Source organism: Dermochelys coriacea, chromosome 5, assembly GCF_009764565.3.
Source record: "Dermochelys coriacea isolate rDerCor1 chromosome 5, rDerCor1.pri.v4, whole genome shotgun sequence".
Lineage (NCBI taxonomy): Eukaryota > Metazoa > Chordata > Testudines > Dermochelyidae > Dermochelys > Dermochelys coriacea.
This window is the reverse complement of record NC_050072.1, coordinates 109244156-109388334: the sequence shown is the minus strand read 5'-3', so window position 1 is coordinate 109388334 and position 144179 is coordinate 109244156. Positions and strand designations below refer to the sequence as shown.

Genomic DNA, 144179 nt, shown 5'->3' with positions numbered 1-144179 from the left:
GTTGCCCAGTCTAATAGGGTTGAGAATTTAGGCTGCGTGCTTATGTTATTTTAGTTTGGTAACTACTCTCACTTTTGGCGTATCACTTATAATCACTTAAAATCTATCTTTTTAGTCAATAAACTTGTTTTACTATTTATCTTTACAAGTGAGTTTGCCTGAAGTGTTTGGTAAATCTGCTTAGGTTTACAACGGCTCAGGTTTACAAAGGCTGGCTTACAAATTGGATATACGAAGGTGTATGTCCACTTTTCATTGATGAAGTGGTGAACCAATTAATAAACTTGCACTTCTCATCTTGAGCAGTGCAAGACGGTATATTCCTGAGGTACAAGGCTGGGAGCTGGGGGGATTTAGCTGGTGCCTTACTCTGTGTGATTCACGAGTGGCTCTGGGAGCATTCATTTAATCTAGCTGGATGTGGAGCTCTACATTGGTTGTGCTGAGGAATAACAGCACCTGGAGGGGTTTGCTGCTTGTTACTAGCAAAGCATTGTGAGAGACAGCCCATGCTGGAGAGTTAAGGGGGCACAGGGGACCCACAGCCCCTGGCTGCACCCCAGGGATCCCGTCACAGGACCCATCTAATCTAACTCCCACCAAGAGGCAGAATTTGTGTCTAAACCAGCCAAGACAAATGGCTATCCAGCCTCCTATTGAAAACCTCCAGTGAAAAAGCTTCCACAACCTCCCTAGCCGCTTTGTTCCATTGTCATACTGTTCTTAGAGTTAGGAAGTTTTTCCCTGAGATTTAATATAAATCTTTTATGCTGTAGTTTGAACCCACTGCCTCTTGTCCTGCCCTCTGTGGGAGGAGAGAACAACTTTTCTTCATCTTTTTTATGGCAGTATTTCAAATATTTGAAGACTGCTATCATGTCGTTCCTCACCCCCAGCCTCCATCTCCTCTTTTCCAAACTAAACATACCCAATTCCTTCCACCTTTGCTCCAATGGCTTGCATTCCATCCCTTTGATCATTTCTGTTGTTCTCCTCTGGATATTTTTCATTTTCTCTATGTCCTTTCTATGCATTGGTGACCAAATCTGGACACAGTACTCCAGCTGAGGCCTAACCAGCGCTGAGTAGAGTGGTACTATCACCTCCCATGACTTGCATGCTATGACTCTGTTAATGCAACCTAAAATTGAATTTGCTTTTTTTTTGCAACAGCATCACATTGCTGACTCATGCTGAGGTTGTAATCCACCACAACTCCCAGATCCTTCTCAGAAGTGCTGCTGCCAAGTGCAGTTTTCTCCCATTCTGTATTTGTGTGTTTGATTTTTCTTCCTTACATGTGTCTTTGTTGAATTTCTTGTTGTCTAGAGCCCAATTTATCAAGATCCTCTGAAGGACAGAGCTAAAATTCAAAGTTTCAGAGTAGCAGCCATGTTAGTCTGTATTCACAAAAAAGAAAAGGAATACTTGTGGCACCTTAGAGACTAACAAATTTATTTGAGCATAAGCTTTCATGAGCTACAGCTCACTTCATCGGATGCTCACAAAAGCTTATGCTCAAATAAATTTGTTAGTCTCTAAGGTGCCACAAGCCCTCCTTTTCTTTTTAAAAATTCAAAGTGTTGGCAATCCCCTCCAGCTCTGTGTCATCTGCAAATTTGAACAGTATGTGGACTATCAGGTAAGGTTGCCAACACTCCAAGATTGGCCTGGAGTCTCCAGGTATTAAAGATTATGTCATGATGAAATCTCTAGGAATACATCCAACCAAACTTGGCAACCCTACTCTCAGGGCTGGGCGTACAAGTGGGTGATCGCCCAGGGTGCCATGTCAAAAGAGTGCTGGCGGCAGGGTAAGAGGTGGCTCCTGCCAGTCTCCACTCCCCACTTTGGGGTGGCTTCATTGGCCCACGTGGTATCCTGGCTCAGTGGAGGGGATGGGCAGGTTGGGCGGGCTCCCAGTTGTGGGAGGGGCTGAAGTTGCAGGGAGCATGTTGCAACTTGTGGCTGAGGAGGATCTGCCCCGGGGGTGAGATGTGAGAACCCTCGGGTGAGTGCCCTGCATGGTGGTCTGGGATCAGGGCTGGCCTTGCTCCCAGGTCTGTGCCATGTGCTAGTCCATGCTAGGCTGGGGGATGGGGGTTAGGAGAGTGCTGCAGGGGAGCTGCATCTTCACAGTGTCTCCTGCACTCACCCCAGGATGCCTGCTGCAGCCCATCTGCCAGGGTAGCCACTCACCTGCCCCTAAATGTCCATGGATCAGGGGCAGATGGGGCATGCCTGGGCTAGTGGAGAGCGCTCCTGGGGGCACACTGCAGTGTCTGAAGTTGGGTGCTGAGGAACAGAAGCACAGGGGCACTCTGGGCAGGCTTCTGGCAGCTCAGGGAAACAGACCCTATGTCTTCTGTGCAGGGCTTCGGTTTGTACCTCACAGTGCTGCCATCTCCCTGGCACATTGCAGGGTCTCCAGCCCAGAATTCTGAACCTGTTGCCAGAGGCTTGGATGCTACAGCAAGCCTGTGTATGGGCTGCCTGTGTCATTTGCAATGGTCTCTGCTGTTGGTGCACACAGTCCCTCCTGTGGCTTAAAAGCTTCTCCAGAAAATGCAAGGAGTGTGACAGTAATGTGCATCTATACTTAAAGAAAGGGTGCCAAAATACAAGTTTGCCCAGGTCACCATTTTCTCTAAGGTGGGAGCTCCCTCTCTGTTCTTACATCCAGGTTGTTAAGATGTTAAACACTGGATTCAGAACGGATCCTGTGGAACCTCACTTGAGAACTCCCTCCAATCTGACATAATTTCATTAATAGTTACTCATTTGCAGTTCTTTAACCAATTATGTATCCACTTCATGGTAGCTCCGCCAAGCCCACATTTCTCCAGCTTGCTTATCAGAATGTCATGTGGGACTGTGTCAAAAGCCTTGCTGAAGTCCAGGTATATTATGTCCACCTCATTCTCCTTATCCTCCAAACCAGTTACCCTGTCAAAGAAGGAAATCAAACTGGTTTGGCATTTGTTCTTAGTAAATCCATGCTGGTTGCCAGTGATCACCCCTTCATTCGCCAGGTATTCACAAATTAAATGTTTTATAAATTGCTCTAGTGACTTCCCAGGTATCAAAGTCAGGCTGACTGGTTTATAGTTCCCCAGCTTCTCCTTTTTAAGCTAACCCTTCTCCAGTCTTCCAGGGCTTCTGTCATCCACAAGTTTACAAATAATATTTCTTCAGCTAATTCCTTCAGTACCCTGGGGTGAATTGCAACAGGCCCCACTGACTTTAATTCATTCAAATTGGTCAGAAGATCTGATGTGTTCTTTACTTATCCTGATCTGCACCCTTTCCCCTTTATTGTCAATGATAACTTTGCTCATCATCTAGTCGTGTTATTTTTTGTAAGAAAACTGAAGCAAAGTAGGCATTGAGCAGCTCTCCTTCCTATCACCTTCTGTTGCCAGCTCACCTTCTCCATTGAGCAGAAGACCCACATCATCCCTGATCTTTCTTTTTTGTCTGACATATTTGAAGAACCCCTTCTGGTTGTCTGTAACATTCCTTGCCAGCTCTTTCTTTGCCATGGCTTTCCTAATGTTGTCCCTACATGCTTTTGCTATTCCCATGTATACATTCTTGGTGACATGCCCATCCTTCCATTCCCTGTATGTATCCCTTTTGGGTTTTAGATAGCTAAAAAGCTCCTTGTGCAGCCACACTGGCCTCCTGTTCTTCTTATCTTTCCCCTGCATCAGAATAGCTTGATGTTGAGACTCCAGTATTACATCTTCTAGGAACTGCCAGCCCCCTTTTGATTCCTTTTCTTCCTAATTGGTCTTTCCATGGGACCTTGCCTACTATTTCTCTGAGTTGGTTGAAAATCAGCTTTCTGAAGTCCAGTGACCTTGTTTTGCTGTTCTCATGTCCTCCTTTCCTTAGGATCTTGATTCTATCTGATCATGATCATTTCTTTTCATGGTTCTCATGATATTCTGTACTTTTCTTGAAGCCCAAGTTCTTGTTAAAATCTCAACTTTTCTCCAAATGAAAGCTGCTGGCCCTCATAGCTAGAGAGAAAAGTTTGAAGACATGAACCCTAAAGGCTCAAAAATCAGATGGCAAATAAAAAACTGTTTTTTAATATGCTATTTTTAAAGAGTCTTATGATTAGTTTGAGTTTGACTCATGATTTTAAATGCTTGGGGTTGGCAGTACTGTGTGGTTGTGAGTGAGAAATCAAATCCTTTACCTTGTGATAATCTGGTTATAAGTGAGATGTGTGTAAGGGAACAAGATACTGTATATATTTATATTCACGCTATGAGTGTATCTTGTATACACATACTGAGACTAACAGTATTTTACATATGAGGCTTGCAAAAATTAAATGCAAGTATTTTAAAACATGCATTTTATGAAAATACAAGTTATAATGTGTCTGAATCAACCCCCTTGTCAAAAATTCCTATTCAGTTTCATGAGATGAAGTTCTATAGAAGTGATCCTCAAGATTTAGTGAATTTAATGGAGAATTACACCTTTTCCATATGTTTTGACTATCCTACAGAGTTTAATAGACAATAAATTAAAATCTATGCAAGAGGGTGTAATTTTTATCATATGGCTTGATTTTTCAGAGGTGATGCACATCTGTAGCTTCCACTAAAGTCAGGTCACCTGTGACTATTGCTAATAGCTGGATCCAATTTGTAAGACTGTAGGCGATAGTCACAAGGAAAGGATAAATCTTCAAATGGAATAATTAAAATCCCTTGTAACAATCACTGAACAGCATTGTAGGGCTCTAGCAATACCATAGCAGTCTTTTCTATTCATTCTTTATTAGTTCAAGTAAGTTAGGTACAGAAAAGGGACTTAAACAATAAATCAAAAAGCCTTTTTTAATTTCCCATCACTAAGGATGAGTGCTGATCTTGGACTAATGTGAAAGCTGGTATCTCATTATCAACTTCTGGAGACAACCAGTGCCCAAGTGGCTATAATACCCAGGCTGTAGAAGCAAAAGGTCCATCAATATGTTTCCCTTGCCACTCGAAAGCTCTTTCCCACCTTCATGTGCTACACAAAGAATGCTCAAAAGGCCACAGGCAAGAGAGAGAAACTTTGATAACCAAGCACTTGTTAATTGCCAACCTCTAATGTGGGTGACACTGACAGTTATTGTAATTAGTTCACTATGTGATTGTTGTTGCACAGGAATACAATAGCTCATGCCACAATACACACTGTAGACATGCAGAGGGAAAAGAGAGAGAAGATTATTTTACAGTAAATCTATTCTGGCTGCTCTTAATACGCTGACCATCTGACCTGACCTGAAGAAGAGCTCTGTATAGCTTGAAAGCTTATTTTTATTGGACCAACTTCTGTGGGTGAGAGAGACATTCCTCACCACCTTGTCTCCAATAGCCTGGGACCAACACGGCTACATCTGACCCAGTGACATTTCTGGATTTTAGATCCAGAAGGTCAAGCAAAACAATAAATGATTTGCCTGTGGGATGTTTGTCACCTATTTATTTATTATCGGGTATTGTTTATGTTGTGTGACCAATTGATCCTCTCTGAGATGAAGGAATGTTTTAAGTAAAGAGTTGAAGATGAAGTGCAACATGGTGCAATGCATCTATTCCATACTCCCCATGGTTACTTTGCAGTCAACAAGGATAGATGAACACATTGCAAACTGTGAAGTCCTTTTGGCCTTTGGCAAGAGCCCCAGTGAGGTGAAGCAGTGCATTGGGGATGGCCAGGCTCTTTTTCCAGGCAGTGTTCACTCAATCCCCAGACCCTACTATGCATACCCCATTCCTGTGAAGAGCAGTACTTCTACCACATACACTAAAACACAGCAACAGCAATGAGACACTTTCTATATAAGCTAACCAAGCAATCTTAAATTGCCCCAAATCACAGAGGAAGAAATTCACCCCTAAGTAAAATTCATAGTTAATGCCAGAAGGGACTATTATGATTATCTAGTCTGACTTCATACATACCACAGACTACAAAACTTCATCCAGTAATTTTTCCATTTTGCTGTAGCTCAGACAGAAATTATGGGCTCATCTTTAATAGAGACATCCCATCTTGATTTAAAGAGATTTTAAATGATGGTGAATCCATTACATTCCTATTTAAGTTATTCCAATATTTAGTTACTCTCACTGCTAAAAATATTGTGCCTTATTTCTAGCTTCAGCTTCCAACCATTGTTTTTTGTTCTTATTCCTTTTTTTTCTTCTAAAGAGTCCTCTCTTCCCATGTCAGTACTGATAGACTGAGACCATGTCACCTCTTAACATTCTCTTAGATTAATTAAATAGATTGAGCTTCTTAAGTCTCACTATAAAACTTTGGATCATTCTTGTAGCTCTTTTCTGAGCCCTTTCCAATATTTTTTCAACTGTGAATAACAGAACTGGACACAGTATACAGGATTGGTCTTGCTAATGCTATTTTCAGAGGTAATATCGCCTCCCTACTCGTACTTAATATTCTCCTCCTTGTAACTCAAAAGGATCACATTTGCCCTATTAGCTACCACATTGTGCTGGAAGCTCATTCAATTGTTTATGTATCATGACTCCTAAATTCTTTTCAGTGTCACTGCTTTCCAGAGCATAGTTGCCCATCTTATAAGCATGACCTATATTCTTTGCTCCTAGATATATTATTGTGCATTTGTCTATGTTGAAATGTATGTTGTTCAAATTAGCCCACCTTACAGACTGACCTAGATTGCTTGGTATAACTGACCTGTCGCATGATTATATATCACTTAACCAATCTGTGTCATTGGCAACCTTTACCAGCAGTGATTTTCGCTAATGATCTTGAAGAAAATATATGGAGTATCATTGGTCCAAGAATAGATCCCTGTGGAAGCCTACTAGAAATACTCCCACTGGATGATTTCCCATTTATGTAGTTAATTTATGAATTATCAATTAGCTAGGTTTTAATCCACTGAAGATAGGCTACATAGACTTTCTATCGTGCTAAGTTTTTGTATTAGAATGTCATGCGGACTAAGTCAAATGCCATACGGAAGCCTAGGTATATTATGTCTATGTACCACTTACATTTCTCTTAAACTTTTAAAGAGTGCATAAGTGGTATTTAAGTAGATAGACCTTGTGCTGGCTCTCTGTAGGACAGGCACTGATGTTACCATACTTTGTTGTATTGTCCAAGCATTCAAAAGTAAGTTCTGGGTCTGGAAATGACCACAGGGACTGTTTCTTTGAGGCCTTCACTAAGTCTTTGAAAAAGTTTTCTACTATTCAAGGATCATATGAGCTGGAAAAAAGGTAAGTGACTGTTCACATCACAGCTTTACTGAATGTAGTGTGACAAAGCTCTGTCCTTGCCTCCGTGGGTCCCGCGTTTCCTGGCAGATTTCACTAGCCTCAGAGGCTCACTGTGACCCTCCACGTAACCCTTCTTTCTCTAGGGAGAAGGGTCACAGTCTACTGAGCCATTTTCATCATAAGCCAGTGAGGGAGGTGAGGAGAAGTTATCCTTCCTTGCACAGTCTCTGTTGTCTCCCAGTCTCAGTGATTAAACAGGGGGCAAAGGTGGGGGGGGGGATCCTGGGCCCACCCTCTACTCCAGGCTCCAGCCCAAGGACCCAATAGTATCAGCTATGGTAGCGGACGGTTTAGAAACATGACATGTACAATTCCCTGGGCTGCTTCCCCCACAGCAGCCCTCACTTCTTCAAGCTCCACTTCACCCTTACCTCAGGGCCTCCTTCCTTGTGCCTGATATGGTATGTACTACTCAGCCTCTCCAACCGTGCAACTTCTTCCCACAGCTCCTGACATGCACACCCACCTGACTGACTGGGAGGCTTTTAACTAGTTTCAGCCAGCCCCTGATTGGCTTCAGGTGTCCCAATCAATCTAGCATTCTCCCTGCCTTCTGGAAAGTTTTTAATTGGCCCCAGGTGTCTTAATTGATCTGGAGCAGCTGCCATTTCACTTAACCTGGTACCAGGGATTTGTTTAGCCTGCAGCTAATATATCTGTCTCCCACTACTTTTCTATAGCCATCTGGCCTTGCCCCGTCACAGTAGATGGGTCACACATTTCATCTGGAAACAAAGACTGCCCCATTAGGGTTCCTATTAACACCAATATAAGCAGGGAAAACAAAATGATTGTATGTCAGTAATAATATATCCGGTAATTTTTCATTCCAACATCTTCTGTCAGTGTCCAGATAAAAATGCAAGTGTTGAAAGCACAAAACATTTAGTCTGAAATATCAACACACTGTACAACATGGTCAAAACATGATTGTGTGAATTACAGCAACAATTCAGCCTGTTCTTTGCTTTCCATTCTACTGACTCTGAAGAGAAAAAACAGCCTGTGACCAAAAGCACCCCTGTATTCACATTCTACACACTAGAAATAAGAACGGCCATACTGGGCCAGACCAAAGGTCCATCTACCTCAGTATTCTGTCTTCTGACAGTGGCCAATGCCAGGTGCCCCAGAGGGAATTAACAGAACAGGTAATCTTCAAGTGATCCATCCCCTGTCACCCATTCCCAGCTTCTGGCGAACAGAGGCTAGGAACACCATCCCTGCCCATTATGATTGATGGACCTATTGTAATCTTTGTACAAACTATGCCTCATGAGGTATCATTTGAAAATAATAACACACTGGTCATTTTCAAGGTTATATGTAAGTGGCGACATTAATGAAATCCCCCTATATTATGTTGTTAGCGCATATTCAAAACCACACAGCCCTGCCCAGGCATAGATATCTTGAATGAAGAAATGAGTGTCTGTCTCAGTTTATATATAAGTAGTAAACAGGGTACTTGAGACAGCAGGGAGAGGAGATGACAGGAGACAAAGCTCATTTACATCTCAACAAACACCACTCAGAAGAAACAACATGGAGTCCCCTTCACTACCTCAGAAGAAACCACTTCAAAGGCCAACTGGACTATAAAAGAAAGGGGAAGAAAACCCTAAGTGTGTGCTCCCTCTCTCTCTCTCTCTGTCATACATACACCTAAGACAACAAAGGAACCAGCCTTTTGTCTTTGTGGGGGGATCCTGACCTGAGACTTGGTCAGCCACATTGCTGGGAACCTGTGGTAAGGATTTAACCTTTGACTAAGTCTAGCTTGTTAAGTCTTAGCTAAGAGAACACGTTCTATAGAAAATTATATATCCAGACCATGACTGTTCTGAGTTAGAAAGCTGGGTTATAGTCCGGGAGCAATGTTTTATCAATGTCATGGGACTTCTCAATGACTGCACTACCAATAGTTTTTTTTACCATAATTTCCAGGCACTATACTACATTAAATTGGGAAAAAATGTTGTTGTTTTTTGTATATCTCATGCTACCTACCATCCACATGGATGCATACATACATAGGTCATGAGTATGTCATACACAATAATGTTTTACTAGACTAGAGTCACTGTGCTCAGTTCACTCATTTTGAGATAGGCCAGCGGTGCTAGCAGTAGGTGTGTTGCTGCACCCCTGGCTTGAAGTAGTAACAACAAACACCAAATACATTGTTTCCATGGGTTCATCATCAGCATCTCTGTTATAAAAATTGTTCCACACCCCTGAAATGGGGTGAGCACATTGCACCCCACAGCATCAGTAATGGCTCAAGAGCCCCAGGGGTGATTTCACCTCAAGGAGTGCAGTAGTGTTTACAGAGTCTCTTTCCCTCTGGTCTGTGCTGGGGGGAGGGCACCCTTACAATTCAGTGTGGACTTCTATGGTCACCAGCCGGTGGAGCCTGCTTGGGAGATTCATTGGATTAACTTCCTCACCAGCAAGCATTACCTGCTTCTGGGCCTGCACTGGATGCTTATGTCCCGTTACAATCCCCCTCTGGGCTGACTTTCCACAGCTAGAGGCTGTGTTCTCTGGATTGCAGCAGTAAGAGAGGCTGAATCTATGCCATAGAATTTTTAATGAGATGAAGGGTGACAGTCGCTCAAGCTTGCCTACCAACTAAGGAGAGCTAAAGGAAAGCTGGCTGCCACTTCACTCTAACATGGGGCCTGATTCTGCAAACTCTTGTCCACAAAAACATTCCTGTTGAAGGCAGAGGGATAGCTCAAGAGAGTAAGGGCTCTTTATATGAAAAGACATCTGAAGAATCACCATCATAATCCTTAACTGCCACCCAACAAAAAGAGGCCTTTCATTTCCATACATTTTAATTTTGAAATATTATCCACTTCTCTTTTACCAAATGGCTTTCACCAGGAAGTATTTTCCTTCCTGTGTAAACAATCCTGGGTAACTTTTTTTTGGTGAGTTTTACTGTATTTTTTGTGATATAATATCTCAGAATACCAATTTCCTCTTCACATCTTCACTACCTATTTGATCAAGTTCATTCAGTAATGGAGAGATTGCAGTCCCGCCCTTTAGCTAATAAAGCTGGAGCTCTCATATTTCAAGAAAAGCTGTACCAACCAACCCTCATTCTTTAAAAACAACAATCCCTTCTACTGTCATTACCCATCTACAAGTTTTGTACAAGAACTGTTATTAAACTCTTTGATGCTTGCTCGGGCTGGTTCAGAGCATGGTGATTGTGCCATGTAGCAGCCTCTTTCTCCAACAGCACACTGATGATAGATTATAGTGTGCATGAAGGCAGTCAAGTGCATTTAATAAATCTAGAGGGCATATTGATCCCTTGTGTAACTTCATTAATTTTACTAGTCACAAATATAGCCTCTTTACTTCAGCAGGGCCTGTTCACACAATGCTAAGAAACCCGTGGCCAGGAAGATAGCATGCCACCAGAAGTGGACTGAGGTGCAAGTGGTTGTTTCTGTTCATGCTCTAGTGCCATAAGGTATAGAATAGGAGTTGCTTTCTGCTGAGAACTCTGGAGTGAGAATGACTTCAGGTCCCTGAAAAATGAGCATCTCCCTTCCACTTTATCATGGTCTGAGTTGGGAGCGCACTGCAGGTTCTCTCATGTTTAGCAAGAAATCTCCACGCACAGTTTCCCCTAACTCTTCACAAAAGGGTTTTCCCATTCCTTCCATTGATCTGATGAATTCCTTAGGTAAGCTTTTTGGGGGCGGGGGCAGGGACTATGACTCCATTAGAGAAGGATCATAGTCCAGTGGTCAGGTGCTAGCACATGGACTAGGAAACCTGATTCAAGGCTCTGATTCACAGGCTTCTTGTGTAACATGGGTAAGTCACATAGCTTCTCTGTGCCTTATCTCCCCATCTGTAGAGAGGTAATGGCAGTACTGCCCTTCCTCACAGGAGTGCTGTGAGGATGAGTACATTAAAGGTTGAGAGATTTCAGATACTATCATAATGGGCACTACATAAGTACTGGGTATGAGTAATGGGTATGTACAGGGCCTTTAAGTGCTACTGCTATACAATTAATCAGAATTCTCACCTCACCAGCTGTCCTGGCAAAGCAATTTGGTAGGAAAACAACTGAATTGGGCGTCATCAGGAATACCCAACTGACTGACTTTGCAGGAGGCCCCATAGAGACTTGACCCAGAACCGCATTTTAGTGCAGCATTTGATAGCACATCTTGTGAAATTGCACTTAATTTCATATAGCTTGGCATTGCCATCTGTTACAATGTTCAAGTCACTTGAAGGACCAGTGACAACCAAAGACACATTGACATTTAGAATGTTACAAAGTAAGGGAAGGTGGTTGTTGAAGGGTCACTCACTAGCTGGTGCACCTCCTCAAGGCCAGGCATGCCTCTTTAGCTCCAGCATCTGCTTTTGACAGCCACTCCAAGCCTGTGGTCGTTTGCCCCTTCAACACTTTTCCCCTGGGCAGGTTGTGTGTAGTCCCTACCCCGTCCATAGGAACACAGAATCCAAACAAACAGTCCAGTGACGCTGTGTCAGGTCTTCAGCCACATCCTGGGCTCAATAGCCCTTTCACCCTTGCATAAGGAGGGCTTCATAGCTCCTTCCTTAGGTTCAAGTAGAAAACATAGGCCTTCCCTCTGCACTGGGTCCCAGCCAGGGAACCTGTAATAAGCAGCAAAGGTCTGCTCCTTCAGAATCACTGCTGTTTCCGTGGGCCACTTCCTGCCTTCATCTGTTTCCAGGCCACTTTCACAAACAAACTTCTTCTGGGGCTTTCTCTCTGGTGGGTCTGCAACTAATAGACAGTCTTCTTTGACTGTGCAGCAATCTTTTACCCCAACTATTGCTGATCAAATAATTAACCACAGGTGGGGGGGAGAAGGTAGTCCATTAACATGTTGGAGGCTGTTGCAGCAGTAGGTCTATACATCCCCATCACCAGGACCAAAAAGGATCACTCTGTTTATTAATGATCTGGAAAGAGGGATAAATGGAGCATTAACTTATTGGAAGTGTGGTAAACAAAGGCCAGTGAAAAGAATTGCAAAGAGTTAGAACCATGTGGAGGCAATCAGAAAATGAAATTCAACCTGGAAAATATGCAAGCTAATACATCTGGGGAAAGCTAACCAGAAACACAGCTCTTTGACAGGACAGGGATTCAGATGCAACTCCTCGGGGGGATAACAGATAACAAATTACATATGAGCTTGGAAAGGGATGTGACCACAAAAATGCCATGGTAAACTTAAGCTGTGCATCTAGAGGTACAAGGTTGAAAACCAGAGAGCTGATAGTCCTTTTCTAGATAGCACTAATGAGGCCAAACTGAGGATATGCATATGGTTCTGAGCATCTCAGTGCCAAAATATATCAACAAGTTGGAAGGAGTTCAGAGAAAGCAGCATACATAAACATATCATTTGAGGGATTCATTTATGAGGAAAGCTTAAAGCAACTAAGTACTTTGGTTTAGCTAAATAGTTACTAGGAGGGGATAAGATAACAATCCACAAGAATTTGAAGAATGCAATTGCCAAGAAGGGAGATAAATAGGATGCATAGGAGGTCTGGTTTTACATCAGCTTTCATGCTGCCCCTATCCTTGAAATAACCTCACACCTCTTCTCTTCCAAATGTCCTCTGTCCGCTCATCCTTCAAAGCCCTCCTTAGAACCCACTTTGTCTGTGAATCCTTCCTGTTTTGATCTCCTCACCCAAGAGATAGCCGCATTCTCCTCTATCTTAACTGCTGTCCGTAGAGTTAAATGAGGGGTGAGTTTGTTATATTGTGTTTAACCTTCACACTTGAAAGCAGTAATGTACATTCCTATCTTAGCTCCTCCAATAATAATAGTTTAGACCAGTAAACTAAAGGTCTGTTTATTCAATGGAAAGGCCTAATGCCTATGATATAATATCCATCCTAGATATTGGTCATCTTGGTTACCAAATCTCAACAATACTAGCTCATCTTTGTAACTGCTGGAGTGGGGAGAGTGGCAGAACCAGGAAGGAAAGAATTATGACTTTCTGAGTCACAATTCCTTTCCAGGGTGGTCCACAGCATGCTGTCTTTACACAAGGATGAGCTGAAAGGTTCCATCTAGACATAAAAATATGAGTAGATCCTTGACCCAGAGGTGCTTTACTCTGCTTTTACACCACCAAAGTGTTCCCCTACATCAGGAGAATCCTCAGTTGCCACTTTGGTGTAACTCTCCAGCCACTGAGAACCTAAACTCAAATATAAAGACCTAGATAAAATGGCTGATTTTAATGGGGTTGTGCACTATCAATCCCATTGGCTGATCAGAACCTTAGGAAAACTGGGCTACTTATTTTAGTTCCTAAACATGGACTTAGTTTCCTAGCTTTAGACACACACAAATTTGAAAATGTTGAGCTTTGGGTTTAGCACAATTCTTTGAAGTCAAATGCAAAATTCTCATTAAAGTCAAGGGAAGTCATAATTGAGCACTAGACTGTAGTACTGGAAAAAGACATCAATATTCAGCTATTTATGTTGATCGAGGAAGTCAGTCAACCATATAAAACAGTCACATTGAAAAACTCATAGTCTCAGAGGGTGTCCTCTAAAACATTGTCACGCTACAAACTGTCTATGGGGCAAGTTGTGTGACCCTCCCATATCATACTTGTATCTCCACAAGAGCAGAACAAAACCTAACATGTCTCTAGTATGCAACAAATCCTCAGTGCCAACTAAAAGAGATCAGATTGTACATTTAAGGGAGATCATTCTGGGAACACAAACTGCATAGATTTTAAATAATTTTTGTGATCAGGGTTGTCCCAATTTTAGTTATGTTGACCAAGCAAATTGTGTTGCTAACTTATTTAACCTGATTGTCCTCATAACCTGAGGTTTCTGTTCACACTTACGTTGCTGACCATCAGTGGTCACATGGACCAAAATATCTTTATACATTTAAGCGGAGCAGCTCTGAATTGTAAGTTGTGGGGACACAATTAGCATGGAAGCTAATAAGGCCATTTGACCATGCCTGTTTTCAGACTAGTACCACACTGTAAAGCAATTGTGCATTCAAATATTTACAACTGTACTGTACATGCCAATACAAGTATCACATCTAGGACCTCATCCAAAGCACATGGAAGTCAATTGAAGAACTCCTCACATTTATTTTTCATTTTAGTATGAATGCCTCACTCCATGCATTATTCCTCACTCTTTCTGAAGCCTATAAGTGGATCAGATAATCATTCCAAACACTTTTTTTTTGCTGGGCTCAAATGCCTAGAGGGTATATGGCCTCAAAAGCTTCAGCATACACATGTACTTTGCCATGGGGACATATCCTATACTATAATCATTCCATTTCAGCATTCTCAGAATGATTGGTTCCTTTTGAGGTGGCCATCCTGTCTTTTAGTTCTTCAGCCTATTTGATAGGTTTCTTGTCCCTTGATGAATTTTGCACATGCATCCTCTCACTTTTTATACTTTAGTAATTTGGACAGATTATTCAAGCAACCACAGTTGTTTGCATCTTCTTGCGACTCAGCCCTCCACAATTATACTCCCCTCCTTCTGAAGTAACAAAGTCCTACCAACGAATAGTTCAATAATCTTGTGTCATGTCTTCAACCCCTGACTTTGGACCCAGTGGTCCTTACATTCCTTGTTTCAGGGCTAGTTTGCACCTCTTGTATCAGGGAATTTCCCACCTCTTTTCTTTGTGGCTGATAGGGGAACCCAGGCCCTCCTTCTCTAGGTTCCAGTCCTGTGAACCGGTCATGAGCAGCCAAGGTCTGCTTCCTTCAACTACTTGCTGCTTCCCTGGACTTCTTCCTATCTTAGCCTACACCTCTGCCCTTTTCTTCAGCCCATTTCTGGCTCTACAAAGTCCTTTTCAGCTCTGGTCGTGAGCAATATCTCCCAGGGGTTTCCCCCGGGAGATCCAGTTCCTGCCTTTTTATCAAGGCATCCTGTAGTTGTTTGCTCCAACCATGTGGTTTCTCAGTGTCTCTCCTGGCCTACTGTCAAAATTCCTATCTGAGAAGGAGCTCCCAAAGTCTAACCTTGCTCTTTCTTTCTCCCAACCCTCTCTTATTGCTTTGAGCTTCTCCCTTCCTGAAGACCCAAACCTGATGGTTCTGATAATCAATTGGTTCTCCACACCTATGCTTGCATTGTATTCCAGTTCAGGTGCAACTTCAGTATTGTTGGGGAAATAAATAGGAGGTGCCTGATATCCCCGTATCATCCCTAAAGGACATGAGCTTCAGAGAGTGTCACTCATATCTTTTAGGGAAAGGTTTGGGATCATCATAATTGAATAACCAATAGACTTTATATTATAACTAGTAATTGAAAGCCTGTGCTGTCACATGGATACAGCAGTTTAGCCAAGTAATCCACTCTCTGTGCAATCTCCCTCAAACAACCAATGAAATTGTTGCATGCAAATTAACTGTAGAGTAAGGATGCTAATTGATTAACTCTGACATTACAACAGTCTAGGAACTCTTTTCATAGCCTTACACTAGCTATGAACAGCACAGATGTAATTCATAAAGTAAAAATGGATGATAAATTAAAAACTGGACAGTAACAGATCATGAATCCCAGTGATAACTGAACCTGGTGATATTATGAACAAAAAGAGCCCTCAACCATTCTTGTAGCTACTTCCATCACCATGACTCAACAGCCATCGTAAGCTTCAGAGTGTGACACACAGTGAGTGGATATCCTGGAATTTTATTATAAAGAGCTTGCCTGCAATCATGTAAACACGTATGTGCTTAATTTTATTCCTGTACATAATCCCAGTGAAGTCAATAGGACTGCTCATTTGAGTGAAGCTAAGCAAGTATATACTATAGGGAGGAGAAGGGCATTAGTTCAGATCGCAAGCATTTTGACAGTAGTTAACACTCCAAGGGCTTAGTCTCATGTTTTCACTGTAAATACCAACTATTTGTCCAAATTCCTTGTATCTCTTCATACCTTTAGAACTATCAGTGACAGAATCAAGTAATTCAAACATCACATGTCATGAAAAGAAACCTTCCTTTGAACCATCAGCAGGTCCTCTGCTGTGTAGCAGACCTTGTGAAATAATGAAGATGAATGGGGCAAGTGGCCTGTTGTCCTTTCTTTTTAATGAACAATGGAAGCTCCCTTCCCCCACCCCAAACACTTTGGTAGGCAGAAAAAACACTGAAGGACAGACAAGAGAATGATTTTTTTTTTCAACTTTTTCTCTTGTATGTTCATAAGACTGTAATGATCCTCCCCAGGAATTTTGTTCCTCTCCAACATTTTACCCATTTTTTCAGTGTAGGCAGTGCAATGCTTTCCTACATTTTCTTCCTTTCCCTGGCATTTCCAACATCTCACTAGTAGCCACCTTGAGAGATTTCTCTTCTGTATTTCTTTAGAAGAAAAGGAAAAGAAAGAGGCTTTTGTGCTTTGTACCTCAAAGATGACAAGGGTGGAACATTATCAGATTGGAGCTTTAGTCAGAAAAATATTTTTACCTAGAATGCAACTGTAACCACTACCTGTTTGAGATTTAGGAGGGTGAGAGAGGAGAGAATGAATATGAATTTAAATAACCCACAGAGCACTATAGGAATCATTCATAGTATCATCCATGCAGATCATAGTTAAAGACACCCATACTAAATTTTCGCTACTTACAATGCTCATTTCTCTCCCCCACCCATCCCCCTGGATATCATCATTGCATATTGTATCTTCATGTAGAACATCCAGTATGCTGATACACAGCATTGATTAGTGATACTCTCATAAGACTGCCTTGGAGTTAGAAAACCAAGGAGTGCAATCTTCGCTTAGTATGATCAAAGAACTTCCCTTATCTTATCCTGAGAAAATGCATGAAAAAAAATACTGATAGGTCATTTTCCCATGGGGCTACGTTAAAGATATTTGGCAATCTTACAAGAAACTAGAAACTTATAAAGACAAACATGTTAAACGGGTGCTATAAAGTACTGTAATATTAATGGTGTCTTCTGTCGCTGATGAGAGCTAAATGATCCCTTGAGTTTCCACTTAGCGATTGGTCTGACATATCTTTGCTTAATTACAACTTTTTTTTTAAGCAGGAGTGACTTGGAATAACTGACCCAGATTCGCAGATGTCTTAAAACAAAACTGGTTCCTATTAGAAAACCAGTTGTTCGTTCCCTTTGATTAGCAAAACCCTGATACATTTATCAAACTACAGTATGGTAACAATTTTAATCAAGGAGTTGAAACAAGATCAGTTTACATCAGAGAGCATGTTACATTATGCTTCCTGTAAGGAAGGACATTTAAGTGAAGAGAAAAAGTAGAGTTCTTTCTTAAAATGTTATACTAACTTCATTAACTCACTAATTTGAGAGGCATTTCTAATGGCGTAGCAATTGTTTCAATCCTCAGAATAATGAGCTGTACGTACCAACTGACTCTTTAGAAAGGATTCAGTTACAAGAGGCAAAAGTTTTTTTTGTAAAGACTGTGTGTCTACAGCTGCTGCCTGCTCTAATGAGAGGGGAACCTTGCAGGATTTAGTTCCTAAGCCAGCAAGGTGCTTAAACACATGAATAGTTCCCCTGAAGTCAATGAGACTACTCACATGCTTGAAGTTAGGAACATGCTTAAGTACCTGCAATGGTGGTAGCAAACTGGTTCGGAAGGGGCTGGCTGTGAACCAACTTCTTAATGTTTGTTTGGAAGTTCGAATTTCTGAACTCAAAACTCTCTGGCAGCATTCCAGTCAAAGGGTCAATTTATTCACCCAACTGAATTTCACCAAGCCCTATGGGATTAGAAGTGAACAAATAAAACATTATCTAACTAGTCTTCCTTCTTGTTCCGGTAAGAGAAAGACTAAGTTAAAGCTGGTGAAAGAAACCTATTAGTGCTCAGTACAAAGCAAAGACACCAAAGATTTTATTTTCTTCTGGACCTCAATTTTGTCCTACTTGGATCTCAATAAGCAAAGTTGCTGCTGGATGAAACCCACCTACTGAGCACCACTTCTGATCCTGAAACTAGAGCGTGGGAGTGCTGATTAATTTACAAAATTTAGTTCAAAGTTCTTGAGATTTACATATGTGACCAAGCAAAATAAACCAAGAAGCATGTGGAGAAGTTTCTCGTTGTCAATGACTGGCATTTCTTGAAATGAAAGATGAAAGGGGAGGTGCAACCTTTGTTATCCATGATATTTAAATAGAGCAATAGAGAATGGAGACCAAAGTATGTATTTTACAGTTAAATACCAAAACAACATGATCCAAACAAATGGATGATGCATTTTTCTAAAACCACTTTGCACAGCTGAAAAAAAAAGACAGCGAATAAGCCCTACTCATAGAACAAAAGCAATCTGGTTGTCCAAAAATGACACAGCTTTGGAAACTAAATCTCCAAGAAATTACTTCGGCTTAGTCATAAAAAAAATAAAACAAACAAAAAACCCCAACCAAACAAAAAATAAACAAACTTGTTAACATTCTTTTATATACAGAAAGGATAGATTATTAAGAACAACTCAGATGAGTTCACTCAGCATCTGGACTAGATTTTTGCTTGAGAGATGAAAACCATCAAGTCACATTCAAGCCGAGAGGCAGCAACTCATTGGGAGGAAAGTTGGCCTTATGGTTAAGGCACTCAGCCAGAATACAGGAGATCTGGATTCAATTTCTGGCTTTGACTCAGATTTTCTGTGTTACCTTTGGCAAGTTACTTAATCTCTTTTTGCCTCAATTCTTCATATCTAAAATGGGATTCTAATACTGGCTGTCTCCCACCCTTTGTTCAGTTTAAATGCTTCAAAGCATGGACTGTCTTTACTATGTGTGTATAATGCCAGCACAATAGGTGCCCCAAGCTGAGTTGGTGGTGCTACTGAAATACAAATAGAATAATAATAAATAGGGCTGTCAAGCGATTAAAAAAATTAATTGCGATTAATCATGCAATTAAAAAATTAGAGATTAATTGCATGATTAATTGTGCTGTTAAATAATAATAGAATACCATTTATTTAAATATTTTTGGATATTTTCTACATTTTCAAATATATTGATTTCAGTTACAACACAGATTACAAAGTGTACAGTGCTCACTTCATATTTTTATTACAAATATTTGCATTGTAAAAAAAGAAATAGTATTTTTCAATTCACCTAATACAAGTACTGTAATGCAGTCTCTTCATCATGAAAGTTGAACTTACAAATGTAGCATTATGTACAAAAAATAACTGCATTCAGAAATAAAACAATGTAAAACTTTAAGGCCTACAAGTTCACTCAGTCCTACTTTTTTTCAGCCAATCGCTCAAACAAACAAGTATTTTTTACATTTGCAGGAAATAATGCTGCCTACTTCTTGTTTACAATGTCACCTGCAAGTGAGAACAGGCATTCTCATGGCATTGTTGTAGCTGACATTGCAAGATATTTACATGCCAGATGCTATAAAGATTCATATGTTTCAACCACCATTCCAGAGGATGTGTGTCCATGCTGATGACGGATTCTGCTTGATAACGATCCAAAGCATGGCAGACAGATGCATGTTCATTTTCATCATCTGAATCAGATGCCACCAACAGAAGGTTGATTTTCTTTTTTAGTGGTTTGGGTTATGTAGTTTCCGCGTCAGAATGTTGCTCTTTTAAGACTTCACTCTCCACACCTTGTCCCACTCACATTTTGGAAGGCACTTCAGATTCTTAAACCTTTGGTCGAATGTTGTAGCTATCTTTAGAAATCTCACACTGGTACTTTCTTTGTGTTTTGTCAAATCTGCAGTGAAAGTGTTCTTAAATCAAACATATGCTGGGTCATCAGCTGAGACTACCATAACACAAAATATATGGCAGAATGGGAGTAAAACCATGGAGCAGGAGACATACAATTCTCCTCCAAGGAGTTCAGTCACAAATTTAATGAATGCATTTTTTTAACAAGCATCATTAGGATGGAAGCATGTCTTCTGGAATGGTGGCTGAAGCATGAAGAGGCATATGAATGTTTAGCATATCTGGCATGTAAATATCTTGCAATGCTATGAAAGTACCATGTGAATGCCTGTTCTCACTTTCAGGTGACATTGTAAATAAGAAGCAGGCAGCATTATATCCCGTAAATGTAAACAAACCTATTTCACTTAGTGATTGGCTGAACAAGAAGTTGGACTGAGTGGACTTGTAGGCTCTAAAGTTTTACATTGTTTTGTTATGGAGTGCAATTATGTAACAAAAGAAATCTACATTTGTAAGTTGTACTTTCACAATAAAGAGATTGCACTACAATACTTGTATGAGGGGAATTGAAAAATACTATTTCTTTGTCATTTTTACAGTGCAAATATTTGTAATCAAAAATATAAAGTGACCACTATACACTTTGTATTCTGTGTTGCAATTGAAATAAATATATTTTAAAATGTGGAAAACATCCCCCCAAAAATAATAAATTTCAATTGGTATTCTACTGTTTAACAGTGTGATTAAAACTATGATTAATCACGATTAATTTTTTTGAGTTAATCTCATGAGCTAACTACAATTAATCAACAGCCCTAATAATAAATAGAAAACTTGTTTCTGAATGTTGGAATTATCAAAGCAATATGGCTAGACTTTCACTTCCTCCTCTTGGTTGTCATTATTAATCATTTATAACCATGGTTAAAGTAAAACAAAAAAAAATATTTTTCAAATACAATCACTCAGTTCTCTGTTCCGTTCAAACATGCTCAAAGATGAGTGTTCCAGAGAGATGACTCAAAGTGCTGTAATGATACTGTTGAAACTGTAGTTCTGTCAAACACTAATGTATGACTACAATGGTGGTTAGACTGGTTCAAGGGGAACAAAAATAAGACTCTCTTTTGAGTCATGGCTGTATTGTATTAGTGTACCCCAGTGGGAAGGTCTTCCACCTCATTTAGCTTACCCAGTTATATAAAGCAAGTATGAGGCAGAGGTGATGGGTCTCAGTAATGGCCAGTTCATACCTAAGGGACAGATTGTGCTCTGATCTATTATGCCTGAGTGGAGGAGGCGAGGTAGAAGGGAGCCGCCACCCTTTCCTCTACATGGCCAAGTTAATGTTGTTAGGATTGCAGCTGTCGGGGGCAGTAAGGAATGCAAGGGTTTTTCCTCAGATGCTTCCCTGTCTGAAAGCAAGTCGGATGGCAGAGGGTGGCTGTGGGTGTCAGCAGGAGGGGAAGGGGAGTTTCCTGTGCCCTGGTAAGGGTTCCAATTTAATTCTCTCTCCCACACAACCTCCCCAGCGTAATGGGCCAGTAGTAGAAGACTGTGCTACACAGTAGTATCTGAGTCACAATGCAGCCCAATGTGAAGAGCTTTGGGATCCATCAGAACAAAAAATGTGAGATGTTTCAGGATGAATAAATGTGAGTCATTGTCTTGATACTTCCCTCTTTTCATCAGTGTTACTACACTATCCCTTTGGTTTTCAATTTCTATCTGAAACTGACACTGAACCAGCAGCATCTACTGCAGTTGGCTGAATCACATTGTCTTTTTTCCTCCCTAGCTCCTTATCTTTCTCACAAAACAGCCCCCTCCCTTCTCAGGCTCATGCCAATAGCCTCTGAAGTTTTGCATCACATAACTTGGCACTGATGGAAGTGTGTGTTCTCTTTCCAGGCCTGCTTGTGAGAAAGCTCTGCAAAGAAAGCCACACGTTTATTTCCGAGAACATGGCGTCTGTCCAACAATGTGTCAAAGTGCTCAAAAGTGTCTGACTGAAACCCTTTATTATCATACACTGGTGATTTGCCTGAAGGGGAAATGGAACATTAATAAAGGGAATGAATTGCACATTGTTCAGGGATGCGTATGCTCATACAATTTCTTCAGCCACTCTAGGTCCTCTACCTGGTCAATAATCATGTGTATCAGATCATAAGAATCACTTTTGGATTGATACAAGTAGGTAATTTCTGAGATATCCCATGGGAAATTATGCCCCACTGAGACCTTTGTGCTATACCAGAGCACTAGCTAATCCTTACATTGGAAATGATTGTTCAGCATGATGACATGGCATACTAGCAGTGCATGCCCTCTGAACATTCCTATCATAACATTGTATTGAAGAAGAAAGATATAATTTCCTGTTTTGTCTCCTAGCAACTTTAAAACTAGAAATGGCATTTTTGTTCTTGCTCTTTTATGCATGCATGCACTGACTGCACTGGCATCTGTGGGAGCTGGGCACAGGGATTTGAGGCCAGCATTTGTCTGAATTGTTGCACACACTCTAAATATCCCAGTTGAAAAGACCAAAGTATATTTCTTCATTATAGGAACTTTATGTCAATGTCTTGCTAGTGTACAAACCTCAGAAACAAGAATTGGATTAGCCCCATTACACAGAGCTTGAACTGAGGAGGAACAAAGTTCCATTGTTTGACATATGTGAGGTTAGAACTGCAGTGAGAAGGTAAGTTACCCTTTTAAAAGCAAAAGAGTATCTTGTTTCAGTATAATGTGATCATCCTAGATTCAGGAAAGACCTTGGCAGACTAGTACTGATGAGGGCCGAGTTTGATTTTCTAGATCAAATGGGGTTCATATTAAAAGAGAACCAACCCAAGCTATCAACCAAAAAGCAGCTTCCATGAACCCTCCCCATTGCCCTACATAAAGCACCAGTTTGTAATCTTTCAGCAGGGCTCCACATGGCCACAAGGATCCACAGTAGCAGATCCTGAGGTGCCCTAGTCTGTTAATAGGAAGCATTCTCCTAATACTGGCTCCTTTCTCTCTCGTGTGTTTCAATTCAACCAAGTAACTATATTCCACTATGAGGTTTGTATTCTCTCCACCAGAGAGAAAATGCTAAGATATATATTACCCTCAAGCGGAGCCCAAAGTTACATTCTAGATTTCAACTCCTTGAAAAAAATCCAACAATTGTTCTAGATTTGTAGTCTTTTTTCTCTTCCCCTTTCTCCAAATGGTCCAATTAATCAATCAGGCTCTTCATTGATTCACCTTGTAGTCCTGTTAGAAGAACCTTAAGCTCACCATCAGGCTTGCTTTAGATGCCAAAATAACTTGAGCTGAAGTGCTGAAAAGCAGAAGTGATAAGATCAGAATCTGAAGTCTTAAAGTAAAGACTTTTCCTTTTTAATCTGCTTTTTTTTAATCTGCCTTGTCTGACAGTGAGCAGCTGAAAGGGAATTGGTGTTTTACATAAAATATAACAATAGTTAGTAGCTTCCCAGCACAACACTCTGATTCATTCTTGAAATCTCTATGCTAATACCAGCATTTTGAATACCAGCAACAGTGACCCAGCAATGACTTTGAGTGACTTTACAGACTGAAGCAAATATTTACATTACTTCAGGCTGTGGGGTGGTGGATGGCACATTGAAAGCCATATTTGTCTTAAGGATTATGTCACCGTTCAGAACATAGTCTCTCTGTGGAAAAGGCAAAGGAGTATTTTAATTGCCCTTCTCCTCCCCCATCCCCATCATCAAAATATTTTTAAGATTACTCTGCTGAGAAAATCGTGTGATAGCAAATAGTAAGAAAACAAAGGGCACTATATTCCCAAGGGAAAGAGCAGTTCTCTTCTTGATTAATCATAACACTCATGAATAAAGAGACATAAATGGGGATTAGGAACACTGCTTAAATTTTTCTTTTTGTGGAATCAAAAAAGTATTAAACAATGTCGCTTAAAGGACTAGTTTTAACAATATCTAATGAATTAGGGTATAGTTCATTTGTCCACTGGAAAAAAACTGGAATTCTAGTTTGAAATAAATAATTTTAAAGAACCATAAGATCATTGTTAACTGGACAAACTGAATAAGATATGGGCCTTAAAAGGAAAAGACAAAGGAAAAACAAATGACAACTTTCCTTGGTTAAATAGTCTGTAGTCACTTCTGTATTCTTCCGATGGATTACTGTGGCATTTAATTATATGTCCAGTTCCTCAGGGTACATAAGCACATGATAGTCCCCCAGATTGAGTCTTAAATAAAGAAATCAAACACTTAATGTTATGCATAATTTTAAATTTAAACATTAAAATAAAAACAAACATACCATCCATAGATAGAGCAGAGTGAATAATTTGCAATGAAAAAATGTAAATAAGGAATTCAGCCTCCTTTTTTGCTGGTGGAATATCCATGGGCAAATCATGGTTTAAGCCCTGATTCTGCAAGCTGGTCTGAGGAGTCAGACCCCTGCACCCACATGGAGCCCTGTTGACTTCTGTAGGGCTTCAGGATTTGGATCTTATTCCTTATTCAAACATATTCAATTATTTCCTCCCAATGTTTTTTCATTTATCAATCAAATGCCAAACATGATCAAACAGTGTTGCTTAGCTTTTTCAAGCCTCCTGAAATGTCTGTGGATGCTCAGATGCTGCATAAGAACCTAAATAGCAAAATGTCACCCCACCCCAAAAGGCCATCTGGACAATGATCTGGTCCAAAAGGAAAGCAAAAGGTTTTTTTTCTCTATTTACCATATGTTGCAGTTAAGTAGCAGATTAATGCTGATGCATAACATAAAGTGAGCTGTAGCTCACGAAAGCTTATGCTCTAATAAATTTGTTAGTCTCTAAGGTGCCACAAGTACTCCTTTTCTTTTTGCGAATACAGACTAACACGGCTGCTACTCTGAAACCTAATATAAACTTTGTAATCAAAGTTATTCACAGACTTAAGTGTCTGCAGGGTCAGGTTCTCAAATGTTCTGAGAGGTGCACTGTGGTTCTCTGTTGCACTTTTCCCCATCACTCTGGTAGTCTTGGTCAGGCCTTGTGATCTGGCAATGCAGGCAGATTGTGAAACTTTATCCCCAATTACCTCTTGCCTATTTCCATGTGACCCCTTGCTTTTCTTCCTACAGTATCTCATTGACACATCAGCATTATTTTTGATACACAGTCCAAGATGACTTTTAGAGTTTAAGGTTGAAGAAAATGCATCCGATGAAGTGAGCTGTAGCTCACGAAAGCTTATGCTCAAATAAATTTGTTAGTCTCTAAGGTGCCACAAGTACTCCTTTTCTTTTTGCAAATACAGACTAACACAGCTGCTACTCTGAAACCTATGATTGGTTAGATTCTTCTTTTCCTTGATGTTTTTCATAAAATCCCATGATATAATGTATTGTGCTGAAATGGGGGTTCCATGGAATGCATATGCTGTTAAATATTTTGAAAATTAATTTAAAAATCATGATTCGGTATGTAGCTCGCTGTCTTATGAATTCCAGGGGAATTTAATGTAGGTTTCAGAGAATTGCTTCCTTGAATATCAGGAAGAGTCAATTAAAAACAAATGAATCCTTTTATCCCCTATGTGTAATGTAAAGAAATAGCTACACTTATGTCTCACTGCACAACATTTGGCCGATATATTGGGAATTGAAGCAGGGCCTTCCAGAACATGAACTACTATAACTTGAGCTAACAAGTCAAGGCTGTCTGCCTGTGACTGTAAGAGTCTTATAACTTCTGCAAAGTGGGACCTTTAAGGCACATTCTGTGCTAGGTTACATTTCTACTATGATTGTGTATCTTTTGCACCTTTTCTGACACGCCCAATCAAAGACTAGCAGGGTCCAATCCTGTTTTCTCTCCATTTGTGACTATACTCCTCTCAGCTTCTGCATAGGCCACATCTGTGGTATCTAAAGATTCTCCCAACAAACTATAGCTGCCACTAGAGGATGGTTGAGGAAGAAGGCAGTAGAAGGAAAGGAAATTCAGGAATCTGAATGGCAAAACAAAAAGAGAACCAGATGAGAGGAAAAACTAGAGAGTAGAAACTACTATGAATAGTGCTGTAGTTGGTGGGCCTGGTCTGCATGCATCCTGAATAAACAGAACAATAATCAGTTATCATGGTGGCATGAGCCTAAAGCCTCTAGTACATCCAGTCCTCTGTGCATGGACTCACAGTACCGGCATCTACTATCAACCACATTAACACAATAGCTGAGAATCACACAAGACTAGCTTTTCCTTTCACTTATACTGATGTGAATTGAATCACTTCCTCAGAGCTACACCAATGTTAGCTTCATATAAATAGGATCAGAACCAGGCTCACAGCATGTTCTCCTTTCTGCTGATGTGTGACCTATCCATGCATGTACAGAATAGAAAACAACTGTTTTTGCAGACTAATTTGCATTACACAAGTGTGCTACAGAGCAGGATCTTCATGTTATAATGAGAAAAAATGGAGACCAGACCACCTTACTCTGCCAGAACACAAGAAAACACCTTGATGCTTGCATTTCTAATCTTACAAATCCACCAGCTAAGCCAGTGGCTTTCAAATTGCGGGTTGTGACCCAGTACTGGGTCGTGGAATATAAGGCACTGGGTTGTGGCAGCTCTCGCCCGCACCGTCAACTGGGCCATTAAAAGTCCTGTCAGCAGTGCTAAGGCAGGCTAGTCCCTACTTGTTCCATACCTGAGCCCCGCCCCAAACCCAGAGCCCCCTCCTACATCCCAAACCTCTCATTCCTGCCCCACTCCAGGGCATGCACCCCCAGCCCAGATCCTTGACCCCCTCCTGCACCCCAACCCCCTGCCCCAACCCAGAGCCCCCTCACACACCCTGAACCCCTCATTCCCATCTCTGTCCTGCAGCCCTCACCCCTGCACCACAACCCTCTGCCCCAGCTCTGAGCCCCTCCCACATCCCCAAACCCTGATCCCCAGCTCCACTGGGTCGCGGGCACCACCAATTTTCTTCAGCTGGGTCACCAGAAAAAAAAGCTTGAAAACTACTGAGCGAAACCATCTCAAACCCCATTCTGCACAAAGGCATAGGCCTTGGTAATACAATGAGGGCTGTCAGGAGATATTTGAATTATAAAAAGAATTTCGACAAAAAAAAATCCATGAAGGTCATCATTTTGTTCTTCAGTTAAACTTTCTGGAACAGAAAGCTCTAGGAATGGCTTCTGATGTTTGTACAGGGCATTAATAAAGTTTAAAAGGCATCACTGCAGAAGGTCTCTATTTTTGGCATGTTCTTTCTCTGTGCTTTTGTCACTGTTACCACACAGATCCCATAGTTTTCATGTTGTAAAATATTTTTATGTGCTTTGCCACATGGGGTTTTTCTTACAATATGTACAAGTGGGAGTGTGCATGATAGATAGGATTGCAATAAGAAAATGTGTGGTACTCAGTCAAAGGTGAAAAGATGAATTAACTTGATGGAGTAATCCATAGAGTTAGAAGCAAGAGTCCAATAGAAAGCAGCAGACCAGTCAGTGGGTTTAATGGTACCTGTAGGATAGAATTCCAAAAGGCTGCTACCCTCACCAGGACATCAGATCAGTGCATGGCTACCACAATGAAGGAGTGGGGTGAGAAAGAGAAACTACAGAGCACAAGGAAACCCCTAATAAAGGACTAGATTCAGCCTGGCCCATGTAGGGGGCCAGGCAGAATGTAGTTCATGTGCTCTGCTTTGCATCTACTTCCCCAGGACATAAAAAGTATCAGAATATTTGTAAACATTTTACATTAAAAATAAACAAATAAAAGTGAAATGCAGCTCTGTACTGGATGGATCTCCTAGTGTGGAATCCTCAGATAACCCTGTATGACCAAAATATTTTTAGCTAATATCTCGATGTCTCCAGCACACAAGACACATACATTTTCTTTCTCCCAGTCCCTCCTCACATTTTGTTCTGCACACTCCCTTGGTTTGAAGTTCAAACACTTTGTAATATATTAATTGATTATTAGAACAAAAGAACGGCCATTCTGGGTCAGACCAATGGTCCATCTAGCACAGTATCCTGTCTTCTGACAGTGGCCAATACCAGGTGCTTCAGAGGGAATGAACAGAAAAATCAATCATCTGGTGATCCATCCCCTGTCATCCACTTCCAGTTTCTAGCAGTCAGAGGCTGATGCATGGAGCTTCATTCCTGACCAAGTTGGCCAATAGCCATTGATGAACATATCCTCCATGAATTAATCTAATTCTTTTTTGAACACCATTATAGTTTTGGCCTTCACAACATCCCCTAGCAAGGAATTCCATAGGTTGATTGTGTGTTGCATGAAGTACTTCCTTATGTTGGTTTTAAGCCTGCTGCCTATTAATTTCATTGGGTGACTCCTGGTTCTTGTGCTTTGTGAAGGAGTAAATAACACTTCCATATTCATTTTCTCTATACCATTCATGATTTTATAGACCTCTACCCATATCCCCCCTTAGTCGTCTCTTTTCCAGGATGACAAGTCCAGGGCTTTTTAATCTCTCCTCATATGGAAGCTGTTCTTTTCCCTTAATCCTTTCTGTTGTCTTTCTCTGTACTTTTTCCAATTCTAATGTATCTTTTCTTGAGGCGGGATGACTAGAACTGCACACAGTATTCAACGTGTTGGCGTACTATGATTTATATAGTAGCATTATGATATTTTCTATCTTATTATCTATCCATTTCCTAATGGTTCCTAACATTGTTAGCTTTTTTTTGACTGCCAGTGCACACTGAGTGAATGTTTTCAGAGAACAATCCACAATGACTCTAAGAGCTCTTTCTTGAATGGTAAAAGCTAATTTAAATCCCATCATTTAGTATGTATTGCTGGGATTAGGTTTTCCAATGTGTATTACTTTACATGTATCAACACTGAATTACATCTGCCATTTTTCCCCCCAAAGACTAGCAGTAACCCAGTTTTGGGAAATCCCTTTGTAACTCTTCACAGTCTGTCTTGAGTAATTTTGTGTTGTGTGCAAATTTTGCCACCTCGCTGTTTACCCCTTTTCTCAGATCATTTATGAATATGTTGAACAGCACTGGTCCCAGAACAGATCCCTGGGGGACACCACTATTTACCAGTCTCCATTCTGAAAATGGACCATTTATTCCTACCCATTTTTTTTGGGGGGGGGGGGGGGTTGTCTTTTAACCAGTTACTGATCCATGAAAGGACTTCCCTCTTATCCCATGACTGCTTTCTTTCTTAAGAGCCTTTGGTGAGGAACTTCAAAGGCTTTCTGAAAGTCCAAGTACACTATATCTGCTGGCTTGCTCTTGCCCAGATGTTTGCTGACCCCCTCAAAAAATGTGAGGTTGGCTTCCCGTTACAAAATCCATATTTGACTCTTCCCCAACAAATCGTGTTCATCTACACTTCCAGTAATTCTGTTCTTTACTATAGTGTCAACCAATTTGCCTGGTACTGAAGTTAGGCTTACCAACCTGTAATTACCAGGATTGCCTTGAGAGCCTTTGAAAGTTGGTGTCACATTACCTATCCTCCAGTCACCTGGTACGGAAATGGATTTAAGTGCTGGGATACATACAACAGTTACATAACTATATATATTTTCAGTGCCACTATTATTATCTGGATATATATAGGAATTAAAAATCAGAGGGATTGGATAGCTCATGGAATTTTACTAGGTTATACAGCCTTTTATCCTAGATAGCTAGTTCAGCTGTGGCTTAGATCAGTAGAAGCATAAGTAGTAAGAAAAAGTTGTCATCCCATAGCAATTTGGTGACCTGTATGAAATCAGCTGGAAGTGTCAGTAGTTAACAGTCACTAAACCATGACCACAACTGGAGCAAGTTTGCAACTATATCATTGAAGATGGGGATTAAGAGCCTTATCTGAAACCCATTAAAGTTGGTGGGAGTTTTTCCACTTACTTCAATGGGCATTTGATTAGATCCTGAACAGGGATGGAAGCAAATGAAATGACACTCATCTTTCTATGGACGAGTTCGCGGGTTTGAGCCACATTAACAGGACATTGTTGAGAAGCTTGCACTGATTCTGTCCATGCTGTAGCTAATCTGTGGATAAACAGAGGGCTTCAGTTACCAGACCTGGAATCTGGTGCTGTATGTCAGCATTAATGTTGCTAAAAAAAAAAAAAGAAGGAATTAAAAATCACTTAGGAATATCAAATGAAGCTTTCAGCCAATTTTGGAATACTTTATTTTCATGATGGATTATCTCCAGTTTTCTCTCCTCAGCTATTCTTTTTGTGTTTTGCCTTTACAGCAACTAAAAGGTATTTTCCTTTTGAACATTTTCCTTCCAGTACATAGCCAATAAAACAAAACAAAATCACAATTAAAAGGCCAACGTTAAAGTATAAATAGTCTTTGCTTTTTATGCTGTTTTTGCAAAACCTGCTCCCATTGGTTCCACAAGGGCCTTTTAACATATTAACATTATCTCATCATGTAGAAAATTCAGAAAAAGAGGATTTTTTATTTTGAAGATGTTTATAATTGCCAGCCAAATCCTAATGCATGTCTTAAGGAAAGATTAAGTGCAGTCAACATTAATCTCTCTTTTTTTAAATCTACATTGGTGAAAAATGCCTATTTGTTTTGGGGGAGGATGTCTTTATGTTCTCTGTTGCTATAGTAAGCTCATAAGTATTTTGAGAAAGACATATTTGCGGTAACCCAGAACATTTCTTTTAAAGAGAAGTTTCTTTCTATAACAAGGTGACAGATGTTTCCTATTGATCTCACGTTTGCTGGAAATTTAGTTGTGTGTGTTAAGAACACTTTTCATTTACACTTGTTTTAGAAAATCTTTGGTAACATAAAAATACTAGCATGATCCTTTTCCAGCTATGAAACCTAAAATTACAAAATCAGCCCATGGTACTCCAGCAGATTAAACTGGGTTACATGGGATACAAGTTTGTGAGTCAAACAGTAATTATTAAACTACTAAGAAAAGGAGTACGTGGGGCATCTTAGAGACTAACAAATTTATTTGAGCATAAGTTTTCATGAGCTACAGCTCACTTCATCAGATGCTGTAGCTCATGAAAGCTTATGCTCAAATAAATTTGTTAGTCTCTAAGGTGCCCCAAGTACTCCTTTTCTTTTTGCGAATACAGACTAACATGGCTGCTTCTCTGAAACCTGTCATTATTAAACTACTGACATTTCAGATGCTCTTCACCTTGTTCCATTAACCAGTTCTCCTTTTTGAGAGGCAGTGCTGAGAAATGGTATGAATCCTCAAGTCTTCAAGTAGCGTCCCCCCACCCCCGGCTTTTTAAAAGCTGGAAAAACTGATGCCATTTAGAAACTTTGTCTGACACCTCAGTTTTAAGAAAAGCATAGGACTCCTATCTCTGTGTTCCTTTTCTCCAAAAGCTTTTCATTTGTGAGGTAACAGGATAGTTTTTCCAAAGACAGAGGCCCTGTTCTATAACAGGCCAGAAACACTGTGCTAGCGGATTGGAGGATATATATTTCCCAGATGTCCTAGTCAAACATACACCCTTTCCTAGCTTTTGCAACTCAAAAAGACTCAATCTCAGATCAATACATGACCTGTCACCTAGGTCAGAGATACATTTTATGTTGTGGTTTCCTGAACCTTACCAGTTTAGATGTTCCACAAACTATCTTGCCTGGATCATCTTGGTGGAGTCTCTGAAGCACCCACTTTTCAGATGTGGAGGTTAGTGAGTAGTTTTCTCCATGAATAACATCTTTCTGAACCTCTGCCCTGGAGATAGTTCAGTTGCCAGCTGGTTCCCAGCATTTTTCATAGTGTGTCAGTCCTAGTCTTTGATACACACAGCCCTATTCTGGGATGTTTTTCAAAGAAAGAATTGCAGTAGCTTGGAAAACAGACTAGATAGTGTACAGTACGTTGATCTAGTCTTGGAAGTAAAGTCAAAGTTTTCCATCTGCCATTTCTGGAAATCATCTGTGAAAGGTCAGCCCACCACTGGCACCTCCTCATGGCCAGGCATGATGAGTCAGCTTTCCCGCTACTGAGTCTGCTGCTGCTGGCTGCTCTGGCTTTGCAGCAGCCCGCATCTTCCAGTGACTTGGCCCTCCGACCTGGTCATTTCCATATCCCACCCCTTCCAGGGTAGTCCAGAAACAAAAAAGCAAGGGGAATTAGCACCAACTAACTGTGTTAGCAAGAGAGGGGAATATCTCCTTCTCAGGGCACATCACGATCAGGGTCTCCATTCCCTTCCTTTCTGTTGGGGAAGATCTTGCATTCCCTTAGCCCTTTCCTCAAGAGCTGAGGGTTGAAGGTCTGTTCTCTTCACTGGTCGTCCCATAAGTGAGCTCTTTTGCATCCCTTTTAACTCCTCCTCCAGCCTGTGCATGTCTTGCAGGTATGGTAGGGCAAGGCAGGGCTGGACTGGCTGAGCCCAGAGCAGCACTTTAACCCCTTCTTATTCAGTATGGGGCTTGTATGCCCTATTACATATTATAGAAGAGAAAAATAAAAGAAGCATAGTTAGAGGAAAGGATTAGGAATTGAGGGAGCTGTTTTCCATTCTCTATTCCTCCAATGACTTGCTTTACGACAATGCACAAATCAATGACGCTCTTTGTTCTTTTGTTTTCTGATCTGTAAAATGGGGGAAATACTATTTACTCACCTTTGTAACGTGCTTTGAGATACTTGACAGAAAGGTTTGAAGTCAGTGAAAAGCAGTGTTGCTTTTTATTATACAATGGATGACAAATCAGAGCCATATTTCCTGTCATGACAAAATGTATCAAAATGTAGGGAATCCCAGAAGCAGCAGCACATTGCAAAGAGGACATTGCTAGATGAGGACATTCAGAGGGCTCTTTGATGTAAGAGATCAAGGCATAAATCTAAATGCCAGAAGTTGATGCTAGAAACATTCAAACTGGGAATAAAGTGCAAATTGTTAACAGTGAGGGCAATTAACCATTAGAATAGCTTGCCAAGAAATGTGGTAGATGCTTGATCATTGGAAGAGTTTAAACTAAGACAGGAAGTCTTTCTCAGAGATATCTACAAGTTATTGGGCTCACATCAGGATTTGTTTGGTGAAGTTTTATGGCCAGGAGATCAGAGTAGATAATTATCATGGTCCCTTCTGACTTTAAAATCTATTAATGTAATTGGGGATTTTAACTCAGACCCCAAACCTTTCTGTACATTTGAGGTTTTACTCCTGCATAAATCGGAATTGGAGGAAGTTCTGTTCCTGAATTAGACATCACTACTATTATAATTTCTTATAGGAGCTGTGACAAAGTTCCTCCTCTACCTTGGTGGGTCTTGCACTTATTGGTGGATTTGCTGACCTTGGAGATTCAGCAGCCCTTGGTTTGGCCATTTTCTTGAACCCACAGTCCAGGTCAACTCCTCCTGTGTCTGATCAGGAGTTGGGAAGTTTGGGGGCAACCCAGGCCCACCCTCTACTCCGGGTTCCAGCCCAGGGCCCTGTGGAATGCAGCTGTCTAGAGTGCCTCCTGGAACAGCTGTGCGACAGCTACAACTCCCTGGGCTACTTCCCCATGGCCTCCTCCAAACATCTTCTTTATCCTCACCATAGGACCTTCCTCCTGGTGTCTGATAATGCTTGTATTCCTCAGTCCTCCAGCAATACGCCTTCTCACTCTCAGCTCCTAATGCTTCTTGCTCCCATCTCCTCACACGCACACCACAAACTGAAGTGAGCTCCTTTTTAAACCCAGGTGCCCTGATTAGCCTTCCTGTCTTAATTGCTTCTGGCAGCTTCTTGATTGGCTGCAGGTGTTCTAATCAGCCTGTCTGCCTTAATTGTTTCCAGAAAGTTCCTGATTGTTCTGGAACCTTCCCTGTTACCTTACCCAGGGAAAAGGGACCTACTTAACCTGGGGCTAATATATCTGCCTTCTATCACTCTCCTCTAGCCATCTAGCCTGATCCTGTCACAGAGGTAGTACATGTGTCCCCTGCAGGCCTTTTTTTTGGGCCACCACTTTTTCTACCTCTTGGAGGGATAGTAGGAATGAATGTGTCTGGTCACATGTAACTTTTATTTCACCCCTTTTATTAAGAGATCTTCTTCTCCGGCCTGTTTTACTACTAGTGAAATGAACTTTTTAACTGTAATACGATAAATCTATGCATGTAGCAATTACTCTTTATCCATTATTTACATCTATGAGGGGGTGGATGACATTGCCAGCTCTCTATTTTCCTTGAAGTCATTTCATCATAACTCTAGGGGACATTCAAGAAGGCAAGTTAATATTTTAGGATTTCCTTCATAATTGAAGAATGCTATGTTCACCTTGGCCTAATGCCAAAAACTAAATCTGAGAACACAAAGTCTAAACTTAGCACCTTCATTACATTTAGCAGTGACTGTAACATCAAGGCATGCCATTTCTATGCCAAACCCTAGCTGTGGCTTTATTTAAAAAAAACAAAAACAAAAAAAAATCCACAGCCCTTTATTAGCTCATTAGCTCTATTACCAAGACCAAAAGGATAATGGAAAAATAAACGCCTTCAAGTCTGCTTGTTTCACAGCTGGTACACTATTTTAATGCCATAATGGGAGATACATTGTTTATACTTTTTCCTCAAGACTTTATCTGCCACCATAAGGAAGTGGTGGATTAAAAGAACCAGAGGGCTTGTCTACATAGAAAATTAGAGCACAGCAATCCAGAGTGTGAATCTACAGTTCACCAGCTTGTTGCACACTGACTTGCCATGTAGATCCTGCTACCATAAATTAAAAGTTCCACAGTATGTTTTGATACAGTTCAAAGAGAAGTGCGTAAAAGCATACTATGGAACGTTTGGTGCACAGTTGCAGGGTCCACAAAGCAAGTTAATGCATGGCAAGTTAGTGCGCTGCATATTCATACCATTGCTTGCTGTGCAGTAGCTGACCGAGTAGACAAGCCCTAAGAACGTCAGTCAGCCTTTAAGTGTCCCCCATTAAGATCCTTATCAATTCCTATTTAAGTCAGTAGCAAAACTCCCATTGACTTCACAAGTGTTCATAAGAAGTGTGTGCAGTTCTGGTCTCCCATGTTTAAGAAAGATGAATTCAAACTGGAATGGGTGCAGAGAAAGGCTATTAGGATGATCCAAGGAATGGAAAACCTACCTTATTGAAAGGAGATTCAAAGAGCTTGGCTTGTTTAGCCTAACTAAAAGAAGGCTGAGGGAGATATGATTTCTATTAGAGAGATAAATAGAAGTTAAGTGCCAATGTGGCCACAGGAACAAATGGATATAAACTGGCCATCAACAAATTTAGGCTTGAAATTAGACAAAGGTTTCTAACCATCAGAGGAGTGAATTCTGGAACAGCCTTCCAAGGGGAGCAGTGGGGACAAAAACCCTAACTGGCTTCAAGATTGAGCTTGAAAAGTTTATGGAGGGGATAGTGTGACATGACTGCCTACAATGACATGTAGCTGATCTGCAACTACTAGCAGCAAATATCTCCAGTGGCTGCTGATAGGACAATAGATGGGGAGAGCTCTGAATTACTACAGAGGATTCTCTTCCAGGTGTCTGGCTGGTGGGTCTTGCTCACATGCTCAGGGTCTAATGGATCACCATATTTTGGGTTGGGAAGGAATTTTCCCCCATGTCAGAATGGCAGAGATCGTGGGGGGTGTTTGCCTTTCTCTGCAGCATGGGCATGGATCACTTGCAGGTTTAAACTAGTGTCACTGGTGAATTCTCTGTAACTTGAAGTCTTTAAATGGCTCTACTAGAGGAGTGGGTGGGTGAGGTTCTGTGGCCTGCCATGTTCAAAAGGTTAGAATAGATGATCATGATGGTCCCTTCTGACTTTAAAGTCAATGAGTCCAAGTCTCAAATTTGGTCAACAGCAAATTTTTCCCTGCTGAAAAGGATGGAAAATATTGCAAGTGTCCTGGTCTAAATCTAGCATTTTCACTAAAAAGATATATTCTCTTGTGAAAAATACATTTGTTTGAACCGAAAACTGGTGGAATTCTAAATGAAGCCACAACATTTTGGTTTTTGACAAAAATTATTAAAAATGGGACTTTTCCTCTCTGTTCGGTGGCAGTGTGCCTTCCCCTACCTCCCAAGATCTAGTGTTCGTGAGAAGTAATTTGAGGGTTCCCTCTTTGGCAAAGTTTTTATAGAAAAGTGCTGGAAACATTTGTAAAATTGCCTAAAACTAAATCAGTTTCTGCACACCATGTTGCATATTTGCCCTTGTAAAACAGGTTTGCCATAACATGGAATCATAGAAATGAGAGACAGGACCTATTAGGGGATTCTATCATTTCTCTACCAGTGCAGGATTGTTCTTTATTATGCCGTATAATTTCAAGTGCCTCATCCAATCTAATCATAAAGTAATGACAACTTCCTTTGGGAAACAGTTCCCTAGACTAGAAATCTCACATTTGGAAAAAAACTTTCCTGATATTTAGTCTAACGTTTCCTTTAGTCTGTTTAATTTTCTCATCTGTGCCTGGTGTTTATACCTTGCAGTTACTTGTGGACAATGCTGTGGCTACATGTATTCTTTGTTTAGACAATCGTGTAATTATTTGAATCTTTCCTCATAATTTAGGCCTTCTTGACTTTTAATATTTTTGTAGACCTCTGAATACATAGAATTTAAAGGAGTTTTTCTAAGGACTGAGAACAGTCACAAAAATAAAAATAAAAAATCAAAGTTATCTGTTGCTCTACTGCCCTGGGGTTCTGTAGGCTACAATAGACTGTGTACCAAGAAGGAGGGGATTACAGAGTTTATGCCAATCTTTATCCTGCTCTCAGTTAAACCACTTTTACACCGAGTTAACATTGCTGATGTCAGTGGAGCTACTCCCGATTTACTCCATTGCAAGTGAGAATAGAATCAGGTCCACTGTTTTTTCTCTTCTCTCTACTAACTACATTGTAGACACTAGTACAAACCGCATCATTAGATATGTTAATACAAACTGTAGCCTAGGGATCCAAACATTCTGAGCATAATTTGAGCCAAAAATAGAATTACTTATTTTCAGAAAGGTATCTGAGGACCATGGGGCTGATTCTCATTTACACTAATGTTCCTTTACACTACTCTGGCAGAGTGAAGGGCCTTAAAGTGGGCATAAATGTCAAAGCATTATAAAAGAGCTTGGGTGTAAATAAGAATCAGGCCCATTAAGAAAAACACTGTGGTAGCAACAATGATAGTAAAATACCCTATTCCTGCTTCTGTTGAAATAAGTGACAAGACTGACAGATTAGTTCTTTGTTACTGATCCCAAGCTAAAAATGTTAACCCACTGATTGTTTCATTTAATGGCAATGAGGAAAGTTTAAGAGATTTTTTAAGGCCAGAAAGGTCTATGTGATCACCCAGTCAGCTCTCCTGCCTAGCACAGGCCATAGACTTTCACCTAGTTACCCCTGCATTGAGCCCAATAACTTGTGTTTGGCTAATGCATTTCTTCCAGAAAGTCATCCACTCTTATAGATAAACAGAAATGGAGAATACACCACTTTTGTTGTTCATTTATTCCAATGGCTAGTCATTCTCACTTAAAAATTTCTAACTTGAATTTTTCTGGCTTGAACTATTGTTCCAGCCCAGTATCTTGATCCAAGTGATTAGACAGCCATCCAGTGGGGCACAACAACATATATAGTCATGCCAGCTCAAAACTAAAAGGAAAACATTTTATGAAAAAATAATCTCTTCACCCCTTTCAATTCTCTTTACTGCTGTACGATTTCCCCTTGTTTCGGTTACCATGGATCTCTGCCCATCCAGTCTATAGGTTAAAATGGCAGAGCAGAATCTTGATGCTTGGCTGCTTCACCATACTGTATCTCAGTTTAATCAAGAGAATGAAAGAAAGTGTTTTTTCTCCCAATGCTTTCAGATTGAATCTCTGTATTGAATTTAGCCCTCGAGAATGATACATTACAAAGTAAATACTTGTATTTTAATCGGGAAACCAGCATTAAACAGAAAAAACATTAATTTCCTCCTTTAGAGTTTTAAATGGCTTTATTGGTAATAAGAACCCAGGCAAAATGTGAAGCTTAATACTAGTGAACAAGCATTGACAGATTTTTTTTACTACATATGCTGACCTTGAAATGCACTTTATTTATCCTCTGATTCTTACAAGTAAATCCAGCTAAATATTACTCTTTTTATATTAGAGAAGGATAAAATCCATTTTCTTAATGATTCTGAAGCAATTTAATAAGGGTCTCTCCTCTCCTTCTGCACACAGATGAAAGAGCTTTGGAAAGCTGGGAACCTTCCAGTTTGCATTTAGTTTTCATTTTTCTTCTAAAATTCTCATTATATGTCTGCAGAGCTGTGGCTCTGAATTGTCTCAAAAAGTGAGGGCAAAAAGGATCTCCCTATTGCAAACAGCAATGTGAAAGAAAGAGTGGCAAATGTTTTTTTCACCAGTAATGACAAATTTGGCTGTGTGTGTGTGTAAACTTACTGGAGGATAGCTAATGTGACTCCAATTTTTAAAAAAGACTCCAGAGGTGATTCTGGCAATCATAGGTACCAACTCCATGGGTGCTCCAGGGCTTCCTGCCAGGCCGCCACCAGACAACTGTTTGGTGGTGGGCTGGGAGGGATGGGGAGGAGCAGGAATGTGGCACGCTCAAGGGAGGAGGCGAGGAAGAGGCGGGGCCGGGGTGGGGATTTGGGGAAGGAGTTGGAATAGGGACAGGGAGGGAGTAGGAGGGGGCCGAGCCTTGTGGAAGTGGTGGAGTGGTGGTAGGGCTGGGGGTGGGGGTCGAGCCCCCACAGGCGGGAACAGAAGTTGACTCCTATGATACAAACTCCTCTTCAAAGTCTAACTTCTTCATTACCCCTATAGTCCAGAGGAGAACCTCCTAACAATCATTCTATCACATTGTTTTTAAACTGTGCTTACGTGGAAGAATCTTTTAATCTACTTAAGAGCCATTTGATGTTATCCGTCATCTATGATTTTAGCTGTTCCTGTAGGAAAGCCAACCACAGGTGGATAAAAAGGGAGGAAAACACCACTAATGCATCCCCACTTAAGCTCTCCCTTATCATTCCACTAGCAGGCAGGAGGAAATAGTGTCCCCAGCTTTCATCATAGAATAAGATGACCCGATGGCTTCTGCACAGAATACGAAATCTTTCCACACAGAGTGCCTGAGTGTCTGCTTCACTTCTAGGGCTTTGGCAGACCTCCCTTGTGGTCTCTATCAGCGTGGTTCCATTACAGCCACTCTACCAGGGCTGCCCCAGGCTGGAACAGTGGGTGCTGGAGGGTATGAAGTTTCAAGTAATAAGAGCAACCAGAAGCATGGTCTCATTCATATACTGGGTTTGCAGTTTTGATCATTTGCTTTCAGTACCCTGCAATATCTTCCCCTGGGATTTCACCCTGGTGTGGAATACAGATGCCCAACACCCCTGGAAAGTCATGGGAGAATGGGGAGATAGCCCATGACAATCTGGGGACTCTGGTAAGTCTGCTTTCTCTGCTTTGCAGAGTGTCTTTCAAAAATTTGAATCTAAAAATCTCAAATTTCTTATAAAAGTGCAAGAAGATTTGGAGACTCTAACCAAATTAATATGCACAAAAATGTTTGTGATTTTTCTTTTTTAATTTCAGTGAACATTGTTTTCTTATTGAATGAAAACACATTTCCCTGCACAACATTCCAGCACAACAGTTTGTTCTAGGGTTTGAGATCCAGTAAATGAAACGTGACCACAGGAAGTGAAGAGAATTAAACAAACCAGAAGAATTTCCCTGCCCAAGGCAAGGAGAAGGCAAATATTAAAAGAGAAGGAACCAGCAAAAAAATAGTGAACACTGAAATTCATTTTTTAAAAAAAATTGAATTATTTCATCCCAGGGACACACTTGGTAAAATATATATAATGTGACTTCTCTGCATAACCTCCTTCTGACCACATTGTGAATCATAGTCATTCATGTGGGTACCTCTCTAGCATGTGTTACTGTACTAATTGCTCATCCTGTTTTATGAATTATTCTCAATTTTTCACAAATTGTCAGCTACTTGGAGTGATCAACAGGACATGATAATCACACCTTTCAATTGCATCTATTACTCAGCTCCAGTATATATATTAAGACCTGGAAATAACGAGTTAAGGTTTCATTTTCTCAGAGCACTCTCTCTTATGGTTTCACAGAAGGAAGATACCGATGATTTGTGCTGTCTAGATTTTAAATGCGCCTTCTAAATCGGAGGAAATGATTAAAGTTGAGATTTGCCAATATTTTGGGGAGGCCTAACCCTTTCCGCCCACATTTACTTCCTCCATGCCTAGCAAACTTTAAATATTCCTCAACTATTTCTGTCTCTCAAATGAAAGAGGTTATGAATGGGAAGTGCACTGTTGGATGAATTAAAGGTCTTTTCCATACCACTTTGGAATTGTGGATGACCTTTTATCATACATTAATTTCTATGATTTAACACCTGTACATATGTGGATCCAAGATAACAGGGTTGTATATCGTCTTGGTGGCCACTTTCACCCTCCCCCACCCCAAAAAAAGGGAGGTAAGGTGGTAAAAGAACTAGAAAAAAAGCAAGAAAAACAAAGAAAAACTCTGAAACCTCCCAGAAGGAAAATCTTGTAAATAGAAAATGATCAAAGAAAAATTCTCCAACCAAATACTTGGATTCAGAGACATAAAGGAAAGACACAGCAGTCTATGTAGGACCCTCAATAAACTCCAGGCTCAAGATTCCACACAAAGAAAAGGAGTGTACAGACATCATCATGACCACCAGGCATTTGCTGCATGTTTGCCTTGTATTGCTCTTCTCTACTAAAATCTCATCTCGGCTCTGTACCATGCTTCACTTCCAGCAGAACAAAATGAGCTTGGAGCTTCTGAATAAAATGAGTGGAAGTTTCCCCTCACAATGCATAAATGAAAGGGCAGCTTTCAAGCCCACCCAGGATGTTGCCCAACTTCCAGTGTCCCAGAAGGAGAATGCCAAGGTGGCAACCCAAGAGATTCTTTAAGAGATCTTCAACATCTTTAGCAAAAACCTCACCCAAAGTGCCTGGGATAGGACTTCCATAGTCAGGTTCCAAAGTGCACAGTACCAGCAAATTCAGTGGCTGGAGGCATGTTTAAGAGCACAAATGGAGAAGGAATTAACCAACCCGGAAAGTGAGGACCTCCAGCTCACCAGTTGGAGAGTGAAACAATACTTTCAGGGAATAGATGCTTTCCTGAAAGAAAAGCAATACAGCCTGTGTGCCTGGGAGATCATTCACCTGGAAATACCTAGATGGTTTGTACTGATTGACAACTCAATAGAAGGCTTAGTAACTAAGGTACTGTACAAATCTTTTCCTTGGAGTAAATGAATTAATATTAGTGTCAATTATACAGCTGAACAGAGATAGTGGATATTTTATAACACTGTTTATACAGGGCCTGATCCTTCTTCTATGGGGTCAATGGCAGCAGCTTCAGGCTCTTCCTGTCCTCTGCTGGAAATGGATTTGCAAATTACATGGATTTATTTTTCTGTGTTTCTTTTGTTATTTAGGTTTGCGATTCTTCATAATCTCCCACATATCAGGTGCTGTTATGCACTACATAATCGGCAGTTCATGCAACAAAGTACACATATTTGGAACCCTTAGCCACCTCACCAGTACTTTGGTCATCAAATAATGATAGTTTCCCTCCACCTGCAAAGTACTCTGATTTCCACATATGTAGTGTGTTTCTATTATGATCATGGTTGCTATTTATTAATCTGTCCTCATCATATTCCACAGCTTGACAAGTTTCCTAGAGACATTTATAAAAATGTATGAACTGAGCATAAGACTTGTGAGATTATGAGGCATGGAAAGATATTTATACAATGGAAAATGTATTTTTCCCTTTGTGTTTCAACCAAATCTCATTTCATTCCATCTGAGGATGCAGCGACTACAGAAGTTAACAGTTGGATGAAATTGTACCGTGCTGTGGATTCCCTCCTCTCTGCTGATCTTTCCCACAATGTCTTCTAAGACTCCATAATACTTGACCTTGTATTATGCTATACACTCACTCCATAATGAAATTCCAACTTTTATGTAATAATACTCTGTTGATTTACTCAAAGTTTAAATTGCAAAATGAAGGATATTGATACAAAAAAAGTTACAAGAAAATTAAGAAAGGGTTAGACCTTAAACATTGTTGACATTATGTGTTTGCTCTATATTTCTGTGGTTCAACTCCTCTCTGATCAAATCTCATCTCTGAACTATAACATGCAGTTTAAACAAAGTATAACAACATAACAAATGTAAACTAGAAAAACTTTCAAAGAAAAAAAAAAAGATGTGCATAATTTACCTCTAATGTCAGAGTGAAGAGAGACATTTCAGGTGGCCCCAAGGGGTTTTCAAGTCTCGAGTGACCCTGAAGAGGAATGCCCAGGTGGCAATCCAGGAAATTTTCCAACATATTTCCTGCCGCTTTTGCGACAATCTCTCCAGAACTACCTGAGGTGAGAGTTCCATTCAGAGATTCCAACACAGACTCATCAGCAAGTTGGGCATCTGGAAATGTGTGGTTGCAATGATGGAAAATGGGACTCTCTGACCAGGAAGAAAGCACCCACAGGTTCACAGGATGAATGTGAAGAAATACCAGTTATTTCATAAAAGACAAGCCATTCAGCCTCAGTGCTAGCAGGAGAATCCACATGGAATTATGGGGTTTTCAAATATAGGACATACTCACAAAGAAGTTTAGAAATTTAAATACCAACATTTTTAGAAGTACTAACCAAAATCAAGTAGTATTTTACACATGATTTAAAATGAGATGCAGTGGAATTTTAAAAGCTGTTGTTACTATTTATTCTCTGTGCACTGTGAAAATATTTTCAGATCATTTTACAATATTTATAACAGGATATTTTTGTCAATTTATTTATTCTTCCTATTTATGCATTTACCATAGATATTTGTTACTTATAAATAAATATTTATTTTATATAAAATGGCAATCTATAGTAGTAATAATTTGAATTAAATACCTATTGAACCAAAAAGAAAAAAAGGAGAATAAAAAAAGCCCTGGCATTGTTCAGCCTTAAAACCCCAATTCAAAGAGTACTTACGCACGTGCCTAATTCAAAGTATGTGGGCCATCTCACTGATGTTAGTGCTTCCAGTTAGGAACATGCTTAACAACATTGATGAATCAGTGTCCCCATTCACAGTAATTCCATATTAAAAATAATCGTTACTGAATGATAATTAGCCTTTCCATTCAAACAGACCACACACACCACACCTGAAGTCTGCCACCTTTTCCTATTCTGCTTTTTACCAGGTTACTTTCCCACCCCCCCAAAACTTGTCAGTTTGGATGTTTGGTGTAGTAGACGGTTGTGTTGGAAGATGCTACATTGGTCCCCTTTCCCCCCACTAAACAAGATTGCATGCACCCCTTAATACACATCAATTTTTAGTTTGTAATTAACTTGCCCATACCCCATCAATCAGGTTTATGTGCATTCACATACCCTCTCCCCCCACCAAAATCAAATCTGGTTTGTATGTATCCAGCACCTACCCACCATACATTTACTAGCACTGCCCCCAATATTAAGTCTGTGTTCACATGCACTCTTGTGAGGTTTGTGGCCCCACCACCTGATCCCATTACCTCTGTGTGTGCCCAGGCCAAATTCATTCTTGGGTGAACACCACAAACAAAATTACATGTGAATAATGAGAACAGGAACAGACCATTTTGTACTAGGATTATCAAAGTTTCTTTTTGTCACCTCTAAAATGCAGCTCCCCATTTGGTGGAATACGTCAGTCAGTTACAACCCAGGAAAAATACGGAATTCTTCTGAAAAAGTCTAACAACCCCAAACCCATTCAGCTTTGGGGGAAAACTATTCCCCTTCATTCCATCACATCTTTAATAAAAAAAAAGGGTCATGCTGAAGAGAGTGTTCAGTTGAGCTCTTTGATAATATCACCCAAATCATAACAAGCAGTCATGCCTGTGGGGAATTCCAGCTCGCATTTCTTGAGAGGAAATATTTGTGAATATCTCCCTCTGAGGTTCTCCCACATCCTTTCAATCATGGGCAGGAGGAAGGAGGGGCAGGTTCATCTGTCAACTTCCTCATGGAAGTGGCTGTCATTCCATCTCCAGTCTCAGCAGATTCTATGGTTTCTCCACTGATCAAAAAGGTCTCTCCAGACACAGAGAACTGTAGTATCTGTCTCAGCTCTGGTCCCACTAGATTCCCTGTCCTCATCCTTTCAGTGCCAAATAGTATTTACAGAACTACTATCCACCCACACAAAACTTGATCTGAACCACCAGCAGGTTTATTACTATAATTTTGAATGTTGGATATCGGTAATTTTTAGGCATTGTTCATGTTAATTCTGAAAGTTTAATACACTCTGAACACCAAACTGGTTCTTGGTGGCAAGGAGCACACAAGCCTGCTTTGGAGGGTGTGGAGGGGTGGCACCAGTCCGTCAGAAAACTGAGCGATAGAATTGCTGACTTGAGTGTACACACACCTGATTCATATGGCTTGATTTGTTTGTGTGCGGGGAGGTCTGTCTGTAAGACTTGTGAATACTAGTTGATATTCTGAAGTTGTCGTCATGAAATTTCCTAATCATAGGAAATCAGTTTTGATGTGTATACACCCTGTTGGACAGAACCTACAACAGGAACTCACTAGGCTGAGGACACTGGGAAACACTTCATTTTAAAATGATGTTCTAATGACAACATAATTATGCTAAGTAAAGAAGCAGTTTGGCCAAGTTGGTGTTTAGGAGAATGGGGGATAGGAGAAGAAAGTTACTGAAGGTCGACAAAGACAAAAAGGTTCTAAAAGAAATCAACAGGGAAAGCCCCACAGGACATTTGGACAAGAGGAAGGAAGGGGATGAACTGGCCATCGGCAGGCCCCCAAACTTGTGGCCATCGGCGGGCCAGCCGGCCCCCTGCTGGCCTTGCGGGCTAATGAAACTGAGTCGTTTAGACATACATGCATACCTGGTTGGATGGGCTCTACACTATGCTTTTTAAGACACTCTAGCAAGACTTTCCAGACTGGGAAGAGGAAGAGTTCTGATCTTAGGTTGAAATAATCCTGGGAAATGTAGTTCAGCAAGCGACTACAATCATTTTAAGTTAGCTGAATTGCAGCATCTAGTCTGTTCTATGATTCTGAGCTACAATGTCTTGGAACTACTCCACCATAAGAGATCCCACATTCCTTCTGCTTTTGAAGAACATAATTAGAGCACTGACAAACATTTAGCATCAGATTTTCAAAAGGCTAGAATGGTGAGAGCAGGCAGGTATGGATCACTTTTGAAAGTCTGTCCGCTTCACTAAAGCACCCAAATGGGAACTGGGCTCTTGAAAATGTGGCAACAAGGGATCAATTCTGCTACAGTATCTTATTAGTATATTTTAGCATCTTATTAGTAAGATTTCCCACTGAAATCAGGGGACGACTCATGGAATAAAAGTACTGCTCAGTGAAAGTAAAGGAGAGAGGAAGCCAGCCCTTAATGCACAGAATGTGCCTTTTCTAGTTTGGAGTTTATTTATTGTTTCATGGCAGCACAATCTATGTAGAATTAAAATACAAAAACAAAAAATAAAAATAAACCCACCAACCAAATTTTGGCTAGGCCAGGAGCTAAGTAAATTCTATTCTTAGCATCACAAATTATTTATATGACTTACCAGCAATACTTATCCCATCCAAAAAAGAAGTTTCAAGTAGGCAATCTTTTGATTTCATTTTGTATGAAATTTCTTCCAAAGGATTTATGGAATATGGAAGTAAAGATTTCAAAAGCAAGTGCAACCTGGAGTGATTTCCTCCACCCCCTTAACCTTGTATCCAATATGGACAAAGTAAATCACTTCATGTTAACTTGCTGCTAAAAGAATCCCTTCTGCAGATAGGGGTCTGACAGAACTTGTACTCACGCAACATAAAAGTGGCCAAGGATAGTCAGTCATTTACTGTTTGCCAAAGGTGCTATCATCAGCGAAACTACCTTTGAAGGAAGTAGAGCTGGATGTAGACTAAGGCTGAAATAGAGTGCTTGCCATGAGGTGTAGGAAGAGAGAGTGGACAAGGAAAACTACAAAAATATAGTTGTTTCAGACATTCTGCAGTTAAAGTAATGCAAGAAAAAGCATTGTAACAGGGTTTACTCGCTGCTATGCACTTACTCATGGCCAGGCATGACATCACAGTGTCCTTGTGGGGTAACAGCCCTTGTCACCAGTTACTCTGGGGCTGTGGTGGTTTCTTTCAGATAACTCATCCCTCCAGCCAGGGCACAGTATTTAGCCCATTCCTTCCAGGGTCAGCAATCCAAACTAAAGTTCAAAACTATCTGAACAGAAATAAAAAGCATCCACTCTCTCCACAGCTCTTCTTCAGCGAGGTTACATTAAACCTGCAGCCCCCTTGCTGGGCTCAGCTACCCTCCACACCACTTCCTTGGGGCTGGTAGGGGAATCCGGTCCCAACCTCAATTCTGGGTTACAGCCCAGGGTCCTGTACTGCACAGCTATGTCAAATCCTCTAGCTATATTGCAGTTTTCCCTGCACCATTTCCTTCCTCACCTCTTTACTTCCCTTCTAGGCCCCCCCCCAATCTGTTCTCCAGTTATTCAGGGTGCCCTCCTTCTCACTCAAGGACCTGCTGGCCCCTTTTGACTCCCTGCATTCTCTTTCCTCCAGCCCTTCCTCAGCTGGGCTAACTCAGCAGTTAAACCTGGAATCACCTAATTTCTCTCAGGTGGGACCCATTCTGTAATCAGGGCTGGTTTAGTCAGGGGCTCTTTATTATTATCTCAAAGCTCTGGATGATCTCTGAGTGTTGATCTCTCTCTCTCTCTCTGAATTTTATTGTCAGGCTCTGGCTCTGACCCTCTTGCACCAATCACTGTAACTGACTTCTACTCTGGGTTATCTGGATTCTTCTAATGATATTGGGCCAGCCAATGGTGCCATGCTGCATTCCATGAGCTGAGGATCTGGCCCATTGTTCTCATGTTGGGCCAGATTCTGCCACCCTTAGGTTGACTAGTACAATACCCCACAAACAAGGCCCATTGAAATCAGTGTTAGTAGAGGGAGGTATTACTCAGGGTGAGTAGGGGTGGAAGAATCTTGCCTTTTATGTCTAGCTATTCTTTCCACATGTAGCAATGTAAATTAAAGGCTGTTTTCTAAATACTACACTTTTAAAAGTAGATTTTCTCCCTGCCTAGTGCAGCTGCCATCTTGTCCTTAAGATGCAGCATGTTACAGTCACTTGTGTTTTCTCTGTCATGGAAAATTTCTATTTGTTCAGTCTTTGGGCCCAATTCTGAGAAGTGCTGAGCACCCACTACTTCAGTGGGAGATCAGAGTGCTCAGTATCTTGCAGGAAGAGGTTAGCGCCTCTTAGGGTTAAACCCTTTCTTTGATGTTTTTCCGTGACCTGAAATGAAAACAAATCTAGACTGAAGAGTATGTTTTACTCTGTGAGTATGAGCATGAAAAACATCGTTCCTGTGACTTGGAAGCACCTTTGCCATAGCTTGTGGAGGTTCTTCACCTTGTGTAATATTTTGTGTTTAGGTAACAACTGTAGCACCTCTGTCTTGTCTATTTATGTCCTTCTGCTTGTATGTCAGTCTGTATTGTGATCCTGTGTGTCATATCAGTGCACTTACATTTTCTCATACATTATACAAAGAAGTATCTGACAGATGTTCAAGGAGCAGATGTATACCACACAGACTTATACATAGGGAGAATTGATGCATTCTGACTTGTATATTTAGTATATGTTCTTGAAAGTCATAACATTTCAACATAGAAGATAGTTTAACATTTTATTATTTTGCAAATGTCAGTTGCATACATACTGCAACTATATGTGCATTTGACCATCACCAGCATGAAAACAATCACCCCACTAGATATGAAATTCTTCTTTTGTGAAAGGAGTTGTGCTGAAGGGTTGCACATTATCAGAAGTTCAGACGAATACAGGCCAAGATGAGCTTGTCTTTTAGCCAAAAAGCTCCCCAATGTTGGAAAGTCACTCCAGGGAAATTAGGATGAAAGGGGTTTATTTGATGGCCCTTACTGGTTATCTAGCACAGATTTGGTCTAACAGGGAGACGAAGCTGTCCAGAAAAGGAAAAGTACAGGCAAGCTTGACACAGACCAAGAGAGAAGAAAAGGACGAGAAATGATGTGGTAAATATGCCATGAATTTTGTTGTGGTGCCATAATTGTTAGATGAACAGTAGGAGTAAGGGAAATATAGAAGATAATTATTTAGACCTAGTTGGAAGATCTGTTATTTTCTAAAAGGGGTTTCTAAAAGGCTTATTTTCTAAAAGGTATTTATGCACTGGACAGCCCAACAGCATTTGGCATTTCATAAAACCTCTAGCTTTGTGAAACTGTTTTTATGATGGTGGTAAGACAATAAATATAACAGTGTCTAGTAGAATGGAGAAAACATCCTCCCCAAAACAAAAATGGTGGAACAGTAAACTGGGTGCCTTGTATAAATATACAGGGATGAACATGAAGAAAAAAAGACACTAAAAATTGTGAAAAAAAACCACCACAGGAAAAATATGTATCTCGCTTTCTGTGTTTTTTGACAGGTGGGATATGAGTTTGCTCCATGTTTACGAATCGAAAACAGATCCAAAAATCAGGTGTACTTCTTCTAGGTCCAGTTATAAAGTAGCCAAAATCTCATGAGGGGGTCTAAAAATGGGGGAGTGGGGTGTCATAAAAAGAGTCGGCGCCAGCCCTGGCCTTGCTGACTTTCTTGGTTTCCTGTAGATGCCAACAGACTTGGCAACAACAGTCTATTTGGATGATCTCCATCTGCTTTTTCTATCCTCTGCTTTTCCCAGGTTAGTCATTACTGACGGAGAGTTTAGATAAAGCGTCTGAAATAGTATGTAAAAGTGAAGAACTAAAATGGCCTGCTTGAAGAGAGGTTACATCAAGTTGCTTCTGTGCTTTGGCTGGGCCAATATTTTTCTTGCCTATTCTGTCAAAGTAAAGTGTCTACACTTTATATGCTAACCTCTAGTCTCTTCATTAGAGCAATTTTCCCCCTCAGCAGGTCATCCAAATTTGGGAAATATAGAAAAAACCTTGATGCTACTTCTTTATATTATAGTGTAATATGCCACTATTTTCAATTCTGTGTGGCACTTAATCAAATGCAATAAAGTATGGGATCATATCTGGGTTAGCCCCATTTCATATCCATACCAATTTTGACCTCAAACCAATTTACCTTGGTGCTTCAGAATAGCTAGTGTGCACTCTGCTTGATCTTTGCTTTAGAGTTAAGCAAGGAAAAGTGGTCAGACAAAAGGATAAAATAAGATGTCATGGATATGGAATTGACAATTTTGCCATTAGTCAAACAAGCATCATTTTGTTCATGGCTATGCACATACATTGTGCTTCTGTGCAGAAGATGACGACTACATATTAGCAACTTGGAATGCATTAACTGGTGCATAGCTTTGCTCCCTTGTTGTTGAACCACATTTCCTTGGGCAATGTAGTAGAGTGGGGTACCTGGACTGCACCTTTTAACATTATCTTGAGCACTAGATTTATACCCTATATTTGGGAACGAATCACTACACCTTATTCTGGCCCTGTATCTGACTAGTCCTCAGAACTCCCAAGTTATTGCTTTTTGTTAGGTGGAGCACTTGGTTTCCATTGCTATGTCTTTAAACTACCCTAATTATCCAAGGATTCAGGATTGTTTATTCTAATCCAATGTGTTCAAATAAATTCAAAAGATTTGGTTGAAGGTTGTAAATAAGGATTAAGAACAAATCAATACTCAGGCTTTTTTTTTTCCTTAAGCTTGAGGACATGCTATACATTGTACATCTTAAGTTCGTCTACTGCTGCTTATCTACCACATGTCACCACTGCTTATGACATTAGAAACAACTCGCTATGGAAGTTATGAGGTCACAGAAAAGGGAAGATTATGGTATGCAAATATCCTTAGCAAGAAAATGAGGCAAGAAATACAGAACATATGGGGCCAAATGGTGCCACCTCTCAACAAAGCTCAAAAATCTGGCTTTTAGTGGAATAATTTTGCCCCTTAGCCTGCTGGGTTGGCATGGAATATCTGCATTGGTGCTCTAGTGGTAGAGACAAATGGGGTTCCTATACACTTCATACATTGTCACCTACTACAGCACAGACCTGTCTAGTGGCTACACCCGCAGCCCTCCATTCTGCTGCAAAGAAAGGCACGACAGAGTCCAAGGGGCATAGAGACTTCCCAGTACACACCCTGCTCTCAGCACAGTACAGCTATTCTGCTTGTATTCTAGTTTTGTATATAAACAGAGGGGAGGGCAGCACGTGTGACTTAATATGATTTGTTTCTAAAATGTTTGGGAGGTTTTCTACTCTAGGAGGTGCCCTCTTTCATTCTTTTACACAGCAAAACAGAGAAAAATTGAAAGACATGTCATTTGATCTTATGAGGTCTTGCCCAAGAAAAGCAAGTATGTCTTAGATCACTTCACCTGTTTACATTGTAGAGACAGTCTCCCTTTGTACAGCTTCTAGCCGGTCTAGAGTGTTGTATATCCTGAGATGTAGGACTGAGGGAGATAGGCCTGGGACATACTTCTGTAACCGCAACACAGTTTCAGTGTGTATATTTTCCTCACATCATGTGCCTGAACCGCTTAAAGCATTTTGCTCTATTTTACATAAGGTGGTTACCTCTTGACAAAAGGAAATATGATCTTACAGTCACAATGTAGCATGTACAAATAAAGTGATGATTCTTGGCCAATGTAATGTGATAACAAATACACACATATGGGACTCAGTTATTGCTCTAAGAGTGGGAGGGGGAGCTGCACTGCCTGAGTGGTGGAGGCTAAAGGCATTCCTAGTCTTGGGAGCATACTCTCACAGTGCCCCTCAAGTGGCAATTGCTGCATCTACAGACCAACAATATATGCTTTCCTTGGTGCGGGCCTACATACACCCCACCCCACCACCACAGCGTGTGCATATAAGGGGTGTGTCTATGGTCATGCTCTTCGCCCACCAGACACATATGACCCCTTTGTGGGGCTGAACCTTCCTTGCACTCAGGCCACATCTACACTATGGGCACTACAGCAGCATAGTTATAATGTTGTAGCTATGCTGCTGTGTGTACTGTAGACAGACAATGGCAGTGGAAGGTTTGGGTTTTTTTCCATAGCTGTAGGAACACCATCTCTGAGCAATGGTAGCTAGGTGAACAGAAGCATTCTTCTATTGACCTTGCAGCTACACTGGGGGTTAAGGTGGCATAGCTACAGTGCTCAGGGATATAGCTCTTTCGTACCTCAGTGCCATAGTTATGTTGACCTATATTTTTAGTGTAGGCCAAGCCTCAGTTAGTGTAAGCAGACATATTATGGCTGCTCTCTCTACAGAAACTATGGAGAAGGGGTTGTTTCCACCCCATTCACCACTAGAAATACCCATGCTTTGTGGAGCTGCTATTGTTACATAAGGATGAAGGTGTAACTGCAGAGACAGAGGTCATCTGGCCTCTTGAGAGCTGGAACTGCAGACCATAATTGCAGACCCTGGTTACTGTGTTCCACTATGTTTAAATACAAGTAGTTTGTTAAATACAAGCTCTCCCTGCCTTACTGTGCAGTACCCCACAAGCAAAGATTACCATAATTTGGCCCTTATTATTTGGACTAATTATACTTCCATATTAGTTAAACAGAATTTCACCAATGGAGTTGTGTATACTATTGGTGAAAATGTATCACAATCACAATGAGAGTCCGTGAAAATGTTACATTTCTTCTGGGAGGATTAGATCCTCAATAGCTGAACACGTCTTTATGAAACTTGTGGCCAGAGTTGGCACCGGCCCTGTTACATTTCTTCTGGGAGGGTAACTCTTCAGCCAGACTCTCCTCTTTTATCAGCACTTCAGTCGCTTGGTGTGATGATGTCTGTAGATGTAGCTGGAAGAGAGAGGAAGAGCATGGCAAACGTCTCTCCCTTTTTTCATGTTCTTTCTTCCCTCTTGGCTTTGTCTCCTGGCCCCACTTCAGAGTCAGGTGAGCATTACCTCATCACAGTCCCAAACTGTCCAAAGGAAGGGTGGGGGGGTGACTCACTCGAGAGTCCAACAGATTCTTTTGTTGCTGCCTAGGCCAGCGTCCCTTGTTTCTGTGAGGGTGGGCTGGGTTTGTCCCATACATGCCCTGATGATGTGTGAACTGCCTCTCTGGTCTTAGAGAGTTTTTGCTTGGGTTTATTTTAAGCCATGAAAACATATTTTCAGCCTCACAACTATATACATGAAATTATAACCTATAACATTGCTGTAACAACAATTACTATAACATCAATGACCACAATGCTAAGTACATCATGAGCCTTCCAAAGACATCCGACACAACAAACTTTGCATTAGATACCACACAGTCATATTATAAGGATGAACATGGGGGTCTAGGGTGTTCCCACAAGGTACAGAACGTCACACCATAAAAATGTTACATTTCTTCTGGGAGGATTAGACCCTCAATAGGTGAACACATCTTTATGAAACTTGCGGCCACAGTCAGTGCCAGCCCAATGAGAGTCCATGAAAATGTTACATTTCTTCTGGGAGGATTAGATCTTCAATAGCTGAACACATCTTTATGAAAATTGCGGCCAGAGGTGGTGCTGGCCCTGGTCTTGTGGCTACGCAAGTCAGTATGTACAACCTCTGGGTGTCTTCTTAGGGAAGGGACCTAGAATATCCACAGCTAAATGCTGAAATGGAACCTCAATTATGGAGGAGTGGCTGGAGAGGGGCCTTGACCTGGTCATATTGCACCTGGGAGCCATACAAACCATAGGCATTGACTCTGTGGGTGCTCCGGGGCTGGAGCACCATGGGGAAAATTAGTGGGTGCTCTGCACCCACTGGCAGCAAAGCTCTCCCCACACCCAAGCGTGCTGCATCCCCACTCCTCCACCTACCTCCCAGCATTTCCCGCCCAGACACTGCCAAACAGCTGTTTGGCAGCATGCTGGGAGGGAGGGGGAGAAGCGGGAATGTGGTATGCTAAGGGAAGGAGGCGGGGAAGAGGCTGGGCCAGGGAGGGGATTTGGGGAAGGAGTTGGAATGGGAGCAGGGAGGGGCTGGAGTTGGGGAGGGGCAGGAGTGGGGAAATCATGCCTCACCAATCTACTAGAATTAATTGAGGGAGTCAACAAATGTGGACAAGGGAGATCCAGTAGATACAGTGTAATTAGATTTTCAGAAAGCCTTTGACAAGGTCCCTCACCAAAGGCTCTTAAGCAAAATAAGCTGTCAAGTGATAAGAGGGAAGGTCCTCTCATAGATTGGTAATTGATTAAAAGATAGGAAACAAAGGGTAGGAATAAATCGTCAGTTTTCAGAATGGAGAGAGATAAATAGTGGTGTCCCCAAGGAGTTTGTACAGGGACCAGTCCTATCCACAATATTCATAAATGATTTGGAAAAAGGGGTGAATGGTGAGGTGGCAAATTTGCACACAGCACAGAATTACTCAAGACAGAGTGTGAAGAATTACAAAGGGACTTCACAAAACTGAGTGACAGGGCAAAAAAATGGCAGATGAAATTCAGTGTTGATACATGCAAAGTAATACACATTGGAAAACCTAATCCCAGCTATACATACAAAATGGGATCTAAATTAGCTGTTGCCACTCAAGAAAGAGACTTTGGAGTCATTGTAGATAGTTCTGTGAAAACATCCTCTCTATTTGTAACAGGAGTCAAAAAAGCCAGCAGAATGTTGGGAATCATTAAGAAAGGGATAGAAAATAAGACAGAAAATATCATATTGCCGCTACATAAATTCATGGTATGCCCACATCTTGAATATTGCATGCAGAAGTGGTCATCCCATCTCAAAAAAGTTATATTGTAATTGGAAAAGGTTCGGAAAAGGGCAACAAAAATGATTATGAGTATGGAACAGCTTCTGTATGAGGAGAGATGAATAAGACTGGTACTTTTCAGCTTGGAAAAGAGATGACTAAGGGGATATGATAGAGGTCTATAAAATCATGACTGGTGTGGAGAATGGAAATAAGGAAGTGTTATTTACTCCTTCTCATAACACAAGAACTAGGGGTCATCAAATGTAATTGATAGGCAGCAGGTTTGAAACAAATAAAAGTATTTCTTCGTACAACACACAGTCAACCTGTGGAACTCTTCACCAGAGGATGTTGTGAAGGCCAAGACTATAACAGGGTTCAAAAAAAGGGCTACATAAATTCATGGGGGATAGGTCCATCAATGACTATTTGCCAGGATGGGGAGGGATTGTATCCTACTGTTAATTGAATTGTCTTGTTAGACTGACCTCACGCTTGGTAAGGCAACTCCCATCTTTTCATGGATTTATACCTGCTCCTGTATTTTCCACTCCATGAATCCGATGAAGTGGGGTCTAGCCCACGAAAGCTTATGTCCAAATAAATGTATTAGTCTCTAAGGCGCCACAAGGACTCCTTGTTGTTATCCCTAGCATGTTTGCCAGAAGCTGGAAATGGGCGACAGGGGATGGATCACTTGATGACTACCTTTCGGTGGATTCCCTCTGGGGCACCTGGCATTGGCCACTGACAGAAGACAGGATACTAGGATAGATGGACCTTTGGTCTGACCCAGTATGGCCATTTTAGAACAAGTCACAGATTGTAAATGTGTCACCAGAATTCACTAAATGCCTATGAGTTCAGGGAAAATAATTTTCTAGGCATTAAAAAAGGTTGATTTTAGGTTGTTAAATTGTTAAAATTGTTAAAAAGGAAATTTTTTCTCCACCCAACACAATTAGCCTGTGGAACCCGTAAGATATCACTGAGGCCAAGGCCTTAGCAAGAATTAAAAAAGGACTGGACAAGGATAATAAGAATAAACAGAATTATAATAGTAAATATTGAAAAAATAAACAAGAGTTTGGGAAAGGATCTAAGTTCTCAAGCTTCAGAGCAAACTAACTAATCAGGGTTAGGAGAGGGTTGCTTATCTCAACTGCCTACTCTGGATGGGATTGGCCACTGTGAGCGATAGGTATATTAGATAGACCTTTGGGCATCATCGAGTAGTGCAATTGCTATATTTCATAGCAATTGAATTACATAGTCCAAGAGTTTTAAAAAATGGATGCCTAAAGTTAGGCTCCTGCATCCATATTTAAGTGTGTAAATATGTGTCGACACTCTCTTCCCTGCTCTGGCAACGATGCCTACCTGAGTTTTTCCTGAGTTGAGACAGTTAATTTAGAACTCTGCAGCAAATTGTATTGCAGTGTATGTATTCCATAGAAAGCAAGGGAGACAGACAAAATACTAGAGAATAGTCCCCCTCCGAAAGCAAGCTAGTACCCAGGCCCCTATAGACTAAAGCTGTAAGAAAGGCAAACAGTCCAGATACCCCAATAGATACTGTTTTATTGAAGGCAATGTGAGTTTGTCTGAATAAAGGCTAAACCCAAACATTATGTTGGAAGTCTAGAATATCTGTTGAGTGAGCGTAAAGTGATAGAAATAGCTACAAGCATAATGGAGAGGTTTTTTTCTTTGGAGTATCAGATTCAATCATCATGGATTTGTGGTCTGTTGCTATCTAATTTTTAAGTCCTCAACCATTTTTGGCCTTTAAAAAAACAAAACACACACGATTTTATGAATTGCACCTGTGAGACCGCATGGGCTTTCAGCTACTAGTTTTACATATAAGGGGAACATTTTTCAGCAGGTTTAAACATGTATGCACCATTGACGTCACCAACTGAGGATTTAACGCTTACACTTCATCTAAAAAATGGAACTTCCAACATCACAGCATCTTTTAACTGTGGTACCAGTTTAGTGTTGTCTCAAAGTGAAAGAACCACATACTGACTCATCAATACCATTTCCTCAAACATTTAAGTTTTCTTTGGAGGTCTTTCATCCTAATACTTACCCACCCCAAATATGCTTGCTGTGGGATCCTACAAAAACCCACGGTGGAATGGCCTATTTACATTATGGAAATGCATGTAAATTCCAGTGTATTTTCTGAAGATTTTCACTCTCTCTAAATTGGGTCACTTGTGTTAGTGTTAAGGGTGCATTTTTGGCCATTTTGGGGCATCCATGAACTGACAGTAGGAGAACACAGAACAAGGCCTGAAGAAGGTTAGGACTCCTTCAGGGGTTTCTCCAGCCATATCCCCCTACACATAAAAAGTCTACTGTCTGAGGATGTATCAGAAGAGTTAATTCAGTCCTCTATATTCCTCAAAGGGTTACTAATAGTCCTGCTGGAAACAAACCAGTGGCATCTATAGCATGGGAGTCTCCTGCAAATGGATGTTTGGGGGCAACTTCAGATGCCCACTAGTTCCAGCATGATTTTTGTGGATTACAATGCACTGGCAGCATTAAACTTTATCCCAGGAATTATCCATTGCCATTTTATTAGGCAGTCATGGGCTGATAAACAGGAAAGTTTCTCATCCTGGTAACTTATTTAGATATCTCTGCTGTAAATAAAACATCAATATTGAACACCCTTATGCACATGTTTAGCTTTACTCATGTAGAAAGTTCTACTCTATGCTAAAAGGTTCGAGGACTCCTAATGTCCCTCTACAGCATGTATGGACTCAGGTTTCACAAATCCCTAGAGAAACCAGTTTTTTGAGGGGAAAGTCCCCAGTTGGGGCTTCTTTATTAGTTTACAGGCTCACAGTCTCACCCCAAACGATAGTCTTAGTGAAAGTTCTGTAAGGTACAACTGGTTGTTCATATGGACTCCTAAAAACCTCGTGCCACCCCTATTCCTTATGCTGGACAATTGGATTCCCACCTCCCTGGAGTCCCCTGGCAAATGAGGAGCTTAAACAGTCCTTCTCATTCCAAGGTTAAACTCATGCCAAACAATTATAACCCACCTCAGTTTGGCTTCTATCTTCTCCAGGAGATTCTGGCTACAAATTCCAGCCACCCCACCTAAACTTCTACTCCAGGCAGTTGTGCCTCTCAGACCCCAAGGAGAGCCTGCAAAGAGCCTCATTTATTTTCCTGAGTGCCGCGTCATACAAAATACTCCTAGCCATACACCAGCTGAGACTGATAGGTCCAACAGAATTCGTCCCAGGGGTACTCAACTGAGCAACACTGGCCCCACTGAGAGGCAGCTACCTTGTCTCAGGGGACTAGTCCCAGTCCTTATCAGAAGAAACATGCACCCTATGACATAGTGAAATGTGGCTCCTCACCTGAGTAAAGTTAATCTCTTGCATAGGTGTTAGCAGGTTCAAGGCCAAAGACTAGAGGACCAGAAACCGCAAACTCCTTCAGTTAAGATATTGCCTTTTGGAAATCAAGACTATTAGTTCCTCAAGAAGATTAACTACAAACTACAGGTATGAGTAGGTGTTTTATTGTCAAACAAATATAAACTGGTACTTTCAATTCCTGATGTCTTGTTTTGAAGATAAAAGCTTATTTCCTTCATCTTTTTTAAAGTTGTAAATATGGGATTATAAAACAAAACCCAAACCCACAGCAATAAATTAAGATAAAGAAAAGGAAAAAAAGCTAACAAACTACCCAGAATGAGAAAAGTTAGAAGCAACAGCAAAATTCTAAAGTAAATTTTCTTTTTAAAAAGGATTTTTTTTTTGCACACAAAATAAAATAGCAGCAAAGAAGGAAGATAAATACAAGTGCACACATGTCCCTCTGGAACTTCTTTTTATTAACCAAAACAGTAGTATTCATCAGACTCAATTTTGGGATGCTTGTGCAGGGTCTGTGAGTCCTCTAGAATAGAAGTATCAGTGAACTGTTCCATATCTGAAGGGGTGTGGTGACCTGGGACATCATCCACCAAAGTGTCCAGGTAACTCCCCACTGATATTCCATCCAGTCCATCACTACAATCTTGTAAACTGTTATAGCTGCCTTGAAGGGAGGTCTCCTGACTTTCCAGCAAGCTACAAAGGCTGCCACTCAGACTACTACCTCTGCTGATGATGGCTCCCTTCTCTTCAATCACCCACTTTATTGATTCGATGCTTTCGTTGATGATGAGCAGCTGGCGCATGAGTCTGACGTCAGTGGCTCGGAGATTAACCTACACGGTAAAACAATAACAAAAATCAATTTTACTGTATTTTTTAAACAAATGGGCATGAAACCAATTTAAACCATAGCAGGTTGTGACCAAAAGGAGAGGTAAAAATTAAATGATAGCAGATTTCATGCTTGAAATCTGGATTTGATATTTTTAATAAAACATTAGAAATATTATTCCATGTCCGTATTCTACTATAATGTACTTACAATCAGTACCTTTGCACTTTGTAATTGTCCTGGGCTATACAATAATATAGGGCCCAATCCAACTCCAGCTGAAGTCGATGAGATCCTTTTCATTTACTTCAGTGGGAATTAAGCCCTTATAGACATTTAATAGAAACTAATCTTATTTCATTTTTAAATTAGTCCACCACAGGACTCATCGGAATACTGGTGAAATGTTATTGGAAGAGCTGCTACCATTTAAAGGTACAGTATTTTTGAGTGTTTTCATTTCTTTCAGGTCTCAAGGAAACGGGACATAAATTCAACCTTTTACCTATAAATATAATAAATGTCCTACATTCAGTGTATGTACAAAACTTGTACATGTCCTGCACTCTCTTTATCCGGAGCCTCTCTTATTGGTACTGTAACTCAGAGTATTGACTGAGTCCTCAACTGTGCATATGTTGTGAGGAAGGCTTGCAGTACATTGACACTCAAAGCATATCCGAGTTCAGGTTGCAAGTTTCAGTATAAGTATTTCACAGTTAAAAAGATATCTTAGCTGGCTGCAAATCCTAAATTAATTATGTAATCTCAGTTACTGCCACCAGACATGCACAGAAACACATACATATGCAAAAGACAGTACTGTTCTGTGACTTACAAGCAGCCAAGCAAGTTTTAAATAGAGTTGTAAGTTCTGGTGGCCGCAAGAGAATGGAACTAACCAGCTTTGCTGAGTAAAACCATAAGGGGAACAAAAATTGAGCAAAGTTTCCTCTGATCATGAAACTTATCACTGAAAAAGAGGCAGTATTGCTCATTTGATAGGGCAGTGCCGGTGGATCAGGAGTTCAGGTTCTAATTCCTGGCTCCGCCACTGAACTCCTGCGTGATTTTGGAGCTTGAAGTCATTTTTCTTCTTTATTCTTCAGTTTCCCCTCTCACTTTTTGTCTCTCATCTATTTAGATTGTAAACTCTTGGAGGCAGGAATGGTGTCTTACTACATGTATGTACAGTGCCTAGCACAATGGTGCCCCAACCATGGTTGGGGACTCTAGGCACCACCGTAACACACCCACACACAAATGCCTAATAATTAATTGAAAGTAAAATAATTATATTGCTGGCATTGCAGATTATTTTTAAAATCAGGTCAGGTGAAGTTTATTAATCCAGCAGCTCACTAGTGATGGATTTAAATAAAGTAAATACAAAGCCTGCATGGCATCTTATCTATATTCTGACAACAATTTAACTGTATTGGTTGGCACAAGCTACAGAAATGTCTGTGACTCGAGCACAATGGACTGCTGTAGTGGTACATTTCAGTGGGAATATCAATGTTTAGTTTCTTTATTTTCTTAAAACCCAATTAAAAGTTACAATTATTGTTTGAGTGTGGGAATTTGAGCAATCCAGGGAATAATGATGTAGCACAGGTGTTTATTTGTTGCCTTACCATGATAGGAGTTGTTAAAAACAAAAATATATTCCTTGCCAGGATTGATCAGAACCAGAATCAGGGTTGCCAAGATTCTGTGCAGAACTGCAGGATTCTTCTTTACTTAGAAATAATAAAACCATAATTGTCACATGAAAGAGATGCACTGAATATGAGTGTCAGAGAGGCCAACAAGACTTAGGTCTATGTATCCAGCACCTCTAAATTCATGGGCACCTGACTTTATGAGAACTGTCTTTCCTAACTTCTTCTAACAGTGGTACAGTATTTCCCAGATCATACCATGAAGTTGGCCTATACAGATAGGTAATGATATTCGCGGTAGGTCAGGTGGAGGGGCAAGAGTATCTGATAGTAACAATTCCTGGAATTATCAAATATGACAGCAAGGGTTCAGGTTGCACGAGGGTAGGCTGGCAATTTCAGGGATGTCAATGTGCAAAGCAATCTTCAGGTGGGAGATGACAATAGTTTTTAAATGCTACTAATCACAATCTAAATACACCAGTGAGGTGATTCTCTGCTTCCCTAAATTTGTGTTAACTTGGAGTTAGAGCTATCATAGAGACCAGACCCTGGTCTGGTGCTCCAGGTGTGGCCCTTGAGCCAAAAAGTTTGCCCACCCTGATGTAATGCATAGTACTTCTCTTGCAAAAAGCCAATTTTTCCCCGTCCAAGAAACATACATTCTTAAGCTATATTTTAAAATACTCTTCATATAATGTAAAAATATTCTGCTTATAAAAATCACCGCATTTCACATTATCTGTGAAAGTTTTGTGAGGGTTTGATGGTTCTCAGGATGCCTAGGACTGAGTGTGACCTTGTAACCACCCTGCCTCCAGTGAGAAGAAGGAGCATTCTCCTGGCACTGCCAGCCAGCCCTTCCCAGCCACCCAAACTCTCTTCTCTAGGCTATGCCATCTCTTTCTTTGCCTTGCAGGTTAACAGGTGTCCCTCAGTACACAAGCCTCTTTGTATTCAAGCCCCTGTAGTATTCAGCCCTTTATCCATGAACACTCACAGAATTACCACATCAGCTGTCCCCAAAAGGAACAACAGCATGGATGCTTTAATTTAGGATCAGCTTCTTGTTCAATATCACAGCACTTAAATATGTTTAAAGTTAAAACAGTAAGTTTATTAACAAAGAACAGATTCAAAGATTCAAGTGAGTAGGGATAATGGAAGCAGAAGGGCTAAATATAAACCAAAATCATAAATTTAATCTTGAGAAAGTGTGCAAAGTTAACGAGCTAACCTTCTGTCTAACAAAGTTTTATCTGACCCCAAATGTCTTTTGCAGAGTTTTGAACCAAGGTGGATTTAAAAATTGCCCATGGAGAATTCACCACAACTCTTGGTAAATTGTTCAAATGGTTACTCTTACTGTTAAAAATTTACGTCTTGTTTCCACTCTGCATTAATCTAGCTTCCACTCCTGCCACTGGATCATGTTATATCTTTCACTGTTAGACTGAAGAAGCCATTATTAAATATTTGTTCTCCAGGGAAGAACTTGCAGACTATAATCAAGTTACCCCCTAATTTTTAATTTGTTAAGCTAAATAGACTGAGCTCCTTGAGTCTATGACTCATGGTTTTCTAAACCTTTCTCATGGCTCTTCTCTGAACCCTCTCCAGTTTATCAACATCCTTCTTGAACTGTGGGCACCAGAACTGACGATAGTATTCCAGCAGCAGTTATACCAGTGCCAAGTACACAGGTAAAATAACTCCTACATGAGACTCCTCTGTTTCTTATGCATCCAAGGACTGCATTAGCGCTTTTGGCCACAACATTGCACTAGGAGCTCATGTTCAGCTGATTATCCACCATGACTCCCCAAATCTTTTTCAGAGTCACTGTTTCCCAGGATAGAGTCCCCCATTGTGTAAGTATGGCCTACATTCTTTGTTCCTAGGTGCCATATTACATTTTGCCATACTAAAATATATATTGTTTGGTACATAAATATAAAGTGGGGTTTTCAGAAGCACTCAGCATTGGCCTTACTCTGGTCCCATTGAAGCTGATGGTGAAATTCCCATCAACTTCAGCGGGAGCAGAGTTAAGCTGGGGTCAATGCTTCTGAGAATCCCAACCATTGCATACTGCAGATATAAGATTTGTATATTTAAGGCCATATAGGTCCTTGATTCTGGAAACATATGCATGTGTGTAATATTTTGCTCATGTGTAAGTAGTCCCACTGATTTCAAGTGAATTATTCATGTGGGCACCAGGGCCATAGTTCATAAAATATAATAGACATAAGAATCCTATGCACCTGATAAAATATTGGTCTACAAAAATCAAATAAAGGAAAATGTATATATTATTAGTACATTAATAATATTTTATAAATATATAAATTATGTTTGTCACATTGAGTTTAGTATGTCTATAAATGTATATATTTGTATATAAATATGTTTATAAATATATATTTAAAATATTAAGAAATATATTTAGTGAAAATGTACATTTTTTATCCAGTGTAAATGTGTTTCCTCCATATGAGTTAACATGTCAATTTCTGTGATGGTTAATTCTGAAATGATATATACTACTGTAAATGTCTATTTTAAATATGGCGTTTCATTCAACTAAGACATAAAAAAGAAAATGAATAAAATCTGTCATGCCAAGCAACAGGCATTTTATCTTGTTCTCCAAATTCATAAATTTCTGTACAGGAATACCGCACCACCATTGTTAATCCACAACACCCTGGAAAGGAATCCATACTCTGAGGAATTGAGTGCTTTTATCTTATTTTGGCAAGGCTACTTTCTAGACTTGATTTTTCCATACATACTGTATTTTTAAATTGCAAATCTTTCAAAATATACTAAATTATATTACCTTGATATAGTTGCTCAAAACCCCCCTCTTTCAATAAATCCTTGTTCTGTTAGTACAGCAGACATTTCAAAAGCTTCTCTGGATCTTATATCCCTGTATTTCAGAGCCTGTTTAACTCTTATGCATGCTTCCTCTCCCTCCCGCATCTTAGAATGACTTTTGAATGATCCTCAGAGCAGTATCACAAGCATTACCAAGTTAATGGATCTGGGACTCTGCAAGGCAATATTGCCAATCACAACTTTAATCATATTTTCCACGCATCATTATTTCTATGGGATGTTTTGAAATCAGAGATTCATGATTTCCCAGCCCCCCTGCCTAAGGAGTCTCCTCTGCTCCCATCAATAAATCACTGCAAAACATCTGCCTGGACTACTGGGCTGCTATTATGACAGTAGCAAATCACCCCCCATATGTAATGCAAGCTTGTTGAAACTGAGGAAATTTAGGAAACAGGAATTTCCCCGAAGGCTAGTTAAACACAGTGCCAAATAACACTAACATCAATGAAGCTACTGATGTAATGGTTTCTTCTTGATAAATTAGAAGATTTATGTATTTCAAAACTAGTTAACAGGAAGCCCGTTGTTGCCATAATTACATCCACAGCTTCAGCACTTGTGCAGAACAGCCTACTTAGAAGCAATTCTTTGCATTCTTGGTGACTTGCACACTCTCCTTACAAACCACCACTTATTCCCAAGTGGCTCATACCAAGGTTGTACTTTTTCAAAAGCAAACAAAAGGTGGCCCATACAATACGGTCTTTCCTCAATGGGATTTATTTCATTAGATAACCGAGTGCTATCTACGGCCTTCTTGCCACTTATATCTACTTTAGTCCAGACATAATCACATTAGTTTGGATGCAGTCATGTGGTTTTAGCCAATGTAACTATAGTGGTAAACAAATAAAATGCAAGAACATTCAATTAATGTGACTAAAGGAAATATAATCCCATCATGTTTGACAGCTCCATTTATTACAGCGCTGTAACAGATGCATTTCACAGAGACAAACTGAACAGACTGGATTCATATCTAAAACTACTTTAGAAAAGCTTCTACAGTTGCTCATATGAGTTAACAGCAGTGCATAGCATGGGCTGGGAAAAGTTCAGATGAGTAGGTACCAGTTTTCTGGCAAACAGTTGTTGTCTTATCTTCCTCTACAGCATGCAACCAGGGCTACAGGCTGGCCCTTATGCCCTGCCACTTAATTTGATGTCATCCCCAGGGAAGGTTCTTCAAATGCTCTCCTAGCTAACTGTAAACATCAACCAGATAAATGAGTTGGAGGGAGTGACTCAAAATTATGAAACAAACAATCGGGGACTCCATTTCTTTTTCAGTTTAAGCCACTCACGTATAAGATTGTTCTGCAAAGAAAGGTTTTCTTCAATGAGAATATATATTTTTAAAGAATTTAAAGTAGAAAACTATTATTTCTGCTGGAGAGTGAGCTATAGTGAGTTAGGGATTGATTCTGATTATATCAGTTTTAAAATCAAGCTCAGAATGTCTATAGCTGCTAGAAAAGGCCATTGGCAATCAACGCTCAGCCTATGGTTTTCTGAATACAGCACACTACAAATTCCTTTCTATACATGGTATTATTAAATCCTTAGAAATATTTTTGACCTTTTTCAATATTCCACTACTCCTTTATTTTAGTTGATGAAGCGATGTGATTTTCTGTGCCAAGAGCAGAGTTATAGCAGTATTAATGGTAGCTATAAGTGTACTTTAATTACAAATAATTTCTTTAATTTTAAATTTCACAACACTTGGCTTTATTTTGTGTACCCTATAGCGTGGATGGCAAGTATATAAAACAGAAGATGGGCAAGGAAGTGTGACACGATGTTGCCCTAAAGCCAAATCCTCTGCCCAGAGTGCATCCCAAGTAAATCTGGTGAGTGCTAGGAAACTTTGTGGGGATATATGGGAAGGAAACCCATCATTGGTTTAGACCTAAATAGTACCAGTCCTGTCCCTTATAATTTTGGAGAGACATCCCACATTTTGTGGACGGGGAAGGGAAAGATTAGCAAAACATGGTGACTGCTTACAAGCAGCTCAAAGGGTTGGAGTGTGAGAAGTAGTTATGGGGAGAAGGATTAGTGGGCATTAGGTAAACTGGACTCAGATGCAATTTTCTTCCATTTTGAGAAATAGTCCCAGTTCCAATGATATTTCCCATTTTATATACAGAAAATCTCAAACCAGTAGAATCTTTCAAAACAGAAGTAATGTTTTAAACGCAACCACTGTAGTTACCTCAGCTAAAATATTAGAATTAGTTACTGTAGTTTTCCTTTCATATTTTTCCTTTCATGAGGTGTGTAAAATATGTGAGTCTCAACTTTTTTACCCTAATTGTTCTAGTTCCTCTGTTATTCATATTGAACAATTTTCTGGCACCATCTATGGATATCTCCCTCTCTATTTTTTCTACAGGATTAGCCCTGCTTTCCTTGGAATTTAATCTCAATATATTTCAAGTTTGCCAAGTCTTTTAAAAAACATTTTAACAATATATCAACATCGAAAAAGTTACTTTACTCTGAGCTTTATAAGTCTTCTCCATTTCCTAGCAAAAACAATAAAGCATACTCTGTTTTTCCTGATATTAATTTTCCCACTACAAAAATTCTCACGTGGTAGCAATTTAGTGTAGTTTAGTGAATTCATTAATTTGTCCTTTCTTATGGGTAATGGAAGAAATCATCTACACCTAAGCAATATATAGGTGGCATCATGCTATTTGAAAATATGTGGTCTGACCAGCTAAAAGAGCAACCACAGACAGCATATCAAACCCACCAACAGCAACACATATACATAGTCTGCCAAGGACTGGCCTATCACAAATTGAACTCTACAGAAATTAATAGACTCAAGTTCAGACCCAGTGTATGTGAGCACAATTCTGTTGAAGTCTCTGGAGTTGCATTTGTTTAGAACAGGGATGAATTTTGCCAATAAACCATGAAACCAGCATTCTTCATTTACAAAGCGATAACCACAAGCAGGGCACTAAATCCTGTACTTGTAGGTGAATGAACTCCGTGAGCTATTGTTTAATATTTATACTACAATAGTGTCCAGAGGCTCCTGACAGGAGAGGTTTCCCATTGTGCTAGATGCTGTACAAACACAACCACCACATCCTGTAAAGCTAATTGTGTAGGAGGTCCTACATACCTTTCACTATTACAATCCAACTGTGATTCTATTACTAATATCTCACTATGTAATATAGTCAGCTGAGTCTTTCCCCCAACAGAACGCTGAGTGCTGCTATTAATATTACCTTGCATTTGTATAGTACATTACATCTGAGGATCTGAAACCACGTCACTATCTTTAACTAATTTAGCCTCACGATGCTCATGTGAGGTAGAGAAATATTATGAACCCTTTTATTACTTATGAAAAAGGCGGCATGGAGATGTTTAAGCATGAACGTTTGAAAGTTAGTCCCTTAAGTTAGGGTACTAGGTACATGAGCAACCTGATTGATTTTCAGAGGAGCTCCTGGAACTCCAGGCCACTTGAGCACATCAGTAGTCTCATTGGCCTTAATGAGACCTTGCTGAATCGAGGTCTTAGTGTTGATTCATACTGATGTACCAAAATCAGAGGCCTAGATTTTCAGGAGCACAGTTCATTTTTAAAAATATCAGCCCATTTATTTAGGTGCAAATATACAAAATTTAGGTGTCTAACCTCTCACCCTGAAGTTTGAAAATGCTCCCCTATGTGATCTTCCTAAGGTCATACAGGGATTCTCTGCCAGAGCTGCAAACCGAACGTGAAAATCAACCTTCCCCACTAAAAGTTAAATTGGTGCTGATTTAGATAACAATTTTTGCATTTCTTTCTTCTTGGCTTCTGACCTGATCTAGGTTATGTTGCATGGCTAACATTATTTTTTATTTCCCTATCTCCTTGAGTTTTTTAGATTTACAATGGACCTTATCTCATTTTTGAGGGCTGTAGTTCATACACATTACATTTTTAGTGAAAGATAGGTGGGAGTTGGAGCTGTTAAACTCTTGGGCATTGTAAATTATCCATTATCAACTGTACTTTTAAACAACATTTATAATTACTCATATTTAAAATATTTTGGCAAATCGGAGAAGCACATAATCTTTGCATTTTTTTATTACCTTCTTTTCATGTAGAAAGAATGATTATGGTGAAAAAATAGCTTAAGAAAATATTGGGAGGAAAAAAAAGGGAGCTAGCAGCTTCCATTTCTTGCCTTGTAATACCTCTTCTTTCAAGCCTCCAAAGTACCCAAAATAATGTTAGTTGATATAACCCAGCATATATCACAATCCGTTTTAAGTCACAGCTCTTTTAAAATGAGCAGTCATTAAGGCTTCACTGTTGCTGTCTGAGCCCTTGACCTTGCTGGTTTAGAGGGAGACCACAGCCTTGCGATGATCTCCTTTCAGTCTGCTGCAATTCAAGAGAAACTACTCATTCAAAGCTCACAACAAAATGTTTCTTTAGGACTTTTGTAACACGTTGTAGCAACATAATGAAACTTTCCTAACAGCAATCTTTAAACAGGAGAGAGAGACAGCAAATGCTTTGGCTTCAGTTTATTGAGAGATTTTTTTTTTTAAACTGTAAGCAGAAATCCACTTAAAGGCAGAGTAAGAAAACAGAGCACCTGAAAATGGCACAGAATCAAGCACCTGTTATTTTTAATGAGGAAGTATGTATGGCACGTCAGACTGACTACTTTTACACTAAGCCGGCAAAGCAACTTGGTCAATGAAGTGTTCTTAAGTGCTCAAATCCTCCCACAAACGGTTCCCAAAACATTTTTGTGGGTGTCTGCAAAATAGTTTTAAGCATGAATATTTTAATAGCATAATTACTCATGGTTTTGATACAGTAGATAAGACTATTAATGATTTATAGTTGTCTTAATATGCTACAGAAACACAAACAAATGTAAAACTTTGTTCATTAAGTGATCCACTTCCGATTTGACAGAAAAGAAACACACACAGTTAAGTTGTGCCGCCATCATGTTAGTTTCTCGAGGTCTCTTCTCCTTCTTAAATTACACTTTATTTATTTGGGTTATTTTACTACAATCTGCTGTTCTCTTTGCCAAATATTTAGCAATATTTGTGCTACTCACAAAATGAACCGGTTGTAATCCACAGAAAAATAATTCTGTACTATACCTCCTCAAACTGCGTTCTCTATCTTGAAGTTACATATGACAACTAAAACACACATGCCCCAAATATACTGACAATTCTCTATTGTGCGAGAGGAAGAAATAAGAACAGGAAAAAACCCTCACTATGTCTATGACAGTTATACTGTATCAGGCTGGTATATTCATCTTCTGTTCAACAGCTTAACAGTGAGCAATGCAAACCACTAGGAGAGTCAGGTAATCTTAGCTATTTTTTCATGCATTCTACAATTGCGGAAATTAAGTCCTGTGTAAAAGGTTGAACATACGTTGAAATTACTATAAACTAAGGTCTAATTCATCACTTCAAATACTGCAAGACCCAGAATTAAGCGTGATAAAGACAGATGTCTAGCATATGCAGAAGGACCACTGCACCCAGAAGAGCCTCAAATGTTTCTTTTTTATGTTCTAGGGAAACAATAGTGTATGGAGGTGAGTGGAGTGGAAAGCTTCATTGCTGTCCTGACTTATGGTAGCCCAGATTTTTCTAAACCCCTTTAAGTATGCAGATGCTGCTGTTTATAAAAACAACTTTTGATGTTATAAATGTGTCTCACATCACATGGAGGTGAAACAAGTGTTCAGAAAGTTGATGATGTGGGCCCAAATATGTTGGCAGACATGATAATACAAGTGCAAACATTTAGGTCAACAGCCAGTGGCAAAAAATGGCTGCTGGTGTCAGCAAGTGTTAGAGCAGATGGTACAGGATAGAGTTATTATCATATGCTCTGGACATCTAGCTCAGCAGCAACACACAGCTTCACTTCTCCCCCTCCCTCTCCATCAGATGGCATCCTGGCTCAATAACATAAGTAGTTTTCTTCACTGAATTTCAAGTAGGGCACAATTAAGTCTCTGCATTATCCATGCCTGTCTTGACATAAGCCTATTTAATTATGACTCTGAGTAGACAGTATGTACTATAGTGTAGTACTGGGTGCCTGAATGGGAAAACATTTGCTCACTTCTGAGTTTCCTAAGTAAGTGATGATTCCTGTTTTGCTGATCCCTCTTAATCTAATGGGTTTAGATCCAAACACTGTGTACAGTCAAAAAACTTGAGTGCAAAAGAAAACAAATTGAAAGATCATCTTTAGTATGCAGTATGGATTTATACACATCTGAAGCTGTTGCTTGGATTTCACCATGAAAGACTGTAGTGCACCATATGGTCAAAAGTAACTCTCAAACTAAGGCAATTTTTTAAAAAAAATATATATTAAAGGTATATATTGAGAGTATAATATGATACAATATCCACTTCAGAGTCCAAAAGTTAAGAACTGGAATTATATCCAAATCTCAACTTTCTTGAAGTACTAGTCTGTTCATATTTGATTTCACAGTAAAACTAATTAAAAAGATGCACGTGAGATGCAAAATTAAAATCAGGGTCTGACATTCCCAGCTACACAAGTACGGAAACAATTTTTTATAGCTTGCTAAAAAGTTTTTCTGGGTTTTTTGTTTGTTTTTTGTTTTAAACACAGTGTGCAAAAAAAGTATTCCTGCATTTTGATTCCTGGACAGAGACTGCATCAAGTGACTAGAAAAAACCAGAAATATAAGGGGGGGGGAGAGAGTCAAGCATTTTTATGTAAACAGCATTAGGATCTGTGTCAGTTTGCTAGCTACTCATAAAACAAACAAAAAGTGGGTAGTTAAAGTGCACTCGGGGAAGAGCAAAGCGCAGACTAACAAATGCATTTGGAAGATAACCTGGCAGAGGACTATTCACAACTGTCCTAGACTTTAGAGTTTAGAATCATAGACTTTAAGGTCAGAAGGGACCATTATGATCGTTGAGTCTGACCTTCTGCACAATGCAGGCCACAGAATCTCACCCACCCATCCACTCTTGTAACAAACCCCTAACCTATGTTTGAGCTATTGAAGGCCTCAAATCATGGTTTAAAGACTTCAAGGTGCAGAGAATCCTCCAGCAAGTGACCTGTGCCCCATGCTACAGAGGAAAGCAAAAAAACCCCAGGACCTCTGCCAATCGGCCCTGGAGGAAAATTGCTTCCCTACCCCAAATATGGCGATCATCTGAATCTTGAGCATGTGGGCAAGACTCACCAGCCAGACACCCAGGAAAGAATTCTATGTAGTAACTCACATCCCATCCCATCAGAGGCCACTGGGCATATTTACCACTAATAGTCAAAGATCAATTAATTGCTACAATTAGGCTAACCCATCATACCATCCCCTCCATAAACTTATTAAGCTTAGTCTTGAAGCCAGATAAGTCTTTTGCCCCCACTGCTCCCCTTGCAAGGCTGTTCCAGAACTTCACTCCACTGATGGTTAGAAACCTTTGTCTAATTTCAAGTCTAAACTTCCTGATGGCCAGTTTATATCCATTTGTTCTTGGGTCTACATTGGTACTGAGCTTAAATAATTCCTCTCCCTCCCTGGTATTTATCCCTCTGATGTATTTAGAGAGATCAATCATATCTCCCCTCAGCCTTCTTTTGATTAGGCTAAATAAGCCAAGCTCTTTGAGTCTCCTTTCATAAGACAGGTTTTCCATTCCTCAGATCATCCTAGTAGCCCTTCTCTGTACCTGTTCTAGTTTGAATTCATCCTTCTTAAACATGGGAGACCAGAACTGCACACAATACTCCAGATGAGGTCTCACCAGTGCTTTGTACTAACACCTCCTTATCTCTACTGGAAATACCTCATCTGATGCATTCCAAGACTGCATTAGCTTTTCTCACGGCCATATCACATTGGCGGCTCATAGTCATCCTATGACCAACCAATACTCCGAGGTCCTTCTCCTCCTCTGTTACTTCCAAGTGATGTGTCCCCAATTTATAACAAAAATTCTTGTTATTAATCCTTAAATGCATGACCTTCCTCCCCTCCTCCATCTGACTTTCTGTATCTGGTGTGATTATTTCTCTCTTTTAATTACTGTTCTGTTGCAGTCCACCATCTCCATAAGATGAAGCCAACTGATGTGTGTGCTGAGAGCAAGGTGTGGGTGAGGACAGAATGATGATGTATGCTTTTTTATAGTTTGGGATTATGGAAGGATCAAATCCAGCAACTCTCTCCATGGTCAGAGAGGTCTTCCTAATAACTGGATCTGTGTGACTCACAAGAAGAGGGTGCACAGCCCACAGGGTCTCCTTGGATAGCAGCACAAAATGGGCAGGTGGGATTGGGGCTGGAGTGCGACCAGAAGAACTGCTGCAAGAATCCTCCAGTCCTCCTAATTCATAGCAGGGGGTGCATTTGCACATGCAGAGGGCTACTTCAACCACCAGAGTGAAGCAGCCTCCCTACAGTGACTATGTAGCTTGCTCCTTGGCCTAGTGGGGAGAATTCCAGCTTCCAGTGGAAATATTTAGCACACAACAGACTATTTGGTGTGGGTCCCTGGAATTAGTACTATGTGCAAAGTAAATATTTCAGGTCAGAAGAGAAATTGTAAGGAATGCAGGAGTGAAAAGGGAAGCCTTTTTTGTGAACTGGCAAGAGAAGAGTAGAATCAGTGCAAGTAAATAACGCACAACTTCACACTCCATTTTCCATCAAATCTAGAAAGTATTGTCCATGCTTTCATAGGCTTTGTCTACACTACACAGCTTTTAGTGACATGGCCATGTCGACACAGCTGTGTCGCTAAAAGTCAGGCAGTGTAAACGCTACAGGTGGAGTTCGCATTGTCAACAGGAGAGTGCTCCTGCCAACAATGAACCGTTTACACTGCCACTTGCTGCGGCAAAACTTTTATCTTTCGGGGTGAGGGGGGCTTCTTTAAGCAGCTGTGAACAACAAACATTTGTCGTTCAATTGGCAGTGTAGACAAAGCCTTAGTGTTTACCTATAAAAGCAGTTTACTAGTTCCTGAAATGGAGACACGGCTGCTGCCTCAGTATCCCTCCCGCCCCTTCCCTCCCCCTGAGTCAACAATGGCCTTCCCTGACAGGTACCGTGTTTTGGGATTCAGCCCTCCAGCTGAATGCAACAAGAGTCTTAGAGCAAAACCCAAAAAATCCAAAGAGAATTCAGCCCTTCCCCCTACCTTTTTTAGCCTAGCCTGTGATTTCCAGACATCCTTCACAGCATTGTATCTCCAATAATGTTGACATTCCATGCTGAACCAGGATCAGACCATGCTTGCCTTGTACCCTTTTTTGTAAAAGGCTACTGCTTGGGGGTAAGACTGTCCAATAAATGGATAGTACACCTTACTAAGATGGGGCATAGTTAGGGCAAGCTGGCTGTGGTGTATTCCAGATAAGAAGGTGTCATGCTGGCGGATTAGCAGAAGCAACCAGAGAATATACAAAGGTTGATATCTTTATCCTGTGTGCTCATCTTGTGCCCTAAAAGTTAGCAAACTAATTATGTCAGGATTTTTGACTAATGCTAGTCTCCCAGGAGACATCATTGGCCAGTAATGTGTGTGTCTGGGTTTTTGTTCTGTTTTGGTTTATTTTTTTTTTAATCTGTGCTTGGCACAATAATGTGACAGTGTTTCACTGATGTAGAGTTTGTCTAGAAAGTCATGCTTCTGTGTCCTCCCAGAATTACTTTAATGAGCTCTGGGACTACCTGTGAAGAGTACTCGAAAGCTACAGCTGGTGTAGAATTCAGCAGCTCTCTTGGTTATTGGTATTGGTCTAAGGTAGCATTTTGCACCAGCCTGTCAAAACTAAACTAGCTTCCCATTTGTTTCTGGATGCAATTAAAAGTGAAGACACTGACCAAAGGACCCACATGTCATTTGGCTGCTAGCTGTTTGAGAGGGAAAGAGGTGATCTGCGCTCAACCACATCAGCTGAGATCAACTAAGGTGCTTGAGCTAACTATCTATAGATTTAAATACCTGAAAGAGCTACTGGCAGGGCATTCTCAGTGAAAAGCCTTCAAATCAGAAAATTCACTTCCCTTTTGTGTCTGGAAGAGCCAAAGTTTACTAATACTCATGGCATAGAGCAAAGCCCATGAAACATACATTGACAATAAGCTGGTAGAGGAGTGAGTAGCACTGGGTTGGGGAAATTTTGTCCCATGGAAAAATGTAAACAAAACTGGAAAAAAATGTGTTTCTGCTGAAAAAAGTAAAACTTGAAAGCCAAAAACTTTTGGCTTTAAACTGAAAAGTTTTCAGTTTGTGGTTACTTTAAAAAAAAAATGTTGAATTTGAAAAGTTGCCTGATTCACTCTGTCTTTTATGAAACACAAATACCATAATCAAAAACTCGCACACTTCTAATGCAATATAATGTAAAATGGATGCCAAACACCCGACAGATATGTGGGGAGTTGGTGAAGGATAGGTGGAGTTTTGGCCCCACCCACCAATGTGCAGCTGAGTTGGCAGGGAGCTGGAAATTAGGTACCTAAATACATTTTACAATTTCTGCCTCAGCCCCTCTGCCTTCCTTACTCTTGGAGTACCACATTCCTTCTTCTATTATCCCACTTGCCACAGAACAGATTCTCCCCCTCTCTTCTTTAGATGGTAAGGAGCTATTTATGCAACTAATGAGCACTCCCATGATGATCAAGAGTGTGCATGATTGGAAACCAGCTAAGGCTGAAGCGTCGAGGACCTAACTCATTTTGTGAGGTTACAAGAAGACTTCCTCATTTCCTATCTGTCTGAATTACTATATTTAAAAATAAATTAGTGACATAGCTCACTCCTTCAACCCATCACATTTATTATATATTTTGAGTTTCAGGATAGTTGCAAAGAGTTCTTTTTAGCTTAGTTGGTCATATCTATCCTGAGCAGTAGTGAGCTGGAGCTGGTTCGCACCGGTTCACTGGAACCGGTTGATAAATTTAGAAGCCCTTTTAAATTTAATAACTGGCCAAAAGTGGCGTCTTAGGCGCTGACTCCATGGGTGCTCCAGGGCTGGAGCACCCACGGGGAAAATTTGGTGGGTAGCTCCCCGCCCGGCCCCAGCTCACCTCTGATCCACCTCTACCTCCTCCCCTGAACACCCCTGCCCCCCAATGGCTTCCCGTGAATCAGCTGTTCACGCGGGAAGCCTGGGAGGGCTGAGAAGCAAGCGGCGGCTTCGCACTCAGGCCCAGGGAGGCGGAGGCGGAACGGAGGTGAGCTGGGGCAGGGGGGCGCGAGGAGGGCTGCCCGCGCTGCAGCAGGTAACCTGGGGGTGTGCAGGGGAACTGCTCCCTGCCCCAACTTGCCTCCACCTCCCTGGGCCTGAGCGCGAAGCCGCCGCCTGCTTCTCAGCCCGCCCAGGCATCCCACGCAAACAGCTGATTCGCGGGAAGCAGAGTGGGGCGGCGCGTTCAGGGGAGGAGGCGGAACGGAGGTGAGGTGAGCTGGGGCCGGGCACGGGGCGGGGAGCTGCTGGTGGGGGCTCTGCACCCACCAAATTTTCCTCGTGGGTGCTGCAGCCCCGGAGCACCCACGGAGTCGGTGTCTAAGGCACCACTTTTGATATGATCAATGGGGGGAGCGGCCGCTCCCCCTGCTTCCCCCCTAGCTATGCTCCCCCACCCCTAGGAGCCAGAGGGACCTGCCGGATGCTTCCTGGGAGCTGCCCCAGGTAAGCACCGCTGGGACTCTCCACCTCGCCCCCCGGCAGGTCCCTCTGGCTCTTAGGGGTGGGGTGGGCACCCACTACGGTGGCCCACGAGACCTTCCTGCCTGGTTCTGGGGGCAGTCAGGGACAGGGGAGGGAGGTGGATGGGGCAGGGATCCCGGGGGGTGGGGGTGGGCTACGACCCCCTCGTGCGGTGAGGAGGGTACCGGTTGTTAAGATTTTGGCAGCTCATCACTGATCCTGACCAAATTCTGCATCTACTCTGTATGCAAATTTCCTTATTGAAATTGAAAGTCTATTTATTTTGTGACCTCATTTGGGATTTGAAAAAAGCCTTTGGGATTCCTGCACAAGCTTTAGAGAACTGAGTACAATATATTTTGTACACAGTATAACATTCCTTTGAATAACCCTGGGACTGATAGCAATGGGGGATTAAAACAGCTCTGATGCCAAAATACTTCCTCCACACAGTCAGACAATAATTATCATGGAAGAAAGTCACATGTCTTGATCTATGTAAATTGTTTTAAAAATTAAATGCTATAGGAACCTCCAATACAGTTCAGAAGCTACTTTCTTTGGGAGTACAACCAATATTCAAAGCATGGTGAAGTGCTTGATGTACTCATTTGAATACCAATATCTAGAAGCATTTCTACCTCAAATTTTTCATAGTGATGCTATTGGCTAACACAGTGGTTTTAAGAACAGCTGGTCTACGGGCTGGAAGCAGAGGTTTGGGTATGCAAGTAGATTTCACGAATGCTTGTCCATATTGTTCTTTAATAGACTTTTGGAGGCAGCAGGAGTCTTAGGGCTTCTCTACACAACCCGCCCTAAGGATACAACCTATCCTGAAGGATGACCCATCACTCTCACAGATCTTGGGAGACAGGCCAGTCCTTGCTTACAGACAGCCCCCCAACCTGAAGCAAATACTCACCAGCAACCACACACCACACAACAGAACCACTAACCCAGAAACCTATCCTTGCACTCAGGCCCAGGGAGGCGGAGGCGGAACAGAGGTGAGCTGGGGCGGGGGGCACGAGGAGGGCTGCCCGCGCTGCAGCAGGTAACCTGGGGCAGGTTATATTAAAATATATGTTTTCCCCGTGAAGTGTTCTGTGCATTCTTGTCAGATGTGAGGATCTCTATACTGGTTCCCCGAACCTATGTACCTTCCACCTCAAGACTACAAGCTCCTCGTCACAGCAACATTCCTGCACAGTGGAGGACACACAGTGGAGACAACGTGGGCTAGCAGATAAGATGCTGGTCTGGGAATCAAGAGGGCTATGATTCCATTCCTGGCTCTGTCAGTCACCTACTGTGTGACCTTGGGCAAGTTACTTCAACTCTGTTCCATCTCCCTGTAATACAAATAATTACTAAGACAAGGTGAGTGAGGTAGTATTTTTTTATTGGACCGACTTCTGTTAGTGAGAGACAAGCTTTCAAGCTTATATAGAGCTATTCTTCAGAACCTGTAGCTTGTCTCTCTCACCTATGGAAGTTGGTCCAATAAAAGATATTGCCTCACCCCCCTTGTCTCAGGACTAATATTCTCCAACCAGCACTAATATTCTCCTACAGCTACAACACTGCAGACCTGAAGAAAAGCTCTGTGTAAGCTCAAAAACTTCTCTCTCTCTCTCAGCAACAAAAGTTGCTCCAACTGAATTCCAGCCGGTGGCAAGACTAATAGCTCTGCTTCATTTTGACGTTGATACTTTATCTAGGTCTTCCACCATTGCAATTAACCTCATAATTTAAAAAAGAATAAACTAGAAGAGAGCATCTCAAACTGTGGTCTGTATACATCACCAATGGTCTATAACCCACTTAGTAGCTGGGCATGCGTGTACACAGGTTATGCATTTAACTCCTGTAATGTCTTACACACCACTTCTGAATGCGTCCCCCACCCTGTCTGTACTGTCTACAACTCAAATAGTTTATTGGGCAACCCCAAAATTCTCTCCACTTCTTTATCCCTTCCTTCCAAAAAGCACTGCATATTGGACATTCAGGGTTGGCTGGGCTAAGCTTATAAATGTCATCCTTAAATAAGCCATGAGAGACCACTGTTAAGTGCAATATACACTCCCAACACTACTAGCCTGCCTTGTCTTCTCCAAAAAAAGGCTGGGCCTACTGCCTTTGTAGTGTTCCCTTGAAAAATTAAAAAGGATACCATTATTTTACTGATATATATTGCATATACTGTAGACACAGCCAACGCAAAATACTCCTCAACCTATCTTGTCTGATTTTTTTTTTCTTGTTTTGCTTCTAAGATACAAGAAAGTTGATTTTTGCAGGGTCTCCACTAAGAACCTCTTTGCTTATTTTTACTCCTCTCCGTGTTTTAAGATAATGTTTTCCCTGGTTAATTATGTGTGATTATTGTGAGAAGAGAAACAAGGCTTTTGAGGAAAGCAATATTTTATAATTGCTTACAATAGCAGTTAGGGTCTGGGAATGAATCCTGGCTATTTATTGCAATATACTGCTATTGAGGCTATATTTGAAGGGAAAGAAGGCTGAATAATCAAGAATTAAAACATGTCCAGTTCGTATTTAGTGCCTGGCTCTGCCCTTCATTTTGATCTCCTGAACACAGATCCTTCCATTTACCCCCCCCCCCCCCCGCCCCCGATCATTTGTATATAGAGTACATGGATTACTACTGTGGTGTTGGATGTTCCTTGAACTATATTTTCTTTTAGTGATAGATGTAGAGGGAAAAGTTCTTCACAGTCCTGGAGATCAAAGCCCTCCAATTAACAGAGCAGGTGACTCATGGACATCAGTAATGCAAGCTTCCTCACACACTCACCAATGGGCCTCAACTCTGATCAGCCCAGGCTACCTCTAGTGTGTGAGAAAACAACTCTGTGGCCATGGCCTTAACCAATCCTTGGCCACTGTTCCTAGAGTGTCAACAATAGTCAATTTGCAAAGATTACACTGGTTCACTAAGAAGGGGACTGAGATCACCAGAAGCCACTGATCAGCTATTGGGTTGTAATAACTTTGTTTAGTACCGACTTGGGATGGATTTGAATCAGCAGCGTAACACGGAAAGTTCTCTTTTTATGTTACCATATAAGAATAATCTTAGTGTTCAATATGCTTCATACAAAAACTACAGGGAGAAACTATCTTCATACAAAACTATCTCTAAGGAGATATTATATAGGGACATAAATGGGCCAGTACATGCCAGTATGCCACAACACTAAAGGAATGATTAGAGAGGTTGGAGGAGAACAAAGAGAGGACAGTCATGGAAGGCAAGGGAGGCCAAAATTGCAAAAAGAGGAGCATGGTCAATAGTGTCAAAGGCAGCTGACATGTCAAGGAGGATGAGGAGTTCTGATATACTAGTTCTGACTTTGGCTAGGAAACAGTCAATACAGACTTTGGTGAGAGTGGTTTCAGTGGATGCCATGGCCCCGGAATGGAGAGAGTCCAGAATGGAACTGGAGGAGAGGAACTCCAGACAATGATTGCAGACAGCATGATCAATGAATGTAGAAATGAAGGGGTGATGGGCAATAACAGAAGAGGCAAGAGGGGTCAAGTTTTTGTTTTTTCTTTTAAAGGGAGAGATTAAAGCATGTTTGTATAGTGAGGGGAAAGAGTCAGGAGAGTGAGAGGTTAAGCAGAAGAATTAGAGGGAACGAGAGCAGGCACAAGAGAGAGAGCAGGGGAGGGGATTGGATGGGGGTCAGTGGACAAGCAGAGGGGTTGGAGAAGGAGAACCCTGTGTGTGTGTCTGTGACAGAATAGGTGCTGGAACTAGGGGTTCCTGCTGCACCCCCCGGCTTGACGTGGTTTCCATTATATACAGGATTTACAGTTTGATTTAATGGCTCTCAGCACTCCCATTATACAAACTGTTCCAGCATCAGTGTGTGACAGGGGAGGAGGGGAAGGGGATCGTCACATTGTATCTTACTCCCATATCTGGCCCTGTTCATGCCACTAGGCAGGAGTATTTTCATTGCCATGCACCAGCACTCACTCATGCCAAATTAGCTTCCTCTGTTCTCTGTAACCTACTTTATCTTGACCTAACACTGCACATGCATCACTCTGTAACTGTGCTGTGCTAGACTGAAACTTTGGTTTGCATCTTTAAGTGCCAAATAACAAATAAACCTAATGAACATCTAAAGTAACAATTTGACACCATTACCTTCATAGAGTGATCATTACAATAAGTATCAAGACTGGTTTAGGTGAATACTTTGTATAAACCATATTCAATGAGGAATAAAAGCAAGAGTGATAGCTCTAGATATGAAATGGCCATTCTTAAAATTTAGGTTGTCAGGCTACACAATAGGCATCTTAGTTGTCGCTAGCTCTCAATAAATTCAGCCTTGTTTTTTCCTCTCCAAACCAGATGCTTCATTCCAGCCCACCCTCCTCAATGTATACTACATACAAAAAGCATACCATGTGGTGGATTATAAAAGTAGTATCAGCATAAGTTTGAGACTGCGATGTTACCCATTAGTAAGGCTGCAAGTTTGTCATGGAGGTCATGGATTCCATGACTTTCTGTGACCTCTGTGATTTCTGCAGTGGTCAGTGCGGCTGGCCCAGGGGCCGCCTGAGGAGCTTGGACAGCCCCTGGGCCAGCTGCACTGGCCACTGCTGGGACAGTCTTGGGCCACTATGCCCCTCTCCCTCAGCAGCAGCAGGAGTTTTGGTGTGGGAAAAGGCTCAGGGCTGGGGTGCAGGAGGGGGTGAGGGCGCTGGGCAGAGCTTACCTCAGGGAGTTTCCCAGAAGCAGCATCAACCCTCAACGCCTAGCAGACAGCTCCGCATACTGCCTCCAATTGCAGGCACCACTACCGTAGCTCCCATTGACCATGGTTCATGGCCAACAGGACCTGCAGAGCTAGTGTTTGGGGCGGAAATACTGCACGGAGCCTTCTGGCTGCACATCTGCCTGGAGAGAGCTGCGAGGAACCAGGTAGGGAGCCTGTCAGCCCCGCCACACCCCACCCCCAGCACCTGTGGGGTCATGGGCTGCTTCCCCCAGAGCACCCGCAAGACCCTCTGGGCCTCCCCCCCCAAATCACATTAGCACCCACTGGCCGCCTTCCCCCCCCCCCCCAAGATTTAGTCGGGGTACAAGTCATATTACAAATCATGGACTGGTCACAGGGCCATGAATTTTTGTTTACTGCCCATGACTTTTACTAAAAATACCTGTGACTGAAACGTAGCCTTACCCATGAGTAGCAGAGCCCCGAGTTATTTATGCAGCTCATCCCAAATGGGAGCCCACAAAGCCATCATATCACACCACACTATCAGCTGCTATAGAGTTTATATTAAAACGGTATGAAAAGTGCTATAGAGAGTTATTACAAAATTTATTAGTACTATTTTCATATGCCTGTAAAGCCAGGTTCCCTTAATACCCGCTGTCTACACGCTTCTGAGTTACTCTACACTTACACTGATGTAACAGAGATCAGAATCTGACTACTAGCGATAATGCATGCTAAGTGCTCATGTGAATTTCATGGTGGGACAGCCTATTTTAATTGAAACCTGCATTTTACTTAAAAAAAATAAATCAGTTGCTTAACAGTGTTGGTCTTCTAATGAAAAACAGACTTAACCTAGCACATAACACTTAGCATAATATAGCTGGACCATTTACATAAGAGTTGAATAAATATTACTAAATAATATATATTTAATATCAATATTAAATTACTACAAATATTAAAATATGAATAAATATTGCATGGTCCAATGGCAGACCACAGACAAACAGCCACTTTGCCAAATTATAAATGGGGTTTTTATGGAAGCATACAGAGATTCCAGTATACTCAATTTAGAAATAAATAGATCTCAGAAGTTTAGTCTTATAAACTGAATGACTGATGGCAGGACCATTTTTAGGAGTAAAGAGCTCACATCCTTTTAGAAAAGTATTAGTCACATTAAAATAGAGTATTTGTATAGATTTACAATAAATAGAATTCAGGGCATTATCTTAAATGTTTACCAATATGCTAACATACCCCAGACATCAGAAGTTATCACTCAGAGGACTAAAATCTACCTAAACACCACTGGCTGTCAGTTTTCTTCATTCTGCCAGCTAATGTCTGAGGTACATATATCCTGAAACTCATGGAGTTGGAAAGCCTCTTTAGCAGGTGAGGAACCTTCTCACTGCCACTTTGGTGACATTATGCAATTGTGATCACAGCATGGAGGTAGGAGTTGCTTTGACTGTGCACGGATTATAGCAACTTTTGTTATACATGATCTTTTCCTAGATTCTAAAGCCAGGTGGGACCACTGTGATCATCTAGACTGATCTGTATAGCACAGGCCATAGAACTTTCCCCAAAGAATTCCTAGAGCATATCTTTGAGGGGGAAAAAAATCCCATCTTGAGTCAAGAATCATCAGTGATGGAGAACCCACAACACTTGGTGCATTGTTCCAACGATTAATTACTCCCACCCTTAAAAATGTATGCCTTATTGCCACTCTGAAAAGTCTAGCTTCAACTTCCAGCCATTGGATTGTGTTATACCCATCTGTGCTAGACTGAAGAACCCATTATTAAATATCTGTTCTGCCTATAGATCCTTATAGACTGTAATCAAGTCACCCCTTAACCTTTTCTTTGTTACACTAAATAGACTGAGCACCTTGAGTTTATCACTTTGGTTCTTTAAGGGGCCATATTCACATGGCATTAGGAAGCCAGCAATGAAGTGTGTAAGGGGAGTGGCTAGACCTTGCTAAATATCTGAAAGATGTTAGTGGCTCCCTTTCTAGAAAGGAAGTGGGGAATGTATGTAGCTGCTCTCCTTTGGCCTAGCCAGAACAGGCCTGTCTTCAGAATTGGTTTTGTGTGCGTAGGCAGTGATGGAAATTAATGGCACAAGGGGCCTAGAGATCAGCAGCTCTTCTCCCTACCAGGAAATGGGGGAGTTCAGCGAAGTATGTGGAGCGGATCGTACCAGATTGTATTTTTTTTTTTTTACACAAGAACTCAAGGAGCAACAGGGCAAGGATATGAGTTGTCAGGTAGCTACGTCTGAACTGTCAAGTATATCCAGGGCCACCAAGGGAACACGCGGGGTTTAGCGCCGTCCATAATCCCCTCAGAGCGCCGCCCGTCCGTGTGCAATATCGAGCGAGACCCCGCAGATGGATCCCTCTCCCCGCTTGTCAGCGGAGGTGCGGGGGTGGGGAAGCCGGCGTGCAGTGGCGCCCTCTCGCAGGCCCGGGGGCTGGCGGCCGAGCAAAGTCCAGGGTGAGCGGCGCTCGGGCCAGCCGCTCGCGCGGGGGCGCCGGCAGGGGGAAGGGGACTCGAGCCGCCCGCTCCCCCGCCCGCCGCGTGCAGCGCGCGCGCGCGCCCTCCCCCCCCCGGGCGCGGGGCCAGACTCACCATCTCCTGCTTGAGGAGGTGAAGTTTGGTCTCCAGCCTCGCCAGGGCAGCGGCGCCGCTGCTGAGCCGGGAGGCCCCCGGGGCTGAAGCCGGGCACAAGCCGCTGCCCCCTCCGCCGCTCCGGTCCCGGGCAGCGGGCTCCTCCCCGCGCAGGGAGCGCGCCAGGCTCTCGGGCACTTTGCGCCCCAGCTTCAGCTCGATGTCTCGCAGGTCTGGCGGGGGACCCTCTTCCATGGCTGGCGCGCGGCAAGGCTTTCCGGACGGAGGGCGGTGCGAGGCGCAGCCGACGAGCCCGCGCTAGCCGCCGTGGCCCGGGCTCACCAACCTCTCCATGTCAGCCGCGGCTCCGGGATCCAGCGCAGCAGCGCCGAGAGGGGCGGCCAAGCCGGGCAGGTGGCCCGCGGGAGACATGAGGAGTAGCTGCTCGCCAGCGGCATTGTTTGATTGGCAAACCCCTTCTGGCTCTCTCCCTCCCCTTTCCCCCCGGGCGCGCACGCTCTCACCGGCGGCAAAGCAAGACACCGCGGAAGCAAAAAGACTCTTTGCCCGGCCGAGAGGCTGCCCCTTCCTGCTTTTGCTGGTTGCTCTAGCTGGTGAATTGCGCCGGGCTGTGCAATCTGCTTCTGGAAGGAGTCAAGTCCACGGGCAGCAGGCTCCTAGGCTGGCTGGTTTCTCTCCCCCCATGGAGTCCATGGGTCTGCTGCTCCCTTAGTGTCTTGGGCTTCTAGGATACACCCTGAGCAGCTTACAGCCCGTCATGTGCGCGCCTTACGGAGCTGTCTGTCCACGGCCTCCCAATATAGCTACAGGTTAGCCACTTCCCTGATGAAATCAGGCTTCCCCTCCAGGCAGTTTGATCCAAGTCACTGTATTTCCCGATGGGCTGAAACTTTAAACCCCAGTGGCAGGTGGACCAGATGAGGGCCAACCCTTGTACCGTAATGCACAGAGAAGAGACTCGCTCTCATTGCCCAGCCCAGTCACTTAATGATGCATGCGTGCTGTCGCTTTTAGACTAAAGGGGGGGGGGGGGCACAAACTAGATTTTTGTGCCTTCATTTAATGTCTCCGCTGTTGAAGTACTTAGCATATATTATATTCAGAGGACAAAGTCCTTAAGGGTCTGACAGGAGCTAATAAAAGCAAGGAAGTTCAAAGTAAAGGGACATTAAAGAACACTCCATTGTTCATAAAAATTCACTGAAAACTGAAATCTGCTGATTGATGTGTGCAGGTATGTAACATATAACCGTGATGTATAGTTATTCATGTTTATATACACTAGGATTTTTTAACTCATACAATTGCTCATATGTGCAGGATTACAGGCACTGAATTTTTTTTAAAGGGGAAAAAAAAAAACCCCAGAAGCATTTAAAAGTTGAACTTTGAACAAAAGAAAACAGTCTGTCAAATCTGGAGCCTAGCAAGAGTGGCAATGCCACTTTGCTTTTTGCTGCTAGGGATAGCAGCACATATGCCCTTTGATTTTAGAAAGGCTTTAGAACATAGTCCCACAACATTCTAACAAGCAAGCTAGGGAAATGCAGTCTAGATGAAATTAATATAAGGTGGGTTCCCAACTGGCTGAAAGAATGTACTTAAAGAGTAGTTATCAAATTGGGAGGGTGTATCTAGTGGGGTCCCACAGGGGTCAGTCCGGGACCAGTACTATTCAATATTTCCATTAATAATTTGGATAACAAAAGTGGTGAATATGCTTATAAAATTTGCAGCTGACACCAAACTGGGAGGGTTACAAGCACTTTGGATGTTAGAATTAGAATTCAAAACTACCTTGGCAGATACTATTGGCGTGAAAATTCAAAGCTATTATTGTTCATAATGGAAAACTGTATTTGGATATTTTACCATACATATACGTATCCAATAAAATTAAAAGGACTTTAAACAATATTACATTTTGTTTTTTAAGTGGTTTATTCTCCTTTTGGTGTCTAACAATGCATACATTTCATGGACACTAATAGAAGTTGTGTATATTAATTTGAGTGTAGACCCCATATTATATATTTAATAATTGTTTAGCCTCAAACCCCTTTAGGTTTGAAATGGTTTTTAATGGCAGTATCTCTCATGTCTGCCACAAATGTGTATATAGCTCCCATGCAGAAGTCTTTGGGTATGCAGAGAAGACATTTCTAAATTTAAAAAAAGTTATCAAGGTTAGTAGCCTGCAAGTTATCAACAACAACAAAAAAATTCAGTTTTAGTTTTATGGGAATATAAAAATAAATTTAAAGCTACTGACCAGTCTATATTAATTATCCTCCACAATTTTGGAGAACTGATCTGCCCTATAGTAAGTGTCAGACTGGAGGATATTTTCTGGAAATTATCCATTTCAGCAAGTAGTCTTTAATAAGGGTACTTGTGGCACCTTAGAGACTAACAAATTTATTAGAGCATAAGCTTTCGTGAGCTACAGCTCACTTCATCAGATGCATCGGATGCTCTAATAAATTTGTTAGTCTCTAAGGTGCCACAAGTACTCCTTTTCTTTTTGCGAATACAGACTAACACGGCTGCTACTCTGAAACCTTTAATAAGAGTGTTACACAACTTTAAGTATAGCATTGCTGGTATAATATCTTTATATCTGAGAGTTGAATTTAGCCCACAGAAGGTAGTTTCATTATGATGTCTTCACATATGACACTGCATAGGATATCATGCTTCAGCATCACATTCAACCAGTTCTCAGATAATACAAGAAAAATCAAATCTTAAAACTTGACAGATGGTTTGCTTTCAATATACCTCCATATTTAGGTTCCAAAGAAGTAAGTTTTTAAACAAACCTAGGATCAATGTAAATATTCACAAACTTTTGTCAATTCCAAATTAAGCAGTTTACGAAAGACAGAAACAAATAAACATTCCTGTACAAGTTTGCCTTTCAAACATTGCTGCCAACTGATAAAAGTGAAACCATCTCTTTTCATTGTCCAAACTGAGTGAAATGCAGAAAGTAAACAAGCTACATAAATAAAAGTAAATTACTTATTAAAGATTTTCAGTTTTAATAATCTAAAGCGTCATTCATATATACATAAACATGATTAAGGAAATGTGGGGGAGTTTTTCAAATTATAAAAAAGAAAAGGAGTACTTGTGGCACCTTAGAGACTAACAACTTTATTTGAGCATAAGCTTTCGTGAGCTACAGCTCACTTCAGCTCGCTTCATCGGATGCATCGAAAAAGCTTATGCTCAAATAAATTTGTTAGTCTCTAAGGTGCCACAAGTACTCCTTTTCTTTTTTGCGAATACAGACTAACACGGCTGCTACTCTGAAACCTTTCAAATTATAGTGGGCCTTATTCTGATCTCCCATAGTTTTACATCAGTGTAACTTCACAGAAGTCAATGGAGTTACTCCTGAACTACTCTGGTGCAAGTAGTAACAGAATTAGGCCCATTATTGTAAAATGGATGTTCTCCAATTCTGGATGACAATCTGATCTGGTAAAAGAAAACAGCCTCACAAGAAAATAGTTTATTGCTTAAATAAGGAACAATAATACATGCAGGCTAGGGATGCATTTTTACTACATTTAAAAAGTATCTGTATACTTAAAATAAAAGTATATTTTTCCCCGGTTAGAGGGTTCCTCTTTGCTATTTTCAGAGACTAGTGAATTGGTCCATGTTGTCCACCCTCTTCTGCTCCCCTGGCTTTGAACTATCCACACTTGAGGCCTAATCCCAAACCCAGTGAACTAACTGAAGAGACTCCCATTAACTTCAGTGGGCTTGGGATCAGGCCCCTGGGGCCTCACTTTGCAGTCACAATTTTTCTTGCTACAGGTAGAACTAAAGACTTTTTTCAGAGCCTGTCAGTGCCACTCCTTGTTTGGCAAAGGGATTGTTGTTGAAAGACACATAGCACTGTCCCCACCCCAAAGTCTCAGACAACAATCCTGCAAAGTGCCGAGTCCTTTCAAGTCCTATTGAATAAAGTGGGAGTTGAGGGCAATCAGTAACTTGCAGGGCTGAGCACTACATGAACATTATTTCTGGTCTCCTGTCTGCACTGGAGTGAGTGAGTCTGAGGAGTGAAGAAACAGATTGACAGAGCCAGAAGAGTACCCAGAAGTCACCTACTACAGGACAGGCCCAACAAAGAAAACAACAGAACGCCACTAGCCATCACCTTCAGCCCCCAACTAAAACCCCTCCAACGCATCATCAAGGATCTACAACCTATCCTGAAGGACGAGCCATCGCTCTCTCAGATCTTGGGAGACAGACCAGTCCTTGCTTACAGACAGCCCCCCAATCTGAAGCAAATACTCACCAGCAACCACACACCACACAACAGAACCACTAACCCAGGAACCTATCCTTGCAACAAAGCCCGTTGTCAACTCTGTCCACATATCTATTCAGGGGATACCATCATAGGGCCTAATCACATCAGCCACACTATCAGAGGCTCGTTCACCTGCGCATCTACCAATGTGATATATGCCATCATGTGCCAGCAATGCCCCTCTGCCATGTACATTGGCCAAACTGGACAGTCTCTACGTAAAAGAATGAATGGACACAAATCAGACGTCAAGAATTATAACATTCAAAAACCAGTTGGAGAACACTTCAATCTCTCTGGTCACTCGATCACAGACCTAAGAGTGGCTATACTTCAACAAAAAAGCTTCAAAAACAGACTCCAACGAGAGACTGCTGAATTGGAATTAATTTGCAAACTGGATACAATTAACTTAGGCTTGAATAGAGACTGGGAATGGATGAGTCATTACACAAAGTAAAACTATTTCCCCATAGTATTTCTCCCTCCCACCCCACCCCCCACTGTTCCTCTGATATTCTTGTTAACTGCTGGAATTAGCCTACCTGCTTGTCACCATGAAAGGTTTTCCTCCTTCCCCCCCCTGCTGTTGGTGATGGCTTATCTTAAGTGATCACTCTCCTTACAGTGTGTATGATAAACCCATTGTTTCATGTTCTCTGTGTGTGTGTATATAAATCTCTCCTCTGTTTTTTCCACCAAATGCATCCGATGAAGTGAGCTGTAGCTCACGAAAGCTTATGCTCTAATAAATTTGTTAGTCTCTAAGGTGCCACAAGTACTCCTTTTCTTTTTGCGAATACAGACTAACACGGCTGCTACTCTGAAACCTGGAGTTATTATAATAAGCTGTTCTACTCCATGGTTTTCCTTAGTGCCCTAGCAACCTACCTAGATCTGAAACATGATATTGCCTTTGTCACAGAGGATAGTATAGTTGTAAACAAAGACATCATGAGGCTGCTAGCTCCTTTATATAATTGAGATTTTCACAGATCACATTGTCAAAGTGATTTAAAATGTTTCAAGGCACATAATTTAGCAAACTCACAACTCTTTATCCCTTAAGAGAACTACCAACAAATTAAGGTGGTTATCTTCAACTTTGGCTCTTAAATGATTGGTCAAGCTAATCTTGCAGGAGATATCTGTGTACAAGTCATTAGACTGAGAAGAGGATAATTACTGACAATGGAGCACAGATAAGTTTTGTTCTGATTATTCACACACTCCCAGCAGACTTTGCACAGAAGAAAGAATAGAGGTTGTTAAGTAAGAGGGGATTGAAATAGGATTACAGAAAATGAATGGCAAAAGAACTCCCCCTCCCCGCGATATAGCACAATAGCAATGAAATGAAATTTTCTGCAAAAGACTTTAATTTGTGTAATAAACAACATACTATCAAAACGTTAATAGCAGTATGAGAATTGCAGTTATTCTAAGTTTCTATCACCAGTGAAGTCCAATAATTAAAAACAAAAACAAAAAAAATCGAAAACAATCTTGGAGGCTGAACTTGCAAACACTTCCTACTGGTGACAGTTAGGGTCTAGTGAGTAATCCCACTTACTACTCAATATGTTACTCCAGGTGGGAATGTTTGCAAGATTGGACCCGTACACATGTAGGACTTGACACCACAAATCCTCCTGTGTAGCACTCTTGTTGAAGTCAGGTAGAGTTCCATGCAAAGATGGTTTGTAAGGTCAGGCCCTTCTTTAGTCCAGTGAGGCAATACTCCTATTGAGGTCAATGGGAGTTTTCTCCATATAATGATGACTAAGGGACTTGTCCAAAGCCTACCGAAATCAATATAAAGACTATCCGACTTCATTGGGCTTTGGACCAGACTGTAAAGACTGTAAGATTTGGCCTTTAGTGTGCATTTTGAATGCTTAATCATATTGAGCCAAGTGTTCCTATTTAAATTAAATCTTCATTGGTTCTTGCATGTACTAATGGGGCTGGAAGAATATCCTGATATAGTGCCAGCAGGTACACAAGTCCCCAGAAGTCTTTCTATTGCCTTAATCTGGCTTTCAGCTCCAGATGGATTCCAATGGCATTGGGGTCAAAGAGTCCTTAAAAGAAAGATTTAACATGAAATTACATCATGCTGAATTGTGTATGAGTAGGGATTTAAAAAATGGTTTGCTGACTTTCTGGAAGGCACTCTGTGTTTTGTAAGGATGAAGTTTCGTGACGTAACCGAATCGCTTTTTTTTTATGACAATGCTATTCCTGATTACATAAGTGTACTCGTCTTGAAATACAAGTTAGAGACAATATGTTCACATTTTTTATACTCAGTGAGTAGCCATAGACACATGGAATCTGAGTGATGAATAACTTGAAACATCTGAAGTTTCAGTAAACTAGGTCCTGACATATCCTGCAATCCCTATTTAGGGAAATAATCCTTACACAAGTAACATCTTTAAAGTAAGAGGGTCTGCCAATGACAGTAAAGGCAACAGGACTTGGCCTTTAATCTTCTCTTTAAACATTGTGGGAATATTTAAGAAGTTTCAGATACAGTAAAACACAGGGTGGAGCAGAAGAGAGCCCTATATTCAGGTAGCCACCTCACTGATAATTACTAAAAGCTAAAAGCTTCTGGCAGAGGATGACAACATTACCTGCTTACCCAAACCAGCTACCAGTAATGACCAGAGATGGGAGAGGCAGTTTAAATTATGGAGGCTACTTGGGCAGCTAATTCTTGGGGACAGATTATCACCCTTACTCATGTTGCATAGTGTCTAACTTGCATAGCCCCATTAAATGAATGAAGATACTCTAGGAATAAGAGACTACTGAACCTGAGTAAGGTGAGTTGGGTAGAATCAAGCCATTAGTAATTACGTGATCAATACAAGCATATTACTCTCTGAAGCTCTTTGATATGACAAAAATCCTGCTTGCCCAAGGGGTTTTTGTTGTTCTGTTCTATTTTGGGTCAGAGACACTCGTATTAGGGACAGGAAGAGATAATTCACCAAACAGTAGGCTCTCTTTCATCCATAAAAGAGAACTGCAAAGTTTTACACAACTCAGTCATGAAATGCACCTAGCGCTCAAGCATAACTGCTGTCATCATAGCAGTTGAAATACTGGTCCACTGTATTTTTCCATGCCCATAGCTCTGTAGACTGTGAAGCATGTGTAGGCAGAGAGAGTATCGTATTTCTGTCACTTGTGACACATGGCATCAGAAGTGCTTTCTGAAAGCGCTTGATCACATCATTTCCCTAGCTCACTGCCACAGGCTAGATGAAGAGGAACATATTCAAAGAGAGTTTTATTTTGTTAGGTTAGTTTGTGAAGGGAGAAGGTGAGAATGGCAGACAATAGGTGCTGACAATATTTTACAACAATCAGAATCTACACTTATGTAGAAGAGGCCCAGTGGTGCAGAGTACTCCCAGTGAGTAATACTAACTCACATCAGTAGTTCCCCTGACTTCAGGGAGACTACACATATGAATAAATATTACTCACTGTAAGTAAGGACTGCTGTACTCTGCCTAACATGTTAGTCTTTTTTTCCAGATACCCAGCCACTGCTGCTATGCAGCTGCCCCTGTTACTGCTGTCTGCTCTTCTGGTTTATTCAGTACTTATAGCTCAACCCAAAAATCAGGGACACTGCTTATGTAAACTGGGCTTTGGTCCTACCTCTGTAATACAAGGACACAACCAGTATTTGCAATGGAAATACACTGAACAAAAGAACCTGCAGATGAACTTTAATATAAACAGCTGGAAGGCTATGAACAAGTGTGTATGAGTCTCCTAGGACACCCTGCATCAGTCAGTGATGGTGTACAGACTGAGGCCTGGCCTATACTCACAAGGGGTTGCCAGTGCAGCTATATTAGCAAACCTTCTAAATGGAGGCACATTTATACCGACAAGAGTTCTTTTGCTGGTATCACTTCTACCAGTTTCCCCAAAACAAGATAGATTATATTGGCAAAAGGACTTTACTGTACACACATTTATACTGTCGAAGTGTTTGCAGCACACCTATGTCAGTCAGGCAATGATTTTTTTCACACTGCTCACTGACATAGCTGTGCCAGCAACATTTTTTAAGCGTAGAGCAGGCTGGAGGCTGGGATCTAGCACTTTCAGTATAAAAATAGAGGAAGTCCTGGGGGAGGTTAGGCGATAAGGGAGCAGCAGCTGCTAATGGGATAACTATTAATTGTGCTTCTCCATTGCTGGTCAAATGGGTTCTCACAGGAAGGGGGAGATTTACCTGGGGAAGTTCAACTCCGTCAGTCCTCCTTCTCTGCTGCAACAAGGAGGCTTTCTTCCTGATTCCCCCCTCCCTATGAGGCCACTGCTTCTCTCACGTTCCTCCCCTGCCTTCCTATTTAAAATAAAATATTTTTTGTCATGCCACTCATGCTTTGGCTCCTAAGGAGACCTCATGTTATTCACTCCTCACGAGGACTGGCTGTGGAATTAAGAGTCAAGCATCATCACTTTTTTTGGTGTCCGTCAGAACCCCACCCATCTGAATTTTACTCAGCGTTGTACTCCCAATGGCACCACGCCATGCAACATTTCTAGTGTGCTAGTTTTTCTACATCAATAGAAGAAAATCCATACAAAGGCAATTTGCACTGGGTGCCACACAAATGTCAGGCGGAAACCGGAGAGATGCCAGCAGACATTCTCCTGAAGTGGAACAGGAAGGGAAGAAATAAGATGAACTAGTCGAAAAAGTACAATGGCAAAGTAAGGGAGCAATGATGGTCTTGTGGTTAAAGTACTGAACGAGGCTTCAGAAAACCTAGGTTCAATTTATGGCGCTGCCACAGACTTTTTGCATGGCCTCTGGCAAATTACTTAACCCCCTATGCCCTCAGTTCCCCATCTGTAAAATGGGAAGAATAGCAATTCTTTTGTCTATTTAGATTGAAAGAGCTTGAGAGTGGGGACTGTCTTTCACTGCTTCTATATCGTCTAACACACTGGTGCCCCAATCTTAGTTGTGGCCTCTAGGCATGAAAAATAAAAATAATGGTGAGGCATAGTAGTGCCCCAAAATTTGAGCCTGACAATAAGGAGTAGGAGTACAGGATGAAGCCAAAATACCTTTTTTTATTAAAGCATGGGGGGAAGGGAGGGGAAGCTACACAATTTGGGATCCTATGGGTCATACCCATATAAGCTCATTCACTTTTTAAACTGTTTTTCAGCTAGCAATCTAGCTGCACTTTATTGAGGACTTGTACCTTTACCTTCTGTGAATAAACTTGCTTTTGAAATAAAGCTATGGACGTTTAAAAAGGCTGTTGTGAGCACATTTCAGTGAGGTCTGAGCACAGCCCTAGGAACTAGGAAACCCCGTCTGGTAATCTCACTTTTTACACTGACTGCCTAATGGCAAAGACAGTCACAGCCAGCTTTCCTCTCTGCAGAAGAGGGGATAGTAGTACTCTGGGCCAGTGGATTCCTCAGTTCCATGGCTATGGAGCTTGTTAGAAAAAAAATATCCAGCCCTTGCTGTGGAATTAAGAACATAGGAAATGACATATCGGATTGGGACAGTGATCAGTCTAGTCTCGTATCCCATCTGACAGTGGCCAGTAGCACCTTCCCTTGAAGCTGCAAGAAGCCCTGCCACAGGCAGTCATGGGATGATTTTCTTCAAGGGTAAGTTTCTGCCTAACTTCCTTAGTTAGAATTTGCAATATACCCTGAAGCATGAAGGCTTCTCTCTCTTCAAAAACTCTTATTTATAATCTTTACTGTAACTCGGGATATTCTTGTCATCCATAAAAATGTATAATACTTTTTTGAATCCTGATTGATAAGCTTTTGGCATCAATTGAATACCTTATGTCAATGAGTTCCACAGGCTATTGTGCTTTACTTTAAGAAGGTATTTCTTTATATTAACTTTAGGTTCAAGTATTGATGAAAATGTAAGCTTTCATTTAATATTGTAGCCCTCATGATAGGCCATACTTGGAAAGTTAACCTAACAAAATGTAACCTAATTAAGTGTCATCATCTAGAAACAATAGCTCTAAGGAGGGTTAAATACATCTTCCTCTTAACTGGATGTTTATTCAAACTTATTGATGACAACATACATTTTAACATTAACTATTTCTCTAATTATCACATTAGTAAAGACATCCATCTAAAGTTCTTATCTATATGGGCAGCATAACATGGCGGATATGGGATGGAGGCAGGGAAGCAGCTGATTGCTGTCAAAATTTACTGGGGGAAGAGAAGAGCATACCCCTAAAAGATATTAAGTAACCTTACCCCTTCCCATAATGGAGATAGATGTAGGAGATATTTCCCTTCACATTGCTAGAAGGCTCAACCAACTTCTGGAAGCCAAAAACCACACTTTCCTTGGTAGCAAAAGCCCCAAATGCACCCTACTCAAGTGCTAAGACCACTCCTTCTTCAGCATGTACAGTATAACTCTTGCTTTCAATATAAAATTGTATGGCAAGTCAGGAGTATGGTATGCAAAGCAGGAAATGGAAGCACCACTGCTTATTCTCTATAAGAAGTTTTTTATTGCAGTGATCATCAATGAACTTGCTGAGGCTTCTCTTAACATTGTAACAGGGCACACTCACCATCTCTCACAGGGCTGCAGACTCATTACTCCCACTCTGCAGTTTGGTTTCCTAGTGTAGATTCTTCTCAGGTGGCTACTGAGGAGCTTCCTCTCACTCAGTCCTCTCTGACAGCTGGGTTATGCTTCAGGCCGTTTCTTTAGCTCTCCATAAGGCAGGCATCCTTAGCCCCCTCTCCAGGAGCGGGGCTCTACTTCAGATAGTTATTAGCTCTCTCCTTAGATCAGATGTCTCCCCAGCTCCTCTCTTAGAACTGGGTTCTAATTCAGGCCAACTACAGGCCCTCAGCCAGCTTCTCTTCCAGCTGGGCCTTTCCCCAAAATCAGCCCTCTCACTTTCAGGCGTAGAAAGTTCAGCAGGCAGATTTTCTCCTGCTAGTATATCCCTTACAATGAGGACAGAGGTAGTATATATGCTGGTCCCCTTCCCAAAGCTTATTCTAATTAGCTGGGAGAGAGGGGAGTATTACCCCACCATTCTGAAAGGCTTCTGGTTCCAGATCCTTAAAGAAAGAGTAACCCCCCCCATCAACCCTCCCAACACTACTTATTTCTAGGACCACTTCTTCTCTACCAGCATCTCCTATTTCTGTAGGTCCTTTTATACATCCAACCTATACAAAAAATCTTAAAGGGCCACACTATCGGACAGGGGTGGGCTGATCCCTAGGCTGTACTACCCATAAGGGGACTGACTAACCCAGTCACAGACATGCTGGGGGAGGTGGGGACTACCAAGAAAGAATCAATTAGAAAGTAATTAAATGATGCCATCATTTAATTACTTTCCAACTGATTCTTTCTCAGGACAAGTCCACACAATTTTTACGTTATTGTTGCTTTCTTTCTTCTCTTTCCCCCACATGGACAGCATAGCAAAGATCTCTGTTCTGTATCTCCATTGTCCAGTTTCCTCTGTGAACCACATCACACTTTTATGGGGTGGGGGAAAGAGAACAAAGAAAGCAACAATAAAGTAACAGTTGTGTGGACTTGCCCTGAATTCTTTATTGTTATTCCCTCTTGAGGTGGTGCATGCTTATTTCCCCTTTCTCTTGTCATGAGGCTGTAGTTTAGCCTGCGGTGCAGTGATATGGAACATAGTGTAAGGCTCCTTTATGCATGAAGTTATTCAGGAATAGCTATTCCAGAATACCTCCATGGATGGATACTCATACAGCATTAAGAGAGCTTTATTCTATGGAAGTGGATTACACTAAATCAGAAAAAGGCATTTTTATTCCAGGATAAAAGGGTCCACACAAAGTTATTCTGCAGTAGCTATTATACTTTAAATTCACACCCTGCCTTACTAGAATCATAGAATATTAGGGTTGGAAGAGACCTCAGGAGGCCGTCTAGTCCAATCCCCTGCTCGAAGCAGGACCAACACCAACTAAATCATCCCAGCCAAGGCTTTGTCAAGCTAGGCCTTAAAAACCTCTAAGGATGGAGATTCCACCACCTCCCTAGGTAACCCATTCCAGTGCTTCACCACCCTCCTAGTGAAATAATGTTTCCTAATATCCAACCTAGACCTCCCCCACTGCAACTTGAGACCATTTCTTCTTGTTCTGTCATCTTCCACCACTGAGAACAGCCGAGCTCCATCCTCTTTGGAACCCCCCCCATCAGGTAGTTGAAGGCTACTATCAAATCCCCCCTCACTCTTCTCTTCTGCAGACTAAATAACCCCAGTTCCCTCAGCCTCTCCTCGTAAGTCAAGTGCCCCAGCCCCCTAATCATTTTTGTTGCCCTCTGCTGGACTCTGTCCAATTTGTCTGCATGCTTTCTGTAGTACGGGGACCAAAACTGGATACAATACTCCAGGTGTGGCCTCACCAGTGCTGAATAGAGGGGAATAATCACTTCCCTCGATCTGCTGGCAATGCTCCTACTAATACAGCCCAATATGCAGTTGGCCTTCTTGGCAATGAGGGCACACTGCTAACTTATATCCAACTTCTCATCCACTGTAATCCCCAGCTTCTTTTCTGCAGAGTTATTCCTATTCTGGAATAATTTCCATATGTAAACAGGCCCTAAATCAGATTTGAAAAACATTCCACCGGTGGCTTGTGGCCTGCAAAACAATGCATTATCACTAGCCAGCATCTTTGTTGTGTAGTGTTGTGTGGGAGTGGTGCTCTGACATTCACATGGCAGAAATATTTACAGTATATATATTTGGGTAAGAAGGATCTGGGATGACCATGTTTGTGATCGCCCAGAACACAAGCTGCAAGAGAATGAATTTTTCAAGCTGTACAGTTAACTAACAATTCATGACAAAACTTCAAAGGATAACTGTGTATAACAGAACAATAAAAACCCTATACTGTATCACTGACTCTCAATCTCATTTCAAATCTTAACTCAAAACATATCTTTTCTCATTTTGCCTATTACTTTTTAATTGTAGTCCCTGGGATTGCATGAAGTATAAGTGCAGAATTTAGTCCTATAAGTCTTACTACTGCATATGATTTATTTTTGTAGGAGATATATGTTCTGATCATATTACACACACAAAAACCTCTTAAAAGTACATTATTAAGGTTGCAAAGTCAAGCACTCAAAAATTAGGAAATTCCAAAATTAACATACTCTGTATAACTTTAATTTGACCCCCCTTTGCATATATGTTATGATGCAGTCTAATTTCATGATCACATATTATTTGTTTCCAACCAAGTTTGATCCCATCCACCTCATCTCTTCCAATCTAGCCACATCCCAGTCCTGCATCTTCCCCAACCTTTGCTCCTTATCCCAGTCCCTTTTTCCTTGTGTACCTCATTCCAGTCTCCACTCCTCAGGCTTCTCATCCCAGGTCTCCTCATCTGAACTGTCTATCTCTTCCACTGGCTCCCAGTCTTAATCTTCCTCTCCAGGTTCCTCATCCAATTTCAGTCTCCACCAACCCTCTCCCTGGCTCCTTGTCCCAGTCTCTTTGCCCAGCCAGCTCACGTTCTCCTCCCTTTCCCCAGCTCCTGATCTGATCTCAATGTTTTTTCTCCCTTAGCTGCCTGGTTACTAATCCTTTCTCCGTTTCGCTCACCAGCTCCCAGTCTTATTTTCCAACCGGTTAAATCCTTCCCTGCCCCATAGCTCCTTGTCTCAGTCTCCTTACTAAGCCAGTCCCAATTTCCCCTCTTCCTCCCCTCCCCAACCTCCAAATCCTCCATGCTATCTCAGTGCTAGTAGGAGATCATTAAGAGCACATGAAATGCAGACTCCCGGTTCTCAGTTCCAGTACCCAGCCCTGGCATAGAGCAACTGGGAGGAGCCATTAAAGAAAAAGTCTGGCTTTGTCCCAGTAGCTCTTGGCTGGAGCATGATCAGTTATTCTATAGGGATGGCACATGCACAGTCCAATCACTGGTTGGATCTGTGAGGGCATGGAGTATGCTCAGTTGCCCTATGGAATGGTGCATGCACTCTCTAATCTCCAGTGGGAGAGGCTTGAGCATGCTCAGTGAAGATAGAATTTTTGGAGATTTTAATTGCTAAAAATCAAAGAAGTTCTATTAAACATATGAGCTACACTTTTTCAGAGGCTTAGAACTTGGCCAAACTTGGGCAGATTTTCATGGGGACAGCAAAAAGCACATCCCTAGAACAAAAAACCACACCTTCCCAAATTTTGAGTGCTTCCTCCAAAGCATAGGACCACTAGAGAATTTCAAAGAAAAGGTCTCCACTTTTTTTTTTTGTAAAACATGGGCAAAATAATGTATTTCTTCTAGCATCTCCTGGAAATGACTGACCATTTTGGCTGAAATTTTCCAGAAAATTCAATCTGAGGCAGACACCCGATCTGGAAAATATCAGCCCAAAGGATTAAAGTATCACAAAGTTATAAGCAACTGAAAACAGTGTTTTATAATGGGAAGTGTCAGACTACTTTAATAATAGGCGTTGATTCCAGCTCCAACAATAATAAAGTCACAGAACAGAAGGAAGCTGAAAAGCCAGAACCTGATCTTAAGGCTAAATAACAAAAATGCCAACAACAGAACACTACATTCAAACTCCTTGACAATGGGGATGTTCTGATCCGGATCCCAGACTCCACAGTTCAAGCCCATCTTTAGATAATGGATCTGAACCAGAACATTGGCTTCAAAGTCTTTGAAGTCTAAGGTAGTCCAGATCTATATCTAAATTTCATGGCTTGGCCTTACTTCTGGTATAAATTAATGAGAACTAAGATTGACTAATGAGCTTTATTAAAACATTCCAAAGTGCTGCACATTTGAGTTTTATAACTATTAGGCTGTAGTCTTCTTGTAAAGTTGTTTTTGTAAGTGGGGAATAACTTGTTGATATACTACAAACTATAGTGCACCATAAAAAAAGGGAACTGCCTTCTAGTCACCAGCATTTGAACAAAGAACCTGCTTACTTTCACCTGTGCAAAAATATATGTATTAAATAGAGAAGCAAAATCATAACTACACTAAAGATTAGGTGTCAATTAATTGTAGCTAGTAAAACGTGCATTACATATAGGTCCATAATGTTGATGTTAAGCAACAGAATTGCATACTAAGTGTATGTATTGTACATGGCAGCAGATATACTATAACTCATAAGTCTAACATATCTCAGTCACCACCTCTGTTTGCTCCTTTCTCGTCTGGATGAGCACCCAAAACTTCACATGCATATTCAAGCTCTCCAAATCTACTGAGTCAAATTCATCAGTTGCAGTATAGTTATGCCAGGGATGAATTTATTCCAATTTATTCCTGGTTCTTCAGAATTAGATCAACGAGAACATGACAAAATGAGAACTAACTGCCATGTAAGACTTCCTACTTTTGATTGGGCTGCAAATACTGATGCTGTTCTGTTATATCTGCTTCCAAAAGTGGCTGAAATATAAAAGTGCAGCAGTGTGAAAAAATGAAAAACAACAAGGAACAGAAAAAGCTAACATACGTTTTCCAAACTCCAATAAAAGATTTCCCCCCACAAGTTTGTGGTGAAGTCTTGGGTTGGTTCTTATTTCATCAGGCCCAATTTACTCATCTCGAGGAATTTAATGCTCTTGTCCCTTACTTAATTCAGTGGCTGCTCCATCATTCTATCTTGCCATTAAGCAGTTTCCGTCTCTAACTGGATGATGAGCTGCACGGTTTTGGCTGAAGATGCTGTCATTGGAATGTGCTAAGTGGGCCAAAATTCTGTTTTAATGCTATGACTGATACTTCTCCTGGCTTCCTTGTGAGCCCAATTATATTATGCCATTGGAGCATGGATTACTCTTATATAGATTCCAATATTATTCCAGATCCCAAGCCTGCTTTTAGAAATTTCCAGACCATCTGGTTGACTCATTGTTCCTCATGTTTGGAAGCAGTTTATATATGCAATGTATATTTATGCAAATAAAAACCCCATGGCACTTTATCATTCACAGCTTAATAAGTTTATGGATTTCTGTGGCCAAATTGTGCCAGTTAGGCACCAGCTCACATTGTAGACAAAACTTCCAGAGCTTCTCAGCATTCAGAGGTCCTGGGACTATGCCCACTGCACTACACTTTTGGAGGCTAGAGAGTGTGCTCCCACCAATGTCTAGCCAGCTTCCTTGGCTAGAGTGGAGAAGACTGAGACCATAGGAACCTCATGTAGTGGCCAGGCAGAATCTGGCGTATTGGGTTACAGAAGTGTATGGATATGCACAGTGGGCTAGATTCACAAGAGAATTTATGTACCTAACTGCTACTATAGGCACCTAAATCCCAAACTCAGACCCCACTGGGATTCACAAAATCCCCACTCAACCACTATCAAACTCTATAGTTGCCTAAGGTCATTCAGTGCCTTAAATTTTGCAGTAAAAATTCTTTAGGCTCCTATTTTTCTGCCTCTGTGCATGTGCACAACAGCCATATGCCAGCCATCCAGACACCTACCAGATCAGGCCCCTATAGGCAAGTTTCCGCAAAAGAGCTGGGGTGGGCGATTGAGGGGAGGAGGACAGCCTCCCTCATAAATTATAACATAAGTAAATAGGGTATGCACCTGGGGGGTGGGAGACCCCTGGTTCAAGTCTCCTCACCATCTGACAGGGAGAAGGGATTTGAACAGTGATCTGCCACCTGGAGGGTGGCTCTGGAGGGTGCTCTAACTGAGCTATGGGGCTCCATCAATCTCTCCTGTTGAGTTTGTTCTAATGTGCATAAATAATGAAAAGAATCATTGGGCCAGAGAGAGAGAGAACGAGAATGACTGTAGCTTCATGCTTAGGGCACACAACTGGAAGTGACAAATCCTAGTTTGAATCCCTTCTCCCCTATGATTTGGATTGGGGACCTGAACCATGATCTTTCACATTCCAGGCGAGTATCTTAACTACAAGGCTAAAATTTTGAGGACATACCCCCACCCCCCAGCTTCTTGCTAAAACAGCATAGGCACCTAATTCCAAGAGAGGGATTTCAGATGAGAATCCCACACACAGGGAGGAACCTCCCTCCATCCCAGACTTAGACACTCATCCAGTTAGAAATGGAAACTGCTTTATGGCAAGACAGAATGATGGTACAGCCTCTGAATTAAGTAAGGGAAGAGAGGATTAAATTCTTAGCAGTGGGTGAACTGGGCCTGAGAAGCAAATTGATGATCTCTATTTTCCACCTTGACACATAGAATTGCACAAAACATTGTCGAGTTTTGTGGTGAAACCATGCTTGATGACTCAAGGCCAACATACCTGGGTGTCATTCTTGACTTCACATTGACCTTTCATGACCACCTCAAGAAAGTAGCCTCTAAAGTGAAGACTCATGTCAACATTGTTCAATAGTTAGTGGGAAGAAGTTGGGGATCAACTGTCCTGGTGCTACAACCATCCGCCTTGGCCCTGAGGTACTCAGTTACAGAGTACTGTGCACAAGTGTGGACAAGAAGCTCCCATACCCAGCACATGGGTAGGCAGCTGAATCAGACCATGTGAATCATCATGGGATCTTTAAAATCAATACCTCTAAAGTGTCTTTCTGTATTAGTAAACATCGAACCTTCAGATATCCATCAAGATATAGCCACAGCATGAGAACTTAAGTGCACCAAGGACTAACCAGAACCTCCCATCTGGAAGGTTATGGATAACATATCCCAACAATACCTGACATTGAGAAAACCACTATGGACCACACGTGACCTCCCCCATGTCTCTGGATCTGGCCAGAGAATGGCAAAGTGACTGGATCTCATCTACTGTTCCAAACAAGCACATTCTTTCTGATCCAACAAGCCACTCTCCTGGTTTCGACCTCCCACACAGACCTGAGGTCACACTGGAAGATGTGGCTACTTGACGCACAAGTGGAAAATCAAAGAATCCCCTTTGTGCAACTGTGGTGAGAACATCCAAACCATCAAACATTATAACTCAGTGCCCCAAGTATGGATTCAAAGGTGAATTGAATGATATCCACAACATCACAGAGGAGGCCTGGAAATGGCTTATGGACCTACAACTGCATCTCTAGAATGTTGCCATACACACGGGACAGGGAGACCTATCTCCATGGGAGCAGTGAGGCTTAGCACACATCCCTGAGCTTGGCACCTGCCATTGGCCAGTTTAGGTGAGGAGCAGCCTAATGTGCTGTCCGTTGTGAATCCATCTCATAGGTGCCTATCTCTCCTCATTCAATGGGTAGGGAGCCCAGGTGCTGAACTCAGGTTTTGTGAATTCTGGTGATTTTCTAGGCACCTAAAATATTGTCATGGTGATACTGAGTATTGCCACTCCTAAGTTCCTTTGTGAATCTAGTGCTATATGCCTTTAGCCTCTGTTTAAGGGCTGGATGAAAATGTATTGCTAGGGCTTTCTCTGGGAATGCAATGTGTGTATTTAGAAGTGGGTAGCAAACTAGTTAAATTCACTCTGGAGTAATAGATGAAGAGAGACGGCATGGGAAGTGAGATCATTAATGCATAGAATGACCACAATAATAGCACATATAACTGTGCCAATCCAGAGTAGTGTATGATTCCATTTATTGCACTGATTTATAATGAACACATGATTTACTTGTAAAGTCATTCAAATTTCTTCTGGTCAAGACTGGCTGGACAGAGGACACAATTGGCTGCACCTTCTCATTTTTTTACTATCCCAGCCATGTGGGTGCGATGTTTATTTCACGCTAGTATCACCTTCAGAAAAATGCTAAGGAAGAGGATACATTCTGCTGAAAGATAGCCCTAGCTCCACAATACAGCAAAGTGCTTGTAGTCATCAACACTGAAGAATATTAGGATCAATGCATTTTAGATTTCAAAATAAAACCCCATTTGGCTACATTGCTATTTGTAGTTATCTTCAAGGCATGTCATTAGCAGTTCTCAAAAAGATAGCCCAGAGTTAGTTGATGGTTCCCTTTACATGTAGTAGTTATTCAGGGCCAAGTCCTCTGGCTTATGCAAAGACCATGGAAAGTTCTGAGTATAGCAGAACCATCATGACTCCTCTTTGCGTGGAAGGTCAGGGTTCAGAGAAGTTGTACATGGGGGCTCTGGACTAGGTGCCACAGGCCAAGCTTTGGCAGTAGTGTGGGAGGTATGAGCTAGCAGAGGGGAATGGCATGTCAAATAGGATAAATAATTTCATGGAACTACCTGGTGGCGATGCAGAGATGTGGGGGTGGTGATGAGCGGGACACAGAGACCACAAAAGACACAAACTACAGTGTCTCCTCTGCCGTGCTGCAGCCTGCGGCTGCGGGAGGCTTTGGCCCTTACCATCCATGACAAAGCACCCATGTTGCAAAATGCACTTTTATTTGGTCTTTGCTGTGGGGGACAATATTTGTCCCTTAACAATGCAGAGGTGTTTAGACTTACCAAAATCTGTATGTTTGTGTGTTGAGCCAATCATGTCTTGTTATAGGATTTAATGGGGAAATAATTTATGCAGTTATCTTTGATCCTTTTAGATTTAATTTCAGGAACCTGAACACAACTACACAGGCAAGAAACAGCTTTGAAGATCTGACCTGAAAAAGAGTAGCATTTATCTCCTTACTCATCTATGTTATACCATAATTCCACAGGGCAAAGCTTAAAGAATGCTTTCATATTAACTAACAGCAGAGCTTAAAACACTTCAAAGGTAGTTGTATATCCTTTTTCAAATGCCTTCCTAAATCTAAAAATAACCCCCATATTTTATTCACTTGCATTATAAATGCAAATGAATGAAGGGAGCTGCTGTTTTTTCTTTATGACAGTAGGTCAGGTTCATCCTTGGTTAACTCCACTGAATTCAGCCACCAGAGAGCAACTTAGCTACATACACTAGAGCAGCTCTGTCCAGTCAAGGGCAGAAATACTCATATGAGCAATGACCAGTACATTGCAATAGTCTTTTGAGAAGCAGGATTTCATTCAAAGATTTGTGTTACAGGTTTTCCCTACATTAACAGCAATATGTTATATGTACAGTACAGCCAAGGATTTTCAATTTGCTAGCAGGAAAAGAGTTTTGTTTTCGAAGATGGGAAAGCAATGCTCACACCTAACATAGGCTACTGGCTCTTAAACCAGCCCTGAAGAGTGTGCTGTAAATAAACTTGTATGAAAGTCAAAGACACAGGTGGGCATCATTGGCACTGGCCTTTACTGAGTGTAGGACAGACTAATACCACCAGCAGGCTCTCCAAAATTCAAGGCACAAAACTTCTGGGATCCCCTGACAGGGAGAACACATTCATGGCTACAACTCTTGAGAGGATATAGTGCTTCTCTCCATGGACCTCCATTTCTGCTACCTGTGCGGGAGGGGAAGTGTCTGTATGTGTGGAGGTCATGATGTTGCTCTGCTTTTTGTCCTGCTGTTAAAAGGGTTGACTAGCTCTTAAAGAAAGTGGTGCCTTGCAACCTCTCACCCCTTTCCCGTTGCCCACCAACTAAATCTTCAACAGCTTTTGTTCATTCAACAAAGGGTACAAAGTAGAATGTTTATTCACTACAGTAGCAGAATTGCACAGGCAGGCCTAACCATGTCACAATTGAGGTATATACACATCCCACCTCTTTACTGATGTAAAGTGTTGACATCTATCTTGTGGTACTGTGAGAGTGGTGTTGAAGGCTGTTCCTATTCATTATGGAAGCTGAACTATGTTATCAGAGCTGCCAGGTGTGGAAGGCTCATTTATTAAGGACAGCTTTAATATTTTTGAAAGGAATACAAAAAGAAAATGTTTAATTATTTCCAGAAATGCCTCCCCTCCCCAGCATAATTATTTTTAGTGCTGAGAAGAGCGGAAATACCTTCGCATTTTAAATATTTCTACATCCCTCAGGCCATTAAAATGGATTTTAATTAGAAAATATTACAGATGGAACAAGACAGTGGAATGGATCATCCTTTAAAAAAAATACTACAACATCAAAAACAAATGCATGCTCACTAACAAATTTATAAGCCAGGGTGCAGGAGAATCACTAAGCAGTCCAGTAGGTTTTCTCACAAATTGAGGAAAGTACAGCATTTGAATTTGGCAGAGGTAATGTGTGTTTTTATCCTAGTTGCACAACATTTTACAAAGCAGTAAAGTTAGATTAGTATGGATAAATAAATTAAGGGCACAATTTAGAGTCCATAAAAGTCAATAGAAATATGCTCAATAACAAAGGATGTTCAATTTGGTCCTAAATGTGGATCTAATTCTGAATATTATTACTCTGTAAACACAAATAGCGAAAACAATATCACTGTTTGGACACCTCCCCTGGAACTAATGCCTGTCAGCCACAGGCTACATTTAGGGTTGTAGCTTCTGAGGAATAATGTTAGGATTAAGGCCAAACCCTATCTTCAGGCCTCCCTGGGTGGTCCCAACCCTAACCACCTCAATCCTAATCTTTGCCCAAGGCCCTCTGAAAACATCACCCCAAATTATAGCCTGGGACCTTCTGCTGGTGCAAACCCTAATCCTGGGTAAGAAAGCTAAAGTTATATCTATATTGGAAAAAGGGCATATCACCTAGCTAATGTCAGGCCTGTCAGCCTGACATCGATCCTGAGCAAAATAATGGAACAGCTGATACGGGACTTGACTAAAAGAATTAAAAGAGGATAATGTAAGTGATACCTATCAACATGTGTTTATGGAAACTAGAGCCTGTCAAAGGACCTTTTTGTTAATATTCCAAATTTGATTGATAAAGGCAATAGTGTTGATTAAAACGAGAAAAGATATTATCAATCACCAGATAACAGGAGTTTTAAAGGAGGTATCATCTGAACCTAAACTTTTTGACAACATCCCCCTTCTTGAGAACCCGAGAGAAGTCCCTCTATGGATTCTGGAAGGCATTTGACTTGGTTCCACTCAACTGTTTGATTAAAAGTATACAAAATTAACATGGCATACCTTAAATGGATTAAAAATTAGCTGGCTAGCTGACAAAAATGTAATTATAAATTGGGAACAGTCACTGAAACATAATAGCTCTAGTTGGGTCCTGCAGGGTTTGGTTCTGGCTCGGTTATTGAACATTTTTATCAATGAGCTGGAATAAAACAAAATCACTATTGATAAAGTTCACAGATGACAAAGATTGGGATAATGGTAAATAATGAAGAGGACAGAGTGATTTGGATCACTCAATAAGCTGGATGCAAGCAAAAAATATGTGGTTTTAATACTGCTAAATGTAAATGTATATACCTAGGGAAAAATGTAGACCACGGTTACAGGACGGAATACTTTATCCTGGGAAACTGATTCTCAAAGAGACTTGTGGTCATGGTGGATAAACAGCTGAACATGAACTCCCCAGTGCAATGCTGTGGCCAAAAGGGCTAATGCTATCACTGGATACATATAGGGGAATATCAAGTAGGAGTAGAGAAATTATATTATCTCTGCATTTGGAAATTGTTCTTTTCAACCTCTGAGGATAGGACAAGAAGCCATGGGCTTACATTGCAGAAAGGAAGGTATAAGCTGGATATTAGGAAAAGTTTCCTAACTGTCAGGGGAGTTAAGCACAGGAACAGAATCCCTAAGGATGATGTGGAATCTTAGTCACTGGTGTTTTTTAAGAACTGGTTAGACAAACACCTGCCAGGAATGGTCTAGTCATTACTTAGTCCTGTTTGAGTGCAGGAGACTGGACTAATGACCTATTGAGGTCCCTTCCAGTCCTATACTTCTATGATAATGTGTTACATACCTCAGGCACATGTGTAACCCATTATCCAGTATATGTCCCTTTTGACCAGTATAGTCCTGTTCTTTCAGATGTTTTAGTGTCCTGGGAACTTCCTTCAAAATACCTGAAAAAAAAATCTGTTTTTCATGTCATTATTCAAAACTTTTTTTTTGTTGGTAGTAACTACAAATGGTTCTGTGGAAGGAAGGACTAGCACACACCCTTATAGCGGAGTATGGCATAGCAGGCTCTTTTACTCTAGCACCCCCAGCTCACAGTTACTCGTCCTGCGGTGCGGTGCCTCTTCATGCTTGTCAGCCCTCCAGCCAGGTCATGTTTTAATTCTACCTCTTCCAGGGTAAGAATTACAACCAAAAATCCCTATTCTTACATTCAGTCTTTGGCTATCAACTCTGGGTTCTATGGTCCTTACACTCCTTTGCTCATGACTTTCAGTTATCCCTGTCCCCTTCTGAGAAGCCTCAGACCACCTTCCTCGGTAGCTAGTAGTAGAACTCCAGCCCTCTCATTGCACTAGGTTCCACTCCAGTCCAGGGATACAGTAACCAGCAGCCAAGGTCTCCTCCCTCAGACTCCTGGCTGCCAACTCCCTAGACTTCTTCTTACTAGAGCCTTTTTTCAGACCTCACCCACCCCCCACATTTTCCCAGGTTCCTTTAATAAGCAACACTTCACAGAGCTTCTCCATAGAGCTCCAGTGCCTGTTTTAGGATGTTCAGCCATCATATCTCTCTATACTAACTCCTACCAGTTCCTTCCATCCCTACTACTAAGAGGGTAACTAATAAATTCTTCCTTCTCTCCCTAGAGCTCTCTCTGCTCCACACTTCCTGCCTTTATAGCACCATCTATTCATCTCCACCTGCATTTAATATTTAATTAGGCCTGGATCACCCTCCAGTGCAACAGTTATTGGATTCTCAGGGACCAGGCCCCATTAACCCCATCAGAGCCAGGAGGGGGTGCATACCTCATCACAGTTTGTTTAAAATGTATTGCTACACTGAATAGAATTTGCTCTGTATTAACCAGGAACAAAGAGTGCTGTTGCTGCAGTAGTATGAATATATTCAGTGTGATGAACCATGTTTGGAGTGATGAGAAACAAGGAATGAGTGTAGACTCTATCAAAGCTCTTCTTTTGCTCAAGGTGAACATAACTATACTTAGTGTTTCATGATAAATTCATTCAGAGCAATAAATTATTGGGAAAAATCCTCCACTCAGACTGACTCTGTTCTGTTAAGTCAGAAGCTGGCAATAGGGACTTTTTTAAAAACATGCACCCTTGTCTGTTCTATGACTATTTTGTGGCTCTTAAGAAAGTGACACCGTATTTGAAAATATGTTCATCTTAGAAGGACAAAACCTTCCTCGCAAAAAAAGGTGCTGGTTCAGAAGCAGATTTAATGTGAATTCAAAATGTATTAATTAACACATAGAGACTCATTCAAAATAGCTGCATCTGTGGAGGGAAAGATGCTCAGTACAGTAGCTCCTCCCTCTACCCCCCCCCCCCCCGCGGTCCAACTCCCCCCAAATGCATCCCTACAATGAATCCATAGAGGGACTTCTCTAGGGTTCTCAAGAAGGGGGATGCTGTCAAAAAGTTTAGGTTCAGATGATACCTCCTTTAAAACTCCTGTTATTTGGTGATAATATCTTTTCTCTTGTTTTCTTGGCCATGCTACCTGTACCTGGGAAATTAAAACAGCAACAAAGCAATAACATATCTTTACATAGGACCTGAAGTATCTGTGCTCTGCTTCTGTGGAGGCAGCACAAATTAGTTGAGAAAACAAATCTCTTAATGTTTGCCAATGTTTCCCCTGCTTAACTCCCCTGACAGTCAGGAAAATATGGCTGCAGAAAAAAAACCCTGTAAGCCTAAAAGGGGTTTCAAACACTTGCATTTACAAAATGCAATAAGTACATAAAATAAATACACACAACAAGTGTTGTAAAATAGTATAATCCTTGTGTATTGGGTGCTTGTTCAGATATAGGAGTAATGCTCTGAAATACTGCCATCATGTGGTAGTTGGGGTTATGACACCTATCTGAACAGGCAGAATAAATAAAGGACTTGACTCTTCATGGTCCATTGGTATCACTAGGAGTTATGGGCACTAGACCCTCTCATGAGAGCTCAGTCCCTTACAAATGAAGACCCAAAAGCAGATGCAGATTTAGAATTATGTGGGTGTCATCTTGAGTTCTCTGGACTTTCTTCAGCAGTTATGGATCAATGAGGACTCACATCTCCTTGCCCTCTTGTTTTCATAGCTTTTCCCTGAGATTTTAGAAAAGGGAGGGAAGAGGTCATTAAATCTTCCCTCTGTGTGTGAACATTTAGTATATATTTGAAAACCTTTCAGAAAAACAGCAACATTCTTTATCTGCAGGCGGGGATGCTGTCAAGACATTGAACATGTAGGGCTCAGACAATTAAAGCGGGTTTGCCATGGTAGGGATTTTTGGAGAGAAACTCTTTTATGAAAGACTACTTCCTAAAAAGAAACAAGACAAATGAATGTAGAGATATGGAGGAGTGGTTAGTTTGAATCAGAGAGCCACATGGAATTGGGTAAGGGTCACATTAGAGCTGGGTCACATCTGGTATTTCCCAAATTTTCTGCAAAAGAAAAAAAATAATTTGGAGGTTTCCATCTTTCCCATTTTTGCTTCACTTCCCCCTTTTCCTTTTCTAACCTCCACTAACAAAAATTAAGTTTTAATTTTTAATGCAAACTAGAAAAATTCTGTGAAATGAAAATTTTCATGGAAAATGTTTGTTATGATGAAAAACCATTTTTGTCAGAAAAAAGGTTTTATAAAAACTTTCCACAAAGTGTAGGTGAAATTCACCCCTGTGCAGAGAGCATGCATGAAGCCCATGCACTCAATATATAAGGCCTTTTCAAATTATCTTTTGAATACTCAAGTAGAGATCAGTCTTTGTGCTTTCCTTCTGCATAGGAGTGAATTTTGCCCTGAGTGAAGAACTAGTAATAATTAACTTAATGATTTTACCTTCTTTTCCTGATTGTAGAGGGTCTGTAAGCATATCCTTATTTCTCAGAATTTATTTATTATTCAAATTTATTTGGCTAATATTCTTTCTCAGAGTTTTCGTTGTATAGACTGGTCACATGTATTTTAAATTCAAGCAGTGTTGCATGCTTCTGGTTGATCAGATCAGTTACATGGCATTGTTCCTGTGTTCCCTTATCAGGCAAGTTTGTGGCCAGGTGCTACTTGCATACTAAAACGTGTCTTCTCTTCTTACACCCCTATGGAGGGCTCCAGCCAAGACTCCATAAAAGTCATTGCACTCCCACAAAGACAGCTTGTGGTTGTGCCCTCACACCTGCTACTCTTTCCGAAAGGGTCTGGGAAGCAGTTGTAACATGATCCTATCTCCTCTCATCACTGGCTAGCAGAGCTTACTGGTCTCAGAAAGGACCACATGCTGTGCTTTCTTAAGTAATATCTGTGGTCCACAGGAGCTCTGGGATACAGAATGTAGCCAGGAAAGCACAGCTCAGCCCATAGAAACCGGACTTCCTTGTCATAATTCTATATAGCCAGTGGTGTAACTGAGAACAAATTTTGGACCTACCTTTACATATATTCATAAATATCTTTACTCCTTTTCATTCATTTTAATTCAACCTCAACTTTCATGACTGATTGACATGGGCTTAAACCTTTTACTACTGCACTGACATCTAGAGAGTAAAAGCCACAGTGAACATTTATGCCTACTGATTTCCTCTCTATTTTTTCATAGTGGTTCTCAGTCATTAACATTTTCTTCCAGAAGGACATCTTAATGTCCATGAAAATGTAAATGAATAAAGCTAAGAAAGCAAATAATCCCAATGAAAGTAAATATTTGTAGAATGATTTAAAGAGATAACTCTGTAACACTCATTGGATTGATGATAAGATGTGTGAATAAAAATCTTTATTCAGAAAATATGAATGAATCAAACATGGTTAAGTCTGTTTTCTGAATTTCTTCTTGTAATTTTAGCCTGCAGCAAGATCTCCTGATATTTCAGTTAAAAACATCTACTGTACAGTTATGATTTGTATAATGTTTTGAGCTTTCTTTATTCCTTTCCTTTGTTTTGTTCTTACTTTTGGCATAAAAAATGATTCCTCAATGGTATAGGTTTGTCCCTCACACATCCCAGTGTAAAGGGCTGAAGGGGATAGGCTGGGAGCAGAAAGAGGTATGTCCAGAGCACACTGTGTTCCAACTATTGTGTGTGGCTGGGTGACTCTCCAAGGACCCTCACAGGTTGTGTAATTTAGAACAGTCCCTGGGGTTGCTGTACACCTGGCTGTCTTCAGATATCTGGAAGCTCAAACCAAACTGCCCATATCACACCTCAGCAAGAGCCTAAATTCAGGACCTGGTTCCCCAGTTTCTGATAGAATTAAATAGAAAGCCTGGATATCCAACCAGTTCATCCTAGTTGTCTGTAATATTGAGCATCTTAATTCTTAATATATAGAAGGAGCAATGTTTTACTCAGAAGATGCTGCAGTTGCTACTATAGCTGCTGATTTATCTTCTGATGCTGCTAATTGGAAGTATTAGAAGCTATAACATTAATAAAAAACTTCAGATCATAAATCTCTAATATCAGAACCTAGCAGTCCTGTGTCTCCTTCCGACTCTTAGATGCTGGGATAAAAAGAAAGCATTATCCTAATTTACTGCCTCTTACTATTTACTTTATTTAAAATCAAGATTTAAGATTTTATTTTTGCTATCCCTTGTGACAGAGTCGGGCCAGATGGCTACAGGAGAGTAATAGAAGGCATATATTAGCCCCAGGTTAAGTAGGTCCCTTTTCCCTGGGTAAGGTAACAGGGAAGGTTCCAGAACAATCAGGAACCTTCTGGAGACAATTAAGGCAGACAGGCTGATTAGAACACCTGCAGCCAATCAAGAAGCTGCTAGAATCAATTAAGGCAGGCTAATCAGGCAAAAAGGGAGGTTTAAAAAGGAGCTCACTTCAGTTTGTGGTGTGCGTGTGAGAAGCTGGGAGCAAGAGGCACTAGGAACTGAGAGTGAGAATGCATACTGCTGGAGGACTGAGGAATATAAGCATTATCAGACACCAGGAGGAAGATCCTATGGTGAGGATAAAGAAGGTGTTTGGAAGAGGCCATGGGGAAGTAGCCCAGGGAGTTGTAGCTGTCGCACAGCTGTTCCAGGAGGCACTTGAGACAGCTGCATTCCACAGGGCCCTGGGCTAGAACCCAGAGTAGAGGGCGGGCCTGGGTTCTCCCCAAACCTCCGAAATCCTGATCAGACACAGGAGGAGTTGACCTGGACTGTGGGTTCACGAAAATGGCCAAACTGAAGGCTGCCGTGAAGCTCCAAGGCGAGCAAATCCACCAATAAGTGCAAGACCCACCAAGGTAGAGGAGGAACTTTGTCACACCCTATTCAATTAATTTTCTTTACATTGTTGGACTGGTGATTACAAATGAAACAGGGATTAAGAGGAATATTTACTGCACATTTTAAAATATTCATTACTGTTTTAAGGAATTCTTGTTTTTAATAAAGAAAGAACATATGAAGCAGAACAAACAATTTATCATGCAACAGTGCCCCCAGAAAGAAAAAAGTCACTGTACAATAGGAATTGGAAATCCAGCAATGCAGATTAAAAAGCCCTTTCCTTTTCTCAGAATGAAAAATTTATATTCCCTCTATTTGAAAGTTGAAAAAATTTCAGTAGATAATTAAAGAGGAAATAAACTGCACAACACCTGAATATCTTCAGTGATTCATTGTGTTAGAAGAAAACAAGCTGAAATGTGCTAAAAAATGCCATCTTGTACATCTTGATGGTACAAAGTGATTACATAATATACCACAAAATCTTGTAGCAAGGTGAGGTTTGGGAAATTAGTGAAAGTCTAACAAGATAAGCACATGCTTGGTATTTCAGAGGTGATATACTGGTCCTGGAGTGTGATGAAAGAGGAGATTGGAGTTGAAGCAAATATATCAAGACAATTGACATTTTTTGTCCTTTATTTTAGGGCAGATCAGTTATTGGAATTTATAAAATACAGCAGAAGGAACAGATTCTATTGGATGCAGGTAAAAAAACCCCACCTGTTCAAACCACAGACTGGCCTGAGGTTGGTATGCTATCATAATCATCTGAATACCGCTCATACTGGTCAGTGAGAAGAGGCTGATGCAATTCATCCTTGTTTTTCCTAGCATGCACAATACATGTAGCACCAGCAAAAATAATTGCAACCAGAATCAATGCAGTCACTATTGCAATAGTTATGATCTCTGTGACCTGCAGAGCCCGGCCTAGTGGAAAGGAAGCAGGAAGAGAGAGAGAGAAAAAAGTTAAGCCTCAAGAGATCATTAGACCAAATCTCAATATCCACCATTATTTAACAAAATGCTTTAGGTCAGGTCCGTTTCAGTGTCTGTCATTAAAGACTTAAGATGGGCGTGAGCTACAAAGACATTTTTCTTGCAATCTAATTTATATAGGCAGACCCATGAGCCCATGTAGAACCCACTGACCTTACTGGAATTCCATACATGCATAAAGGTTTACTTGTGTGTGGATCAGGGCTAAAGTTTGACTCTAGATCAGAACTTCTTCAAAGCTTGGGGATGTCCAAATTTAGATGCTTGGTTCAGGCCCATCTCTGGTTATGATTAATTACATGTACAGGGTATAATAGTATGATACAATAGTCCAAATATGAGTCCTTTATAAGCCAACTTTGGACAGATAAACAACCTTTTGGAACAGTGTCAAATTAAAATTTCTGAAATTTGAAATCAACTTTGCTAAATGACCCACATACACACAGACACACACAAAATGAAGAGAGGACGCCATAATGTAGTTTTTTAACTACTTACTTGGCCATTGAACATCATAACTGTAGCCCAGGTTTTCTGGTGCAGGAACAAACATCTCATTATTGGTAACTGGGGGCCAGAATGGCACCATGTTATACTGCCGGTTATGTCCAATAGGGGCATTCTCCAGTGGGTATATTGAAATATCTAAATTGGAAAACAAGGTTTCATTTTAATAAAGAAATAAAAATGAAAGTGATTGAAATTCTATTCAGGGCATTCTGAGAACACTTGTCTAAAAACAGGCAGAAAAGATAAAATATTGAAGGCAACCTTTCTTTACTTCACAGTGGCACCAGAGATCAAAAAGGTATGTTTGAAGTGACTGAAGAACTGCATGAAACAAAGTATTATTCAAATGTACATTTTCAGAAATGACTAGTGATTTTGGGGCCCAACTTTAGACAGGGTCTAATTTTCAGAAGGTGGCTGCTCAGCTCTGGCTTTAAAATCAGACCCTTTAAAATGTCTCAAGTTGGTACCCCAAATTGCTAATCTCTTTGGAAAATGTAGGCCTATGTTTACGGAACTAATGTTTGATCTCTTCCTGTGTACAAGAAGAGAGATGTGCATATAGATGGATCTCTGGGCCATGATCTGGTCCTTTTACTACAGTAATGAAGAGTTCTGTTATGCCATTTGATGTTAGTATGACCATTGAATGTTACTGTACGAGTTTGAAAGGCTAGCTGTTATAGCACAGTAACTGCAAAATCTTGCACTGAATTTAAGTGGCTGGGGCTTTGAATTTGTCACTTGCTGCAATAGGATAGCACTGCGTGATCTACCTAGTCAAATTAAAAAAGGGTCAGTTGGAGTCAGTTTTTTATAATTGGAGCAGTTTTTATTTTTCTCATTAGAGATGTCATGGGAAATGCTACAAGATCTTGTGATAAATTATATAACCACTCTGTACCATCAAGATGTAGAATAGCTTCCCTCAAAATATGTATGGAAAATTCTTTCTCCCTTCATGGGAAACAGCACAAAAAAGGTTCTGTTGTGTGGTTGCAACAGATCCCTGTGTAAGGAGTAGTGGAGGGCTGCATTGCCCCAAGTGAAGCACAATCTCCTATTTTGTGTAAATGAGGGTGAATGCACTCTGCACTGACCATTAGGGTGGCACAAATTTGTCTCTTGGTGCACTGGCCCCAGTCTTGCCTACTTTATTCTTACCCTTTCTGGCTCATTTGCTCCCTGAGGGGAGCAGGGGCAGCGATTGTAAATTGGCCCTTGCGTGAATCATGAAGGGTGGATGAGTTGTCTTTGCATGTCTGTCTTGAACATCCATGAAACAGCAGATCACAATGTAACTCAAAATGAGTAGCTGGGGTGTGCACTGAGGTATTCTTTGGGCAGACAAGAAGAAATTCTCCCTCCCAAGCCACAGAGTGATTGTAGAACCCTGCGGCTTCAATAGATAACGTGATTCATCTGCCTGAATTTTCTGATACAATGTATTTGCAAAGGTTTCTTTCCTGACCTGTGCCTGATTTACACCAACCACATTCTTTCACACACATAAAGGGTGGAGGCTCAATGTGCAGTAGGATTCCCTCCTTAATGAGCAGCTTTAACTAAAAAGATCCCAACGTTGTTGAAAGTGATTGACATTTATTCCACCTTCAAATCTGAATTGCAGAGGGTACTCACTGCCCACCAAGAGCCAGCTGAGCTATTCTGAATGGGTAGCAACTTTGCTAAGATCAGAAAATAACAAATGCATCTCACCAGGATTATGTCTCCTCAGCCATTCATCAAAAACAGCATCAGTAAATGTGTGCAAGAAGACAAAAATAGGGTCGTTTGGAGATAAATGAGTTTGTCCTCCTGTTCCATTCAAAAACAGATGAGCCAAATTATGAAGGCTCCGAACTGCCGGATCATACTTCCCTGAAGGATCGCTATATCCTGTGTATACAAATAAAGAGGAACACAGTGAAAATCCTAGTGAAAAGCTTGTTCAGAAGCAGCAATCTAGGCTGGATGCTATTTTCTCTGTTGCCTTGTTTAATATAATTGACTTGCTCCTTCTCTACCTATTGATATTTTAAATAGGTGGCTGCTACACCCCCAAAAGTATGTCATTTTCAGATCAAAATAATCTTTGCAAAAGAATGCTGTGAGTATGGAATGAGCTTGCTTCTGTGTGTCATGGGAGCAAAGTGGAATCTAGCACAACAGTGGCAAAAATAAAACATTTTCTAGCATGCCACTGAAACTATAGTTTTCAGCTCTAAATGGCTCCGGACATAATTGAAACCATCAATGCAGCCACTATCTGACACAAGTGTGACGATGCTACCATGTATCCTAATGGGCCAGCTGTTACTTCAGCTTTCCACATGTCTTTTACACACATGTCTTTCCACATGTCTTTTATGTCTTTGACTGCCTACACACTGACTTTGGAAAATCACCTCCTGGAGTAGTAGTCTCAGATTTCCCAGGGTAGATACCCTAGCACCATTAGCACTTAACATCTGATCAATGTCATGTCAGAGGGTTTAAAATAAACCATAATGAAAATTCTTCCAATTTATAAATCTGGGGCAAATTTTTCAAAATTGGGTGTATAAAAATAGGTCTTCAAATCCATCAGGTACTAGATAGCGGTCACCAGTTTTTCCAGAGATGCTGAACATCCACAGCTCTCAATCACTTCACATGTTCACCCAGATTCCAATGATGTATTCTTCAAGATAAACACAATGAGCCAGATCCTCAGCTATTGTAAAATGGCATAGCTTCACTGGAGTTAATGAAGCTAAAATGATTCATCCCAGTTGAGGATCTGGCCCATTATTTGGAAGTTAACTGTTCGGTAACCTATCATGGTAACTAGCCTTGTCTGAAATTAATTCTTTGGCATTTTATAAAGAAAAAGAGTTAAGTGGAGCAGAGACTGAAGCATAGGGGGCCAATTTTCAGATGTACATGCCCAAATTCTTTTTTGTTTCATGCAATTTAGGGGCTTATGACTAAAAATTTCACTCTGAATTTGATTTATAGAGTTAAGATAGAAACTGGTTTATATGGCCCAGTTGGCGTAACAATTGATAGAGCTCTGCAAATCTGTGGATATCCACTTTATATCCACAGATATCCACATCCACGGATGTAGGTGTGTATGCAGATAACTGCGGACCATGTTTGTGGATCAGATGTGGATACAAATTTTGTATCTGTGCAGATCTCTGACTGATTTGTTCACTTGTTTATCCGGTGCATCAGCTTCCATTTTATCCTAGCATTATATTTTGTGTTTGTACAGCACCAAGCACACTGGAGTTCTGGTCTAAGACTAAGGCCTTGTTGTTCTACAGTAATAATAATTTCATTTAATATTAAAAGGTGTTTTGGAAAAAGGATTTCTTCCATAGTTTTGCTGACTCAGCCACCAGAGTAAATGTACTGAGCAGATGCAACCATTGGGGTATCCTTACCAGATAGATGCCAACACTGCCTCACCATTCCACAGGCGAGAAGGGCCACTCTTTCACAATTGCAAGCTGGTAGCTATACTCAGGGACAGCTCTTCTGCTACACCAAGTTTATACTCAGCACACCAATGAGTGTGGAGAGGGAAATGAGGCTCTAAGCTACTTTTCCATTTCCCTCCAGTCCTGGCTAACTGAGGGCCAAAACGACTCCCAACATAATTTAGAACTGCCTATAGGCTCCTCGCTCTTCGTGGCCTGACAGACATCCTAAAGGAAGGGGTGAAGAGTGAGAGTGAGTAGTGTAGAGCCAGCTACACCAGCTTTATACCACCCAATGTGGAATCGTTGGCTGCCCCATTAGGCCAGTTTTCCAGTTCTGAGACAGTACAAGGGGCTGTAGCCAGGGCCAAGGATCAGGCCCTCTGTATCTACCAACCTATGATTTATGCTAGAAATGTACAGGCCACTTCCATCTATCCAAGGTGTGAAGATCATTTTAATCAAGGATCAAATTCTGAAGTCCTTACTAGGACTGTCGATTAATCGCCTTTAACTCACGTGATTAACTCAAAAAAAATTATCGTGATTCAAAAAATTAATCACAAAGGCCAGCACCATCAGCAGCTCCACAAAACTTTACTCTCTTTGTATCTGTGCAGGGGCTCAAAGGAAAGGTGAGGCTCCCTTGCACACACATACGGGTGACAGACTGAGTCTGGTATTCTTCAGGGATCAGCCCCAAAGTTGTAACAGTTATTCACTACACTAAGCTAACAAAAGTAAAACAATGTAAATGGCCCATGTCCCATCCCAGAGCCAATACTGCTATTTAACACTGCAGGGAAAACTGGTGAGTGTAATGGGCTAGTCCCCTCACCCATTTTGTTTTGGTTCCAGGCACTTTTAGTTCTGGTACTTGCCTTCTACTGTATTACGGAAACTGTCTGTTGAATTGGAATAGAAAGGAGGAGTGTCAAACAAATCAACTTCTAAACAAAGAGCAACATCCTGTGGTTCTGGGAGACGCTGAACCATGGGCCGGGCAACATTTCCAGCAGGATTCCTTCGAATTGGACCACCTTCTGTGCCTGGGGGTTTGGGAGAAGAAAGAAAGGCATGATGAAGCAACATTCTGGTGGAACAGTGGGCCAGATCCTTGGGATGGGCTAAACTTGACTTGATTCAGGATCCAATTTGGAGAGAGGGCAAAGACTATTCAAAGCCACCGATGTGCCCCTAGGCCTGTGGGAAGTCGAGGGCCAGTGTATGTTAGAGTATTCAGTGTTGCTCTCACCTATACAAGCTGCAATGGCTCTTTAGGGCTGGGGATAGCTGGAGGATAACACGTTTCGTCCACACCCCCTTCCTGCTCCTGAAATCCCCCTTGCTTCATCAGGTCTGAGAGTTGGTTGGGAATCTTCAGCAGCCTAATAGAGTAGATTTCTGATTCCTTTGAACAAAGGGGCTGGGCCAGAAGTCAAGGATCTTGCTCAGTGTGCTTGTAAACCACTCAAAGTTTTGGTGCTCTGTCCCCCTGTAGTGGTGGCTGGATCACAGAGGCTACAGTCTTGGCTAAGCAAATGCCTTTCTTTTTAATCTCAGACAGTAGAAGCTCATGTATTAAGATCCAGGGTTCTGAGGTTCAGTCCCTGCTATTGGCTACCCACCCTTCGGTATGGTTTATGTGTTCTCCCCTTTAAACGTAGGTGTTATGAGCGTGGTTATCCGAGTGAGTTGGAAGATATCCAAAGCTAAGGAATGACTAGGTGGACACTACCACATTCAGGCGCCAAAGGTCACAAAATGTATAAAACAGTATTAATTGTTCTTCCAGGAAGGATATACTTGTGGCTAACACATAAGAAAGGGAGTAAGAGGACTAGGTTCAGAATGAATTCTTCTGTTTCCCCTAGTCTGAACAAGCTTCCAGAGCAATTGCTTAACCCCTCTGTACCTCAGTTTGCTCGTCTGTGAAACTGGGAGACAAACCCTTTCCTACTTCAGAGGGGTGTTGAGAGACTTAATTCATTAATGTTTGCAAAACACTCTGTCATCCTCTGATGGAAAGTGCATTTGAAAAGCAAAGGATTGTGATTATTTACTATTATAGGGCCGTTTCCTCAAAAAAAAACTGTCAGCAGACAAACTTACTGTTACAAATGGTTCCCAAGGTATCATAGTCTACTAGGTTTTCACAGAGCACACGCCACTGGGAGAAGATGGAATTCTGACTTATAAGAGAGATGTCAAAATTGCTTCGAGCGCCCATCAAGTCATCTGTGCAAATATCGCAGGTGTTTCCACCAGTAGCAAAATTCCAATAGGGAAGTGCAAAAGAGGGATCCTGTAGCATCTCCTAACCAAGAGAACACTATGTTAATATGTGCCTTCACTGGAACAATGTAATATTCATAATGAGAGGGATTTTCCAAAATGAGTTAAGAGCACTGGCACCACTGACTCTCAATGAGACTTGTGATCCAAACTGATATAGGTACTTTGGGGAATCCCATCCTACATGTCCCCATTAGCAAAATCAAAGTTCTATGTTTGATCAACTTAAAAAAAACAACAATCCCCCAACAGTCATATCCAAAAAATGTTTACCTGCTATTGTTACAGGTAACCCCTAGGATTACCATAACTGAAAGAGAATAAAGACAAATATTTCCCTTAATTTCTCAGTTTATGAACATCGGGCCTTTGACAGCACTCAGAGTCAAATTGTAACATTGAGTCACTGAATTTTCTCATTAATAGCACTGCATATGTTGTTATCTAATTTGATCCATAGCTTGATGTTTTCCTGAAGTATTTTAGAAAGCAGCCAGATTATCTGTACTAAGAACCATAAGACATTACTGCTGTCCTATTTTTTCCAAATAATTCTATTTTAATATTAAATATACTTAAGGCTAATCAAACTTGATAGCACTGGCTTTTGACAAGCAAAGCAAACATATAAGCAAATTGCCTTCAGTGAACTACAGGACTACAGAGTAGTGGGAAAGACGATAAGAGGTTTGCTCTTTCAGTGTTTGGGATTCAGTTCCATTTCTGATTAGAGATGGGCAACTATGAAATTTACTAGGACACAATGACCATCAAATTAACTTCACTAATGACATACTTTACTATCCTATACTAGATTAGTTTATTAACCCATTAAGGGCTAGGATTTTTCAAGGATTCCATATGCAGGAATCTTATTGACTTCAGGGGAATTTCTGGTTTCAAAGTGGGTTTAGCCTTTCTGGGGGTTTAACTTATTTTAATTTATTCTATCTTCCCCTTTACCTTTATTTTTTAAAAATAGGGGGTCTTTACTAATGAGATGTTCTATTCCACTTCAGGTAGGAATTGCCAGTAGACAGTCATTACCTGACTAGTAATGACCTCCAAATTAGTCATTAATGCTTAGTTTGTGGATTGATAGTTAAATTACTTCGAACACCTGTCTATTTTGACAACATTTCTCTCTCTCCTTAAATTAAGATATTTAGTTTATCACATGTATTATAAATCCCTCTTACTGATACATAACTCATAGGATTGGAGGATTGGAATGTACACAAGGAATGTTGAAGCTTTTAGTCTATTTCCTCCTGACCTTCCATTCTGATGAACCCAAGAACGTTATGTGAAGGCTTCAGAGATCTGCAACTAACTACACAAGACAGAATTACCTACAGCTAATCAACCAAATATTTTGCGAGAAATCGAAGACAAAATATAAAGCACATACTGTCATGTACGTTCATTTAATTATCTGTGAACTGCTCACAGAAAACTCAATTTGATTATTTCCCCCTCCCCCTAGATTTTAAGAAATCATGTTTTTTCATGTGTATTTTTTCACTCAGGAATTTTCATAAGACAGGCAACCATAAATTAAAAACCTGAAAAGAACTGGGGGGTGAGACATCTACGTACTCCTTATATTCTTAATGTGATTCTGTATATCTATGGTGCTCATATTCTGTTCCATGGACAAACAGTGAACCATGGATTTTCTTCCTCATATTGAAACATTTTGAGAATTAAGCATTGGGGAATTGAGTCACTGGGACGAGCGTTTGTCCATAAGCAGATCTTTCTTGCTCTTATGAAGTGGTCCACAGAATGAGGAAGATGAAGAACCACTGATTTATGTAATAGGATCTCCGGATTTGCTCTTTTCTCTAGCTGTTTGAGCTAATCACATGCTAGGATTTGATTCTGATCTCACACTGCAAATCCATTGATTTTGATGGAATTATTACTGCTTTCGACTAGTGTGAGTCAAGAATCAGCCCCCACAATTTAGAAGTATCATTAACAATTGCCTTTATTGCATAAATTACAGAAATTAAAAGGAAATATATAGGGAATACTGCTGTTTTTAAAGGCAGCTTTGAGAGAAATTTTATAGTTTTTAGACTACTATAGTTGAAATAGTGTTTCTACTTTTTATATGCTCCTAGCAACCTAAAAACACCCTCAAATGATGTAATATGTCTGATAATACTGGAATTGAAATTGAGTAATGGAAACCATCTAGAAAGATCTGCAGTGTATCTCTCTGCATTGGAATATGGGGGAAGTCAGTCTGCTCTTTAACTGGGCAGCATGGAACATGAACAAAAACAATTTCAATATTAGTGCAAACTTCACCTGCATGTCTCTCTCCAGTTGCAGTAGATGATACCTATGCCAAGTGAGAAATGCTGGTCCTTCATGAGAGAAATCCACTCCTCCAAAACTTTGCTGCCCTGCACCAAGGAAAGTCTTTCTGACAGAGTAATAATGGGACCACACAAAGTAGTTATAAATGGACACATTTTCAAATTGTGGAGTGTTGCCATCAGGTCCCAGTATCTCCTCATGTCTCCTGGTGGCTATGACAATATCAGGGTGTACTGTAGTCTTGGCTTGGTGTAGGGCATTGACAAAATTATTCCTTTCCTCCGCACTCAGGTCCAGAAGGTTCCTCCTGACTTTAAGGGATTAAACAGAAGTCCGTTATAAAGGTAGTGAATACCCACATCTCATTTCACAAGGTCAGAGTCTATTAGCCTTACTCATTATAAGTACCTCCTTTTTCCTCAAGCAGCCCAGTTGCTTTCATTGGGGCCACTTTGGAGGTAAGGTGCTACTCAACATGAGTAAGGGCAGGAGAATCTGACCCATGACTAGGATGAATGGACATGGTGGAAAAAGGATTGAGTTAGTGCTTTGGAAGAGTTATCACATACTTACTTATTAATTATTATTAATTGTTATTATTATAATTTGTTTTTACAGTTGATAGCAGTTCTTTGTCAAACACACTTCAAAGGTAAATCCAGTACACATATTTTTTCATGGTATCACTTTAACATAAATAAGAGAGTTCTATGTACCATTCTTTACATTATAAAGTTTTGCCTCCTCATGTTGTATTATAACATTTTTAAAAGCCCATCATTTGGATTGAATCTTTGCTTCAGAACACGGGAGCTTGAGAAGCAAAAGCCTGGATTATATCTCTGCTGAGAAGAATTTCACCATCTACTAGTGGACAGAGTTCAAGTTACCTCTTGAGTCACAGATAAAAGTTCCTCTATTTTCCAGCAAGCAGCCACCCATTTTAGTTATCACAACTATCCTGAATTCTAAAACAACTACATTTCTATACAAAGTCAGTTGTGGACACAGTGGATGAAATCCTGTCCCTACTGAAGTCAATGGGAGTTTTATCTTAGTCTTCAGTGGACTTCTCCCAGTAACTTCATATACGAAAAATATGCTTTTGATTCTTGTGAGTTTAACTGAAACCCTAAACACTTACACACACATCTATATATATATATATATATATAAAATACCACACATACACACTAACACAGAGAAATATACTCTTTAGAAATGTTTAGATGTGGTACTGTATTTAGTTACATGCATTACATTATTTGTACTTCAAAATGTTCGATCCAACAAATTATAGTAGATATTTTGGAGTCAACAAAAATATATAATTCAAAATATATTATTGTATCAACCCATAGTTTAAAATTATTTGTGGTATCGATTATGGATATTCAAACTATAACCAATAACTGTTTTAAAACTGATCATACAGCAGTTAATTTTACAATTCTATAAGCTCGTGTTTATTTCATTAGGTCTGTGCGGGTCTGTTAAAAGTTTCTTTTTCTGTTACTTGTCACTTTCAGTACTTGGTCCAGGCCTAAAGCCAGATCAGCTGGCATAAGTTGATGTAACTCCATTGTCTTCAGCAAGTCCTGATTAATGAGCATTAACTTTTGCTTTCACATTGCCTGTTCAGGCATAGAGTTTGAATAAGATTTTTGGGTCTCTTGTCCTTTAGTTAAGCTTGCTTTCAGGAATTCAACTGTAAAGATTTTTAATTTATAATCCTTATTTTAACCTTTGTTTTGGAGTGTACAGAGCACTTAACGTTACTTTTATGATGAAAATAAGGACAGAGTGGATTTTTTTGCAATAGCCACTGCTCACTTATATTACAGGTCTATCACATCTCACCCACTCTCGATAGAATCCTTCATGGTGTCTAGGTAGAAACTCTTGTTTATGGTTCCTTACACATAGATATTTTTACAGAATCCAACAATTTAAACATTAAAAAAATCCCATGACTAATAATTTTTAAACCCTAAAAGTATTTACATAGTTCAGAAAGTTAAATAAGAGAAAATATTACTAAATTCTCTCTCCATTCTTACTCACCTATGCATTTCAAACTGACCGTTACTGACTATCAATATATTTAGGGCCTGATTCTCAGAAGTGCTGAGCACCTGCTTCTTCCATTGGGATTTGTGGGTGCTCAGCACTTCTGAAAATCCAAGGCATTATTGGTTCAATTGACAGCCCAGTTTAACAGTCCTGTTGCAATATAGATTTCTAAATAGGGTGTCAGGGATAGTTTACTATTTAAAGGCGATAGGAAGCCAAATACACTTTACACTTAGCACTGGTGACCAGCAGAGTCTTTTCTCTATTTTTGATGCTCTTACCTGTGCGGATCTGCTGGTTACAGGCAGCTCCACTCCAGCCAGGTCGGCAAGACCCACAGTCATAACCAGAGAAGTTACCATTGCAGCTGCAGGTTTGATTGAAGAAGCGTAAGGGCCACTGCTCACGGTCATCTTGGCCATCGTGCATGTACTGTGGGCCATGGGGCCGTGAGTCTGCTATCACTGGTACACACTGACCCCTTCCTGAAGATGAACCACAGCGATCCGTACCGGGCCCGAACTCTGGAGACAAATCTGGACAACACTCGCCACTTCTCAAGGCATCAACTGTAGCACATTGGCGTGGGAACTGAGCTTTAGCTTGGCTGAGCAGGATAAGGAGTGGTGGCAAGAAGAAGCACAGCAGCATGGAGTGCTGCATAATAATAATCCAGGAGAGGTGGCAAGAAGAAGCCAGCAGCCAGCACACTCTGTTCTCCTCTGTCTTGTAAAGCGCAAGCTACACTGAAGAGAAGAGAGAGAGGGAGGAGATAAGGTGATCCAAAATTCCACACTATCCCCTCACTCTCAGATCCTCCACTCACAGACTTGAAGGTGCTTCTGAAATCATAATTTTCATTGCACTCCTTCCAGACAGATATTCTTTCACTGTCACTAAATAATGTTAGGGACTAGCATCTTCAATCCAAGTATTTCTAATGGTCTTTGATTTATCTTCACCTTTTCTGAATTAATCTGATCTACCTCTCTTGTTCTGTATTTAGTATTTCCCAGCTCTTACTGTCTGCTCCATTGAAAAGTCTGCGATCAATAAGCTGCGAAACCCACGGTCCCTGCCTTGTACCTTTTTGTTGTCTCTCTGAACTTCTCTTTGCTGAGCTTCTGTTTTGTCTCAATGTGTTCTACAGTTGCTCCTACCCTGAACTAAACAGTGGTAACTTCTTTCCTGTTTCTGTCTGCTTTTTAATCCTGGCTCTGCCAACAGAGTTTGGCTTGGCCTGTCCCCCTCTCTTGTTCTAATCTGTTTCCACTTCAATGAGTTTCCCCAGGCTTTAAGTATTTCAACAGCATATGATTTCTTTCATGCGGATCTCCTTGTGATTTTACATGTTTTAGCAAAGGTCAGAGCCAAGTAACTGAAATCAAAACAGAGCACCAGTAGAGGCTTTTATTTTTAAGGAAGGTTCTTTGAAAACAGACTATTCTTTAGACAAAGAAAATGAGAAAGCTTATGTTTAATGGTATGCCTTTAACTGCTAAGAATGACATTTTAAAGGGCAGGCCACAACAAAGGACACAGACATGTTACTTACATAGCAAAAGACTGTAATTTCACACAATGAATTGCAAGCAAATAATCCATGTTCAGCTAATCATTAAACCTGCTGAGCCACCATGGTCCCACTGTAGGGAAGACAGAGCCACTTTTTCTAGGGTAATACTCCTCTCCCTGTGAAATCCAATCATTGTCATTCAATGTAGCACCAAGGTCTCAGACTCAGATTAGGTTCAGTCAAGTAGCAAGAAGTGACCCATAACTCATCCTAGCATGGCTCTCTGATAGTTGATGGATAGAGAACTCTCACAGCTGAATTTTATGCACTTTGAGCAATCAGTCATGGTGTATCTCATCTGTTGAAAATTAGTTTTATGCTAAAGTTGCTTCAAGATCACTCCTGCCAGCATGGGACATATCCTGAGATCCTTCCATAATATTTACTCAGTCCTTCTCAGGTAAATTTCCCTTTGACCAAAACTGACTTTACTCAGTCACCCGCTCTCTCCTGAATCCCCTCCTTACCCACCCCTGTTGTCAGGAAGAGGACAGCTTGCAGCAAGATGGGAAGTTCTGACAGGAAAAGTAGCAAATGACATCAAGATAACATGTAACATTTTCTGGGAAACATTACAAAGGTGTACCCAGTATATAGCAGAAATTGCTTCCTCATCCCTTCTTCCCTCCTGTGGATATGCAACCCCTCAGGATGAGAGCTCATTTACTGAAACTATTGTTCCACTCACTTCCAGGTAAGTGTGGATATTCCCAATGAGCCTTACAGCCTATGAGTCATATGACCCTATCAAGACCCATGAACTCTTACTCAACTAACTGTGATCCTCAAGTGCTCCTCTGCATTCTGCCATTTGCAGCAGACCAGTGCCAATTACTAACATTACAAGGGCTTCCATTATGTTCTCTCCTTTTTCAACTTGCTCACTCTCTATCTTCTCCCTTCTAATCTATCTGCTTTTTTTTAAATCAATCCTGCAACCCTAACTCCTGAAATCCTAAATCTTGCTCCCCCAAAACAGTGCACAGAAGTACTACTTTAGGTATTTTGGCTGAAAGTGTCTTCCCCCTATGCTGGCAGGCACAGGGCAGAGCTTTTCTACAGCCGCTCCACATGTGGATTTTGGTCAGCGGATTTAATTCCATTTCATGCTCCCAAATCTCCCCTCTGCAGACCTGATGCAGAGATTGTAGCAGAGCTGCATTCTGTGGCACACCCAAAACACATACAGTTACCTTTCATAAACATAAATTTGTTAGTCTCTAAGGTGCCACAAGTACTCCTTTTCTTTTTGCGAATACAGACTAACACGGCTGCTACTCTGAAACCTCTGGTACTGTTGCTCTTGGATCCTCCTACTGCCCTTCTGGGTTTGGAGGATTTGGCCATAGAGATTATACTAACACACTACATTTGAGTTTCACATATAGTTTTACTAGAACAATTTTTATATTGTAACATCATTCCAGTGTAGGAATACACTTGGGGCATGCACTTGTGCATGTATTTTCACATATGAACTTTGGGCCTCAATTCAAAAGTAGCTGACTCACTGATTAAATCGATCTTCCTCTTGTCATATTGTCATTGGATTCATCATTGATTGTTTCTCCTGTTTCGCTGCTCTCAGTTGCAATAGTGGGGAAAAAGGGTAGAGGAGGTGATCCAAGTTGTTTAGCTGGAGTTTTATGTGTGGTCCTTAATGAACACATTAATCAAATTTTTCCTCATAAAGTTAACATAAAAAGTGTCACCCATATTCAAACCCTGGACATAATTTTTTATCATTTTCTTCATTAATCAGAACCCCATGGGTAAGTTTCTGGGAGCATGAGCATCCTAGGCTGATTCAGAGGCTGCTACTGTGTTAGATAAGAAGGGAGGAGGAAGAGGTGGAATGGTGCATGACTTCGTCCTGTGGTTACATGGCAAGTCATCCCCAGAAAAAGTAGATGGCATTGGTATTGTCTTGCCACCCTATCTTAGGGTTTCTGCTGGTAAGAGGCCAACACTGATTTATGCCAGTCCAGATTGGCATAGAAACCTTCTGGTTGCATGCCTATTGCTCTTGTATGGTTGTGATGCATCCTCCCAAACCACTAGCTATGGTGCCTTCAGAGCCAATGCTCATTCTTTGGTATATAGAGTTTCTGGCTTGGGGCATCTGGTATGAAGTTTGAGCAATTTGGGGCCCTTTTTCTTTTTATGCTTTTTATTTTTGTTTTAAAAGTATTTTAAAGGAAATCTTGGTGACTACAAAGTTTAAAAAACATTAAGCTAGAATAATGTTTCTGATTGTAACAACTTTAGTTTTGGTCAAATATTTGGATGTGAATAACTTGAAAATGGTTTCCTTCAGTATTAAAAGTACAGTACGTATTACTGGAGGCCAAGGAGCTTTACTTTCAGGAAGCAGTGTAATATTCTCATGAAGGCTGAATAAACTATGTCTCATATGTCTGGAGAGGCCAAGGTGGCAGCAAGGTTGCCATTCAGTACCCAGTACCTTTTTGGTTTAAAAACACGTGGTTGATTCTGCATATTTTTTTTAAATTGTTGCTTACCTGCTTTCTTGTCTGCCTGGAACTGAAAGTGATGAAATATCTGTGTCCCAAGAATCAAGCCTATTTTTTTCAGACTAAATTTGTATACAGGAGGATGGAAAAACTTCTGGGTGTTTGTGAAATAAACCAAATTTCAGAACCATTTGATAATCTCCTTTTACCAAGGCTTACTATGATTAATGACCCATCTGTTCCTGAAGCAATGAGAGGCCATTTCCAGAAACAGCATTGCTTTTGAGTTTCAAATGGAGCACAGTTTCCTGAAATGCTGACACAGGGATTTAAGGCACAAACAAGCCAGTGACAGCCATAAGATTTTCAAATGACTTTAATGTGTCATATGCATTTACAAATATGTTTCAGGCTCCCATCTTGACAGCCCCAATATTTTAAAAGCTCATCACACTCTTTTATTCTCTCAGTTTCCACGTTTTTCTTTAGCTACTTTTTGAAGGCATTTCACATGAACTGTGGAAACCAAGAAAAAAAACAGTGACACCTCTGGCTATTCACAACACAGAAGGAGTTTTTCGCATGCAACACAATGGCTAGTATTCATCAATGCCAGTACTTGACAGCATAATTATATAATCTCCTGTCACATGCCTCTACGCCATTAGGGAAATATGCTTGTCACTGAGGTTATGGATCCTGTGATTTTGTTGTTGTTGTTTGATTTTATAAAAATTGGCCCTTCTTCCCCGATGTGAAGCTATTTGCTAGAGGAGTGCTGCTTCTGCTTCACTTTTCTTCATCTCAGCCTTTTTTCTGTTTGTTTACTTCCATCTTTCTTTTTCTGCTTCTTTTGACCTCATTCCTCCTTCTGCTTGTACTTTCAGTACTCCATCTTCGTATTCTAAAGTCTTTCTCTGTGTTCCTCAAGATCATAAGACCTTTCTTTTGAACCCAGGTTGTTTCTCCATGTTCTGTCTCTGAAAGGCTCCAGAAATTCTTCTTTCTGCTTCCAAACCATATTGGGTGTGTGTTTAACTGGCCATTCTGAATCTTTATCCCATCTATCACTCCTGTAGACCTGGGACCTAAGGTCCCTCCTTCCCTAAACAGGGCCTGATTCTCATCTCATTAAACCATAGTTAAGAGTGACAGCTGAAATAAGAGTTACAGGACCAGATCCTCAGCCCATGTCCACTGAAATCAGTGGACCTATACCAATTTACATCAGCTGCGGATTTGGCCCGTGGTGTATAAAATCAATATAAATTAGATCATTAAGGGGCTGTAATGGCGTCTAAAACCTGCATACTGAGGATAGACAAAGGAGGCAGAAGAGCCTCTCCTGTTTACAAGCAAACAGCTTGATAACACCCATACAGATGCCAGAGCTGCCAATCATGGAGGCAGGCACCAACAGCTGCAAACAATAGAGAAAACAAGACCTGCTATACAGGAGAAAGTACAGAGATGGAAGAGGGGGTAGAAAGGCCTGCGATAGCAAAGCGGTGAGAGCCCTGCACCAGTCAGCTTCCATGATATTACTTCATACACCTTATCTTTTTAACATTCTGGGACCAGCATGGCTATAACAACTCTGCATCCAAGAAAACAGCAAGCCCTAAAATTGAACTGCTGGTAGATTTAATTGGAAGTGAAGGTCCAGGAACTGACCTGTGAGCAAACAAAGTAGGGCCAGTCAGGAGAAGCAGAGACCCCTTGAAAGACCATATCAGGAGACAGTGACTCTGTTGGAACCCCTTGTTAACTTGGTTGTGTCTCTTCAGCAGCTTTTTCCTCCCAACCTTTTTCTCTCAGCTCCAGGATCATCCCCCACTACCAGCCTAAACCTTGCTGTTCTTCTTCTTGTCAGCAACATGTACCTGTGCTAACATACAGCACCATGCCAGTGCCACCCATTCATAAACAGTCATTTCCTGAAGAATCAGGATGTAGTTACAGAGTGTGAAATTCCATCATATAATGTCACTGCTCAATGACATACACTTGATATGCCTAGAATTTGGGAATTGAAGCTAGGATTTTCAAAGAGCCCTAAGAGAGTTGGGTATCCAATTCCCTTTGACTTTCAGTGGATACATGGCTCCTGACTCCTTTGAAAATCCCTGCCTCCCAGAAACCTTTGCACAATCTTCAGTTCTTAGAAGTCAGTTTATAATCTATATAGTCTGAACAGAGATGTAATTCACATAGCTATTCATTTAGAATAAGAGAACATCCATCCCAGAACACATGAAAAGGCATATGATTGTAAGGATATATTCCCATGTCTTTCTTGTTGCTGTAAAGATCATCATTAGGAAATAGATCTTTATTAGCTCTACTTGTGCTAAGTAGTTAGTGAAACAAATTTGACCCTGCAGGTAGATCATCTTTTTAGTCTTCACTAATTCTAGTGGGCTGGGGCTTAATTATACATATGTATCCCTATTTACTTTACACTGCTGTGTATTTTTAACTTCTTTGGCATTTCTTGTTCACTTTATTTGGTACATTGATTTTGCAAACCAAGGCAGTGAACAAGAAATATAGAACTGTGTGCATCTCCCTTTACTGTAAAATGTGCAAGCATATGTAGAAAGTGCATACAAAGTATATAGTTTACTTCATTTTTCTTTTTCTAGCACATACTAAGCAATACATAGTTAAAACAACAGTTTTTAGGACTAGAAAGACAGCTCCAGAGATTGCTCTTGAAACATGGACAGCTGGTGTAAACACTGGAGTCTCATTAGCAGACCCTGTGAATGCAAACACACTCCAAGTAGTTATAACAAGTGATGAAATGGCATAGAAATAAAAACACTGACATTAAAAAGAGTTACAGAACTAAAATCCTGTTCCTTGCTTTGAAAATATAACATGAAGAAGTCACTGTCAGAAACCAGTTACTCAGTTCAGCACACACAATGGTGTTGATACATGGTGTTTCAGACCTTATCAATGTTAAATACCCAAAACACAAAGCTGTGTACTCACAGCTGGGCTATAAAAGTCTCATTTCTCCATAGTGCACACATCCAAACCCCATGCTTTTGGCAAACCTACTTCCGACTAAACTGGTGGGTGCAGCTGCACCCTTTCCACTATTGTGAGCCATAAAATATCTACAAAAATAAAAGTAGGACTTGTGGCATCTTAGAGAATAACAAATTTATTTGAGCATAAGCTTTCATGAGCTACAGCTCACTTCATCAGATGCATTCAGTGGAAAATACAGTGGGGAGATTTATATACACAGAGAACATGAAATAATGAGTGTTACCATATACACTGTAAGGAGAAAAGGATTACTTGTGGCACCTTAGAGACTAACAAATTTATTGGTTCCTTCCCCACTCGTGAGTACAGATGTGGGGACCTGCATGAAAGACTCCCTAAGCTTGTTCTTACCAGCTTAGGTTAAAACTTTCCCAAAGTACAAACTTTTACCTTTTGTCCTTGGACCTTATGCTGGCACCACCAAGCTTGTTAAACAAAGAACAAGGAAAGATCCCACTTGGAGAGTGGTCAGGTAAGGCGAACTATTACCATCAGGAGACGGGTGGGGTGTGGGGGGGAGCCTTTTGTAGTGATAATCAAGGTGGGCCATTTCCAGCAGTTGACAAGAATGTCTGAGGAACAGCCGGGGCGGGGGGGGGGGGGGAATAAACATGGGGAAATAGTTTTACTTTGTGTAATGACACATCCACTCCCAGTCTTTATTCAAGCCTAAATTAATTGTATCCCAGTTTGCAAATTAATTCCAATTCAGCAGTCTCTCGTTGGAGTCTGTTTTTGAGGTTTTTTTGTTGAAGAATTGCCACTTTAGGTCTATAATCAAGTGACCAAAAAGATACAGTGTGTATGGTAACACCCATTGTTTCATGTTCTCTGTGTATATAAATCTCCCCACTGTATTTTCCACTGAATGCATCCAATGAAGTGAGTTGTAGCTCATGAAAGCTTATGCTCAAATAAATTTGTTAGTCTCTAAGGTGCCACAAGTACTCCTTTTTTTTTTGCAGATACAGACTAACACGGCTACTACTCTGAAACCTGTCATAAAATATCTAACTTGCTTTCATTTTAAAGTGAGGGGACCAGTCTCAGATAATGTAAATTGGCAAAGATCCATTGACTTCAATAAGAGATGGAGTTCCTATGATCCCACTGGAGCTATGGTGCTTTACACCCAATGAAGATCTGGGTTCTTAAAATCTAGTTTAATCTTTTGAGTTGTTCCGATTTAAACAGTAGGTTCATTTATTTTGCTGAAAAAAGTAATATATAAAAATAGCTTCTTTTCCAGAAATTTCAATAATTTCCAACTTTATTTTTTATTTTGTATTATTATACATCATCATTGTTTTTTCCCTTTTATTCTTGGGGGGAAGGCTAAATAAAGAACTCCAATTCTCAGGGACACCATACAGAATCAGAAATACCAATCTCAAGTATAAGAACAAAAAGGCTCTTCTGTCCACAATTCTTTTTCTCAATTTCTAGTTTGAATCTTTTTTTAAGATTTTTATATTGCTTGGAGAGGTTCACACAGGGCCATGTTTACCCCTCTCCTTGTGTTGGTATTCTCACTTACACTAGTAGCTGCTGGCTCCATAAGGCTTCAGTGGGACTACTTAGATATGGTACTATTCAACATGAACAAGAGGATCTGAATCTGGCCTAGTGTAAATTTAAACTAGCACTGGTCAGTCACTTCTGTATTAAATGAAATCTCCTTCCACACATACAGCAGCATTGATTGTTGGCTTTTTCCCGTCAAACTGATTTTAAACTGTTACCTCATAAAGTGCCTGATTTCTGCCTATACTGAAGGCAATGACAAAACTCCTGTTAACTTCAGTGGGAGCAGAAATGCCACCTCAAATAATAAAAAACTAAGAAAAAGATAAAAATGTCTTACTTTTGTATACTCCAGTAGAAGAGGTACTAAATTAAATGGACTTCAGTTTTTAAACTATAGCTAATTAATAATCTGATTTTATTTTATTTACAGCACTGAACTAACAGAAGTCAACTGCAAAGGGTGCAGATATAACAGTACAAAACAAGCAATTTTCAGTCAATCTTTATACTAGGTGTCTGATACTGCTTCCATTGAAAGCATTGGGAGTTTTGGTCTCTTGTTTTTAAATTTGTATAATACTGATGATGTCTTGTCAGTAAATAATTACCTGAAGTTTCTCATGTTTCTGAAGAAATATTATTTTCAAACCATTCTAATTGTGTGTTATGAGGTTTAATATGATCTAGAGAAAACATTGTTCCCAGGACAACTTCTGCAAAGTTAAGTGCAGGAACTTTGGTTAAAGAGTTCACCTTCTTGGCAGATAAACTTGTTTAAGTGATTGCAGTCTTTACTACTTTCACCAAGTGCTTTGTTAGTGCCTTGAGATAGAGCTGGATCTTCAGAATGATGCAATATAGGTGACAAATGGTTGTTTTCTGAGACTTGACTGAGACCTAGAAGAATGTAGCAAATAGGTGTAAATTAAAATTAAGTGGCTCTTGTCTAGAAGTTTGAAATGGCTCCAAAATAACAGATGTCACCATTGCCCCTGGATGTTATTTGCACACTGTGAGAAAGCAGTGTTTTACACAAGTGCTTAACTAGCATAAGCACAAACATTGGCTAGAGCTTCCACAACATAAAAAGGTGACTTTTTTATGAACTGATAGAAAGCTTCAGACAATGAGCATGGAGTCATAAATTTCAATTATAAGAAACTGTTGATGGAATGTTTCAGAGTAGCAGCCGTGTTAGTCTGTATCCACAAAAAGAAAAGGAGGACTTGTGGCACCTAAGAGACTAACAAATTTATTTGAGCATTTGGAATGTGACTTCATTTGCAGCACATGACAAAGGAAGCCAAAACTGCCATAGATCAACTAGACACACTTATAGTAAATCTGACTCTTTGTTGTGTGCATGTAAGGCAGGGGAGAGAAGGTGAATGGCACTTCTCCAGGACACGGCAAAAACAGCAGGGCAGCATACACTTCTCACACTTTCTGGAGTACTGGGGGAAGAGCTTGGCTAACTCATCACATGCTCATTGGTCTGAAAATATCAATTCACATGGACACAAGGGACCCTGCCCATGTGGGGTGGAACAACAGGGAATACAGGAAACTCCTATTTGGAACTGTAGAAGATGCATCACAGAGCACAATGTGCCACACTCTAACCTACAGTGTCCTAGGGATCCTACTTTCAGCAAATTTCTTTGCACTCCACCCACAATGAGGCATATATCAAAAGGCCAGAATTTTTATATAGGTATGTGTGTCTATTAGGGCCTTTTGGGTTTGATCCTGCACTACTGAAATCAGCTTTCCCAATTTGTTTTGAGGTGTTGCTATTTAGCTATTCATTGTTATTAAGGTACAGTGTTTCAAATTCTAATTGAAGTCAGTGGGAATTGTTGTGCTCAGCAACTCTGAAAAACTCACCAGTCTTTCATCACATAGAGGTTAGATACCATGTTTAAAACCCTGGAGCACACTTAGAGAAATTACCTTCCAAATGGCATCTGGTGTGTATCCATATCTTCAACTCATATATTAGTAATATTCTAACAAATCTACAAACAAAAAAAGTCTGTTTCCCTTATAAAACTAGTAATAATATCCTAGTGTCCTATTAGGAAATATTAGTATCCTAATATTTAAAACTAAAGGTAATAAATCAAACAAAGTAAGCATATATATTTCAGTTTTTTCACTTACTGAATTTTCCAGTTGCTGTCTATGTATTTTTACTATACTGCTTTGGTCATCTTTAAAAACAATATATATGTATATATTGAATTATTGAATTGAACAATATATATGTATATATTGAATTCTCCTACCATTCAGTTCTCTGTGGGTTTTATAATTGACTTTGATAGGAGCAGGATAAGCTATGAGTAGCTACTTTTATTTAATTCATTTACATGTTATTTAATTAATAGTAGTTAACAAAATTTTCAGAACTAAGTGTTTTTGATTCCCTTTAATTTTGAAGTTCCTTAGAACTTTTCATTACTTTTTGAAAAAAATCAGTGAAGTTGGATGCATTTCTTATTTCATTTTAAAGTTTATTTTTCCTCATTATATATACTTTGCTTAAGTAAACTCCTTATCTGCCATGGGATTGCCAATTGATTTTGAACATGTATTATACTGGTTTTCTTTCAGGATGGTGCTGAGATCAGCCATCCTCCACAGGAAAATATACATGCTGAAATTCAAATGTATAATCAGTCTTCATGCAACAACCTAGGAAATATGTACTGATGAAGTAGTGATGGCAAACAGAGAGGAGAAAATGTTCACATGCAACACAAAATAGTTGGTCCCCAACAAAAATTAAAAATTATCCTTTATTTTCCAAAATATTAACAATAGTAATAAATTTGAGTCACCTTAAAGGTACAAAGAAAATGGATCATGTCTTACTGTCCTAAAGATATCAGCATCTATAAGAGAATAAGGAAATGGGATTTCCTCATGTGCATGACTAGAGAGAACTACACACCAGATTAAAGAAAATATGGTCAATGACCAAGATACTCTTACCCATTGACATAATATACCATGAGCAAACTGTACTATTAAAAGAATATTTAATAGAGGGAGGGCTTAAGGGTTCATTGACCTTCTGCTCATGCTTTGTAGAGGGGTGAATTTCACCCATTGTGGATTTGAAAGAATGAGATAACAGAAAACTAGTATGTGTTTGTTTCCTTGTTTGTTCTGCTATCAAGTCTTATCCTGTATAGGAATTATTGACATGGAAAGTGTAGTGCAGTTAAATGTTGTTTAACTTGTTTCTTTAAAAAGAAACATAAATAACTCATTTTACCAAAATGTCCATGTAATCTTGCCACTTTTTCAGGGTGTCACAGAAAAAAAAATGAAAGCTCTCATTGAGACGGACAGACTGGTAAAACAAGCTGTAAATAAAGCATTTATCTAAGCTTTCAAATTTTCACCTAGTCAGTTTCTTTTAAAGCACAAAATAAAAACCCTGACCTTGCGTATCCTTCCAATTAATGTCTATCATGACAAAATACAGTACTTAGAGAAACAAAAAGCATTACTTAAGCACAAAAGTGACAACAGTATCAGTTGTCTTTTGCCTGATATTCACACAGGAGAAAGTTCTCCTTAACTTCTATGACTGTAGAATTCCCTAAATACAATGTTCCAGAGTAGCAGCTGTGTTAGTCTGTATTCGCAAAAAAGAAAAGGAGTACTTGTGGCACCTTAGAGACTAACAAATTTATTTGAGCATAAGCTTTCGTGAGTTACAGCTCACTTCATCGGATACATTCGCCATTCATTCATTCATTCATTCATTCATTCATCGGGAATGTATCCGATGAAGTGAGCTGTAGCTCACGAAAGCTTATGCTCAAATAAATTTGTTAGTCTCTAAGGTGCCACAAGTACTCCTTTTCTTTATTTCCTAAATACAGTGAAGCCAATGCAGTTCTGCTGCAAGTGAGGTGAGCAGCATTTAAGGCCTATGGGGTTAGTCCTCAGCTCATGTGCAACAGCTGAGCATCTGGTCTAGTTTTTTTATTCCAAAAATGATAAAAGAGCAAAAATTGTTTCATTAACCTAAACTGTTTGCTAAAACACCACTATGGATTGGATTAGCAGAAGAATCTCTGCAAGGCTCTGGGCACAATGTTTTACATAGGCACATAATAGTCACATCTGACATTTTAAAGAAACACAGCTAGAAACCGTACAACCAAAACATCATTAGGTTCTCAGCAAGCATATTAGAGAGGTAAAACATATGGGGGCTGTCCTTTACCAATCCCAACACTAGAACTTGTTTCTATACTTAGTCTGAAAGAGCCACAGGGTACATCTACACCCAAGCTGTATATGTAATTTTCCAGATCAGGTAGATGTATATACACTAGCTTTGATTGAGCTAGCATACTAAAAATAGAGGAGCCATAGCAGCATGATGGGCTAGCTTGTCTTGCCACCCAGGCCACTGCAGCTAAATTGCTATTTTTAGCACACTAGCTCGATCCAAGATAGTGCACGTATATCTATCCAAACTGGAAATTATACCTCCAGCTCAAGCATAGACATACCCTAAATCTGTCAACCTTCTATGCATATTGGTAAGAGCATCTATGTCTTCAGGTTTTTACTACTTTCTTGCCTTCTTCTTCTTCTTCTTCCTGGAAGTGGCTTGAGGGGGAATCACACATTTTACAGAGGAAGAAAGAGAGAGACATGGAAAATTAATTGACTTGTTCAAGTTCACATAGTTGGTCAGTACCAGAGGAAAGAATAGGAACCAGATCTCCTGACTCCTGTTCTAGCCTCATTGAATAGATGCTGTTGTCCATTATTTGACTATTAAAAAAACATTTATGTAATTCAACCCAGAAGCAAATTCCTTTGGACAATTCTTAGTTTTGTTCTGAGTCATATGCAACATATTAACCATTAAAAAGGATCCAATTGAAAAGTGGTGACCTTTTGGGCCGTATCTCATAATTCTAATGCAAACAAAACACTCATTGACTTCATTGCATTGTATTAAAGTAAGGCAGAAGCAAAAATGAGATAATTTCAATGGATTAATTATATCATTTACAAAAAATGTTAAGGTTGTCTTTTCACCATGTCTAACTCCTCAGGCAGGGACATTAAGACTTAGGCCTGGTCTACAGGGGTAAGTTTCTGCGCAGTAAAACAGCTTTCTGCATTGTAACTCTCGAGGTTCACACACTGCCAAGCTACTTAGTGTGCAGAAACTGTACAGTTGCAGTTGCAAAAAACCACCCCGATGAGAGTCGTACAGCTTTCTGCACCGGGGTACAGCCTCGTGGTGTCAGTGTAGACACCCTGGTCAATTATAACGCTGCAATTGGCCTCTGGAAGGTGTCCCACCCACAATGCCTGTTCTTGCCTCTCTGGTCATCGGTTTGAACTCTACTGCCCTGCCCTCATGTGACCACCGTCATCCCCACCCTGTAAATTCCCTTGGAATTTTGAAAGTCCCATTCCTGTTTGCTTGGTGAAGTGTGAGTGGTCTCAGTGCATCTTTTCAGGTGTCAGGCATGCTCCATGCACCAGGCAATCCCCTGTTTGGAGCAATGCCAAGCTGCTTGACCTCATCAGCATTTGGAGAGAGGAGGCTATGTAGTCCCAGCTGTGCTCCAGCCATAGGAATAATGATACCTATGGACAGATTTCATGATGCATGACAGAAACGGGCCATGACTGGGATACAGTGCAGTGCAGGGTCAAAATGAAGGAACTGCAGAACACCTACCACAAGGTGCGGGAGGCAAACCGCCATTCTGGTGCTGCGCCCACAAGCTGCTGGTTCTACAAAGAGCTAGACACAATACTTGGTGGTGACCCCACCTCCACTGCAAAGGCCACTGTGGATACTTTGGTGGCTGTCATGCCAGTCGAAAGTGGACTGAGCCAGGAGGAGGAAATCTTGGATGAGGATGTGGAGGGGGACCCAGAGGCAGAGGATGACTCGGAGGTCAGAGATGCATGCAGCCAGGAGCTCTTTTCTACCCCAGAGGAGGCTAGCCAGTCACAGCTGTCAGAGCTTGGTGAAGTGCAAACAGGAGAGGAGGCCCCTGGTAAGTGGCTTTGATTTTGGGAATCGCTGAAGCGAGTTGTTGTGGGCAGGAGGGTTGCAGAAAACAGGCTTGTGTCTGTATGATGCGCGTACCACCACATGCCTAGTCTGAGCAGCAGAACAGGGCATTGATTGACTCCCTCGCTTCATGGGAATCTGCCTCAGATCTCCAGGAAACTCTTGTGGAGATACTGGTCAATTTGCTGCCACGGGCTCTTTGGCAGAGCTACTTTGTTTCTTGCCCCATTAAGGGTAACTTTCCTGGGCCACTCTGCCAGCACTGGGGAGTGGGGACCATTGCTGAACACTGGTGAGCAGCATAAAGGCCTGGGTGGAAGACGCAGTCTTGGAGAAGACCCTCCCTTGATTCCCTGCTCACCCTCAGCAGCAAGATATTTTCCATGATGAACACAGCCTGTGGAAAATGTGGGGACAGGAATGACCATCAGGTCCCTGCTATAGTGCTGGCTCTCCCCAGGAGTCACGTGCCCAGTGTACAATAGAGTCTGGGAACACTGATTTCCCCTGCCCCTGTGCCTACTCACCATTTTGGGGTCTTGTGGCTCATGTGGGCTTGCCTGGGGTCAGCCAGTTAGTGACAGGTATGGAAATAGTGGCTGTGTTTTAAATCACTGAATCAGTGGTCTGTGTGTTACAAACAATATTCCTTCCATAAAATGTTGCATTTTGGCTTCACAGAGATGACGTTGGGAGCCCAGCCTCCCTCTTTGTTATCGCCAGCTGAACGGCTGCACAGAATTAGAAAATGGCCACGAAGAACTAAGAAGGACTTTCTGCGTCAGGTGATGATGCGCTCCATGGCCGAAAAACAAGAATTGAAGGAGTGGCGGGACATCAAGAAGAGGGACCAAAGGAGAATGCGATGCGCCAGAATGAAGCAATGGATTCTTAAATGTTATGGAGCACCAAGTGGACCAGGCACTACTAGCACTGCAAACTGAGCAGCTCCGCACCCAACCTCTCCTGCAGCCACTGTCACAAAACTCTTTCCCTTGTGCCTCCCAGACACTGCTAACATACTCTTATCAACCTCCTAGCACCAGTCTGTACCTGTTACATTCCACTCCTGCCTCATCACAGTGCAGCCCTGCGGACTGCCAGTACCCACTGCACTCGGCTTTCCTCATCCGAAAGTTCTGCAGCCACTGCTCTTCATCTCAGATGTGCATGACGATGTGCTTGTTTCCTGAGCCCAAAAGTGGCATTCCACTGTGGTCAGCACCTCCATCAATGCCAGAAGCAATCTCGTGTCATAGCTACTAAGTGTACCGAGATCAATGTTGCACTCCTTTTGCCTTTGTACTTTAAGGAATAACTCTACTGCCACTCATGATGTGTTGGTCAGAGAGAGCAGCATGCTGGTCAACAGTTCGGGATCCATTCCTGCAAACCGAAGAGACAGGACGTGCAGTACACAAACCACTGAGAGATGGTGCCAAATCCGGACAGAAGCACAGGATTGCTGGGATGCGAAGCAATGCATCACGGGGCATTGGGACAGGACCCAGGATGCCCCGCGACCCCCTCCACCTTCCTACAACTCTTAGTGGCAGAAGAGGAAGAGATGTTCTGTGGGATAGCTGCCCAGAGTGCACCGTTCCGAATATCACTGCAAGTGCTGCAAGTGTGAACACAGTATTGAACAGGAAACTGACAGGGTGAACACACAACAGCGGTTTCCCTTCAGCATTCTCTGAGGGGTGCTATAACTGCTGGTGCTCTAACTCTGCCAGTGTAAAGATACCCTTATTCTGATTTCACCAACACCAGGTTTACATTGGTATAATCCGAGTGAAGTTATTCCTGATTTACTAGTGTGAGATCAGAATCAGAACTCTTGTCTGCAAATATGTTTGCAAACTGCCATGTGCAAAATAAATAAATAGCCATGTACTGGTGCCCCTAGGCTGTGAAATCACCACTGTATTTAAATGCATGTTTTACAGTATTTAATATAATTTACCTTATAGTTAATTTCTTCCACATACAATGTAAGGCCCCAATCCTGTAAAGTATTCCACGTGGATATACTCCTGCATCCTTGCAGAGCCCTACTGAAGTCAATGGGGCTATACACAGATAGTGCTCTGCCCAAGTGCAGGGATTACCTGCATGGAGTCAGTTGGAGTATCCGGGATTTTTACTCTAAACTTGGCAGGGAAAGGGCTCTGTCTTTGTAAGATCTATAAAGCAGCTAGTTTATTTTAGCAACTAAAATGTGCTATCATAACTTTTTAATCAAAACTTATTTGAAACTGAGCTAGCAATCTCATCTCAAATCTTATGTTTAGGAGAATTCTTGTTCTTATTGGGTCTAGAATATCAGAGAATGGCCTGATTTGCAACACTGCATTTTGTTACTTCAAATTTCATTCATGGCCAAATCGAGAAAATGCAGATATGCGTGAAAATGAAAACAACACCCAAAAGTTAATAAATTTCTTTGAATATCAAAGAGGTTCATATTAGGTTCATTTTCAGTTTTTGATAAATATATGGGTCAGTTCTTATTTTATTTGTAACTGCTCCTTTTCTCCCACTTTAGTACCTTTACTGAAATCCATCTTACAGTATCAGCAGTTATGGAAGTCCCTGCTGAGACAGCTGTTGGTGTCAAGATCTATCAAATTCCAGTTCTACCCTGGTAGTAGATATGTTTCAAAACATATTGCTGTGCACATCATCCTAGAAATCCCACGTATTCAAGATCTGAACAGAATGTCCTTCTATAACCCAATGAACCTTTCAGACTTTAAAACAATCTGATGGAATCTCAACAATACTTATTGAGGGTAGGGGAAGTGGTCTAAAGAATGGATTGGAGAGAGTGTGGGAATGCCTCCGTCATTCTTGGGGGACAGAATAGTTAAATAAGGGGTCAGGAAGGGAAGGATGGGATTGGGGAAAGAAAAAAGTCTGGTTGAGTTGGGAGGAAGAAGGGAGAAGTATAGAAGGTACAGAAGGGAAAAAGAAAGTTCAGCTGTTTGGATAAGGATCTCACCTTTTCAGGGTTTATCTGAACAAAATCTCTACACCTTTTAAGGATGACCCATCACTAAATATAAAGCATATCTTTCCAGGCAAAACATTTGCCTGGCATGTGTAATCAAATGGGTAAAGTGTGTTCTCACTTTCAGATGTATTATTTTGGGCCACTAGTACCCAAAGCCAAAAAGCAGAAATATTAATTCCTGGAATGGCTGTGGTGTGGGTGATAAGTACTTTTTGAAAGCCAACAGCTTGTTATAGTAATCAATATCCCCTAATCCATGAAGGTTAATTTTAAAGGACTTTGCAAAATTAGTGGGCCAGATTCATCAGTGTGCTCTGGTCCTTTGCACTGCTCTAGCATTGTAAGGCCTCCATAAACCTTATGTAACTGGCTGCTTAAACTTGATTTATTGTTGCATTGTGCCATTGGAGCACACTGGTGAATCTGGCCCAATATCTTCTTATCCTGAAAAATAATTTATAAAGGCAATTCTTGCTCCAACCATGATTAATCTCATATTATCTTTGTATGAAAAAATGTTGGATTGTGCCTCATTTTCAACAAGTAGCTACAGGAATGATGTTTATATATGGTGAAGTAAAGGAAATTCTAGATCTATTTCTATTCTTAATCACAAACACATGACTTGAAAGCTGGAAAATGGAGAAGTAAGAGAGAAAAACAACTGGTTGAAGGAAGCTTGCTACAGATAATAGATTCTAGGAATGTTGATTGAGATGCAGTGAATGCTACATAACGACTAATAGATTTTTAATTTCAGGAAGGTTAGCCTCATCGAAATCTACTGCGGACATTTAAAGTAAATGCTGGGACTATGCCTGGGCAGAGCAGGCTATACTGCCGCACTCCTTCACTGGTGAAATTGCCGCCGAGGGGACATCACTGCTGGTGCAAGTTAGAGAGCCTTGAGGCTACACTAATTTCTGCTGGAGGCCAAATTGGCACTCAGCTAGGAGTCAGAAAGATGACACAACACCACTTCTCCTTCCCTCTCCTATCCATAACATTCTGTGCCAAGTGTAGCTTAGCTAGACCCAAAGATCTGGTTCAATGTATGGAAAAAACATCTGACTATCAAATCAAAATCAATATGCCCAACCCATCTACAATCATCCTTGGAGTAGACGTTCGGCAGAAGCAAGCACACAATTGCAATATACCCATTCCCTGTAGTTAAGGAGCAGGGAATAGTGGGGGAAACGGTGCGGAGCCTAACTGTTATATTGCCTATTACAGTCAGGCTCTGGATGCTTCACTTGTTTCCATCCAAAAGAGGAGAGAGAACTTCATTTTTTTTATTTCAGGGAATCAATTAAACTTGGCTTTCTCAACCATCAAACCAGGAAAATGTTTGTTTATTCTCTAAATACACTGTACAAAATCTATATAAATTAAATTAGCATACTATAAAATAGTAATAACATAATTTGATAATCTAAAATAACTATTAAATGCTTATCTTTTTTTCTTTACAGCCTTAAGAATATGTAGCACTTTAGCTTGATTTGGAAAAAACAAACAGAGCTTTGTTTTCTTTCTGTAAGTATTTCAGGGCTCTTTTTTCTTAAATATTTAAGACAGCTTAAGAATTCAAACTGTTGATTCCTCATCTTGCACTCCTGGCCCTCTGTATGAATATTACCATCATTTGCTCTTATGTAGTGATCACTGGCAGCAAGTGAGATGTACTCACTGTAAAAATCAGATGTTTGAGTTCTTTCTAGTCATGTGATGGGTAGATTAGGAGATCAGAATTCCTGTAGGTATTAAAATAACTAAGGGCAGGCTGTGACACCAGTCATGAGTTTATCTCATGGAGGAGTTTACATACAGTACAGAAATAGGAAAAATGTGAAATATTCTTTTGTCACTGAAAATAAATGCAATTACATAGAGCCACAAATTTATTTTGATGACAAAGCTGCTTGAAATCAAAATCATTATTGCATTTCTTATTATAAGATCTCACATCATTTTCATAAGTGAGTTTATTAAACTAAGCAGCAGCTACTAATATAATTTCATAACTGGGAAACTGAAAACATTGATTCTGAGCCATCAAACTGCCTGTTGCTAAATTTAAGGTTACAGGCTGCTTATTATTTGAGACCGCTTTAATTGGCATTTCAATCTATAAAGCGTGCTATTTTGTTTTCTGTAAAGGACTCTGATGGTTTGGTTTTCAGAGATGCTGAAGGTAATGGTCTAATAAATATGTATTGCATAGAGAGGCTAGAAAGTAGCCTTTATTTTAAAGAAAGAGAGAAGCCTGAACCAAACTAATGGATGCAAATACTCCCAAACTGGAAAGACTTAGATTTGGATCTCATTTGGAATGGTGCTTCTCTGGTCTGTGTTTACAATGTGGTCTGGAAATAAATATTCTGTTTATAAGATGTCAAACATGTGAATGCTACAATAAGTTTATAAATATACTCATTCTTCACAGAAACAAGAAAAAAAAGATTTTACTTGAAAGTTCCAGTACACAATTTTTAATGCAACATTAAAAGAGAATACAAAGAGGCAATACGGATCAATTAAAAATGTTTGGTTTTCAAAAAGCTGCCATTGAATATATATATATATATATATATATATATATATATATATATATTATTCTGCAGAAGTAAAAATTGGGCCAATGTGGTGGATTAACATCAATACCGTGATCTTACTACAGAGGATTTGTCAGTACATCAAGACCATGAGTTCAATAGGAAACATTGATCATACTACTTAAGCACATAATCCCGCCCAGAAGCAAAAAGATGGATTTCTTGTTAAGAATACAAGAAGAAAAAAACGTTTAATTTCTGATCCTCAGATGAGGTAAAACAGTATAACTCCATTTAATTCAACAAAGTTATGCAGTTTTACACTAGCTAAGAGTTTGGTCCCAGGAGTCTTATACTTCACTCATACACAGGTGTACTGTACTGTAGGAAGGATTTTAGCATGACAATTTCATGGCATTTAGAAATAGGCAATATGTTGACAACTAAATTTCAATGTGATTTAGGCACCTAAGCAGTGATGTCACTCTTAAAAATGGGATTTATGCTTCTAAATCACTTAGGATTTAATTTGTGGACGATATTTAGGTGCCTAACTCCCACTGAAATCATTTTTTAAAAAAATCTGTCCCTTAGGCACTTTAGAAAATATTACCTCACAAACTTAAGTGTCCTTCCTGACTAGGTATGTTTTCCTGAGTGAGGACCCCCATTTCTTCCAGCCACTTGAAAAAAATGTAAAAACAATTAAATTTTTATTTTTCATTTCCCAGCATATTTTGAGCTCAAATCTGTATCTCTAACTTAATGTGTAGCATGTGTAATTCAATGCAGACCATCTGATGATGATGTGTGTTTTGTATGGCATTTTTCCAAACAATTTTGAAAATGTTCACATTACCTACCAGTGTAGGATCACACCTTGGCTCCTCATTGTCTGAACTTGTTTCGAGAGAGTTTCATCTTTTTATTGTTCTCAGTAGCCATTTTATAATTTCGGCATGTCTTCATGTGAGCCATTTATATCCCTCTAGGCAATTTTCTGGCACAGAATAATGTAGGTCAGTCACATTCTCACTGAGATGCCAAACAACATATTTATTTTGGATTCAGTGCTGTACAAACAATTTTTTTAATGAAACAGGTCTGTAATTAAAAAGCAAAGTAAAATGTAAACACGAAAGTCCAAAAAGGAAGAAAAGATTTTCACTTTCAGTTCAAAACTTTGGTAATGTATGGGCCATATACTGAAGTCCTTACAGAGTACAGTGCCTTATCCACATTGACTTAAGGGAAGTTTTTACCCCAAGCAAGAAATTGAATAAAGCCTTCAGGATTTGGACATATATGAGTAATAGTCTGTTGACTGATGGTGGATCAGTAGTAAATGAGGACTTAATTAGCTTTAATGGGAGGAAAGGTTATTGAAGATGCACTGTATTTACAGGTTTCAGA

The 144179-nt window shown here is 40.7% G+C and overlaps 2 protein-coding genes and 1 pseudogene across 2 annotated transcripts; 1 reads left to right on the top strand and 2 right to left on the bottom strand.

The window, feature by feature from the left end:
• Positions 1-40747: 40747 nt before the first annotated feature.
• LOC119856308 lies at positions 40748-41568 on the top strand (annotated as a pseudogene).
• Positions 41569-51034: 9466 nt separating this feature from the next.
• On the bottom strand, positions 51035-84111 carry LURAP1L (leucine rich adaptor protein 1 like). The gene is made up of 2 exons (XM_038403774.2): positions 82200-84111; positions 51035-58451 (listed from the first exon to the last, which is right to left on the bottom strand). The coding sequence occupies exons 1-2, from the start codon at positions 82431-82433 to the stop codon at positions 58074-58076; spliced, it is 612 nt and encodes a 203-aa protein (XP_038259702.1). The 5' UTR covers positions 82434-84111; the 3' UTR covers positions 51035-58073.
• Positions 84112-110909: 26798 nt separating this feature from the next.
• On the bottom strand, positions 110910-123755 carry TYRP1 (tyrosinase related protein 1). The gene is made up of 8 exons (XM_043515154.1): positions 123566-123755; positions 122761-123225; positions 120395-120717; positions 117893-118097; positions 116662-116829; positions 114030-114209; positions 112299-112445; positions 110910-111728 (listed from the first exon to the last, which is right to left on the bottom strand). The coding sequence occupies exons 2-8, from the start codon at positions 123140-123142 to the stop codon at positions 111523-111525; spliced, it is 1611 nt and encodes a 536-aa protein (XP_043371089.1). The 5' UTR covers positions 123143-123225; positions 123566-123755; the 3' UTR covers positions 110910-111522.
• Between the last annotated feature and the right edge of the window lie 20424 nt (positions 123756-144179).

Bases quoted from the DNA above. Each gene is read 5' to 3' on its own strand.
- LURAP1L (XM_038403774.2), bottom strand. From the start codon at position 82,433: ATGGAAGAGGGTCCCCCGCCAGACCTGCGAGACATCGAGCTGAAGCTG. The intron at 58,452-82,199 runs GTGAGTCTGGCC...TTTACCGTGTAG, and splicing joins ACCTCCTCAAGCAGGAGATG to GTTAATCTCCGAGCCACTGA.
- TYRP1 (XM_043515154.1), bottom strand. From the start codon at position 123,142: ATGCAGCACTCCATGCTGCTGTGCTTCTTCTTGCCACCACTCCTTATC. The intron at 118,098-120,394 runs GTGAAGTTTGCA...TCTCTTGGTTAG, and splicing joins AACTGGAGAGAGACATGCAG to GAGATGCTACAGGATCCCTC. The intron at 114,210-116,661 runs GCAAGTACCAGA...TTGTATACACAG, and splicing joins TTTCCGTAATACAGTAGAAG to GATATAGCGATCCTTCAGGG.